Raw genomic sequence first — 144,179 nt, 5'->3', positions numbered from 1 at the left:
TTTACCCAATTGTGTTCTATACCCGAACCCCCCCCCCCCCCCAAACGCCTCCCCCTAGAACTGGCTAGGGTACTGACAAGAGACACTACGTTACATTGATACATCTATTAACAAAAGCTTGCAAATCTTACAAAGGTAGATTGCTTGTTAAGTGTCTGCAATGGTTTCTTGAAATATGGATTTTGAATTACGGGATTGTGGTCAGTAATTCATGTCACAACCCTTTGCAATGAAAGTGAGTAGAAATACTTTTTTGGTAAGTGCATTGTTTTGAATAGCAAGCATCGAGATACTTAAATAAAATTTTAATAAATTTTCAGAGTAAACCGAAATACAAATATGCTACCTGTAGCGCTAACACAATCAATATGCATTTCAGGTCTTTATTTGTAGCGTTTATAGAATACCTCAGACGGTTTCTTTTATCAGAAATGAGTAAAAATGGGTCAAGAAAATAAAAACTTATTGAATAAATCTAAAAAATATCTTGATCTGCTCTCGTGTATATCCATTTGTTCGCCAGCAGTCAATTGAAGATCACTTTGATAAGCTGTCAACAACTTACTCGGTCGTAATGTAACCATAGCCACGAGTGAACTATTTACTTTTGGTGTTCACGATGTGAACTTTATTGTAATCTAACACTGAAACCATCTTTTCTTCTTTTTATTCTAGCCTTAAATGAATATAAAATGACATATTTTTGTACAATTTCAGAAAAGCGCGCCATTGTACGCGAACGTAACGTCATTTCCGAAACGACCTCGTAGAAATTGTGTCCCAGCAATGTGTTCACTGATATTTGATTTGAAAGTGAAAGCGGGCTTAAAAAATCTAATTGATACAGTTTGAAACAGCGTCTGCTGCGAAATATCATATTTCTTTTCATTGATATATTTCTTTAAACCACCGGAAAGCCTATAATATACATTAAGGTACCTTTTAGTAATGAATGCAATTAGGAACGTTTGTACCAAGAATATCCATCCAATTTTCTCTTTTAGTAGCCTCTGCCAATTATTATGGATTTTGAAATGGCCATAAAAGACAAATCACCAAGCCTGCGGGCGGCAGCGTTTTAATGTTCTGAGATATTTGTACATGAAAATGGAAAACAGATTTATGTCACGCTGACAACTGTGTAGTATACACATACACCTGCATTTTTGTTAATTTCCCAAGTCGGGGAATTACTATGAAATTCAACAAATAAAAATCATGGGCCGTATTTACTAAAGTCTTAAGCATTAGTTTGAGATTCAACTCGTAAATGTTTTAAAATATCGAATATAACTAATTTTGACGAAAGATATATGCCTGATTGTAAAACACATTGTAACAAATACAGTTTTTTGGCGATATCTCCTCCTGTAATCGCATTTTAACAACACTACATGTATCGAAATTTTGCTTTTCTAACCCTTAGTCTCAAACTCAGAATCAGAACGTCAGTGAATATGGTGCCAGAACTACACCACTCTAAAACATCACATAGGTTGCCATCACAGGGACATGGAAAAATAAACTTCGTTTGTTCTTTCCCTTTTGCAAAAATGGTACGTCTGATATAATGTCTTAACATTGACTAATAAATATGGATATTAAAAGGCTATCACTCTGTTATTGAAAGATAACGGAATAAAACTGTTTTAAATCGAAACCCTTAAGTCCATTAAAAACAATGAAATAATAAATATTTGATGATCATATTAAATCACTTCTTTTACTAGAGGCCGACGACAAATGTTCGAAGGCGTTGGTGATATATCGTCCTTTATTCCTCGAAAAACGACCGAGCTAAAATGGTCGAATTCAAAAGAATAGTATTATAAGGTACCATTCCTCAAGTTCAACCATGTTCTAATAAAAGCTAGGCATTAATTAACGTCCAGGGTGCACCATCGCTACAATTGTAAAAGTTAGTTCTTTTCAGTACAACACGTTCCAACAATTACCTCAAAAATCGCCAGAAGTCAGGATTTCAAACTTAAAGTGACTCATTTATAGATGTTATACTGGTGCCAATAATATTCAAACTTAGTTGATATCGATGTATTTGAACAACTTTGAGTATCAAACACGAACAAGCAACTGGCAAATACTCATTTAAACAGAGTTTTGTATTTTTAGCTTAACAAGATTCAATTTTAATTACGTTACTATTTCATTAGTTAAAAAGGGCATTTTAAATCGCATTTCTCAATATCTGTCAAAAAGAGCTCTTATATAATTATTATCTAGTGAAAGTGTTGAATCGTTGTCGCAAGCATCTAGTTCACATTTCACACGAAATTATTTGTTTTAATGGCTGACGGTATAGACAATTAGCGAGTCCCTTTGACGAAGTAAGGTGGCGGATCCGTGGTCTTGTGGTAACACACTTGACTGTCAATCCAGGGGTCACAGGCTCGATTTCCTGCCTCACCACTACAAATACTAATCGTCTTCCGGTGGGGACGACTAATGGGGGGCCCGTGTGAGATATACTGGTGCACCTTAAAAAAAGGGGGTAGCTCTTACTAGGGTAGCTCTTATCAGGGCTACTGTCTGTGCATTATGCTACAAAAACCTCATACATTATATGACTAACAATCGCAGCACTCGCTGAACAGGACTTGTCCGAGTGCGAGTTTGAAAAAACTAAAACAATGACGAAGTGGAACAGCATTTAGAAGCTATTTCGTACACCCTCAGCCTTCAACATTAAGTGAATATGTCTTCACCGTGGAAAGGTGGTGCAATTTCAAGTGAACTCACCCACCCACTCCCACCCCAGGCGTGTAGCTGACTGTACGCAAAAACGCAGTTGCATATTTAAATTTTGATACTTCGAAGTTTTTGTCATACCAAAACCCCGAATTTGAAATAAAACGGGTTAGGGGGTGAAGGGGTTAACATGCTGTCCGTTATTGACCTGCGTGATCCCATATTGGCCCTAGCTACGCGCCTGGCCCCAGCACCTTAGTTGCGCACGCTTTAACATCAACTCTTAAATTGACTCCTTTTTGATACATTGGCTTCATTCATTGTGCTTTTAACTCAACTCAACCTTGTTTAGTGCATTAAACATATACACATGTTCATACCAATTACAGCATATGCAAAAACATGAATTTAGGCAACACATTGTTTTTTATAGAAAAGCAAAACAATATGTAGGATGATAAAAAGGGGAAAACTGGTTTCTTAAAAAGTTTGTATTGTATACAAACATAATAAACAATATTAGACAGGTTTACATTTTTTTCGAGTTTTAGGATTATAAATTGGCATTTATTTTGCTTTGTTAGCCACGTGTATTAATACCTTTTTATATATACATGTATTTGGGTCTTAATTTTGAATAGTTTGTGCATATCAACACAAAGTGAAATTCACTGAAAATTAATCGTTCTTTGATTACAGTTGTTAAATAAACGTTAATGCTTTGAAACAAGCCCAAAGAAACGTTTGATCATTTTGGTATTTTTCATTATACAGTCATCGAGTACAACTATATCATAAAGAACACGTCAACACAATAATGCTTCGTCATTCATGTAACTGTACAAACTGTCGATTTGCCTACACTTTGTTCCTGTGTGCATACATGTTTGGTACTGGGATCCACATGTAACATGACATGACAACAGCATTACGTGTTGTATTTTATGAAGTTGTTCTTAATTTGAAGTAGGATCGAGCTATACCAGTTTAAAGAGTACATATAATTCTTGTAAAGAATGTTTTTGAAAACTGTAGAGTTGTGTCTTACATATGTGTTATATTTTCAGCAATGTTTGTGCGAAGGGGGCGCTATAAATATTACGGCTGTACTGAATACACCTACACGAAGCACTTGTGTTTCACATATTTGTGCTTATTTTGGAGAAGTATCGAATGCCATCTGCTCAACTGCCAAAGAGATCATATAATACTTATATCATACCTTACATAAATGTGTCCCTTGTATGCACAAATAAAGTCCGTATATCACTGTATTTCAATCAAAAATCCAGTTTTATGACGTCTGCGGACCGTATCATATTTTTGGCCGGTCCGGACTTCGCTTAGAAATAATATGGACACCAGACGTCATAAAAATGATGAGAATGACTTGCGGTTTTCACAACAGCGAACAATTGTCGCAAGTAAACATTAATTGCTTTGTTCAATAAAACACATCAGAAGCGCTTTCAAAGCATTTAATGGTAACATAAAATGTTCGGTATAATATAAAGAATAGTACAGCCGACTTCGGGCTATATGGCATTATCAGTACCGGCCAGTCAGGCCCCAAAGGTGAATGGACCGAGGCTTTAAATACACATACGTTGGCTGACTGGCCGGTCCTTATAACGTCATATGGCCCCCAGTGGTGTGTTTGTTTCTTAAAGCTGCACTATCACAGATTGAACCTTCTGACAATTTTTTTTAAATTGTCTTGGAATCAGCCAATTTATGCAAAAATGCAAGGAAATCAGTGATATAAGACTGCTGGCAAAAAAAATGAGATCGCAGATTTTTATGTTTAGGTCACACCAAATTGATATTTCGTTCCGCGGATTTTACCGCTCCTATTTTTTTGAAAATGTAAAAAAAATATATTTATTTTTTTTGTGCGCCCGCACCTTCATTTTGATCGCCAAGCAGATTTTTTTCAGGTTATAATTTATTAAAAGGTTGTCCGGTTAGCGCAGTGGTTAGCGCACTCGCTTCTCACCTAGGCGACCCGGGTTCGATTCCCAGCTTGGGCGCATGTGAGTTTGGTTTGTGGTCACCGAGCCGGACAAGTGGGTTTTCTCCGGGTTCTCCGGTTTCCCCCACAACACAAGACCACACTCTCGCGTAAAATCGTGCCAACGAGAGTGATTAATATAATGTTGTAATAACTTGTTTCACAATCGTTGTAAAATATATATGTTTAAACTAAATTAAAAGGCTAAAAATAATCAAGTATAATTTTTCTACGCTAGTTTTCGTGTTTTTGTAAAGGGAAGTTACCGATGCGTAGTGTTTTTATACTGTGGGCGTTTTTGTTGATACCAAACCAGTTTCAGTTTTGGTGTCAATGGTTTCAGCAGTTTCGAACTCGGTTTTGATAGTTTGGCTTAAAGTAACAAATGCATGGTTTTGTGTACAGTTTAAACAACATGGCGGAGCTACTGCGTGTAGCCATTATGTTCAATTATAAATATAACCTTTATCATTTAGCTCATTTGCCCTTTGTAAGGCATTGTTATCAAAGGGATTGAGTTTCAACAAACGTGGTTGATCACTCTCCGCCATGTTGGTTTCAAAGTAAACTAGTTTTCGGAAGGAACGAACCGATGAAACCGCCTCCGGTAGGGTTTTCAATAGTTTCGAAAACCGGTTTCGGTTTTCGTTAAAAAAATGATAAAACTGGTTTTGGTTTTATTTGAAACTGTAACAACAAATGCACAGGTCGTGAAACCGAAATAAAACCGAAACCAGTTTATAACCAACAAAAACGCCCTGTATATCGATCGGTTTAGCATGGGTTTCAATAAATTCAATCAAAATGGCGGCTTCCGGTATAAACAATGTGGCTCGAATTTTGGAAATTAAATCTTATTTTTGACAATAAATATGTCTTGAGCATGCTTGAAGTCATTGTTGATCGTCTCATGCACTAAAGGATCATTATTTAAAGCAATCATTATGCAATAAAGCATGTGTATCTGAGACTGGTAGCGATTTTATTGCGTAATTAGTGACTCGTTTTGAATGGAAATCGGACAGGTCAACTTAACTGTAACATGAGTCATTGTTTGGTCCAAATTGATGTATCAAGCTCATTTTTGATCAAATTCTGACAAAACAACAGTTTTGAACAAATATCTTTTCACAAATAGCGATATAAACACTGGTCTGGATATACCTCAACATAAGTAAGCCTAAGTTTATCACCTTATATTTTGTTTTTATTTGCAGCATAATCTGGGATTGTAATGCACTTGTCAATTGTAACCACTGCACCGCCCACCCCTTGCCCTTCTTCCAGGAGTAAACCGGGGACAACAGAGGCAATGGGCTGTGTTTTGACCTTTCAGGTGGCCCTGCAGTGCCTAGTGAATGTTGTTTTGTCTTCATATTAAAAATAGTCGGGAATGGGCCTCACATAGGTATTCGGTGTTGCGGGGCCATTTGGCAGGGATTTTACCGGCAGTGTGTCCCTGCAGGTCGGGTATTTTACCCGGGTTTTGAGAGACCGGAAGTCAAAGTCCCCGCTATTCCGGACTTAGGAGGGAGGCTGGTGCATAAAAACATCTAAATAATAAAAAGAGTACTCTGAAAAATACCCTTGTTCTTTTTGTTTTAATAAGCACATGTCATTGCATTTCCTGTGACAATAAAAACAAAATTTAGTCTATGTTATATGGAGTCTGATGTTTGATGATGCCTGTGTAAGTGATCATTTTTTACAAATCCAAAATCAATTATCCTAAGTTATGTCTAAATACAGTTGCATAATTATGATGTTAAACTGATTCAGGTAGATTTATATAAGTCGTTTCAAACTTTTTACTAAAAGCAGGGTTATTTACTATTATGAATGATCGTCATATTAAAGTACGTTTTAATTATATAAGAAATTAGATTTATCCATATAATGTTTGTACTAAACACGGATGAATAAATAGTATGTTTTCTGACATTTTCCCAATGTCCATTAGAGGTTCAGTTCAAGATGGCATTAAAATGGGTTTTAGGGCAATTATTTTGAACAATCTTTCTTATTTATATTGAATATAAGGAAAAAAATATTTTTCGCTCTTCGCTCGCTTCGGTTTTTATGAAAACTGACAAACTTTTTTTTTTTTTTTTTCGCTCGCTCGCTCCAATTTTTTTTGGCAAAAATCCGAGGAACTAAACATTAATTTGGTGTGGCCTTAAGTTCAAAAAATGATTTTTAATGCATTTTTCTTAAACCGTTGGTAACGCTTTTAGCCATAAAACATTAATTTTCGAACGGAAATATGAAAATCTGCGATCTGATCATTTGTCAGCAGTGTTATATCACTGGTTCGCAGATATCTACGCAAGAAAATGGTTCATTCAAAGACAAAAAACTAAACATGTTGTCAAAACGGTAAATCTGTTAGAGTGCAGCTTTAAACATAGAATGATTTTGAAAACTGTGGATTTGTTTCTAACTTATGTGTTATAGTTTCAGCAATGTTTGTGCGAAGGGGACGCTATAAATAGTACGGCTGTACTTAATACACCTACACGGAGCACTTGTATTTTACATATTTGTTCTTATTTTGGTAAATATGTTCACCATATTTCTACAAACTGTGGATTTGTGCCTTACTCATTGTTTTCGTCACATTTTAAATAATGTTAATGCAAAAGTCCCTCAAGCTCTAAACACTAGAAATACCAGCGAGATGTTCAAAAACGCGAAGGCTCAACCCGACACTACAATATATGGCTTAATCCCAAACGATAAATTCATTCGGAACTCCTCGACCATTTTCAATCAAAAACAATGTCGGATGTATATGGATGGTACAGGTGTGGCATGAAATTCCAAAGACCCGTGAAATGTGTCATACTTACCATACTGCGCATGCGCAGACGGCGGTCAATGATCATCGAGTAATGGCCGTGAAATATGCAAGATTCGTCACTACATGCGATGAATATTCGACGATTAGAGTAATTTAAGGGAGATTTCCATTTGATTGAATTGACTTACACCCATTATAAACATCATGTTGTTACAATTTATATTTTTGCTTCAAATAGGTCAAATTGAAACATGAACGTACTCAAATATGACGTGTCAATCGTTTCTGGTTGTCTGGTATGCACAGGTGGCAGTGCGTTGTTACCCCCCCCCCCCCCCCCTAGAACCCCCCACCCCCACAACTATAACTCTCCAAATTGTGTTTAAAAATATCTAAAAAACATATCTAGATGTTGTTTTAGTTTTAACATGGTATTCTGTCTTAAAACTGCACTCTCACAGATTGACCGTTTTGACAACTTTCTTAATGTTGGTCTCGAATCAGTACAGTATTTTTATACGTAATTGTCTTAAAACCAATTGTTTTCTTATTTGTGCTTATAAATAGATGTTTAATGGCTAACAGCGTTCAAATGCTTTAAGAAATTAGTGTCTAATTGCATATAAATTATAAACATTGATATTATAACCTGCAAACCGATCTTTTGTCAGCAGTCTTCAACTACTGGTGTCCAAACATTCAGGGCTTCTGTTAAAGGAAGTTTTAAAGTATATGACTCAGGACTTAGAAATGGATTCCAGAATTGATTCATTGGACGTACAAAAACGTCCTTTAATGTGAAGAAAACTTTTGAAATTGAAAGCTTGGAAGTTCAAAATATCAAAACCTGGTGTCAATATTACTTTTATGCTCAAAATTTAAATCAGTTTACATGTAAAATTAATTATTATGATATAAATCTGTGAAATTGACATGTAATAATTGCCAAAAAAGACTTTAAACTTCCAAATTATAGTGAAAAACTTCCGAAGTTGATTGACAGGAAGTGCATAATTCCAAGTTACCATATACACGATACAAGAATATTAATTAAAGTCAGGTATATGTTAACAAGAATGAGCTATTTTTCGAAATGATAGTAAAACATACTGATTCCAAGACAAGAAATAAAAAGTTGCTATAACATTCAATCTATGAGGGTGCCGCTTTAGCATCAAACTTCCTGACAATATCCGACCATATCCTACTCACACATTAAATTTGGTGAAAGGAAAAACGTTTAGTTAATAAAATAGCATTTGATTAAGCTCTCTCTTGGGAGCTCAAGCCACCTCACACAATGATGTATATGATAAGAAAGAGATCCTTTTATAGCACTCCCCCTCAGGCTTTCCTTCCGAAACCCCCACCCCTCAAACTTCATATAGCGCCAGGGGCATTTTAAGCCTCTCCTTCCTCATCCGGCTTCCTACATCCTTCTCACACCCAATGTAGAAACTCTAAACACTTTACGCTGCAAGAAGAGAGCATAGTAAAATCAATTTAGCAGTTAAACTTAATGACTTAAATCTTCAGTATAATAATTATCTGTTAAATTTAAACTTTATTTAATTTTACAACGATTGTGAAACAAGCTATTACAACTTATATTAATTACTCTCTTTGACATGATGTTTCGCGAGAGTGTGGTCTTGTGTTGTAGGGAGTACCCGTAGAAAACCCACGTGTCCGGCTTGGTTACCACTGACCAAACTCACATGCGCCCAGGCCGGGAATCGAACCCGGATCGCCTTGGTGAGAAGAAATTATTACATTTCAATGGGAATCAATTTAGACTTAGTAATACAAAATACATGTTAAAACATCCAATTAATTAATACTAATATTCAATATTTACGAACTACTTCTACTTAATATGTTCCGGCATACATCTGATGTTGTTTTTAATGGGAAATAACCAAGAAGTTCCGAATGACGATGAAATATAGCTTAATCCCGGACGAGATAGGATTTAGGTTATTCGAACCCGACATTAAATAAAAAGGTGTCAACATTTGTCACAACATAGCGGCTGAAGGCATTTCCGGTGAATTGAGCAGTGCTTAAAAGTTCAATCTGCAACATGAGTCACGCGCAATAGTTGTCTATTTTAAGGTACGGTTAGTTAAAATAGCATTGTGTCTTTTCAGTAAAGCACAGTTAAATATATAACCATGCAAGAATAATGCACCAGTCAATTGTAACCACGCCCCCCTCCCAGGTCCGGGGAATGGCGTGGACTTTGACTTACGGTCCACCCAACCCCGGGTAAACTCCCCGCCCTTGCGGGGACGAACTGCTGGTCAAATTCCCGCCAAATGCCCGTGCACCCTAGGGACCCTAGGTGAGGCCCATTCCCCGCTTTATCTTGCGCGAAGACAAAACCACCGCATTCACCCGGCACTGCGCGGCTACTTGAAAGGTAAAAACACGGCACATTCCCCCGGCTATCCCCGGTATACCCCCGGACCTGGGGAGGCGGGTGGGCGGTGGGGCCTGGGGGGGCGGAGTCGTGGTTACAATTGACTGGTGCATAAATAAAAAATAAAAACAAAAAAGATTAATCGTGTAAAGAGAAACAATTTAAAGTGCACATTGATAGAAAATAGCATCAGTAAACATCGCTGCACGCGTTTTTTGTGAAATGTACAAAAAGGCGACGTGGTATTAATTGAAAAAAATAGCTGAAAATGTCTTTATAACCTAAATACCCGCAGGGATATCCATGTAGTTCAATTTTAATTGAAATTGTATTAAAAGTTATCTTGACAATCAGAGATTTCAAAGATTAAATAATAGTAATGTAAACTAGATGAAATTAGTGTTGACAAGAACATTATTGTTAATTTGAAATATCGTATGCTACACGACAGTGTGTGAGCAAAACTATTTCCTTACCTAAACGTAGTATTCTATGGTACTGTTCTCATGTCCATTTAATTATTCAAAACCTTAACGGACATTTTGAACAACGTGAGCATATTTCATGAGAATGCATTTAAATGCGCATGTTATATATGTGAGTCGATGATATTTTGGATTTAAAATATTGATTTGCAAAGGAAAACATGATATGTGTATTCTATAACTCGTCCATTGACCTTAAAAATAAAATGTGTTTGTAATTTGGATAGATATTTTCCATTATTATTGGAATATTCTGCGTGCTGTTTGAAAATGGTTGCTTTAAGAACATGGAAAAGTGGGGAAACAGTTTGTGAGTAATAAGTTTAACAACGAGACATTGAATAAAGAAAAAAGACAAAAACAAAAGTGTTAATTAAAACCTAATTTTCCAGGATGCCTTCTTGTGGTCCACAGAACAGCTTAAAGGCGATTGTAATATTTGGTGTAATCCTCTTATTTTCAAATAAACTTTTGTACGATGACAGATCCGATATGTTAAAGAAAAGGAACTTAGAAAAACGTCAGTCGCACCTAGAGAAAATGATTATGAGAGACATGTACGATCTTGTGGATGGCAAATATGAAGGAAACTTCAACATTAAAGATGTGGAACACAATATTGACCCCGCTGATCTAATAGATGACAAACTAATACATGAATACGAGGAAAGGGAGACTCAAGTGGCTAACGATAAAGCAAATAAGACCGTAGAAAAAGAGATTAAACCTAACGAAGAAATTAAACCCATGCCAAAAGTAAACCAACCCAGTGTTGGTGAGCACTCTACTTTGAAACTTAAAAAGTTTGCAAATGACACTGATTTCTTGAGCAAGCCTTTGCTTGTGTTGTTCTCCTCATGGAGTCACAGCCTTGAAAAGAGTCCAGTGCACCAAGTTTTATTACGTTTATGGAATTCCTGGAGTGCTATAAGACCACTTTGCCTCACCAACGACAAGAAAGTTGTTTCTATGGCAAAGGCATCTAACTGGTCAGTCCTCCCGGTCACAAAATTTGATCCGTTGTGTTTCGGGCCACCACAAATGCCTGCACTCTTCAGAAGCGCGATTACCCACCATGATGCGTATTTCTACGGATTTGCTAATTCAGATATAATGTTCGACGATGGCCTAGTGAAAACAATGAAATATATTTACTATTATTTAAAATCCTGGCAGTCACGCCCGGTTATGATAATTGGTCGGAGACATAATGTTGACTTTACACAAAAAACAGCATTTCCACTTGTTAGTCCAAAGAATGTGTCTACGATGTCGAAAAAGGGATCGTTAGTACAGAGATCCACAGATTTTTACTTCACAAATCGCCATTTCCCATGGGGGAACGCTCCAGAGCTGACCGTAGGAAGACCTTTTGTGGTCCGAGCAACATTGTCATGGGCTTATAAAAACAAATACATTGTCATAGACGCGACAAAGACAATAACATCCGTTCATCTGACAACGAAGGACGGGATTAAATCTTCCTTCCATAAGAAAGGAACGTTCTGCAACAAGCGTGTGTTGGCCAAATGGAAGTGGTCGTTACCAACGAATATTGGACACGTGGAATGCGCCCATTTTGAGACATATTTTGCCAACGATAACACTATTAGAATACGACATAAACCTTCAGGAAGTGTATGCCATTAGAACATTAAGAACAATTATTTTAACAGGTTTTCTCGAAAAAGAATAGGACACGAGAGGCCAATACTTATAGTAGTCATTAATATTTCTGTCAACAATTTAGGTCATGTATTTCAGTGGATATTTATTCTACGATAATTTGTTGACTAGAAAATTATGTTTATGTTTAAATGAGTAGAGTTTTCGATATTGATCCAGTAAATTGTTGTTTTGACTAATAACTAGTTAAGGAAACGAAAAGTATGCGTTTAAATCAGATGAAAGTTGTTTCCATTCAACAGGATGTATATATTATAATATGACAATCGTCATGTTTGATTCTGTTTCGTACATTGCAGGACAATTGCTTGAATAAACTGTGAAAGATTCAATTAAGAATACTTATTCCAAGAGTCTTCTTCGAAACAAGAATGGACAATGGAGGCAATAAATCAAACGATTATAAATATACACGACACCACCATGACGTATTTTGGGTTTACAAAACCCAAAAATGCCCTCAGCATTTGTATAACATTTATCAATATAGTATATGGTTTGAAGGGGCTATACTCCGTACGATGAAATAGCAAAAGAAAATGAAAATTGTCGAAAACTGGCATAAACTTGGGATCGATGTGTACAATGCATTGAAACTTACTAACTGAAGTACCACATAGTTTACAATATTTTTTTTCGTAGTTTTCCATTACAAAAGTTTACTAGGTATGTCTACCTAGTTGAACTCATTCCTTATGCGTGATTGGCTAGTCGATGTTATCCCGTGATTTTACCAAGTTAGGTATATTGCTTAGATATTCCATCTGTTTAGGGTAAGCCTTCGTAGCACAATGGATAAAACACTTCCGACCGGATTTTTTTTTTCATTTTGGTATTTTTTTAACAATTATGATATCAAAAAGTAAAACAATTTATTGAATAATTGTCCTGAGATTCGTTACAGATGAAACTGTTTTTGGTGCCAATAAGGTGTCTTATAGAGATGTGTCAGTAAATTAAAAAAAAAGATAGTTCACTGTTAAGACAGCGAATAAACAGATTATATATTTTTACTGCTTTTAAATTTAAGCCCGCTCTCACTTCCAAATCCTGTTCCAGCACACACAGGGGACGGGACGTAAAATTTCAAAATGACATGTGCGCATACAGCACTCGTAAATATAGATTGTGGCGCTCACTCTGTGTATAACATGGCGATCTTACACGGAAACAAACAATTATCCTTACAAATTAATCTTATAAATATTCGTAAATAGTCAAAGTTATTAGACTCTATATATTCATGACTGTAAAAAGGTCCCATGTATTACGATAGCAAACACTATTTGTGAATATATCACTTGTCTACGTTTTATCGCCACAGATAACTTTCAAACTTTACGTATTTGGAAACTGACATTTTATTGGAATAAATACTGTTTAAAATAAACTATTTTAACTAAAATTATCCAAACCCTTCCAAAATGAAATGTTGCCTACGAGTTAACTTATGCATTTAGTTCATAGTATTACATGAGAATTACCAATATAGCACACGAGGGAAGTAACTGAACAAATATGCGAGGTTGTTGACTTCAACTAATTTCATTATTTTTCCCGCCGTTTTTATTTAAGCCATTTACGTTGGCTTAGATTTGGAATTAAGTTTAACATTTATCAAAACACAGCCTTTTAACAATGTTATTTCCTAGTTAAAGGTTCATCAATCAAAATTTATATTTGTCATACATATGTATGTATTGATTTTGAATAAGAGTGTCATTTTAAATAAAATCATCTGCGATCTGAGTTTTTGTCAGCAGTTAGAACTGGTTTCCAAGGATTTTCGCAAAAATAGGATCGTTCTTAGACAAAAGAGTTGTCAAAATATTCAATCTGTGATAGTGCAGCTTTAAGCGAGATAATGCAAAATTGTAAACATAAGACCAGTAAATATTTAGGAATACATTTTTAGAGCAAGTGGTGTGTTTGAACAATTGAACACACTCGTATTCATGGTTGATTTTAATTCTTAATTGAATTGTATATTTAAAAGGACCTTAGTGTTAGTTGTTATTTTAACTGTCATAGTATAGGATACATGAATTTTCTTACCATACTCATATTGTGATCTCTGTTTAATATAGTCATAAATGGATATAGCCAGCAGCAAAAACCTAGCGTACAAATTAGGAAATATTTGATAGCGATCTTGATAAAAATAATATGGCCCCAGGTTTAATAACCAATCGGACCAACTCTGCCATCTCCGCCATACGCGAACCGTGGATACATGCCGAAGCATTACTTATAAGTAAAAGTAATTTGTAAAAATTAAAAAAATATATATTGACATTAGTTTAAAGTGTCGTGTATAAAGGTCAAAATGATTTCCAGTGAAGTGTTTAGCAAAAGTTATTAAGATTCCTAAGGTTAAAGTCCTTCATAGACTAATTAACTGGTGTCCCGATTGGTATAATATCTAGCCATTAACATTCAAAATGTAAAGTGCAGGACTTGACACACGCCATATTTGCCTTGTTTTGTTCTTGATATTATACGTAAAATCAGGAACTGTAATCAATATGGAGCTTAGCATGATTCCTTACCTGAATAAGTAACAGTCTTAGTTAACATTGAAATACCTGCTTCATTTATTTGTTTAAAGAAAATCTATGTCGTGGATTGTTTTATTGTGCATGTATTTATACTATTTTAGAAAAAAAAATTGATGTGGGAGATGTCAATTTTCCACTAGGAACCTCTCATGGAAAATTAGTGCAGTTTCGTGCTTGCATTGGTGCTGGTTGTGACATTGACAGTTTTTAAAACAAATCCTTTATTGTCGCCAATTTTCTTGAAAATATTTCAGTGCATTTACATTTATCATAGAACATAATGTGTATACAAATAATATAAGACCTTTGTAATTACACATATTTTATATTGAGTAACAAAGTTCTTGTACCAAGTCTGCAATTGGTTTTGGGTATATGCATAGGAAATTTTATATTTCTAGCTCAGTGTTTTTATGATAACTCTTAGTCATTCAATTTAGAAAGAATGAAGAGCAATTTGTTAAAATATGTGATAAATGATCACGGAGTAAAGTGTTTTGATAGCTGCGTGGGTGTGATAGAAATCCAGGATATACATAATTTATATATATATATCAAAAGTGGTGAGAAAGTATTCTGTAAATCTTTAAAATAAACTAGCTGGTTGTGAACCTGAGGTTTGTTAACAGATATGGAGTCAGAGCTGGGTAATGCCCTTTAAATACAATGGACATTTTTTTTTACCTTTATGGGGTAAGTGTCCAGTGGACACATTTCTAGTTATATATTGTTTCATGTAATGATTTAAAAAAGTAAAATTTAGAACATCAGGAGATTTGCATTGTTTAAAAATCCAAATTATTTCGTATATTATTCGTTAAAAGGAAAAGACTCGACTGTGGAAATCCTAAAAAAATCCATGGAAACCATGGCAGATTTCCGCGCTTTTCCCGCAATGGTGTTTCAGGGACTAATCTGGAAATCAGTCCGAATACTCCAGATATTCCGCAGTCCTGAGCATTTTTTCCAAGGAATGTCCACAAGATTTCAAGATTATTTCCGCAATAGATGTTCCGTAACTGTTCCGCATATGTCCCCCTTTTTCCTTCGTGTTTCTAGGACTAGAACTGCGGAAAGTCAATCCGAATACGCTGTTTATTCCGCAGTCATTCGTGCCATGGAATTTCCATGAAAATTCCATGGACACTCTGAAATAAGTACAGAGGGGTCTTGCACATGCATGTATAGCAAACAAGACGAGCCGCGAACCGGTTGACCAACTTCGGCGGCTTCTGACAATTATTTCGATACCATCAGATCCATAGAAGAGCAAGAAGCCAGTCGATATGGCACAACATAGATATTCATTTGTCGACGGTTTTTTATTTTAAATAAAACACATTAACATATTTCTTTTTTTTTCTAAACACCCGTACGTTCCATCTGTGTTTCTAAATGTATACATTTTATACAATAGCAAACGCAACATTATTGATATACCTGAACTATTTTAAAAACTTAAAAAAACACGACTTCCTTAATGCATTTGAAGATGTTATCTTCGGGTAGAGCTTTAAAATGTTTGTAAATAATAATTTTCGGGAATGCAAATGAAATTTTTATCTCTGTCAGACAAGATATCTTATTTTTTCTGCCTTATATTGACGATCGGACATCTTTTGGATGCTATAAGCGGAAGGGTTTTTGTGAAGAGTTGTCTAAGAATGCAAATTCTATTCTGCGAAAGGGATTTGAGTCTGCGAAGGGAAAAAATGAGAAGTGCGTATGAAAGGAGAATCTAAGAAGGGACGTACGCAGGGGAGTCTAAGAAGGGGCATATGCAAGGGGAGACTAAGATTGAGCGTTTGCAAGGGGAGACTAAGAAGGGGCATATGCAAGGGGAGTCTAAGAAAGGTCGTATGCAAGGGGAGTCTAAGAAAGGTCGTATGCAAGGGTAGTCTAAGAAGGGGCATGTGTAAGGGGAGTTAATGAAGGAGAATATGCAAGGGGAATCTAAGAAGGGCCGTTTGCAAGGGGAGTCTTAAATGGACATATGCAAGGGGAGTCTAAGAAGGTGCGTTTGCAAGGCGAGTCTAAGAAGGGGCGTTTGCAAGGAGAGTCTAAGAAGGGGCGTTTGCAATGGGAGTCATTAATGGTCATATACAAGGGGAGTCTTAGAAGGGGCATATGTAAGGGTAGTCTAAGAAGAGGCATAAGTAAGGGGAGTCTAAGAATGGGCGTTTGCAAGGGGAGTCTAAGAAGGGGCGTATGCAAGGGGAGTCTAAGAAGGGGCGTTTGCAAGGGGAGTCTAAAACGGGCATATGCATGGGGAGTCTTAGAAGGGGCATATGCAATTGGAATCTAAGAAGAGGCATATGTAAGGGGAGTCTAAGAAGGGGCGTTTGCAAGGGGAGTCTAAGAAGGGGCGTATGCAAGGGGGGTCTAAGAAGGGGCGTTTGCAAGGCGAGTCTAAGAAGGGGCGTATGCAAGGGGAGTCTAAGAAGGGGCTTTTGCAAGGGGGGTCTAAGAAGAGGCATATGTAAGGGGAGTCTAAGAAGGGGCGTTTGCAAGGGGGGTCTAAGAAGGGGTGTATTCAAGGGGGGTCTAAGAAGGGGCGTTTGCAAGGGGAGTCTAAGAAGGGGCGTATGCAAGGGGAGTCTAAGAAGGGGCGTATGCAAGGGGAGTCTAAGAAGGGGCGTATGCAAGGGGAGTCTAAGAAGGGGCGTATGCAAGGGGAGTCTAAGAAGAGGCATATGCAAGGGGAGTCTAAGAAGTTGCGATAAGCATCGTGCATGTTGGTGGAAAATATATCGCCTATCGTAGTATTTGTGTTTGAGGAAATATTTGTGATTTTAATGAAAACATTTACTACCCCACACGATGTCATTCTTCCGAAGATTCAATGATGTAGCGGAACTAGCCATTAAATACTTTAAAGATATTGCAATATTAACTTCAGCCTTCACAGGAGTGATGAATACAACAACACATCGCCAAGTGATAGCATCACGATTGTTTTCAACAGTTTGTTAGATATTAAAACAAAGCATTGTTATTTCTCTGCCTACTAACTGTAATTGAGCGAGAGTGAGCGGACATTGTAGCTACATTGTTTGTTTGCCAATTCAAGGGTCATAACTCTGGCATGACTGAGGCGACATGCCGTTGATTATCGAACATGACCAAGATTTTCTGTCCATACGAATTCTGGTGGTAATTAGGCAAAAGCGTCGAAATAAAGCGCTATAAATACGAAATAAATAAAGTAAAAGTCTGGTTATCGAACTTGTCCGAGCTATGATGTCCATACACATTTTGGTGACAAATGGACAAAGGCGTGTTTCCACGAGATATTTTAATACAGACATGATTTTCATCTAAAACAAGCGTCACTGTTTACAAGAAATTGCTCTTCATTCGGGTCATTCACAAGGTCGTTTCTTAAAAATATCGTTGAAACATATAGAAAACAATGCTTATATTCACGGAATCGAGGACTTTTTCACCCTAAACAATAAACCGGAAACCAGGACGCACCTGACATTACTGCCCTTTTCGATTTAATAATATTTTATTGTATGAGAACACATTTGACGATGACAATATCAATACAAATTTCAACACCATATTTAGACCGACATTATAAAATCAAGCATGCAAAGTGATTGGGCCACGAGTTATGCCAATATCAGTTACGGCCCACTCCCGAAACGTCACATTCTATACCAAGCAAAGGTATAAGCAAAAAAAGCAACAATAAGAGTATTATCTAATGTATATTGCATTGTTTAAGTGGAAAAAAAAAACATAATACAGAAGAAGTTGTAGGGAAAAATGTGTGAGAGAAAGAGAGATCGAGAGAAGATGAGCTTCTGATACCGATTGTTAACTTAGCTAAAACGTTGGGAAGTCTTTATAAAACGTTGAACTTCACTAAAGATCAGGACGTTGTCTTCTTCTTCTTAAAGGTTGTTAAAACCAAATAGCAGTTTATCTGTACTGAGCGGATGGAATTTTCGAGTCTTTCTGAATAGATTTAATCGCTGGTCGGCGAATAGTGAACACCGAAATAAGAAGTGTTCAGCATCTTCTTTTATATTGCAATTACTGCCCTTGATTTAAATGGTCTGGGATGTTATAACATTATAAATTTTTTTCTCTTTTGGTGGCAACCAATTCTCTTCTTTTCCTAAAATCAATAACTTAGCATTTTCTCCTTTTCCTATTAACGTAAAATCATAGATTTTATCGACATTGACGTTATATTCACCCCTCACCAGGGACGGGCTGAAACTAATGTTGTTTAACATTGTAGCCCAACCCCTTTGTTCTTTTTGCTTGATTTGACTGTAAGTGTATGTGTAAATTGTATGTAATTTCTACTGTTTATAGAAATGAACAAAAAAATATTATTTAACTTACATCTCAAATCAGTGGAAGATTCAGCAAAAACCGTCGGATTACACAGCTTAGATTGAAAGCCAATACGGCGGAATATAAAAGACTATAGACCGAAAGTCCATATCAACCATATTTAAAGATCTTATGAGCCTGCGACTCGAGCCACAATTTTGTTCATATATCTTATTCTTGATTGTCCCAAGATGGGACAAAAATTCTTCAAGCCCGATGATATATTTTTAAACAACTAGTTTAGCTGCAAATATTATACCAGGCCTCTTTTGATTAAAATATAAAATGCAATATTAATTACAATTTCTGACATCTGCCTATTATTCAACTGACGGGAGTATTTAAAAAATCCTCTTTGGAAAAATGGCCCCTTTGCACTGCCATGTACAATTTCAAACATAAAATGCCACAATGTTCAAATAAGCATATGTTGAACACCTAAAGGTACATAAAAAGTGTATACATATTTATTTATTTTCTAATAGATTTATTTAATTGTATAAAGTATAAGCGACATGGTCTTAAAATCAGGGCTGTGTGATACTTTAAGCGGGGCTTTATGATTTTTTAATCGGAGCTTTATGGCCTAAAACCGGGCCCATGACTTTTCGACCTTATTTTCCGATGAACGCAACATCTTCGGAAATGTTCGAATCGCGAATCATCGCTTGTTACAATCGTTACAACTCGGCCATCTACGTAACATCAAAGAATGTTCGTTTTTGAATATTTAGATGTTTTCTTATACCTGAACAGTGCTCCATCCAGGATTTGAAAAGGGCAGGGTGCTAGGTCAGAAAGGGCCCTTACCAGTATGATGCGCATTGAATGAGCCGTAATGGGGCACTTGCAAGGGCCAATGTTGAATTCTTATTGTGGATACTAATAGTTTGTTATGAATACTTTTAATAGCTGTAATCTATACTTTAATGTCAAAACTATGTATATTTATTATTTTTATACTTATTTCTGAAAATTGACTGCGTCAAACAAAAGGGCAAAGCAGGGTGTAGTAAAAGGCAGTTTGGTGCTGGAAAAGGGCAGCGGGGTGCCCCATCCTGCTTTTTCATGCCTGTAACACTGCTGTACCTTTCTAGGTTCAGTGCGAGTCCTTTATATGTACTTTTAAATCGGTGACGTCAGGATGAACAAAACAACAATAAATATATCCTCACATTCCTCTCAGAAATATGAAAAAGCATGTCAACTTAAATGTATTTTGGTAAACCTTTTTGATCAAGTATTATCGTATATATTTATCGGTAGTAATCACTCAGTATTACACAGAAAAGATTCAACCAGTTCAGTTAATATTTTATAACTTAAAAAACATATTTCATTCATATATAAAATCTTAACATTGTTGAAGAATTCATTCTTTTAATTAGATTGCTTATTGCTTCTTCAGACAATTATGTATTTGAGCATGCTGTTAAATATCTATAAAATAAATTTTAATACTCCTTGCATTTTAAAACATTTCCCTTGGGAACTGTGAGTGTTTATGTGTTGTAAAAACAAGTCAACAAACTCTCACACCATGTATCTTATCATAAAATGAAATTTTATGGTAATGGAGATTTCATTTATTATGGAAGAAAGAAATTCTGGTGCTTGAAATTCTGAATGTCTTACTCTGATGTTTGCATGCCGACCTGACGGGGCTACCCTGAGGTTGCCATGGCCCTCAATGACGCTGGCTGTGAACTCAACGCTGTCGGGGGTGTTATTTGAAAATCTTTGGATCATTACAAACAAATCTTATAAACAATATCTTTTATTACATATTGAAGTAGAAAGTTTGTGTTTTTCTTCCCTAAATGACCCCTAAAATGAACTCATTGTTATGTAATTGAAAAAATGATCACAAAAGTTATTTACATTTCTATGAGGGAATTATCTTGACCATTTAATCAGGTATGTGTTACATATGGCTTCGGCTTTTCATATAATAATTCTGTTATAAATATATTTAAAGTAAGTAATTCCACTTTTAAATCTGTTAATTCATGATTAACTTTATTTACTTTACAACGACTGTAAAGAAAGTTATGATAACTTATACTCAATAACTCTCGGTGGCACGATGTTGCGCTAGAGTGTGGTCTTGTGTAATGGGGGCATCCGGAGAAAACCCACTTGTCAGACTTGGTGACCACAAACCAAACTCGCATACGCTCAGAGATCGTGTACTTTCTCCTGGATGCAGGGATAAACCCAACTATCAGGGACATGGTGAGGCTGGTTCTCATTTACTTATGTTCTTTTGACAATCGCAGAATGTTGTGAAATCTATAACATATTCAAGTTGAAACAAGGATTGATAAATATTTGTGAAATACCAAATAGGGACCGTAATGAAAAAACAACAACAGATAATTAAACAAAGAAGGATTAAAATCAGGACAGAAAAATAAATTCGAAACAGTGATAATTTTGGATATACAGTGTTTGGGAGAGCAGTGTTTAAATGTAGGGGAAAACTTGACATGTATCCACTATTTGAACACCAACTTAAAGCCATTCACACATGTGAAGCAAAATTAGATTAGTACAGTCCCTCCCACATTTTATTTACAACCATGTGTCTGGTAATCTATATTTTCTGTTCTGATAAGGCTATCATATTATACTGTGTATAAGACACTAGCACACATAGGACGCAGGCCAAATATTTGTTGAAAAAACACAGGTAAAAACCCTTCATACCAAAGATAGAACGCAGTGGAAATTTGCCAAAATCGGTGCTGAAAAATCGGCAGCAAGCGTAATTTGTTGATTAATTATTGTTGTTATTGGTCAAAAGGAGTCACAGTCTTTACCACAGTCCTTACAGTGCTAAGTAAGACACGTAATATTTTCTGTTTCAGAGAGGTGAGACAGCCCCGGAGTGGGCCAGGTCTGACCAGATGAAGGATATACTAAAGACAGCCATCGACATTCACAAAGGGATGCATGTGGTCAACACAACCCCTATACTACAGACACTTAAAGCTGTCTCCAAACCAGCGCCAACCTACAAACCTGCCTGTGATGCCAACTTTAAGGTATTGATTTCAATAGGCACATACTTTGTGTCCTTCATTGGATAATTGTGAGATCAATTAATTTTGTATCTACTTTTGAATCTCTTATTTTGAATTCTCTTTGGTTCATCTAAACTTCAAAATTGTCTGATAGTCAGTATTTCAAGTTTTAAACAATTCCTGTTTTGTTTCAATTTCTTTCAATAATAATTGCACATTGAAAAGGTCAAATATGGTGAACTTGAATATCCAAGATTTATCCCTTTTCACATAATCTGTTGTGTAAAACTGCAATCTCACAGATGGACTGATTTGACAACTTTTTTATTCCTTGTCTTACAATGAGCCAAATTTTGTGTAAATGTCTAAGAACCATAAAGGTCAAGACTGTAATTTATCATATTATAATTAAAAATTGATGTTTTATGCCGAAAAACTTGTAAACCGCTAGTAATGCTTTTAGCCAATAAACTTAATTTTTGAACAAAAATTTAAAAAAACTGAGATCTTATACCACAAGTATTGACACATATTATGCAAAAAGGTCAACTACCTGACTGCATAGATTTGTGAATGAATTGTGATTTACATTTCAGTCGAAATATTTCTTGCCTGCAGACTGGAAACCAGTGAGTAATGTGAATGTGAAAAATCTGATCAATGAAAAGAAGTCTAAGATTGTAGCCATGACTTTCCCGGTTTCTCGGACTGAACTCGCCAGGAGAACAGGAACCAATGTCATAGAAGATCAGAAAATAACTGACAAAAGCGGGGATAGTTTAAGTAAAGTAGGCTGACGAAACTGGAGATGATAAAGGGGTTGATGACATTGAAGTGGAAAGGGCTGGTAAAAATGATGGTGACTCTGTTGCACAAATAATGAAGCAAGTGAAGATACCGAAAGCACTAGATCTAATGGTAAAAAAGGACAAATGATGCTCAGCAAGATGATATTGAGGTTTATATTACTACTAAGACACTTGATGGTGAAACGAGGAAGGTAGAAATTGATGAGACAAAGTTTACAGAACAAAAAATAGAAACTGGTCTTGCCTCTAATAATATGTGTTCAAGTGATGAAACAAAACCTGAAGTTGAAACAGGTCATGCAATACATGATATATGTAAGGGTGTTTTAGATAATGCTGTCATTGAAGGTTCATTAAACAATTGAGGTCAACGTAACTGATCTTGTAGAATCTGATAATGTTCGTAATGGGAAAGATGTGCTTGGTGGTTCAAACTCTGGATGATACATTGTGCCTTATTACCGTCACTATTTTGCAGTAGGAAAAAAATGGTGGCATTTTTTAAAAAAAAATCTGAGTTATTTTTTCGCAATTGAGCTTGAAGGACTATTTGTTTTTATGTGATATTTTATCTTATTTAGTGAGTTTAGTGAAGTTATAAAATACACATGTATTAACCTAAATTATTTCTACATTTATGCTGATGTTTTGACATTTTGAAACAAAAGGTTTTCTCGTTTAAATGTTAACTAACACTGAAAGGCAACCATATGATGTTTGAACTGTTAATCTGGATATAAAGCAAGTCATCAAAGCAATTAAACTAGAAACATTTTAACAGCATGCTACGTTAATATATTTGGGTTTTACAATGGCTTTAACATTTAGATATCCCGATAAGGCCTAAAATACATTTGGTGTGGGTTACCAGACCCTACCTACGAAACAGGCACAGACCGTATCGTTTTTTTTGTCAGTTGGTACGTTTTTTAAGTGTATGTATGAATATGGAGTTTAAATCTTTATACAGAAGATAACTTTAACACCAATTCTCCAATTATGACCATAAAGTTCTTATATAAAGCCTAATGCCTACCTACCCTACCTGATGGTAACCCTTACCAAACCTATTTTTTTGCTGCTTGAAAGTCCAACATGATTAAAGCCTTTGGAGGTCGCCACTTACTTAAGATAAGATTTCATTTTTTTAACAGTAATATAATCCATTTTTTTTAAATCGAAAATACAAAACTGTTGTGCAATATTATATTTAAACTCATACAGAAAGTGTTCTTTCATGACATAGCTTGAAATTTATATACATGTGAATATTTGATTGAAGAGGAACTCTTGGAAAAAAACAATACTGGAATATTTCTTTAAATTTCTAATCGAAATTTGTGTACATGTATGGTGCTTAAATAAATCGTTGCCAGAATGAATTATTTTGGAAAGCATGAATCTTTGAAAAGGGACATTAACATTGTAGAAACGCACGTGTATATACGGTCTGTGACATACTAGGAACACACGTGAATATAGATAGGGTCAGTGATATACTAGAAACACACGTATATATAGGGTCTGTGTCATTCTAGAATCACGCTTGTATATAGGGTCAGTAACTTACTAGAAACACACGTGTCTATACGGCAAGAGACATACTAGAAACACGTGTTTATATAGGGTCACTGACATTCTAGAAACACACGAGTATATAGGGTCACTGACATACTAGAAACACACTTGTATATAGGGTCAGTGACATACTAGAAAAACACGTGTATATCGGGTCTATTAAATACTAGACACACACGTGTATATTGGGTATGTGACATACCAGAAACACACGTGTACATAGGGTCTGTGACATACTTAAAACACGTGTGTATATAAGGTATGTAACATACTAGAAACACACGTGTATATAGGTTATGTAACATACTAGAAACACACATGTATATAGGGTCTGTGACGAAGAAGAAACACACGTGTATATAGGATCTGTGACATACTAGAAACATACGTGTAAATAGAGTCTGGGAAATACTAAATAAACACATGTATATAGGGTCTGGGAAATACTAGAAACACACGTGTATATAGGGTCTGAGAAATGCTAGAAACACACGTGTATATAGGGTCTGAGAAATGCTAGAAACACACGTGTATATAGGGTCAGTGATATACTAGAAACACATGTGTATAAAGGGTCTGGGAAATACTAAATAAACACATGTATATAGGGTCTGGGAAATACTAGAAACACACGTGTATATAGGGTCTGAGAAATGCTAGAAACATACGTGTATATAGGGTCAGTGATATACTACAAACACATGTGTATATAGGGTCAGTGATATGCTAGAAACGCATGTGTATATAGGGTCTGTGACATACTAGAAACACACGTGTGTAATGAGTCTGTGACATACTAGACACACACTTGAATAGAGGGTCTGTGACGAAGTAGAAACACACGTGTATATTGGGTTAGTGACTTTCTAGAAACACACGTGTATATAGGGTATATGAAATACTAGAAACACACGTGTATATAGGATCTGTGACATTCTAGAAACACACGTATATATAAGGGGTGTGACGAAGTTGAAACACACGTGTATATAGGGTCTGTGACATTCTAGAAACACGCGTGTATATAGGGTCTGTGACATACTAGAAACACACGTGTATATAGGGTCAGTGACATACTAGAAACACACGTGTATATAGGATCAGTGACATACTAGAAACACACGTGTATAGAGGTTCTGTGACATACTAGACAAACCCGTGTATATAGGGTCTGTGACGAGGTAGAAACACACGTGTATATAGGGTCTCTGACATTCTAGAAACACGCGTGTATATAGGGTCTGTGACATACTAGAAACTCACGTATATATAGGGTCAGTGACATATCAGAAACACACTTGTATATTGGATCAGTCTGTGCTGTGACCTACTAGACACACACGTGTATATAGGGTCTAAGACATACTAGACATACACGTGTTTATAGGGTCAGTGACATACTAGAAACACAAGGGTATATATGGTTTGAAACAAGGTAGAAATACACATGTTGTTTTTGCCCTTTAAAATGATTAATAAACTGGCTATTTTGGCCTTTATTTATTTTGTTATCGTATAGGCCTTTAAATGTACGGAATATAAACATTTTTAGTTCACATTAAATTATTAGGTTCTTAATTATAATAAAGGAACACAAAGATTGTTGGCATTTTTTTATCTGTGCATTTGATTAATTATACATACATACATACTTTTAATCAATTTCTTGCAGATATTCTTTTGAGAAAAAGTATGTTTTTGGAATGACTTAACCTATGTAATGTGAACAAAACAGATTCTGTTTGATTTTTTTTACGTGTTTGCTTTCTGATTTTGCTACATTGTTGATGTGTGCCTTTTGAACTTTCATCACATGCCTGGCAACTGTTTGTAATTCATAAAATCTCTTTTTGGAATAAAACTATGATACGGTGTGGAATTTTGAATTAATTTGAAATAAAATGCTGAGTGAATGGAATGGGGCTGATAGTGATGTTCACCGCTCCTACATTTCCTTCTTTTTTCCACTTAAAAGGTGCCCTACTTTTTCTTACTTAGACAGGCGACACAAAGGGGTTACTTTTGCCGGCGGCGGCGGTGGCGGTCGCGTCTTGTTTTCACTTGTTCTGGGCGTATCTCGTAAACTGTAAGTGGTATCGACTTGGAATTTCATATGTAGATAGATCTCATTAAGGGCAAGTGCAGTGCACAAGAACTATAACTTTTGCGACCATGTTTTCAGAATTATTGCCATATCTTGAGAATATAAGAGTTAGCAACTTGAAACTTCATATGTAGATAGAGCTCATTAGGGCAAGTGCAGTGCACAAAACTATAACTCTTGCGACCATGTTTTCAGAATTATTGCCCTTTGTTAATTTTCATGATTAAAGTTTTGTACGGTGCATATCTTGTAGAATATAAGGGTTACCAACTTGAATTTTCATATGTAGATAAAGCTTATGGAGGGCAAGTGCAGTGTACAATAACAGTAACTCAATCTTTCTTGCTTTTAGAGTAATTTCCCTTTGTTTATTTTCATGCTGAAAGTTTTGTCAGTGGCATATCTTATACTATATAATAGTTATCAACTTGAAACTTTATATGTAGATATATCGCATGGAGTGCAAGTGCAGTGCAGTTACTCTTGCTTTCTTAGTTTTAGAGTAATTGCAGTTAGTTAATTTTTATGCTTAAAGTTTTGTCCGGGCATATCTTGTAGAATACAAGAGGTATCAACTTGAAACTTCATAGTTAGATAGATCTCATTGAGGGCAAGTGCAGTGTGCAAATACCGCATCTATAATTATGTTAAGAATTATTTCCCTTTGTGAATTTTCAATTTTCAATTTTGTAAGGGGCATATATCGTAAACTTTATGTCAACCTGAAACTTAATAGGTAGATAGATCTCATTGAGGGCAAATGCAGTGCACAAGAACCGTAAGTCTTGCTTCCATATTTTTAGAGTTATTGCCCTTTGTTAATTTTCGTTGTTAATTGTTACCTTCAGTTCAAATGCCACCAATGCTTGAAGTTTAAATGACAACATTGTCTATAAATGAATAAAATGCCAATCTAACAGCTATCATGTCGACAGTAAATAATTCGGCAGGCGACATATCCGACTCGCGGAGTTCTAGTAGATAATTATTTCATAAAATTTGTCATAGCTGTGAAAATATATCAAAATCATGCTATATAGAATATGGCAATAGCAAGTTCTTTAATTGATGAAACCCCCTATTTCCATACCTTTTAGGCTAGATTGTTTCTGTAGTAATTCATATAAATATTTTTACCAACTGTCAATCACTTACTGTATGGCTTCTTATTCCGTTCTCTCGCGCATGTTCAATTCTTTCTAGGAAGGTTACTTTTTCACTTTGTAAATCTTTTCTTTTGCTACTTTGCCATAAAGTCACATAGTGTTATAATGATTGGTACATTAGCGGCATCCAAAAGGGTAAATGTATAATCTCGTTTTCGATTAATTTCTACTGGTGTTATATTTGGGTGATATCTCATATACTCGTTTTTGTACCCTATACGCTCAAACTTTTATGATACTCCAAAATGTGTTTCCCAAGTGAAATCGGTTTTAGTTGTTTATAACATATCTGACATCTACTGAATTAATCAGACACAAGCAATGTGTATTTTATAATGCATTAGGAACACAGATATCTTTGTTTCTAACGTTTTGCCAAAGTTTATGAAAACCTAAGATTTTGTTCAAGTTTGAAGTGTCTGAAAACTCGAGAAGAAATCAAAATTGCTTTGCTCGTTAAAATTAAGTGATCATTCCGATTTGAAAAAACAACAACAACAACAACAACAACAGTTTTCATGATGTTTAAATTTTGTTCATCTCGATCGTAGGATAATAATTGATCATTTCTCATATACATGTACAAATAAATCCAGTTTCAGATTTATTTAAAAGAAGGCGACAGATGGCATACATGCATGAAAAATAGAAACATAACAACATAAGTTTGTATAAGAAATTTGATTCAGAGCTTAAATTGACATAATTTCAAAGTTAATAAATATGAAAATAGTGTGCTTGTTTTAATAAAGAGTGTTTTTTTTGCTATGAAATGTGGTCACTCCCTGTTTTTTCAACCAGACTTGTGACTGGCTTAGGTCAGGTTACCCACTTGACAAAGGAGGAGGAAATGGTTACTATGTTCGCAGAACCTATTTCCAAAAGTGTTACACACCACTACTCTTCCAGCACCCTTAAGAGCCCTCCAAGGCGAGTAATCTACTGTAGAAGTCCTAGCGAGGAGTAGTACTGGGCCTCTCGGAACATTTCTACGGGGCCACACTGGCATTTCATGGGCATAACGCCAGACTTATGATCAAGATAAATGAAGGGAAATACTAATGCAAGTATCGGGTGCATTAGCCGCATAGTCCGATCAGTTACGAAGGGATGTCTGCAATCAACATCATGCACTTAAACCACCAGTCAGGCTTGAAAACTCTGTAGACTTATTTCGCATTTGATCTAAGGAAAGCTACTGAGTTCACCTACAAACATGCACCATATTGTGAGTAATGAAGCAATTGTTTGGCCATAGGCTCACTCAATGGTAACAAGTATAGCCGATACCTATTCCCGTTTTATTGATTTTTTGTACCGCACCCAGAAGCTGGGGAGCGATGGTTTGGTACCGCACCCAGAAGCAGGGGAGCGATGGTTTGGTACCGCACCCAGAAGCAGGGGAGCGATGGTTTTGAACCGCACCCAGAAGCAGGGGTGCGAAGGTTGGTACCGCACCCAGAAGAAGGGGAGCGATAGTTTTGTACCGCACTCAGAAGCAGGGGAGCAATGGTTTTGTACCGCACCCGTAAAGCAAGGGAGCGATGGTTGGTACCGCACCCAGAAGCAGGGGAGCGATGGTTTTGTACCGCACCCAGAAGCATGGGAGCGATGGTTGGTACCGCACCCAGAAGCAGGGGAGCGATGGTTTTGTACCGCACCCAGAATAAGGGGAGCGATGGTTTGGTTATGTCTATGAAGACCTGTCGCCATCTTCGTTCATGGTCCTTATGTGTTGATTGCAACGTTCATGAAACAAACAATAAAATAGTGAAACAAAATGTTCAATTATTGTTTACATAAAACTGGTATTCTTCAACACATGACTTAAATTATTAAAAAAAACTCTGAACTGTTTTTTACATTATATTGAATCTACAAAATGCACAACACATAAATGAGTATATTACAACATGGGGGTCTATGCTTATTACTTAAAAGAAAGTGTTGTTGGTAAACATATGGGGCTTATGGCTATATATTGAAGAAAACAATTGACAATGGGTCATGTGTTTATATATTAAAGGACAAGGTTATGATTTTTGGTTTACATTGGAGACTATGTTCATGTAAAAAACTACAAATTTAAGTGTAGATGGAAGACATTTGGAGCTATTTTTATATATATTAAGGGGAAGAATAAGGGGGTTGTTCGTCAACCTACGGGATAGTATTCATATATTGAAGGGATGAATTACTGAAATGTCATTTTAAATCCTTTTTAGGCATTTAATAAAAAGAAAAATTGTTGGTTTCAGTGTAAGATCACAATATATTTCAGATCATGAATACCAAAAGTAAATATTTCACTACGCCACTCGTGAAAAATAGCTTTTTATGCTCACTCAGTGAAATTTTTTACGATCCTTGACTGAATCAATCGATTATCCTTGTTTTTTTACATCAACCTATATTGTGCTTCTTTAAACAACAGCTGTAATGCTGTTGATTGTTTAAAATTCATGGGGTTTTTTCTTAAGCTTTTTTGTTTTGGCCTATTTTGTGAGGTTTAAAATGAGTGACAGAATTATTTATTTATTGGGTAAATGTTTGTAAATTCATTTTTAGCTTAAGGTTAATTAAGGTTTTCAATTCATGATCAGATTGTTTCCCGAATATTTAAAATCATTCATCCCTCATAAAAAAATTAACTTTAAAATATATTATACAATTATTACGGTAATATATATTTTTTTCCCATGAAGATACTTTCCTGGTATGTGAATTTCTTTGGGTGAAAACTGTTTTTGTGTACTATTTAAACAGGCAAATCCCACTGAATATCCATATTTAAACTTTTGATATCAATAGACATTATCATCCCAAGTCAATTATATTGTGATTTGGCTTAGATAGTGTTGCAGTAATATATTGTTTTCGAATGCCATGTGCGCGTGATATTACCCAAATAAACATCTCATTGGGCTATATTCTTAATTTAACTGTTAAACATTAAAATAATTCCTGACATACCTTCCTACATAATGTCTATATTTTAACCAAATGTTAATACTGGTTTAAACATACTTTATTGAGCTCAAGTTCACAACTTGCCGATAATATTACATTTTCAATATCCAGGATCAGAATGAAAAAATAAATATATTTCCTACCCTTGAAGGCACACAATGTAGGCTAATGCAAAAGTATTTGTTGTTTCTATTTTAATGTTTAACTCATTTTAATGTTTAACTCAGTTGACTTTCAAATAAATGAAAATCAAAATTGCATATGTGTACTGTGAGTGAGATAAAAAATATTAGCCTTTATTAATGTTTGTTTTTAAATTAAATATGTGGCCAACATTCCCAGTTAAAAATCGCCAAAAGAGTGCTTATGTTTATTTTTCTGTACACAAATTATATTTCTTTTTAGTTTTATCGTTAAAGTGAAATGAGTAAAACAGGATTATGTATTATTTTTTTTGCATCAACCTAATAGTTTATTGTGCGCCTTTTAAATGTTGAAATTTAGACTGAGGTATAAAATTTTATCTTAGACAAAATGTTATTTATGAAAGTAGCATAACTTATGATAAATAAGTTGTTATTGTATAATTCTGAACCAGCGATAAGATCTTACAAAAAATTTGACAATTTTTTTGGCAATTTTCTGTCACTGAATTCAGTCCGGCTTTGTCAAAACCTGTCCAAACCAGCAAATTGTTGGATTTTATCAGCCCTGGTCATGTGCGAATATTATATCAAGACCTATATGCAGTTCATATTAAGAGGGTTACGATTTTGGAAGGTGTTCATTTTCAATAATCATCTGCATTTGCTCCGCATCTACTTGTATGAAGTAATGAATTGCGTGACTGATGTCATTGTCATGTTATGAATGCAGTTGAGCTGGTTATAGTGTGTGGTGTCGGAAAGACTCCACGCATGCTTTAAGCGGCCCAACTTAATCACACTTTAAGCAACCAAACTTAAGCTTACTTTAAGAATCCCATAGTCAGCACTCGGGTGCCTTCCTGCAAGAGCTGTTTGGATCGCATTTGTAAGCTATATGCCAATAAGTTCCACATCGTAAAGCACATACTTTCTTTATTACTGTCATAAGTAATCGCTTTTTGTGTTTGCCAAAGCTTTATTCGTTTTGAATTGAATGTTAGTACCCAATGAAATGGCTGAATTAATGAAGATTTTAACTTGACAAAATTTTGTAGAACGATGCAACGCTGACATTTTGGCCAAGGATTGCATCATTAAAATACAAGCAAAGCTCAAATATTTCACATGTGTAGAAGCAGAAGATTGCTTATTTTTTCTGTCAAAAAAGTTATTTAGAAATTAATATCACTTACTTGCTTGTTCACGTCCGTTGTGACCCGTGGTGACCCATGTGAGTTCTTTGAAGTCACGGGTTTCTTACCATGGTAACCTTGATTTCTAAAATCATCCGATCTGTTTTATTTATCTCATTATCAACTAAAAACAGAGAGAAACATGAAGAAACATGTATATTTGCACTATCATTAAATAGGTACTGTATATTAATATGATGATGTGAATTATAAACAAAACAAACGGTTTGATAATGAATATATATGTGCATATTACAAGTTAATATAACAACATATCTTGTACAGATATATATATGATTACCGTATATTGATTAATGTAGTGGATCAATGATCAAAACAAAACAAAAAAGGATATGATTTAGGTACAGATATTAAAGAATTTTAGCGATATTTTGGCACTTTTTTAACGGGATTTTGTGGCTTTATATATATATATATGTAGCTATTAATTAAAAAAGACATTTATAAAGGTTTTATATGCTATGTTTTGGCTTTTATCATACAAGTCAAATGATATAGAGATGGTAATGCATTAAAATTACAAAAAAAAATATCATTTTGACATCTATCTTGATTGTGCGCCTTTAACATTGACGCAATACTGTTGTGCCCTTTTAAGAAAATGAATACCAAGCCCTTTGTCAATCCTGGATGAAATACTATATTTGATGCCTAAATTGTCAATTATATGCCCAAAATCGCTTTCATTTCCTTTACTGTTAATAACGTATTGGCTTATTTGGACGTCAGAAATTATCAGTGATAATTGAAAGGAATGATTTGAAGGCTGATCCTAAATACGGCTTAAGTAAATTGTTTTTTTCTCACGAGGAAGATATGGTAATGGAATAGGAACGTTATATGCTAACCATGTATTAGTGACGATCCTTTTCGGACTTCTGGTAAACATGGCTATTTTTGAAAAAATGACAATTATTTAATGAAATTTATTAGTCATAACCCATTCTGAACTTAACTATGGTTATTTTTAACAAATATTTAACAAGAAAGAGTGCCATTGTCATAGCTAAAGATCACCTCTTTCTGGCTTTGGTAAACATGGTTATATTTGGAAAAAAAATAACACGACTCCTCCATAATTATTAGTGGTGGTCCCTTTCAGACCTTTGGTAAACATGGTAGTTTTTGAGAAATATTTAACAAGAATTATCCATATTTAAGAGATCATTCCTTTCTGACTTGGGTAAACTTGGTTATTTATTAAACTTATTTAGCAAGAATTCTCATCTATACATTGTTATCTAAACCAAAATTGGTCCCTGTCAAAAATCAAATCTGCAATAACCAAAAGTGAAAGTGAACACTGACCATGTCCATCTTCTAAACACATACTAATGAACCTAAGATGAATTCCTCCATTTTTAACCAAGTGAAACTGAATAACTTTAGTAAGGGTAAACATATCTTGACCAAACTTGGTCTATAGAAAGAGTTTATGGAGACCTTTCATGGGCTTGCATTTGGGGTCCCTAGGGTCAAGGTCAAGGTCACTGTTATTAAAAATAGAAAAACGGTTGAAACTGAATAACTTTAGTTAGAGATGACATACCTTGACTAAACTTAGTCTATAGGAAGAGTTTATGGAGACCTTTCACGGGATTGCGTTTGGAGTCCCTTGGGTCAAGGTCAAGGTCACTGTTACTAAAATAGAAAATCGGTTGAAACTGAATTACTTTAGTTAGGGATGACATATCTTGACTAAATTTGGTCTATAGAAAGAGTTTATGGGTACTTTTCATGGGATTGCATTTGGGGTCCCTAGGGTCAAGGTCAAAGTCACTGTTACTAAAAATAGAAAACGGTTGAAACTGAATTACTTTAGTTAGGGATGACATATCTTGACTAAACTTGGTCAATAGGAAGAGTTTATGGATACCTTTCATGTGATTGTGTTTGAGGTCCCTAGGGTCAAGGTCAAGGTCACTGTTACTAAAATTAGAAAAACAATTGAAATAGAATAACTTTAGTTAGGGTTGATATATCTTGACCAAATTTGGTCTATAGAAAGAGTTTATGGGTACTTTTCATTGGATTGCGATTGGGGTCCCTAGGTTAAAGGTCGAGGTCACGGTTACTTAAAATAGAAAAACGGTTGAAACTAAATAACTTCAGTTAGGGATGACAAATCTTGACTAAACCTGGTGTACAGGAAGAGTTTATAAAAACATTTCATGTGATTGGGTTTGGGGTCCGTAGGGTCAAGGTCAAAGTCACTGTTACTATAAATAGAAAAACAGTTGAAACTGAATAACTTTAGTAAGGGTTGACATATCCTGACCAAACTTGGTCTATAGGAAGATTTTATTGAAACCTTTCATGGGATTGCATTTGGGGTCCCTATAGTCAAGGTCACTATACTGAAAATAGAAAAGTGGTTCAAACTAAATATCTTTAGTTAGGGTTGACATATCTTGACCAAACTTGGTCTATAGTAAGAATTTATGGATACTTTCATGGGATTGTGTTTGGGGTCCCTAGATTCAATGTCAAGGTCACTGTTTCTAAAAGTAGAAAAATGGTTGAAAATGAATAACTTCAGTTAGGGTTGATATATCCTGACCCAACTTGGTATACAGGAAGAGTTTATGGATATCTTTCAATGGATTGTATTTGGGTTCTCTAGGGTCTAGGTCACTGTTACTAAAAATAGAAAAACAGACACAGGCTATGTTCTTCTGTCAATCATTAAAAACCTGGTTTCGTTGCATTGCGGCGTTTCTTGTTTTAGATGAATGAAAAAACAACACATATTCTTCAAGCAATAGTTGTTGTACACCTATCTCTAAATTTGCTAATGAAAATCAAAAGAAAAATGGTCGAGTATTGAACAGTGAAAAAGTAATGGCATTTGAAAAAATGATGAAAAATTGAACGGATGGAAATCAGTGCAACAATTTTCTGCGTTTGCAAACACGTCAGAAAATGGATATAGAGTATCGCAACAGTTTTTCACTGGTTAGCACCATTTGCCATTGTTTGTGACACATATTTTTCATAGATTCCAATGTATTTTTCACTGTTGGTAAGACTTGAGATTGAGTCAACCCTCACCTATTGACTTCATGTTGGCAGGACCCTGCCATGACACCATCACGACTTAAATTGTGTTAAAAGGCCATACTTGGCAGGAAATAGAAAATGACTGCAATTCTCAGTCCAATCTAAGTATTAAAGAAGACTTGTAAAGAAAGTGAGATACAAGAAAAATGAAATTTGGGGGCAGTACACTAGCTCTTTGCAACGAGATCTCTTTGTTTTTTAATGAGTCGGTGTAAAGCACAGATACAGGTCCAGGTACAACTTTCCTGGGTTAAACCAGTACTGAGTACAGCATTTTACCAGCACTACCCTTTTAATGCCGAAGGCTAGGCAGGAGAGTTACTGGTACGTCTTGTGGTTTAATACAGCCAGAGTTAAAACGGGACCTTCCTCACATGAAGGGAACGCTCACAGTTGAGCTTTTGGGGTGGTTCTGTGGCCGTATTCAATGTAATTCTTAATATTGTCCTTGGCCCGCCTCAGTTATTCCATTGACCAGCAGTTTTTCTAGTCCAATCAAAATGCCTGGGTTCTAATTTGAAAAATGAAGTGGTAATGAAATTTATAAATTATATCACCATTTTATTGGTTTTCAAATATGTCCGCCCAAGAAGCATGTTTGTTTCAGTTTACAAATGTCTGCCTTGTTCATGAGCTGCATTTAGTATGCCCAGCCGTGTTTTAAGATTTTAAGTGGCATGAGATAGTTTTAGTGACTTTGATTCCCAAACGCATCTGGATATTATCAGAAGTGATGAAAGAGAGTGAGGTTCAAGGAGATTTGTGTGCAATTCCCTAGCTGATTACAAGTGACATCTAGGTTCTTTAACATTCTTCAACTTTCCTGGATTTACTGTGTACTCCAAATATTCAAATAAAATCTGGACCCATTGGCTCAATATTCCAGGGACCGGCCATAATACTTCCAGCCTCGCGAATATCTAGCCAAGCAGGAATGCTTACTGAATTTGTATTTTCTTTGATACGTTAAATAAGTTATTGACCTACGTAATCTCAGCAAGAGAAGAGTATTTATTCAACATAGTTCCTGTACCTTTATCATACTGCAGTTCTCACATTACACATTCGATACTATGGCAATGCCATGTCTTTATGATTTATTAACGCAATTATAAAACAAGTATAGACGTCACTGGCAAGGAATCTTGCTCTTCTTTGGTCTTTACTTTTTAACCAAGTCGAAAAGGTATCAGGGAAATTTCGGATTCGTCAGCATTTTGCTTTTTAGGATTGTGTTTGCCCATTATGGCCTCATACTTCTCGATGTAGCTTTTTACAGTAAGTTTTCTCTTGCTCTTTGTACTCTTACTTCTACTGCGAATCCTTGGGGGTTGCCAATTTATGTGAATGAGGCCTACTTTTAATGCATTGAGACTTGTACATGTAATGAAATAATTTTGATGTATTGTATTTGTGCCAATTAATGACGGCATGTTTGCTCAAAATGTTTAATTAGCCTGAGTTTCATTTTATAATAATTATGATACCAACCAAGCAATTCTAATCGATTATAGCCTTTCAGCAAAGCAAACAAAACAAAGTCTGAAATTCTTAAATAGGACCGATGAAGTTACATTGAGCGTGGATAAAAATGGAGCCCTCCGATCAAATTTTATATGAACATACAATTAAAAAAGGCGGCCCCTTTAATTTAGTTCAAGCCAATGAGGATATCAAGCCAAGCGGTATCGAGCCAAAGAGGTTCGACTGTACTATCCTATTAATGCCGATTTCCAGGCAATAAAGCTACTCAGACGCCAATTTTTATTATCTTTCGACATGAAACAACCGATTCAGGATTTAACCCTGCACCTTCCACTCCTAAAGCAAAAGCTTTACCACTGAGCATTCAGAGCTACCATATACAGGAATGTTTATATTATTTTATATTTAATTGAATGCATTCATTGTGGACTGGAAAAAAATGATATTAAAAGAACAGAGAATTTTTTTTCAAATTTATTCATTTCTATATATACACAGTTGGGAATAATACTTCTGGCAACATAATGCAATGATGAAAAACAAAATGATTATATATGTGCATTAAAAAAAATCATGTTATCAATACAATGAAAGCTGCAAGCACAAAAGCCAAATAACCCAATCATGTAACGAATAATGTTTAATTGTAAGAAATACAAATTAATAAATTGACATAGCCACAGTGCAAAAATTCTGCTACAAACAATTATTATAGTTACTTTTTCACCAAAAACACGGATGGGTTGGTGTCCATTTGTAATGGCATAATTCCAGGCAAGCTTGTTGGTTCGTATCCACTGAGTCTGTGGTTGAAGTCTAAATACAAATGAGGCAACAAGGTTGATGTTGTCTTGGAATCCTTTCGTTCTTGCGCTGGGACAGATTTTGTCTTTTTAATGAATTTTAGGCCGGAAAACCATTTCTTTGATTTTGGTGCGTTTGTTATCGAACGTGTTTTTGGCGGCTCTTGATTGCAGACTCTTTCGTCCTTCTTGTCTATACATTTTACATTGTCAGCTTTGCAGTCTTTGTCACACTAGTTTATCTCATTTCTTTCAGCATATTGTTGTGGTTTTGCTTTTAAGTCTTTGTTGTCTTTCTTAATATCATTTGCAGAACGTGCTCTCAATGAACTGTTTTTGTTTTGCTTTGTTTGAGAGCATTTCTGTGTTCCCTTCATGTTGTTTTGATCATTCCTCTGAAACATATCCTTCTTTGAAGAGTAATACTGTCGTAAATTGCTTACTCTCTCATTTCTGGTGTTCCCAAGTCGCAAGCTCACATTCTTATAAGCTTCTTGAAAATCGCATATGTCGGAGCATTGTAGATTCTCTATTTTGTCCATAAGACTACAAACACTTTCCTGAACAGCAGACATACAATCATCGAGACATTTGGTGACATCGAAGAAATCCATTGCTTTATTTTTAGTACATCAAACTCTTTCACGTTGGAGATTGAAGAAAAAGTGGCTTGGATGGTAATGTACAGCTCTTTTATACATCTCTGTAGTGTTTGGGATGGACAACTTGATAATTTCCGTTTAAAGGATTGCTTGTCAGTATGACTTTGATCTTCAAGAAATTGTTTATGGAGCGCTACATTTACAGTAACAAACGTACAGAGCTAGTAAGTAGAATTTAAATGTTGGAAAATGTGTCAGTGATTCCATTAAATTAAATGCTGATTGAGTTTGTGCAATCATTTGACAAGGTTGTACAGCAATTATATAGTTTTTCCATCATTTTACACAAGAAAATGATGAAAATCTCTGAAATTGGATGGCATTGAGCTATGGTAAATTTAGAAACTCCCTCACTGAAACCACTAAAATTGGATGGCATTGAGCTATGGTAAATTTAGAGACTACCTCACTGAAAACCTCTGAAATTGGATGGCATTGAGCTATGGTAAATTTAGAGACTCCCTCACTGGAAACCACTGAAATTGGATGGCATTGAGCAGTGGAAAATATATAGACTCCCTCACTGAAAACCATTGAAATTGGATGGCATTGAGCTATGGTATATTTAGAGACTCCATCACTGAAAACCTCTGAAATTGGATGACATTGAGCTATGGTAAATTAAGAGACTCCCTCACTGAAAACCACTGAAATTAGTTGGCATTGGGCTATGGCAAACATAGAGACTCCCTCACTGAAACCACTGAAATTGGATGGCATTGAGCAATGGCAAATATAGAGACTCCCCCACTGAAAACCAATGAAATTGGATGGCATTGAGCAATGGCAAATTTAAAGACTCCATCACTGATAACCGCCTGCTTGGGGTGTGAATTAAACTTTGTCCTTCACTTAAATCAAACACAGTAGGAATTCAATTGCACATATTTCCTGTGCATTTTAGAATATGTACAAAATATTAAAACAAATATTACGATTTTAGCATTGTTTCTATTTTAAACAAAAACTGCTGAAAGCTTCTGTTATTAACATTGTAGACCATTAAGACTAAGGCAATGCCATTCTTAAGGATCTTGTAGCCTGAAACACAAATTTCCTGACCGAGAGTTGGCATCTAAACAGCAAAATAAGTCAAGTACTCATTTTTATTTTAAAAATATATTTGCCCCTTTGATCATGGAAAGCCACATGGTGTTTTGAAAACTTTCCAATACTCCAAGAACTGCCAACTTTTTTCACATACATTTCTTGGCAAATTTAGGGAATGATGATCAAACAAACACCAACCTTATCATGAATGAAAGAATGTTCTTTATTGCATTCACATAGCACAATGCGGTTCATTTGTCTTTTACTGTAAATATGATATTAGCCTTAAGATGTAATTGATGCGAAAATCGTCTGTGATCACTTCTTTCCAGCATCTGTATATATCCCTGTCGGAACTACAAGTGATGCGTGAAGAAGAGATTGCCAAGAACCCATTGTCACGACCGGAGACTGATGTCCCCAATACCCCATCAGAGGCTCTCTTCCAGGCGATCATGCCCAATCTACCACAGTATATGGTAAGTTAAATTCTATTTTTCCCTATTGCATTTGTGATACACATGAACATAATGTCCTTGAGGTGCATCTTCATCTGTATATTTTAAATTCAGCTTAGATGTGTCAATTGATGGTGTTTTATTTTCTAGGCCTGTGTATTATTACAGCCACCAAATGCAACAGAAAGAGAAAACAGCAACAAACTTCAATTTTTTTACTAACGGTTTAACAAGATTTATTGCAAATAAGATATGTGAATATTTAAATACCTTGTTTAAAGACTGATGTCCAATAAAGTTCTTTTCACGGATCCTGCTATCTGGGACAAAATTAAATCCAACACATTATATGAGAACTTGAATCAAACTCATCTGATGTAAACTTCAAAGCTTATTCTTGCCCATACATGAAAACAAGTCTTATGTGAGCTGCAAATCTTTATCCTTGCCAATATATGGGAACAAGACTGAGGTGAACTTCAAAGCTTTATTCTTGCCCATATATGAAAACAAGGCTCATATGTGAGCTGCAAAGCTTTATCCTTGCCCATATATTGGAACAATACTGAGTTGAACTTCAAAGCTTTATCCTTGCCCATATATGGGAACAAGACTGAGGTAAACTTCAAATCTTTATCCTTGCCCATATATGGAAACAAGGCTGAGGTGAGCTTCAAATCTTTATCCTTGCCCATATATGGGAACAAGGCTGAGGTGAGCTTCAAAGCTTTATCCTTGCCCATATATGGGAACAAGACTGAGGTGAACTTCAAAGCTTTATTCTTGCCCATATATGGGAACAAGGCTGAGGTGAGCTTCAAAGCTTTATCCTTGCCCATATATGGGAACAAGACTGAGGTGAGCTTCAAAGCTTTATCCTTGCCCATATATGGGAACAAGACTGAGGTGAGCTTCAAAGCTTTATCCTTGCCCATATATGAGAACAAGGCTGAGGTGAGCTTCAAAGCTTTATCCTTGCCCATATATGGGAACAAGACGGAGGTGAACTTCAAAGCTTTATCCTTGCCCATATATATGAAAACAAGAGTAATGAACATGAAAAGTCTGTACACAGGAATAACATTTTTCATTGCGTGTTCACATTTTACCTCCAGATTGCCTTGTTGAAGATCTTGCTGGCTGCAGCCCCGACTGCCAAGACAAAGACAGACTCTATCAACATTTAAGCAGACCTGCTGCCCCTGCCTGAGGAGATGCCGTAAGTTTGATTGGAATTGTTAAGTCTTTACTGTTTATATGTGACTTAAAGATATAAAAGTGATTGAAGGTATGGATACACAGCATTTTATATTTATCAAATAAATGGGTATGCCTTATTAGACGGGTATTGCTGAAGAAACTTAAGAGCAATTGATAATCAATATATGTTTAATATGGGGCCAGTATTTTGTAAATTAAATGTAAATAGTTGATAGTTGTAAGACATGACATTACATATCTGCACAGTTAAATTTCCATGATAGTCAATGTGACAATTTGTTCCATCCATGAAATTTGGCATTAGGTGTTCAAGGTGTTTTTACCCTCTTATCATTAACATCTTCATGGCAAATCGGTTTAATACACATATTATAACACGTAAATCAGTTACATATAGAATTAACCTTTCTACAGAACGACTGTGTTTCAATCCATGAAACTTGGCATAGATGTTAACAGACACAAGGAGATTATTGTCAAGGCCATCTCTGGGCTGGTTCTTCTGATGCTGAAACATTTCAAACTGAACCACATTTATCAGGTATGAATGTGGGACTTTCTTCATTTTAGCTTCTTCCGTTTTTCTCTCAAAGATAACGTTGAAGTATTGTCATTACCCTTGGAGTCGCTGTTGTCATGCCTATTATTTTACCTTGGGCCTGGCAATATAAATTAGCTGCAACTTGAATAATAAGTTTAAAATATTAAAATTTACACTGTTTAACCATTAACCGAGGATAATACACATGTTACTATAAATAGTAACATTTTACTATCGAAATGCGTTCCCGCAATAATGATTATCGTCTCCGACGGTGAGATTATCACGGCACGTCAGGGCTATTATGGCATACTTCTATTAATAAACACATGTTACTATAAATAGTAACATTTTACTATAGAAATGCGTTCCCGCAATAATGTCTACCACTTAATGTTTTTGAACTAAAGTGCTGCTGTCCACAAAGCAGATTATTTTTCTACCATGGTGGGGACATTATGTTTTTCAGTTCGAGTTTATGTCACAACACCAGGTGTTTGCGAATTGTATCCCATTGGTGTTGAAATTCTTCAATCAAAACATTGTTTTGTATGTCACAGCAAAAAAGAGGTAAGTCAGTGCAGTTTATCCTAAGTATGCAGTACCTCGACAGCTTGAAAACACAGCTGCTGCTCTTAAGCTGTGCTTTTTGTTGCCAAAAGATGAAGAACTGTTATGTAAAAATATTTTTGTTTAAGTGGGCTGTGAAACCAAGCCGGTAAAGTCAAGATTTTTTTAGAAAATCACTATGCCAGCAGGGCTTATGCAAAAGTGATGGATATTTTGACCATTTAACAATACATTTTTAACATCTGGCAATAATGTCAATTAACCAATCACGCAACAACAAAGCCGTATTAACGCTTATGAAATGATGGTCTTTAAAGCAATATTTGAGCAAGTATCAACATTTGCTAAAGGGTTCCAGCTTTTGGTATCTTAGTTTTAATACGACTAATGATTTGCCACACTTTATTTCCTCATACAAAAAACATGAGGGAGTCTCTTTAAAGTCGCAACGCTGCACAAAACTGTTTTATTGTATTAGTGTGTGTTATATTTTTATAGAGGGATTGGACCGCTCATTTAAACAAAGTACAGTTACTCATGGACTGATTTACTTCATATATACACTGAAGGAACATTATAACCTATAATTTTATGGTATGGACTTAAGATTTCTGTTGTATAGTTAATCGTATTTATATATTATTTTGCACTTAAGATTACTTAAAAGCATACTTCATACAATTTTATAAAACTTCAAACTACTTTATTTTTTATATAAATATCTTTTATGTATACTTTTGTTGTATATTAAAGGTACCACTTTTCCTGTCCAATTCTTATATATTAGTCTTGTCAAAAGCTTACCAAAGCCATAGTTTTCTTCAACTCCATAACGTTAAAAGCGGTTACTAAGTAAATAATGGGAAAATATTCACAATATATAAATGATCATTTGGATTTTAGTGGTAACTTCAATTATCTAAAATCTGTATAAATGACACAAATGATAACACATCAGATTTTTTTTATTTCTTCAACGTTATGCTCATTTTTAATGTTGGCTAAAGATCAATTTACACAAATATCAACAAAATAATGAAAGAAGGGCAATGAGATAATTTCAATTTATGACGTAAAGGGACTAAGATCTTTATTGAAATGGGCAGCAAATCCCAGTTTTTGGAAATTACTCAAAAAAACAAAATCTGCTCAAATTTATGAGAAATTTTAAGGAACTCAGGCCTGAATGGCCTAAACGGGACTCGCTCATGATTTGTAAAATGCTTTTTTTATATTGAAATAAAGTGTGGCAAATCATTAGGAATATTAAAACTAAGATACTAATGACTGGAATCCTTAACAAAATGTTGATATATGCTCAAATATTGTCTTTGAAGTCCATGATTTTGATTACTGTAGTAACGCAATTCAACTAAAGGCTTGCTTAAAGGTTTAAATCACCATTGGCTTATGTATGAGTCCTTGTGGGCGAGAGGTTTTTGTGTCAGATTTCTATTTCTTCTTGGCTGCACCGGCATGAGGTCACTCCCTACTACAGCCAGGATTTTTTATACTTAAGTTGTATTCTTTTTCTGCAATTTTGGTACCATGAAAAAGAACTGGTACAAAAACATGAGCGAGTCCTAAGTTTAATTGTTATTGAGTTATTGAATTCCAATCTGGGTCAAAAGATTTAATGAGGGATCAATGGAGTATTTGTTTCCTTTTGTCTTATATCTTGTACTTTGACAATACTGGGTCCAATGTACATTGACATCATGAGTCTGAGGTAAGGACGCAGAAAAGCAAATCTTAATTTTGTTTTAAAATGTCTCACCAGGGAAGTGACGGTTAAACTGATGCTATATCTATTACAAATAATAATGTTTTACTGTTTTACAATCTGGCATACATATTTTGTCAAAGCTAGTTATATTATAGGTATTTTGAAACATTTAAGAATTCAGTTTTCTGAGCTTGCCCGTCTCAACTCAAGACGTTTAAGGATAATAAAGTGTCATGTACTCGATGACATTTTCTTTGTTATAGTATAAACAATACTTAATTAATAATATCCATTCATTCATTTCATTCTCTTAGTGTCTGAACGTCATCATAGCAGATAGTATTAAGCAGATTTTTTTAAAAGACTGGAGGAAGGAAATTTATGATAAATCATGACATAAAAATAATTCTGTATAGCGAAAAGTTAGAGGTTTTCATAGCAAAATATATGTGAATACATTTTTTCGTACTTGCGTCTAAAAACACTTTGAAATTTCGCCAACTTAAACCTGATAAAAAAATCCCCCTGAATACTACCAAAATCACCCTAAATTTCAGCCTTTCTGAACAAATCCTCCTGAATGGTCTCCAGAAAATATGGCAAGTATGCAATAGTATAGACCAATCAAATGATTATTGAAACATTCAATAGCAGGTACACATTATATCATTTACAGATTCTTCCTCGTTGACCATGAATGTGACTAAGCAAATAAATAATAGGTTTTTTATGTGTTGTATTTCTCAGTTATTGTTGAAACAAGGACGATTCTACATAAACAAACTGTGCTGTTTATCGCATCTTTCTTCAAAACAATTTATTTTGTCGATTCGATGCAATAATACATTTTTAGCTCACCTTAGCACAAAGTGCTCAATGTGAGCTATTGTGATCAGTCTATGTCCGGCGTCTGTCATCCGTCGTTCGTCGTCCGTCGTTCGGCGTCAACAATTGGTTATAATCATCTTCCTCTCCTAAACAGCTTGGACAATTTTGATGAAACTTCACAGGAATGATCCTTAGTTGGTGCTTTTTCAAAATTGTTCAAAGAAATGAATTCCATGCAGAACTCTGGTTGCCATGGCAACCTAAAGGAAAATGTCAACAATTGGTTATAATCATCATCTTCTCCTTAACCCCTTGAACAATTTTAATGAAACTTCATAAGAATGATCCTTGGTTGGTGCCTTTTCAAATTTGTTAAAATATATGAATTCCATGCAGAACTCTGGTTTCCATGGCAACCTAATGGAAAAGCGTTAACAATTGGTTATAATCATCATCTTCTCCTAAACCCCTTGGACAGTTTTAATGAAACTTCATAGGAATAATCCTTGGTTGGAACTCTTTCAAAATTGTTCAAATATATGAATTCCATGCAGAACTCTGGTTGCCATGGCAACCTAAAGGAAACATTACAAAACTTTTTTTGGCAAATACTATGAAGCCTAGTGCTTAAATAGTTGGTGTGTTTCATTGTTAATTGGTTATCTACCATGTTTATTCAAATTATGCCCCTGAAGAAAAATTGGCCTCAGCCCGCGGGCTACAAGTTCATTATAAATACATTTTGTGAAAATCTGATAGTTATGTAAAGTTTACTCTTGAAGCAAGGGCAGCAAGTCTTGCTATATGGTCTCCCTTTTGTTTAAGATTCCACTACTTTCTATTTTAATTAACAAGGGAATAGGTTTTAAATTTTATTAAGTCTTCAACATAGTCACTTCTGAGGTAATTATTGTTCTCTTTTTTAGGTTGAACTTCATAGATTCAAATAATCATTATACACTTTATTATTTAGAAGAAATTTCATTTCATCAACATTTGCTAAAGGGTTCCAGCTTTTGGTATCTTAGTTTTAATACGACTAATGATTTGCCACACTTTATTTCCTCATACAAAAAACATGAGGGAGTCTCTTTAAAGTCGCAACGCTGCACAAAACTGTTTTATTGTATTAGTGTGTGTTATATTTTTATAGAGGGATTGGACCGCTCATTTAAACAAAGTACAGTTACTCATGGACTGATTTACTTCATATATACACTGAAGGAACATTATAACCTATAATTTTATGGTATGGACTTAAGATTTCTGTTGTATAGTTAATCGTATTTATATATTATTTTGCACTTAAGATTACTTAAAAGCATACTTCATACAATTTTATAAAACTTCAAACTACTTTATTTTTTATATAAATATCTTTTATGTATACTTTTGTTGTATATTAAAGGTACCACTTTTCCTGTCCAATTCTTATATATTAGTCTTGTCAAAAGCTTACCAAAGCCATAGTTTTCTTCAACTCCATAACGTTAAAAGCGGTTACTAAGTAAATAATGGGAAAATATTCACAATATATAAATGATCATTTGGATTTTAGTGGTAACTTCAATTATCTAAAATCTGTATAAATGACACAAATGATAACACATCAGATTTTTTTTATTTCTTCAACGTTATGCTCATTTTTAATGTTGGCTAAAGATCAATTTACACAAATATCAACAAAATAATGAAAGAAGGGCAATGAGATAATTTCAATTTATGACGTAAAGGGACTAAGATCTTTATTGAAATGGGCAGCAAATCCCAGTTTTTGGAAATTACTCAAAAAAACAAAATCTGCTCAAATTTATGAGAATTTTTAAGGAACTCAGGCCTGAATGGCCTAAACGGGACTCGCTCATGATTTGTAAAATGCTTTTTTTATATTGAAATAAAGTGTGGCAAATCATTAGGAATATTAAAACTAAGATACTAATGACTGGAATCCTTAACAAAATGTTGATATATGCTCAAATATTGTCTTTGAAGTCCATGATTTTGATTACTGTAGTAACGCAATTCAACTAAAGGCTTGCTTAAAGGTTTAAATCACCATTGGCTTATGTATGAGTCCTTGTGGGCGAGAGGTTTTTGTGTCAGATTTCTATTTCTTCTTGGCTGCACCGGCATGAGGTCACTCCCTACTACAGCCAGGATTTTTTATACTTAAGTTGTATTCTTTTTCTGCAATTTTGGTACCATGAAAAAGAACTGGTACAAAAACATGAGCGAGTCCTAAGTTTAATTGTTATTGAGTTATTGAATTCCAATCTGGGTCAAAAGATTTAATGAGGGATCAATGGAGTATTTGTTTCCTTTTGTCTTATATCTTGTACTTTGACAATACTGGGTCCAATGTACATTGACATCATGAGTCTGAGGTAAGGACGCAGAAAAGCAAATCTTAATTTTGTTTTAAAATGTCTCACCAGGGAAGTGACGGTTAAACTGATGCTATATCTATTACAAATAATAATGTTTTACTGTTTTACAATCTGGCATACATATTTTGTCAAAGCTAGTTATATTATAGGTATTTTGAAACATTTAAGAATTCAGTTTTCTGAGCTTGCCCGTCTCAACTCAAGACGTTTAAGGATAATAAAGTGTCATGTACTCGATGACATTTTCTTTGTTATAGTATAAACAATACTTAATTAATAATATCCATTCATTCATTTCATTCTCTTAGTGTATGAACGTCATCATAGCAGATAGTATTAAGCAGATTTTTTTAAAAGACTGGAGGAAGGAAATTTATGATAAATCATGACATAAAAATAATTCTGTATAGCGAAAAGTTAGAGGTTTTCATAGCAAAATATATGTGAATACATTTTTTCGTACTTGCGTCTAAAAACACTTTGAAATTTCGCCAACTTAAACCTGATAAAAAAATCCCCCTGAATACTACCAAAATCACCCTAAATTTCAGCCTTTCTGAACAAATCCTCCTGAATGGTCTCCAGAAAATATGGCAAGTATGCAATAGTATAGACCAATCAAATGATTATTGAAACATTCAATAGCAGGTACACATTATATCATTTACAGATTCTTCCTCGTTGACCATGAATGTGACTAAGCAAATAAATAATAGGTTTTTTATGTGTTGTATTTCTCAGTTATTGTTGAAACAAGGACGATTCTACATAAACAAACTGTGCTGTTTATCGCATCTTTCTTCAAAACAATTTATTTTGTCGATTCGATGCAATAATACATTTTTAGCTCACCTTAGCACAAAGTGCTCAATGTGAGCTATTGTGATCAGTCTATGTCCGGCGTCTGTCATCCGTCGTTCGTCGTCCGTCGTTCGGCGTCAACAATTGGTTATAATCATCTTCCTCTCCTAAACAGCTTGGACAATTTTGATGAAACTTCACAGGAATGATCCTTAGTTGGTGCTTTTTCAAAATTGTTCAAAGAAATGAATTCCATGCAGAACTCTGGTTGCCATGGCAACCTAAAGGAAAATGTCAACAATTGGTTATAATCATCATCTTCTCCTTAACCCCTTGAACAATTTTAATGAAACTTCATAAGAATGATCCTTGGTTGGTGCCTTTTCAAATTTGTTAAAATATATGAATTCCATGCAGAACTCTGGTTTCCATGGCAACCTAATGGAAAAGCGTTAACAATTGGTTATAATCATCATCTTCTCCTAAACCCCTTGGACAGTTTTAATGAAACTTCATAGGAATAATCCTTGGTTGGAACTTTTTCAAAATTGTTCAAATATATGAATTCCATGCAGAACTCTGGTTGCCATGGCAACCTAAAGGAAACATTACAAAACTTTTTTTGGCAAATACTATGAAGCCTAGTGCTTAAATAGTTGGTGTGTTTCATTGTTAATTGGTTATCTACCATGTTTATTCAAATTATGCCCCTGAAGAAAAATTGGCCTCAGCCCGCGGGCTACAAGTTCATTATAAATACATTTTGTGAAAATCTGATAGTTATGTAAAGTTTACTCTTGAAGCAAGGGCAGCAAGTCTTGCTATATGGTCTCCCTTTTGTTTAAGATTCCACTACTTTCTATTTTAATTAACAAGGGAATAGGTTTTAAATTTTATTAAGTCTTCAACATAGTCACTTCTGAGGTAATTATTGTTCTCTTTTTTAGGTTGAACTTCATAGATTCAAATAATCATTATACACTTTATTATTTAGAAGAAATTTCATTTTTACTTAATAATAAATTTAATAATCAGACTTTTCCATTGAACTTCATGTAGATTATTGTTCATGCAGATGTTACATTCTTATCTTCTGTGTGGATAGTGTTAATCACTTATAACTGATATAAAGAAATTGTTTATTATTAACATTAGAAGGAATGTGATGTTGTCCTAGATGGGTAAATGTGATAATATTAGTTGAAGAAGCTGATGTGTTCTGGTATTTGATTTTTAGAGCTTAAGGCAGTTTATTGATTTTATTGGATGGTGCACTGTTTGTTGTTTGTGTATCTTTACTAAATGTTCTTTCAATGTGCAAGCAATAGAACATAGTTTTGTCAGTATGCAGGCAATTGAGCAAAGTCCTGTCAGTGTGCAGGAATTGAACAAAGTTCTGTCAGTGTGCAGGCAAGTGAAAAAGTCCTGTCAATGTGCAGGTATCTGTACCAAATGATGTCAATGTGCAGTCAATTATCAAGTCCTGTCAGTGTGGTGCGCAGGCAACTGAACAAAGTCTTGTCAGTGTGCAGGTGAGAATCAAATTCTGTCAGTGTGCAGTCAATCACCAAGTCCTGTCAGTGTGCAGGCAACTGAACAAAATCCTGTCAGTGTGCAGTCAATCACCAAGTCCTGTCAGTGTGCAGGAAACTGTGACAAGTCCTGTCAGTGTGCAGGCAACTGTGACAAGTCCTGTCAGTGATTATCCAGGCAACATGTTTGACCAGTATGTTTTTATGCCCCCAAAGGTAGGCTATTGTAAATTTATGTAAATTTTTGGTACAGGCAATTAATAGAAGAAATCTATTAATCAATGATATTGTTTAAGTCGTAACCGTACAATCACTGTCGTGACCACTAATCATCTGCATTTTCATAATGTATCTAAATAACTAGATAAACAGCTTCTTATATCTATTATCATCAATATTGTTATACGTGAGCATTCTCCATATTTCTTGAGCTATCTTGAATTGTTATTGATATTGGCTACCTTGTAACGATGATCACACGCATGGATATTTTGTTTAATTGTATATATTTGTTTGACGAGATGCTTTGTTGCATAAGTCGAAATAAACTTCTGTTCTGTTCTGTTCTGTGTTTAATTATACTCCAGGCTTTGATGACATCATTTATGAATGAACCTTCTTTTGAAATTTTGTTAATTATGGCATTGCCTAATTCACATTTGAAAACCAATTCATTTCCATAATTAATAAGTTTCTTTTCAAGAAATTTTTTTATAGTAAAATGGTTTTGGAACATAATATATCTTTTAATTTTGTCTGGCTTCTTGTCCCAGATGAATTTGAAGATAGATTGTTAAATGGTTTCAATAATATACCTGGTTGGATTTGCGAGAACAGTGAATGGGTAGATTATTTTGGGTAATGCGTATGATTTCCGTATTGTACTTTTACCCATTAACGATAGTTTTCTATGATCCAATTGTTTTAATACTTTATGAAATTCTTCGGCTTTTTTATTAATATTTTCATCTATTGTTTTTTGTTTGTCATTATAGAATGTAATACCTAAAGCCACTTCATATTCTTACTGAACACGAATGTTAAAATGTTGAGAAATGCCCCGTTTTCCTTATATTAATCAGAAGAATTTTGTCTGTACGTTGTTATGATAGATAAGGTGGTTTAATGCACGTATAGTCATACTCATTAATTATCAATATGCAGGTAAATTACATTAAAATGCAAACACACACATATCTTTGTCCTTAAATTGCATTATCAATTGTAAAATGTAGCTACGAGCGATTAACAACACAAATCCAAAGCCGTTCGAACATCATTGAAATAACTATTAACATTATATTGACTTACAACTTTGTAATGCATAAGATACGGCGCAATAAAGCTTCCTCATTTACATATGTCCTTTTTGATGACTTTCAAATTTAGTTAATGAAGTTTATGTCACACATTATTTTTTAGAGTATGTCAAAGTCGTGTTCAGTTTATAGTTTTACATTGAATAACATTTGTTCACGCAATGTGATTTACTATCACCCTACTCAGGTCCTCCTTATTCGGGAGTATACATGTGTAAGCGAGAAGGAAATGGGTTACGATTTTTGACATAATCTCGACTAGCATAATGGGCGTCTAACAGCCGCTACGACAGTCACAATGAACACAAAATGATTTCATATACATGTATGTATTCACTGAAATGTAATGGCAAAAAGGCATAACACAAAGCATATACAGAATTGCTTGATTATCATTATGTTATAACATTGTACTAAGAGCAACTTGTAAAACTTGTTTTGTAAGGAAATATGTTGATGTCATAACATGCTGTTTTATTGTGTGGAGATGGGCTGGGGGATTGAGCAAATTATGCTAACTATTTTGCTGAAGATTTGCAAGTAAGCATTTCTGAGATATCATGAAAATAGATGAAGGATAAGCTAACGATAGGCCACGTGACGTCTGGTCTCTTTATCATTGGATAGGTATGCACGCAAGTTATCTTATTAAACACGGCACCGTGGTATGCATATGAGTAATGTTGGTGCAAATAAAAGTGCTTCTAATACAAATTTATATGTCCAAAATGACATATCTGAACACTTTTGATTTCATTGAAATGTATGCTAAATTCAGCAGAACAAACAGTACGTTCTCAAGCCTTGCTTTATTATACACCGTTACATTAACCAACAAAGGGGAAAAGGCTGGTGATAATGATGCTCAATCTGTTGAACTTGAAGATAACGGAAGCACTAAATTTGGTCAAAGGACAAGTTTTGCTAAGCCAGAGGTCGAGGAAGATTTTACTAGTGAGACAATAGAAAACGGAAGTGATAGAAAATGATAAGAAAAATTAAATAGACACTGACCATGCCTATGGCATTCGCTGTTCAAGTGTTGAAACCAAAGCTGTTTAAGTCACCAACATTTAAAAAGTCCAATTCTTTATAGAATATTAAGAGTCAAATAAAAGAAATTGTATATGTATTTTTAACATTAAAGTATGTTTTTCTCAATAAGGTCAATTCTATTGTATCATATGGCTAATGAGATACTTAAATGACTTAAGATGCTTTGTGAATAACGTCACTTTTGAGTATATCATATTCAAAATGTTACAAATATTTGTTTAGTCAAGACAGAGCTTGATATACGTGTATTATATTCTTGATGAACAGTAACACTGTTTGGGATACAATACTGGAATATGGTATATGGTATTTTGGGCATTTCCAGGTATTATTTCTTTAAGAAATATTATTTTTTGCATAGAGTCAGTGACACACTAGAAACACTGTAGGGTGATTATTTAGGATGTATTATGATGTAAGCATGTAGGCCTACGATTGTACAGATTTCAAACATTTTAGATGGTATAAGGATTAATCGGAAGCATAAAGAAAATGCATGGACATTAAGTCAGCACTATCATTCTATTTGGACTTCATGAACATAAGGTCGGTATTATCATTCTACTTCCGTTGTTGGCATATGTATAAATCACTTGTCTTCATATAAATCTCAAGTTCATAATATATTGTGTTATGACGAATACATGTACTGTGAATTAAACAGTGTCCTTGTAAAAAGTATTCCTAGGCTATATATCCTTGCCAGATTGCTCTGAGAAAATGTAAAATTAAAAACACTGACTCCTGCCATACTGGAGAATATTTCGGATATATATTCAAGTCGGACAATTGTCATTTTTAAGTCAGTATGTCAAGGTCGAAGTCAACAATCCTGTACGCACAATAACTCGAGAACGGTTTGGCCTATGACTTTCCACTAATCATAAGATGTCACATATTTGCTATAGCCAGTTTAGGTCAGTTTGTAAAGGTCATGGTCAAGATTCTTCTCAGTTGTAAGTTGCCCTAGACGAACTGATGACTCCTATTGTTTACCAGTTCGATCAGGCCAATGGTCAAGATTACTCACAATATTCTTATGAAAATTTTGTTCTCCAAACGACTCTTAAAAGCACAACGTTACCTAGGATCATGAAACTTGGTGTGATGCTCTTTACTAACATGACTTTGTTTATCAAAGATAAAATTCACAGCCAGCGGTGTCATGAAACAGTTTAAGCCGCAGTTCAATGTTTGTAATGTTTAATCACTGTAAAAAAACAGCACCTTTATTCAATCGTCAACATATTCTGAAAAAGCAGGACTTAACCAGCGTTTTTTTTACTTCATATATTGTCTTGTAACGATTTATAACACGTATTCGCATCACATGTCCATTCGATTCTTCCATTCGGAACTCCTCGGCCATTTTTATCGAAAACAACCTCGGATGTATGCTGGAACATCAGTTGGAAGTAGGTCTTAAATTTCTGGATTGTATCATTAATTAAGTATGGTGTTTTAGAGTTGTATTAATTTTTATTGATTAAAGTTTAAATTGATTGTCAGTCAATTATTGCAAATATCATAAAGATTCCCAAGAGTTAAGTCAAAAAGTTTAACTGATTAATAAAATTACTACGCGATCTTCTTGCAGCGTACCACTTTTTGAGTATGTAAACCGTTCAAGGTTGTTTTCGATTAAAATGGCCGAATGGACGAGAGGTATCCTCTACACACGTTATAGTAAATATCACATTAAACGAGTGGGTAAATATGTTGTATGAATTCATTGAAATGAGATCATTTGTATCGCTATGAGATGATATTAAACAAATTGAAAGTGGTGTCCATTCCTCTTCGGTGTCGTATGCCGATTATTTAAAATTGGCTTCGGTTTTATTTTGTTCTTGTTCAACAAACATGGGTACCGTAACGGTAATGTTTCGGTCTCCAAGGGTTCCAATACGTTTGCTGTTATTTTTAAAGATGCACTCTTACTCCCAAATAAAACTTACCACACTTAAAAGCATTGTTTTAATATACCAAAAAGGATGAAAAACTCTCGAAAACAATGGTTTTTAGGAAGGATACCAAGGTTAATATGGCAGAAAGGTGCAGTAAACATGGTATTTCTACCTTATGTTTCAAGTTTCAAGTTTATTGAGTAAACTCATGTCATACATGCATGACAAAATGAGAATTACAATGAACATATTATACAGTTACACATAAAGAGGCTTTGAAAAATGAACTTCAATCATAATAATAATTAACATCATGGTATAAAGAGGAGTACATTATATTCTATAATTGACTTTTTTAATGAAACATTTCATAAATTTACACAACTTTGAAAACATAATACATTCTGGGGTTAATTTCAGAACACGTTTAAATGACAAAATATTCGGAGTTCTAAAATTACAGTTATCAATGAAACGTCGCCTTTCGTTAGTGAAATAACTACACTCTAACAAATAATGAAATTCATCGCCAATAAGATTTGAATCACAAAGGTGGCAATTTCTGTCATTTATATTCCTCCAACTACATACTTCAATAGGAAAATGATTGTTTCTTGTTCTAAATCGTATAACATAGTTCAATAATTTTGGCGGTGTTTTAACAAGATAGTTTTCAAATTCAAAACGTTCTTTAAATAATCTATAATTTACACATTTACTTGAAGAGTTCACAGTAGTGTACCATTCGTTTAAAAACAAATCAGACAATTTCTGCTTAACACTCTGTTGTAACCACATTTTATTTGGAAATTCGTGGCTTTGCCAAACATTAATAAGACCACATTTGATGAAAATATTCTTAACATGTTTAATCCATTTGAAGTCATTAGCTCTAACATTGGCAGAATACATGAATTTACTCAATGTGACGTTATATACTGAGATTGAGAGTTTATGACATGATGGAACGATCAAGTTGGACCAGTAATTGACCATACATGAATCTATATCTATTTGTAAAGGCTTAACACCCGTTTCACCATATATCATACATGTTGGCGTACTACTTTTAACATTTAATATATATTTTAGAAATTTCAACTGGACCTTTTCGAGTATGTAATTGTTGCCAAAACCCCAACATTCACAACCGTATAGTAATATAGGTTTGATAATTTTGTTGTACAAATCTATTTGTAAATCAATAGATAAACATAAATATTTTGACTTTTTAAGCAAACAGAACATTGCCTTTGTTGCCTGTTTTGAAATATAGTCCTTTGTTTTACAAAACGAGCCACGTTTAGAGACGATAGAAGATTGCAGTTAATCTTTAAGCATACAACAATCAAACAACCCTGGCGTATTCATGGTATTCAGCTATTTAATATATATGATTACAATCAGTCTTGTTATCAGTAATAAATATTTTCCATAAATGCATTATTTAGGAAGTAGTTAAAGGTTAGTCAATTTAAATTTATGTTTGTTATAAATACATATGTATACATGTATATGGATTTTGAATAAGAGTTAAAATGAACACATATTAGAGCAAGTATTTACAAAAGACGTTCGTTATTATATCCATGCATAGTAAAATTGTTATTACAATACGGGACATTTTAAGAAAATCAAATAGCTTTTTTGCGAACTATTTCAGTTAATGTTGTTTAGTGGGTTTTTTGGCAAGTTATTTAGTATACATCACAAGCTTCTACAAGATCAAAGTAGTGTCACATATTCTCTCTGCTGTTAATGATAACTATACTATCAAGGGCCTTTGTATCGGGTAAGGCGGTGTCGAGTTTTGGAAGGAAAATGTTCCCGCCGATACTTCTGCAATGGCGATAGCGTTACATCACAATCTTCAAGTTTTGCAACATCCACTATACAGCCAGGATCTGTTACATTGTGACTTCAGGTTGGATCCCCACATCAATTCGTGTTAACGTGGACGTTATTTTGAGATGCGCTGTGCTGTAGTATACAGAGTGTGCCAAAATAAAAGTTTGCAAAGGCATTTTCGGGCTTTATTTCATGTCTCAAAAAGTGTGTCGACTCCAAGGGGAAATACTTTGAGGGACTTATATATATATATATATTTGTATATGTCTGAATGTGAGCTAGAAGCAAGGACGGTTCGGTAGCTCATCTCCGAAATTATTTATGTTTATTTTATTTATGTGAAACATTGACAGTCCAGCGATTTATTCGAAAAATTAAGTCATATTTTACTGACATTAATGTTTTCCGGTTAACCCATAACTTCCGTCTTATGAATTTGAAAACTTTTGTCAGCTTCGCGAATTTTTAAACATGTTTTCGATCTGTGATTCATAATGAATTGTGAATGGAAACTTGATCCCTGTCTGACTAAATATCTTACGAATTCCGAATGGGAGTGGAGTTACCATCGTTTCATTGATGATATGACATACATCCTACTAGTCGTGGCTTTAATGGCAATCGAGGAAGCATTGTAAGTGGATGGGAGTCTGCGAGTGCAGTAGAGTCTGCACTGGGGAGTCTGCGAGTGCAGTAGAGTCTGCACTGGGGAGTCTGCGAGTGCAGTAGAGTCTGCACAGGGGAGTCTGCGAGTGCAGTAGAGTCCGCACATGGGAGTCTGCGAGTGCAGTAGAGTCCGCACAGGGGAGTCTGCGAGTGCAGTAGAGTCCGCACAGGGGAGTCTGCGAGTGCAGTATGCAATAGAGTCTGCACATGGAGTCTGCGAGTGCAGTAGAGTCTGCACAGGGAGTCTGCGAGTGCGGTAGAAGTCTGCACAGGGAGTCTGCGAGTGCGGTAGATTCTGCACAGGGGAGTGTGCGGAGAGGAGTGTGTGGAGGGAAGTGCGCGAAGAGAAATCTACAAGTGAGATCGAGTCTGCATAGGGGAGTCTGCGCAGGGAAGTGTGCGGAGGGGAGTTTGCGAAAGGGATCCTGCTGAGGGGAGTCTGCGAGTGAAGTCGAATATGCTAATGGGAGTCTGCGGAGGGGAATACATGAAGGGAACGTGGCAAGTGAAGTCGAGTCTGCACAGGGAAGTCTGAGCAGGGGAGTATGCGAAGGGAACTTGGGAAGTGAAATCGAGTCTGCACAGGGGAGTCTGCGCAGGGGAGTATGCGAAGGGAACTTGGCAAGTGAAGTCGAGTCTGCACAGGGGAGTCTGCGGAGGGGAGTATGAGAAGGGAACTTGGCAAGTGAAGTCGAGTCTGCACAGAGGAGTCTGCGGAGGGGAGTATGAGAAGGGAACCTGGCAAGTGAAGTCGAGTCTACACAGGGGAATCTGCGGAGAGGAGTTCGCGAAAGGAATCTTGCTGAGGGTAGTCGGCGAACGAAGTCGAGTCTGCGAATGGGAGTCTGCGGAGGGGAATATATGAAAGGGAGTATGTTGAGGGAAGTCTTAAAATAATAGTACGAGGGGAGTCTTAGCAGATAAATGCTTAGATAAGCATCCTACATATAGGTGGACATTGTGTCGCATTTTTCGTGACTGTTGATTTATTGAAATATAATTACCGACAGAAAGTTAATCCTCACAAGATTCAAGGCTATAGCGAAACTCCTAACCATTAACACTGTAATAATATTGCAATATTAACTAGAGCTGCCACGTGAGGGATGAATACAAATACCGTCCTACCAAGTGATAGCCTTATGATTGTTATTAACAGTTTGTTAAATATTAAAACAAAACCCTGTTGTTACATTGTCCACATACTGTAACTTACCCATTTGGCCTCCGGTTTTTATTAGCACTCTATAAATATGACTTAACATTGTTTTAATATTTAAAAAAAACTGTTACAAACGGTTAAAGAAAAAATCATTAAATATCATTTTTTTAACTTAAATATAAAAATCTGTGAGCTATTTTTTGTCAGCAATCTTATATAACTGATTTCCATGCATTTTCGCAAAACTTGGTTCGTTCCAAGACAAAAAATAAAAAAAAGTTGTCAAAACGTTCAATCTGTGAGAGTGCAGCTTTATGGTCTTAATATCTATGAATATTTACATCCTTGTTAACCACACACACCATATGGTAGACATGCAATGCTTTTTCATTTGCATCACAGATATAGTTTTTATATAAAGGTTTAAAGTGTGTCCTAAGTGTAGCACTTACTGATAAAAAATTGTTTATGTTTTCTGTATATATGCTGATAATCATTTAGTTGTAAACATTATCAAGAAACCCACTTTTTGTTGTTATACCTGTTATACGGAAACTTCAATTCCTCAGTCAAAAATTGGAATTTCTTAAAAAAATATATTGATTGTTGTTGAGAAAAGAAAAAGCTTTGTGAATATCATTTGGACCCAAAATCTCATTGTGAGTCACATATATGTCCGCGATTTGCAGTGTCATCTGTACCCGTATTTACAATAAGTCATACAAGGTATTGACATTTGCCGATTCGAATAACATATATATATATATATATATATATATATATATATATATATATATATATATATATATATATATATATATATATATATATATATATATGTGTGTGTGTGTGTGTGTGTGTGTGTGTGTGTGTGTGTGTGTGTGTGTGTGTGTTATAACTCCACTTAAACACTGATTGTTTCCTCCGTAAGTATACGTACCTGAACCATTACCAGAAGCACATCAACTTTACCGTAGTGTCCTAAAATACAATGACTGGTGGACATGACAGCCCTATCAGCGAAAGAATTGGTCAATATCGTTCAACTGAACAGCCTGGATTTAAAGCCACTACGGTGGAATATGAGACCATAAACCGATTGTCCATTAACAAACTGCGAGTCTTGCTCATCCTTTAAAATATACCATTCGTACAAGTTAAATGTTCTTTTAAGATACATGTATCATAACATTTCTTATTTACAACTATTAAAGAACCAGAGAAATGAAAACATATGCAATAGTCAGAGCTGTTTGACACTCTAGAAGTCATTCATCGCAGGTCTTGTGGCATTTCGTAACAAAATTACTCCTTTGGCGAATATTCCATCAACCGGTTGGGGTAAAACTCCCCCTTTGGCTTCAACATTTTGTGTAAGTCACACTTGGGAGTGTGACAGGATCAAGCCATAAAGCAGCTATTACAGGGCATCTGCATATTCAAACATAAACTGCCACACTTAAAGGAACTGAAAGTATGTGGTATATACCCAAAGGAACATGGTTCGATATACAACTGTGTTGATATTAATTATAGTCTAAAAAGTATTTTAAGTCGTATTTTGTATTTAAACGGGGTCATATGCTGTTTTAATCTAGGCTGTATGGCTTTTTTAATTTGGGCCATATTGCCATTATATCTGGGCGTTATGGCCTTTTAATCTAAGCTGTGTAGTTTTTTTTTAATCTGGGCTGTATGGCCTTTTAATCTGGGCCAAACGGTATTTTTATCTGGGCCATTTGGTCTTCCAATCTGTGCAAGATAGTATTTTAATCTGCATGAAAGGGCCAGTAAAGTTCGTGAAAGGCCTAGTTTAAGGAATGTTTGGCATGACAATCCCCTGCTGTGCATTTCTTGCTATTTGCACTGATGTCACAGTAAGGGCCAATTTCCTGTTAATCTGTTTATTGGCTCAGTGCCATTTAGGGTTCAATTCTATAATAAAACCTCTAAAACTGCACAGCAGGATATTCAGATCGGAGATCTGATAAGATTAGGCAATTAGATTAAGTTCAATACACCGAGGTTGTGTCCAAAACACGTTTTTGTTAGTTTGTTTGTTTGTTTTTTTGTTGTTGTTGTTTTTTTTGTTGTTGTTTTTTTTTTTTTGGGGGGGGGGGGCGTTATAAAAGGATTAAACTTGGCCTTTAAGTTCAATTACATAATCAGAATGTATATCAATATAAGGTCCTGTGTGGCAAACAAATAAGTTATATAGCAGAACAAAACATCTTGCATTTTTTATGTTTAATTCTTTCACAGCTAATAAACTGAAATATATATTTTAGGAAATTCAAACACTGAGGAACTTTCAGGGCAAAAGTACAATGCATATTATAGACAGACATGTTATGATCTATGATCTAAAATATGACATCAGTCACAGTCCATGTACGTTCCAGAATACAAAAAAGAATATACTTGAATTCACATTTTATTTTGAGATTTTCTTGCATGTAATACAGTTATGGCTTCCGGAGGTTGTATTCGAACCAAGTGGACTTTTGCAGATTCATACTTTCCAAGAAAATTAAAAGCTGTGAAACTTCAGGACAATGCTGGTATAATACATGTACATACACACACAATAATATTAACAGGAGCTGTAACAGCGGCCGCGAGCACTCGACTTTTATGCCACTTTTAACTTTAAGGATTGCAAAAGTTGATTGTATAAAGTTTCAATACAATACATGGAGTAGTTGCTAATCTTACTTCAAGATTTAAGTAGTTTGGAAAACATGTTTGGAGTTTAAATGCAATGGATGATGTATTTGCTGAGATGCTTACATCCAAAACCTTACCAATGATGTGACGCCAACACAAGGGTGAGTAGAATAGCTCACTAATTTCTTCTAATAGTCAAGCTACAACTACATCTTATAACGTTTCATAACAATTGTGTATTTCTAACAGCAAATTTTTAACTTCAAGAGCAACAAAGCTAATTATTCAATCCAAACCATTAATAATAAAGCTAAGCACTGAGACAATGGATCGATTGTTCAGAACTTTGTTTAAGTTAACAACGCTGTTGACATCATCGTTGTTAATGTTCAAATCATAACTACTCTGGAAGTTCATTCGAAATACTTCTGGTCTTCCCTACTTCAAATACTATTTGAGACAACTGTTTCAGCTGTACTTGTTTATATTTAAATATGAGAGAACATCATGAAACATTTAACGCTTAACAGTTAACAACGATGTCAATTATCATATATTTTAACTTAAACAAAGTTCTGAACAATCAGCTTAAATAGATCCTAACTAAATTGCCTCTATTTGAATATATTGTAAGTTTTCAAGTTATGATCAACATCAGGTATTTCCCTAACTGCATTGCCACAAGTTCTTCACCCATGACTACAAACAACATTTAGGCAATTATAATACCTCAAATACTGTTTCTAAACTGAAATATTTTAAGGCGCACAATTCAGGTTGATGCAAACATATTTGTTTGATTTTAATGCATTATCATATTTTACTCCTTTGACTTTTATGATCAAAACAAAAAAAAAAAAATTCAGGTACAGATAAAAAATTAGCCTTCATTTATGTTTTTTTTTAAATAATTTCTATGATGCCAGAAATTCCCCAGTAAAAAAAGAGAAAACATATCACTTATATTTGTTTATCTGTTCACAAATCATGTACTTATTTTGTTCTGACCATTCAAGTCAAATGAGTTAATCATAATAATGCATTAAACTGTTATTTATATTTTTGGCATCAACCTGTATTGTGCCCCTTAAAGGCAACAACAATACCTCAAATTTTGTTCTTAACTTAAATATCTAAGCCTACTCAATATTGCACAATTTGACCCCAATCGATCTGATTAGAAAACACCTCCATGTCCAGCCACCGATATTGATACGCACCGTGGGGTAGGGCGGTGTCGAGTTTTGGAAGAAAAATGTTCCCGCCTATCGTTCTGCAATGGTTACAGAATAGTTGTGTCACATCACAATCTTCAAGTTTTGCAACATCCACTATACAGCCAGCTGAGGACCACTCACATTGTGACTTGAGGTTGGATCCCCTCATCAATTTTAGTGTTAACGCGGACGTCATTTTGAGATGCGTTTTGCCGGTGTATACAGAGTATACCAAAATAAAAGATTGCAAAGGCATTTTCAGGCTTTATTTCACGTCTCAAAAAGTGTGTCGACTCACAGGGGAGTCTGCGAAGGGGAGAGTGCGGAGGGGAGTATACCAGTGAAGTCGAGTCTACATAGGGGAGTCTGCGAAGGGGAGTATGCGGAGGCGAGTATACCAGTGAGGTCGAATCTGCACAGGGGAGTCTGCGCAGGGGAGTGTGCGGAGGGGAGTATGCGAATGGAACTTTGCGAGTGAAGTCGAGTCTGCACAGGGGAGTCTGCGAAGAGGAGTGTGTGGAGGGGAGTGCGCGAAGGGAAGTCTACGAGTGAGGTCGAGTCTGCACAGGGGAGTCGCGAATGGGAGTGTGCGGAGGCGAGTGCGCGAATGGATGTCTACGAGTGAGGTCGAGCCTGCACAGGGGAGTCTGCGAAGGGATGTGCGGAGGCGAGTGCGCGAAGCGAAATCTACGAGTAAGGTCGAGCCTGCACAGGGGATTCTGCGAAGGGGAGTGTGCGGAGACGAGTGCGCGTAGGGAAATCTACGATTGAGGTCGAGCCTGCACAGGGGAGTATGCCAAGGGGAATTTGCGAGTGAAGTCGAGTATATACAAAGGGAGTCTGTGGAGAGGAGTTCGCGAAAGGGGTCCTGCTGAGGGGAGTCTGCGAGTTAAGTCAAGTCTGCGAATGAGGTGTCTGCGAAGGGGAGACGGCGGAGTGGTATACGTGAAGGAGGGTCTCCGGGGGGGGGGGGGGGGTCTGCGAGTTTAGTCGAGTTAGCTGCGAAGGAGGATTCTGCGAAGTGGGCCGGCGGAGTGGTATACGTGAAGGAGAGTCTGCGGGGGGAGGAGCTGCGAGTTAAGTCGAGCCTGCGAATGGGAGCCTGCGGAGGGGAATAAGTGTAATGGATAAGCATGCTACATGTAGTCGGAAAATATATCGCATATCTCATTGTTCGTGATTGTGGATTTATTTAAATATAATTACCCACAAGAAGTTATTCTTCACAAGATTCAAGGCTATAGCGAAACTCCTAGCCATTAACACTGTTATAATATTGCAATATTAACTACAGCTGCCTAGTGAGGGGTGAATATAAAATTCAATACCAAGTGATAGCCTTATGATTGTTATCAACAGTTTGTTTCATATTAAAACAAAACACTGTTGTTACATTGCCCACATACTGTAACTAACCCATTTGGCCTCCTGTTTGTATTAGCACTCTATAATTAAAGACGTAAATTTGCTCAAAAGCCGTAAACATTAGTAGCTCATATCAATATCAAAGTATTAGTCCAACACTTTATTTTTTTAAATACATATACACATTTTTCTGGTTTAATGCTCTTCTCATCTAGTCATTATATATTGTAACCAAAGATCATATGTTTTGAAACACTTGACATAAATGAATTTAAAATTGTCTCCTTATGGTCTTAATGTTAAATATTTACACCATTGTTTGAAAAACACGTCAACTACCACGCACACCATATGGTAGACCTGCAATGCTTTTTTCATTTGCAGCACAGATATATATGTCCGCGATTTTCAGTGTCATCTGTACGCGTGTTTACAATGACTGGTGGATATAATCAGCCCTAATCAGCAGAATAATTTGGCCAATACCGTTGGACTGAACAGCCTAGATTTGTAGCCACTACGGCGGAATATGAAAGCCCATAAACCGATTGTCCATGAGTCTTGCTCATCCTTGTAAAATATACCATTCGTACAAGTTAAATGTTTGTTTTTTTAAAGTGACACTATTATTTAAAATCAAAACATACACATGTATAACAAACATCAATTGTGACTGATAAACCTTAAAGTTCTTACTAAATAATGAATTTATGAAAGCTATTGATTACTGATAAAACGATGTTAAAGATTACTTCTATTTAATAGCAGAAAGCGTAAAAAAATTAAATGTTGGGTGAATGCTTAAATATTTTCTGCGGTCTACTACAGTATAGTTTCATAATTTAGAAACACCATGTTTTCTGCACGTTTCTTATCATTTTAAACTCGGTATCCTTCATAAGAACCATTGTTTTCAACATTTATTCACCCTTTCTAGTATATTAAAACAATTGTATTAATCTTATTTGGGAGTAAGAGTGCATCTTTAAATACATGCAGCACCACATTTCTTATTTACAACTAGTAAAAACCAGAGAAATAAAAACATGTCCAAAAATCATAGCTGTTTGACCACTCCAGATGGCATTGTTCCCACTTTCCCTACCGCTAATTTTCAAACTTAAAAATTATCACCAATTATCTCCTCGTACCACAAACTGTCCTGTATTTTCTATACTGTTCAATAACAAAAATGAACTACACACAAAAAACTTGTACTTGAAGTATGCTTGCAGAATATAATTTCACTGTTGTTTTTTATATTACGGATATCTTGTTTCACTCTGTTGTAAAATGCATATGTATTGTAGAAAAAATAACTATAAAGTTGTCACTTGTTTGCAATGCATATCTATAATAAAACATTTTTTAATGTTGTATAGATAAAACACAAATTGCCAAAAATGATAATTATAAATTATTATTCTGGAAACAATACTGATGAGTCCTAATTAATGCAATTCAGACATTCCTTGTAAGCAACGGTTTGAAACTCAGAAGAACGAAACTAACTGTAAGTCATTGTTTGACATAGAGGGTCGGTTTCCTCAGCATTCATAATCCACCTAAAATGGCAAACGCGCTAGTTAATATACGGTTCATTGAGAATAGCAGAGGACGCCAGACTCTAGTTCTAAATGGCCACATGTACAACCTGAAAACCAGAACACTAATAACTACTGCCACCCTTATGACTCAACTCAACTCAACTCAATATTATTTTATTATATCACAGTTTACATTTAAGTAAAAGCATGTGAAAACTCAATATATATCTGTTAACACAGGTATAGAGAGGTGGGTTAATTAATGGCGGCTTCACAACAGGACAGACAGAAATATTTATTCCGACGTGTACAGAGTACATTGTCTATAAACATATACATATTTCATGAAATATACAGATAACATTCAGCATGTATGATGATATGTATATATAAATAAATATAGTAAACATTCACGTGTCAGGTAAATACAAAAAAAACTACAAAAAAACAAGACAGAACACCAAACTAACACCAGACAAAAAACACAGAATTACCCCTCCCCCCCCCAAAAAAAAAAAAAAAAAAAAAAAAAAAACAACAACAAAAAAACAACACAAACAAACAAATAAAGAAAAAGAAATACAACATCATAGGTTTGGACATTATACAAAACAAATATAATTAGTAAGGGGAGTGTGGTTAGTTTAAATAGTATTATTTTTATAACAAAACAAATTCACTTATTTGAATTAAGATATGAGATAACAAATGAAAAACTATTAAACACATGATCAGAGTTATTTAAAGTGATAAACTAAGATTTTAACAAAATATGGTGTATTCCTTAAAGTATCCGAGTTCTTACAATTTAAAACTTCACTAAAATTCAAGACATTAGGTCTCGAGTAAAAACGACAATGTATGTATTTTTTTTCTGATAGGATTAAAAATGGACATGTAAGTAAATAGTGCAGTTCGTCACCGATATCGTTTAGATTACAAAACGTACACTTTCTATTGACTTGTGGTACAGCATTCTGTCTCCATCTACCGACTTCGATAGGGAATTTATGATTGCTAGTGCGGAAATGCAAGAATGTAAAACGTAGAGATTTGGGTAAGATATTAAGGTACTCCTCAAATTTAATATCGGACTTAAACAGAGAATACATTTTACCCTTGCTGAAATTGGTCTACAAGGTTAGATTTCACAAGTTTACATGTTTTGCAGGTGCTCTTGATTTTGATTAAGCCAAACGTATGAATAACCCGTTGAATCAAGTATTGACTTGATGTAACTGGCCCAAACTGAATTATTACTATGTAAAATGTCTTTATATATCAAGAAACTTATATTCGAGTCATGGGATGAAACGAGTTTACTCCAGTAACATATCATATATTATCTATACACTCTGATAGATATTGTCCAGAAAGAGCAGACTGCTAACGTGGCAAAGATATCTCAGCACGCCAATGGTGGAAAGCAGCGCCCGAGGAAGCGGGTCTAGAAGCAAAGGCTCATCCGGCTAAAGCACCAACCGGAAACTGGCGATATGGATCTAATGACACATGGGTTGATGCTGCTTCACGTTATGAAAATGTGTGTGAATAGGTAGCATAAAAGTATTTTATTATGAGGAATTAATATATGTTTTAATTTCATACCAATCAGTACATAAATGATAAATATTTAAATATGTGCTATTTATACTGTAAACATGTGTAATCGAAGAATACATTTCTACCTATAGTGAGCTTTGTAATTATTATATCAATTCTTATGTTTTCCGTTATATTCATTATATTCTTGCATTTTTAATTATATGAACTTGCATAAATTGTTAATAAAAATCAGCTATATATTTGTGTTATTTTATGAAATTTAAGAATAACTTTCTCAAAACTAGACACGCAACTTTTACAGCACAGTATAGCAATTTTCGCTAATTATCGGAAAAATTAGCGGTTGGGAAAGTGGGAACACACCCATTCATCGCAGGTCTCGCAGCATTTTGGTAACAAAATTACACCTTTGGTGAATATCCCACCAACCGGTAGAGGTAAACTCCCCCTTTGGCTTCAAACTGTTGTTTAAGTCACACTTGGGGATATGAAAGGGTAAACCCATAATGCAGCCATTATAGGGCGCGTGTAAATACAAATTCAAACATAAACTGCCACACTGAATGAAGTGTATAACAATGTATGTGGTAAATACCTAAAGGTACATGATGTTTATATATGTTGCTATTAATTATACTCTAAAAAGTATTTTAAGTAGTATTTAGTATCTAATCTGCAGGCGCGTAGGAAGGAAATTGACATTGGGGCCGCGGAAGGGGTGGGCTCGGGAGTGGTGTCCTCTACCGTCAAGATTTTTTTCAATTTTAAGCATTGAAAGACTCTAATTCCAGTGAGTTCGGGTTTTATTTTCATGTTTTTATTTAAACCTTTTTCGGTTAAAATAGTTGATAGATATAAAACTATTATCGTTTAGTAACATTTATTCATATTTGCGCAGTCTCACAATGTATGTTAAATAACAAATAAGCGCAGTTTACCTCTTCATAGTGAAGCCACGAGTTACTTTGGAACCATTGCGAGTTGAATGCTATGTGTTCAGTTTTTTAGTGCCAAAAATATATTTGGAACTTTAAAACTTATAGTCTGATTTGGAACATCCATTTTAAAGCCAAACTTTAATGTGACGAGTTTGAAATAATACATATTGCTGGCTATTTAATGACACTTCTATTTTAACGAGTAATTGCAACTTTCACAATCAACTACAGGATTTGAAACATCAAAAACGATACAAATAAGTATTGTCTTATTGCCTCTTCTTCCACTTACCCGTCTCTAATAATCCGCCGACTGATTTCACGCCATTCACACGCCAATTAGCTAGATGGTCACATGTTTAATTATGACATTTAATTATTAAGAAAATCGTTATCAAATATTCGCGACCCCTTTGCCGTAACTAGCCAGAATATTTGGACCGCGGCCGCGGCCCCTGCGGCCCCAGCTCCTACGCGCCTGATCTGGGACATATGTAATTTTAATCTGGGCTGTATGGCTTTTTTAATTCGGGCCATATTGCCATTTAATCCGGACTTTATGGCCTTTTAATCTAAGCTGTAGAGTGTTTTAATCTGGGCCAAATGACTTTTATCTGGGCATACAATGCATTTGAAACAGATTGGAAGACCATATGGCCCAGATAAACATACCCTTTGATCCAGAATCAAAGGCCATGAATATATTTATCTGGGCCATATGGTCTTCCAATCTGTGCCAAATAGTATTTTAATCTGCATGAATGGGCTAGTAAAGTTTGTTAAGTTGTATTACATTATCAGAATATATATCATTATTAGGTCCTATGTTGCATACAAGTCAGTCATATAGCAGAACAAAACATCTTGCATTTTTTATGTTTAATTCTTTTACAGCTAATAAACTGAAATATATATTTTGGGAAATTCAAACACTCAGGAACTTTCAGGGCAAAAGTACAATGCATATTTAAGACAGACATCTTATGATCTATGATCTAAAATCAGTCATCAGTCACCGTCCATGTACTTTCCAGAATACAAAAAGAATATGCTTGAATTCACGTTTTATTTTGAGATTTTCTTACATGTAATACAGTTATAACTTCAGGAGTTTGTATTCAAACCAAGTAGACTTTTGCAGATTCATACTTCAAAAGGCTCTTTCCGAGAGAAATGTAAAAGCTGCGAAACTTCATGACAATGCCCATATCATACATGAACATGAACATGCACACACAATAATATTAACAGGAGCTGTAACAGAGGCAGCACTCGACTTTTATGCCGCTTTTAACTTTAAGGATTGCAAAACTTGAATGTATAAAGTTTCATTACAATACATGAAGTTGTTGCTAGTGTTAGCCAACTTCAAGATTTAAGTAGTTTGGAAAACATATCTAAAATTTAAATGCAATGGCTGTTGTATTTGCTGAGATGCTTACATCCAAAACCTTATCAATAATGTGATGCCAACACAAGGGTGAGAAGAATAGCTCTCCTTTTTCTTCCAATAGTCAAGCTACAACTACATCTTATAAAGTTTCATAACAAATGTGTATTTATAACAGCAAATATTTAATTTCAAGAGTAACAAAGCTAAATATTCAATCCAAACCATAAATAACAAGAGATGTTTGTCAAACATTATGCCCCCCCCCCAGTCAATGTTGTCAGGATTATATGGACAATTGGATGAAATATGCATGAACGAAATGACAGCTGATTTGTCACTGACATTGGATGCTGTTGAGGCAGTTTTAAGATTATGACCATTCAAAGTGTGAGGATAGAGTGTGTTATAACCATGACCTTTGACTCTATGACCTCAAAATCCACAGGAGTCATCAAAAACCTAAATGTCAAGTTTGAGGGCCATGGGTCCAGCCATTGACAAGTTATCACACAGACAAGCTTTTTTCGTTCAAGGTCATTGTGACCTTTGACCTGATGACCCCTAAAATCATGAGGGGTCATCTACAGGTCAGATGCAACTCCAAGTCAAGTTTGAGGGCCATGGGTGCAGGCATTGTCGACTTAGCGCTCGAAACATTTTCGCATTCAAGGTCACTGTGAACTTTACCTCTGACCTGATGAATCCTAAAATCAATAAGGGTCATCTACTGGTCAGGCCCAACATCCATGTCAAGTTTGATGATCATAGATTCAGGCATTGTTTAGATATCACTGGGAGAAGATTTGTTAACTTTTTTGCGTTAAAGGTTACTGTGACCTTGACCTTGGCCTGATGACCCCCAAAGTCAAGAGGGGTCATCTACTGGTTAGGCCCAACCTTCATGTCAAGTTTGATAACCATAGGTCCAGGAACTGTCGAGTTTGCTATAAAGGTCACAGTGACCTTGACCTTTCACCCCTAAAATCAATAGGGGTCATCTACTGGTCTGGCCCAACCTCCAATTCAAGTTTGAGGGCCATTGGTGCAGGCATTGTTGAGTTATCACTCGGACAACCTTTTATCATTCAAGGTCACTGTGACCTTGACCTTTGGCCCAATGACCCCTAAAATCAATAGGGGCCATCAACTGGTCAGGCCCAACCTCCAAGTCAAGTTTGAAGGACATGGGTGCAGGCATTGTCGAGTTATCACTCAGACAAGCTTTAAAATTATTTTACCATTAAAGGTCACTGTGACCTTGACCTTTGACCCGATGAGCCCTTAAATCAATAGGGGTCATCTACTGGTTAGGCCCAACATTCATGTCAAGGTTGATGACCATACGTCCAGGAATTGTTGAGTTATCACTCGGACAAGCTTTGGTCTACCGACAGACCGACCGACCGACATGTGCAAAGCAATATACCCCTTTTCTTCGAAGGGGGGCATAATAAAGCTGAGCACTGAGACAATGGATCGATTGTTCAGAACTTTGTTTAAGTAAACAACCCTGTTAACATCATCGTTGTTAATGTTCAAACTGTTACTGCTGTAGAAGTTCATTCGAAATACTTCTGGTCTTCCCTACTTCAAATACTATTTGAGACAACTGTTTCAGTTGTACTTGTTTATATTTAAATATGAGAGAACATCATGAAACATTTAACGCTTAACAGTTAACAACGATGTCAATTATCATATATTTTAACTTAAACAAAGTTCTGTAATATATTGTAAGTTTTCAAGTTATGATCAACATCAGGTATTTTCCCTAACTGCATTGCCACAAGTTCTTCACCCATGACTACAAACAACATTTAGGCAATTATAATACCTCAAATACTGTTTCTAAACTGAAATATTTTAAGGCGCACAATTTAGGTTGACGCAAACATATTTGTTTGATTTTAATGCATTATCATATTTTACTCCTTTCACTTTTATGATCAAAACAAAAGAAAGCATATGATTCAGGTACAGATAAAAAATTAGCCTTCATTTATGATTTTTTTTTAAATAATTTCTATGATGCCAGAAATTCCCCAGTAAAAAAGGAGAAAACATATCACTTATATTTGTTTATCTGTTCACAAATCATGTACTTATTTTGTTCTGACCATTCAAGTCAAATGAGTTCATCATAATAATGCATTAAACTGTTATTTATATTTTTGGCATCAACCTGTATTGTGCCCCTTTAAGGCAATAACAATACCTCAAATTTTGTTCTTCACTTCAATATCTAAGCCTACTCAATATTGCACAATTTGATCCCAATCGATCTGATTGGAGAACACCTCCATGTCCAGCCACATTTCATAGTTTTGCTTAAATTCTTCACTCAGATCAAGATCCTGGCCAAGCACACTCAATATACAGTTGTCCACCGGTTTGTAGTCTTGGTCCGCTCCATTGGTCCCATAACGCCGATTGTTAAACCGGTCCACACATGCGCGTAATGCACACTCCTCAGCTTGAAAGTCCCAAGGTCTTGCATCCATGTCTGAAAAACAAAAGCAGATACACTTAAAGCTGCACTCTCACAGATTAACCCTTTCGGCAAATTTTTATGTCTTCTAATAAGCCAATTTTTGCATAATTGTCTGGAAACCAGTGATAAAAGACTGCTGACAAAAGATCAGATCACAGTTTTTCTTATTCATAATCCAACGACCCATATGGCTGATGTGCATAGCAGCTAAATAACAAAGACCGTATTTAATAGGCAAGCATAGCTGCTTATACAATGTAAAGCTGATGTGTCAGTACACAGGAAATGCAAATTCTTGCACACACTGTATTACATATTTATATCATTTTTTGGCAACATGTTTTATGCCGCTGGAAATGTAAATGACACCAAGTATTATCCAGACAATACCTAGTATTACTACATTATATCAAAAACAGGGAAAAACAACAAATATATTCTATAATTTTGTAACAGTTTCCAAGGAAATCAGAATACCTTTCAACATTAAATTTGAAAAATAAAAAAATATGCCATATAAGTTAAACAAAACATTACCATTTCCATAAGCCCAGTCATCATTGAGGCGATGTCGGACCTTTTGATATATAGCAGACATGGTTTTCATGTTGGATTTGCGCCACTGTCGACCCAGGTATTTGGTTTGCATCTTTAGCAGCTTAAGGATGTACAGCTGCATCATTGCGTGGCGAACCTTTAATGCTCGTTTCAAGATTGGAGCCGATTTGAAAACGACCAGCATCTGTAAAGAAAAGTTAGCAATCAATTAATATAATTTACCAGTATTTATATATTATTAATAAACTATTGCGAGGCAAACCTTTAACACTCATTTCAAGATTGAGCTGACTTGAAAATGAAAGATCGTTAACAATCGATTCATTTGTATATTTTACCAGTACATGTTTGTTTTTACTTGTAATTAAGTATCGAGAAGTGTCTGCTCTAAAATTCCAGCTGACTTGAGTACCACCAGCCTAGTACAAGAAAAAATGATCAATTAACTTATATTTTACCAGTTTATGTATTAACTCATTATATGCATTATGGCAAACCTTCAATGCTTGTTTCATGCCTGGGGCTGACTTGAAAACAACCATCCTCGGCACCTCAACATATTAATATTATATATGACACCCTGGGAATACTGGCTAGCTCAACCTTGTAAAGTTTGAATATCCATACGACATTTTGCCACCTACCAAATAGCTAATAACAAAAATGAAAGAATCTCCTTTGTGTAAAGCTTTCTGCAAATTTGACATTAGATCACTCAGAACCGAGATTTCATCTTTAACTACTCAGTCATTCTGTACAGCGTGAGGCATGTTTCATGCGACGAAACAAAAAACAGCTAGATTCCACCTCATTAATTCATTATGAATACAAGGTTTTTACAGCAGATTTGCCCAAGATATTATGATATGATATGAATATGCTGGGGTGCTGATTATGGAAAACAACCATCATACAGTAAAGGTGCAATATTAATAAATGATGCTTCAGTAAATATTATAATAGCACTTAAGACACCAATGAAAAAGATGTCAATTTTGCAAGGAACAATTAAAATGCATAATCCATAATCAAGCCAGTAGTGTGTATGTGAGTGTGTGTGGAGGGGTTCGGGTATTGATCAACATAGTAAATGGCCTTGATGTCATTTTAATGTTTGAAAGGCCAGTCATACAACATGACAATTCAGTAAAATGGTGATACTTAATGTACTAGTTCAATTTATACAAGGCTAAAGTGAAAATCACAATGATAGTCTTGACACATAGAGAATATAAGCTGGCCATTCACAGAGCATCGACCTCTGTAAATTTGAATAACCTTTAATCAAAATCAAATACTGGCCATTCACAGAGCATCAACCTCTGTAAATTTGAATAACCTTTAATCAAAATCAAATACTGGCCATTCACAGAGCATCAACCTCTGTAAATTTGAATAACCTTTAATCAAAATCAAATACTGGCCATTCACAGAGCATCAACCTCTGTAAATTCGAATAACCTTTAATCAAAATGAAATACTGGCCATTCACAGAGCATCGACCTCTGTAAATTCGAATAACCTTTAATCAAAATCAAATACTGGCCATTCACAGAGCATCTGCCTCTGTAAATTTAAACAACCTTTTACTGTGATTAAATACCGGCCATTCGCAGTACATGTTATATTGTAAATGTTAATGACCAATTTCATCGAGAATAAATACTGACAAATCGCAATATGTCATGGCAATTGAAGGATATGGTAAATATTGAAACAGAGACATATACATTAACACTATGCTGAGTGTGGTGTTGTGGAGTAGGTGTCCACCTCTCAACCAAGTGTTCGTGGGTTCGAGCCTCAGCAGGGACACAGTTCTGGTTTCTACCCTTGAAACAGACTCATACGTGATTCTTATAAACTGTCTTCACAATCTGAAGCTCAAATAGATTTGTATACCCCAACTATGATAATGAGATGTAAAAGTCTTGACACACGCTGTTCACTAGATAACCTCTTCACCTAATTGTAACAACACTAGCGTGATGACCTCCTGGTGTTGTTTGTGTGCAACTCTATAGTTAAATTTAGATGGATTTATTTATTGCAGTTTTGAATTGTTATCATACTTTGACTGTTACACAACTCTTCAGTTTGCCCAAATCAACGTGACTTTATATAGACTGTTGGCTTACGAATTGTTGTCACATTTCCACCGTTACACAACTCTTCAGTTTGCCCAAATCAACGTGACTATATATAGACTGTAGGCTTACGAATTGTTGTCTCACTTGATCATGTCACTTTACTTCTGCAGTTTGTACAAACTGAGGAACATGTCTATTACCTGGATAGAAACCAGCTCATATGCTCAAGATGAGACCACTAAAGTTCACATTAAAGATGATACCAAAAGGTGGAACTAAGAATCAGAAATGAGATTTGATTTTTTAAGTTCTTCAAAACTGTATGATTGGGATCATTCCACATGTAGACTAAGTGTTTGTTAGAAAACAAAAATTCTGTAGTCAAAAATAGAATCGAATTGGACAACTAATGTAAATTAATGAAGTTAGATAAAAATTGATTATGGATTCTCATATTTGATTAATCAGCGATATTCAGAGCCCATTGATAATGATTTGATTAAATTCAGTCATCTCGCACAAACTAATATAGGCCTATTTTCTAAATATAAATATACATGCAGTTCAAACTGATATACAATAACCATTGTTTTCAGCAGCCTAAAACTCATTGGATAGTATCCAGCTGTTGGAAAAATATTGCAGTTTAAAAAAGTATGGCTGTGTAAAAACATACTTTAGATTTTATAATAAATGCCTTATTGTCCAAACTGGGCAAAGCCACTCTGTACAAGATTGGAAAAGTATATATCCTACCAGGTTGGTTCAAAACATCTGTACAAAACTTCACACAATGTTGCTATCTTTACTTAATGCCATCTGTTTACCCACAGGCATCTGAATCATTGTTTGTCACTAAAATATTGTTTAAAACCATTTTGGGTACATACAATGAGATAAACAACACATCTGAAGATATTTAGTGTCTTTGATATACAAAAAAGAAACTAAATATCTTCAGATGTGTTGTTTATCTCATTGTATGTACTCAAAATGGTTTTAAACAATATTTTAGTGACAAACAATGATTCAGATGCCTGTGTGTTTACCAACCAATTTAAACTTATCTCCTGTTTATTTAGAACAAAAATTCTGTAAAGCTTAGGCATCTTAATGAAAACTGATTCAAAATGAGACTTTTCTAATTCCTGATATACCTTTTTTTATTTTTATCGGAATACTTTTGGTAAGATTAAATTGAGACAATTTTACTTGATTTTTTACCACTTTTCGATATGGCAAATATTTGTGTAATAAAACCATCAGAGCAGGGTGGTTTTTACTGGACAGAAATGGAAAACATTTAGGGATTCCTTATCTTACCATGGTCCTAGAGTGCTTCCACTTGGTAAGTTTGTTAAGGATTCGAAGCAAGTTGATGCAGGAAAACACGTTCCGCCAACAGTATAACTGGTTGTCTCCCTTTTCCTTAAGGAAAGAGCACAGTTATATAATCACATCTATCAATAGACTCAGAAACAACAGATCCAACATTACAAAATCAAATATCAATACATCATAGACCCGGATACAAGAGATATGACAAACAAATCTCACATTATAAAAATTATAACATTTATAAATGTGGAAAAAAAACACTTTAGTTTTCTAACAGATCCCACACTCAGAAGACATTTCAAACCTTATTAAAAAATAGTAAGATTTGACACAAGAAAAACATGAAAAATAAGGCATGAAACAAATGAGCATAACATTTTTTAAACTCAATAGTAAATGCAATTGTCTCTAACCTATTCAAAAAGTCCTCATATATGAAAGTAGTCTTGTTCTTTGAGTTTTATAGAAATATTTCTTTCTTTCAAGCACATCAGCCCTGCAGTGGTAAAATAATTTACGGGCTTGCTCAAATTTCAGACTTCATATTGCAGGACTTATTGATATTATTTCATGCCAAGCACTTGTGCATGAATCCTGGCTTGTTCATCCCCATCACTAATTTCAATGACTATCACTGACAAATTTAACTAACCTAAATACAATATACCATCATCATAATACCCGCAAACTAACATTCATTCTTTCTAGTTAAGCAACTTACAAGTGCTTCTGCAGTGATTTCTTGTTTTTCCCCTACAACGCATGACGGAAAATCCAGAACTGGGATACTGAAAACAAAAATTATAAAGTCAAACATGATATATAAGTTTTAATTACTTATTTTTCATACCGGGCTTTTCTGGCCTTTACAGCTATAACAGTTGTCTCAGTTCCTGTAAGGAATACTTTAGATCAGAAGTGTATTCAGGAAACTTACAGAGCAATTCAGATTTTGATGTTCATAATGATGATGTTAACAATGTTGTTAACTTTGTAGTTTGAACTATCAGTCCATTAATATAATTATTATTTCGCTATGTTTGAAATTCAGAACTTGATTGATTTGTGGTTTTGTACCTTTCAATGTTTGTGGGCTGACTGGGGAGATAACTGTAACGCAAGGAAGCCCTCAGTGGTTTGTACTTTTATTTAAATCGTTAGTAGTAATGGTTGGGATACACATACAAATTCACGTATTTCTTCATTTTATTGAAGAAACATGGAGTAAACAGTACGATTTCGCTTGAAATGTGATAATAAAGCTTTTTTATGTTTATCTCTGTTAGAACATATCACACACTATTTTTTTATAACTGCATCAAACCCATGCGCAAAAACCTTGTGTTGAAGAAGCTTGTAATAAACTAGTTTTTTTTCATTACTATCATATACCTTGAAAAGTAATAATAAACCATTTTTTATGTTTTTTTCTCAGTCAAAACGAATCAAAGAATAATACAGAACTGTATGATTGACGCATAACAACCTATCCCAAAAAATCCATGAACGGTAATAATAACAGGTTGTGGTGGTTTTTTTTAATTCTCAGTTAAAAAAAAAAAAAATAAAAAAAAAAATGTTATTATTGCATTGAATTGATAAAAAAAATATTGTTTTGAAGATGCAATAAACAGCACAGTTGTTTTTTTATGTAAAATCTCTTCTAGAATCTTCCTTGTTTCAACAATGACTGAGAAATACATCACATAAAAAACCTATTATTTATTTGCTTATAACAAAGAAATTCCATGGCACTTTATAATCCTTAAACATCTTGAGTTGAGATGGGCAAGCACAGAAAACTGAATTCTTAAATGTTTCAAAATATCTATACTATAACTAGCTTTGACAAAATATGTGTGCTAGATTGTAAAACAGTAAAACATTATTATTTGTAATAGATATAGCATCAGTTTTACCTAGTGAGGCATTTTTACAACAAAATTAATTTATTTACTGTTCTGCTTCTCCACCTCAGACTCATGGCGTTAATGTATAGGGACACGGTATTGTCCAAGTACAAGATAAAAGACAAAAGCAAACAATTACTGCATTGACTGCTCATATGAGCCGCATCGCGCGATTTTGGGCCTTCAGACATATTTTTGCTATAACAATGTTTTAAGGTATTTGAATGCCATGTACTTTCAGAAAGATATTCTGAAATTTTCATGTTGATATCACTTAAATTGCGTAAGTTACGTGTTTACAAGTGAGATCATGCATTGCGCATTTTGAATACTAAATTTGACGTCATTTAAATGATGTGCAAAATTATTGTATCAATATTACAACTAGCTTACAATTTAAATTATTTTCTTATCACAGAATCTTTAAGGAACATAAATTAAGATAAAAATAATGAATCATTTTTGTATTTTTAATACATTTGGCCGTTTTAAACACAGACTATCAATCCAGTCAAAATATGTCGGGACGAAATCCATGGTTGCTATGGAAACATGAGTAAACCAATGGTCATAAATTATCAAGAAAATGATGCACCAATGACAAACCTTAAAAAGAAAGAAGTCAGGAAGAAATTGATTTACATAGAAAAAATCATTATTTTTGGCATTTTTTATTAATGATTATTTCATTTGTAATAATTATGTCCGAAAGCCCAAAATCGCGCGATGCGGCTCATATATCTCTTTTGACTCAGATGGGAATTTAATAACTCAATAACAATTGAACTTAGGACTCGCTCACGTGTTTTGACCAATTTTTTTTCAGGGTAATGCATCTAAAAATACTTAAAATTATTTTACTCTTTGATACTGAAATTGCGGATAAAATATGATTGATGTATAAAAACCTGGTTGTAGTAGGGAGTGAACCCATGCCAGTACAGATATTTAGTTTTTTAGAAAACTGACACCAAAACCACTTGACCACAAGGACTCATACATAAGCCGAGGGATAATTTAACCTTTCAGCCTTTTGTTGAATCACATTACTACAGTTTTCAAAGACAATGTTTGAGCATATCTCATCATTTTGTAAAGGGTTCCGGCCTCAGAATCTTAGTTTTAATATTTACATTTGATTTGCCACACTTTATTTCATCATAAACAAGAGATGTTTGTCAAACATTATGCCCCCCCTGAGAACCATGTTGTCAGGATTATATGGCCAATTGAATGAAATATGCATGGACCGAAATGACAGCTGGTTTGTCACTGACATTGGATGCCGTTGAGGCAGTTTTAAGATTATGACCATTCAAAGTGTGAGGAAAGAGTGTGTTATGACCATGACCTTTGACCTCAAAATCCATAGGAGTCATCAGTTGGTCACAAAAAATCTAAATGTCAAGTTTGAGGGCCATGAATGCAGGCATTGACAAGTTATCACACAGACAATATTTTTTCGTTCAAGGTCACTGTGATCTTGACATTTGACCACATCATCCCTAAAATCATAAGGGGTCATCTTCGCATTTTCAAGGTCACTGTAAACTTGACCTTTGACACGATGATTCCTAAAATCAAAAAGGGTCATCTTATGGTCAGGCCCATGTCAAGTTTGATGATCATAGGTTCAGGCATTGTTGAGATATCACAGGGAGAAGATTTGTTCACTTTTTTGCGTAAAATATAACTGTGACCTTGACCTTGGCCCGATGACCCCCAAAATCAAGAGGGGTCATCTACTGGTCAGACCAATCCTTCATGTCAAGTTTGATGACCACAGGTCCAGGAATTGTTGACTTTGCTTTCAAGGTCACTGTGACCTTGACCTTTGACCCCTAAAATCAATAGGGTATTCTACTGGTCAGGCTCAACTTCCAAGTCAAGTTTGAGGGCCATGGGTGCAGGCATTGCTGAGTTATCATTCGGACAACCTTTCACCATTCAAGGCCACTGTGACCATGACCTTTGGCCCGATGACCCCTAAAGCCAATAGGGGCCATCTACTGGTCAGGCTTAACCTCCATGTCAAGTATGAGGGCCATGGATGCAGGCATTGTCGAGTTATCACAACGACAACCTTTTACCATTCAAGATCACTGTGACCTTGACCTTTGGCCCGACGACCCCCAAAAACAATAGGGGTCATCTACTGGTCAGGCCCAACCTCCATGTCAAGTATGAGGGCCATAGGAGCAGGCATTGTCGAGTTATCACACGGACAACCTTTTACCATTCAAGATCACTGTGACCTTGACTTTGGCCCGATGACCCCCCCAAAAATAGGGGTCATCTATTGGTCAGGCCCAACCTCCATGTCAAGTATGAGGGCCATGGGTGCAGGCTATGTCAATTATCACAAGAACAACCTTTTACCATTCAAGATCCCTGTGACCTTGACCTTTGGCCCAATGACCCTCAAAGCCAAAGGGGTCATCTACTGGTCAGGCCCAACCTCCATGTCAAGTATGAGGGCCATGGGTGCAGGCATTGTTGAGTTATCACACAGACAACCTTTTACCATTCAAGGTCACTGTGACCTTGACCTTAGGCAGGATGACCCCCCAAAACAATAGGGGTCATCTACTGGTCAGGCCCAACTTCCATATCAAGTTTGATGACCAGGTCTAGGCATTGTTGAGTTATCACTCGGACCAGCTTTAAAATTATTTACCATTAAAGGTCACTGTGACCTTGACCTTTGACCTGATGAGCCCTTAAATCAATAGGGGTCATCTACTGGTCAGGCCCAACCTTCATGTCAAGTTTGATGACCATACGTCCAGGAATTGTTGAGTTATCACTCGGACAAGCTTTGGTCTACCGACGGACCGACCGACTGACATACCGACATGCCTGTGCAAAGCAATATACCCCTCTTCTTCGAAGAGGGGCATAAAAATTGCATTTTACAAATCAAACACAAGTCCCTTTCAGGCCATTCGGGCCTTGGATTCTTAATAATTATCAGTAAAATGAATGAGCTGTTTGTGTTATTGAGTAATTTCTGCAGTATTTTCCAGTATTTTAATTCATAAATTATCTTATTGCACTTGTTTCATTATTTTATTAGATATTTTTGTAAATTGATCTTTAGCCAACATTGAAATTTGACTTGTAGTTGAGAAAAAAAAGTGTACCCATTTGTGACATTTATAAATATTTAAGATATAATTGAGGTTACCACCAAAATCCTTTATTTGAATGGTCTCCTGACTTGTTACACATTACCACATTGCCATTTAAATAATAATGTTATAAATAAGGTGATTTCATATTGGCCCAGTTATTTGTCCGAGGTAAGCTGTATTGGCCTGAGCCCTTCAACCTTCAATGTATTGTTAAAAGGTCAAAATATCCATCACTTTTATGTAAACCCTTGTGGCATAGTGGTTAAGGCATAGGTTTTTCTAAAAAAATATTGACTTTACCTGCTTTGTTTCACAGCCCACTTAAACAAAAATATTTTTACTTAACAGTTGTTCATGTTTTGGCAAAAAAAGCACAGCTTAAGCGAAGCATATGTGTTTTCTAGCTGTCAAGATACTGCATACTTACATGTAGGATAAACTGCACTGACTTACCTGTTTTTTGCGGTGACGTACAAAACAATGTTTTGATTGAAGAATTTCAACACCAGTGGGATACAATTCGCAAACACAAGGTGTTGTGACATAAACTCAAACTGAAAAACATAATGTCCCCGTCATGGCAGAAAAATAATCTGCTTCGTGGACAGCAGCACTTTAGTTCAAAAACATTAAGTGTAGACTGAACAACTATTGAAACCAGAGCTAGGGGCATTATTAATAGAATAATACATGGTTGATCATAATAGCCCTGACGTGCCGTGATAATCTCACCGTCGGAGACGATAATCATTATTGTGGGAACGCATTTCTATAGTAAAATGTTACTATTTATAGTAACATGTGTATTATCCTCGGTTAATGGTTAAACAGTGTAAATTTTAATATTTTAAACTTATTCTTCAAGTTGCAGCTAATTTATATTGCCAAGGTAAAATAATAGGCATGACAACAGCGACTCCAAGGGTAATGACAATACTTCAACGTTATCTTTGAGAGAAAAACGGAAGAAGCTAAAATGAAGAAAGTCCAACATTCATACCTGATAAATGTGGTTCAGTTTGAAATGTTTCAGCATCAGAAGAACCAGCCCGAGATGGCCTTGACAATAATCTCCTTGTGTCTGTTAACATCTATGCCAAGTTTCATGGATTGAAACACAGTCGTCCTGTAGAAAAGCAAATGCCGCTTTACCATAGTATATATAACTAATATGCGTGGTATTATACATGTGTGTATTAAACCAATTTGCCATCAAGATGTAAATGATTAGACCATAAAAATACCTTGAACACCTAATGCCATATTTCATTGATTGAAACACATTGTCACATTGACTATCATGGAAATTTCATCAACATGCATTTAACTGCGCATGTCACATCTAACAACTACCAACTCCTTGTAAGGCACTACCCATTTATTTGATAAATATAAAATGCTGTGTATCCATACCATCAATCCCTTTTATATCTTTAAGGCACATATAAACATTAAAGACTTAACAATTCCAATCAAACTTACGGCATCTCCTCAGGCAGAGGCAGCAGGTCTGCTAAAATGTTGATAGAGTCTGTCTTTGTCTTGGCAGTTGGGGCTGCAGCCAGCAAGATCTTCAACAAGGCAATCTGGAGGTAAAATGTGAACAAGCAATGAAAAATGTTATTTCTGTAGACTTTTCATGTTCATTACTCTAGTATTTATATATATGGGCAAGGATAAAGCTTTGAAGCTTACCTCAGCCTTGTTCCCATACTAGTATATGGGCAAGGATAAAGCTTTGAAGCTCACCTTAGCCTTCTTCCAATATATGGGCAAGGATAAAGCTTTGAAGTTCACCTCAGCCTTGTTCCCATATATGGGAAAGAATAAAGCTTTGAAGCTCACCTCAGCCTTCTTCCCATATATGGGCAAGGATAAAGCTTTGAAGCTTACCTCAGCCTTGTTCCCATATATATGTGTTGAATTTAATTCTATACCAGATACCACAATTTGTGAAAAGAACTTTATTGGACAATATTTTTTAAACTAGGTATTTAAACATTCACATCTCTTATAAGAAATAAATTATGATAAACTGTTCTTTTATAAATTGAAGTTTGTTGCTGTTTTCTCTTTCTGTTGCATTTGGTGGTTGTAATAATATACAGACCTAGAAAATAAAACACCATCAATTGACACATCTAAGCTGAATTTAAAATATAGAGATGAAGATGCACCTCAAAGACATTATGCTCATGTCTATCACAGATGCAAATTTGGAAAAAGATAGAATGTAACCTACCATATACTGTGGTAGGTTGGGCAGGATGGCCTGGAAGAGAGCCTCTGATGGGGTATTGGGGACATCAGTCTCCGGTCGTGACAATGGATTTTTGGCAATCTCTTCTTCACGTTTCACTTGTAGTTCGGATAGGGACACATACAGATGCTGGAAAGAAATATTTAAATGATCACAGATGATTTTCGCATCTATTACATGTTAAGGCTAATATTAATATTCACAGTAAAAGACTATTTTATGAACCGCATTGTGCGATGTGAATATAATAAAGAACATTCTTTCATGCATGATAAGGTTGATGTTTGCTTTATCATCTCTTACAAGCTAATTTGACAGCTGCACCTGTCAGGCCTTCCCGAAATTTGCCAAGAAATATATGTGAAAAAAGGGTGACAGTTGTTGGAGTATTGGAAAGTTTTCAAAACACCATGTGGCTAAATCCATGAACATAAGTTTCACCTTATACCGTGCAAATTCACTAAATGCAATGTTAATTTTAGTTATCTTCCTGACATGTGCTTCCAAAAAAAGAACACCCCTGGACATGAATGGACTGTTTAAGCCTAAATAAACCTTCGGTTTGGATAATCCAACCCTACCTACGAAATATAGGTGCCAACCCTACCGTTATTTAGTCACTCTAAAAAAAATTTTTTTTAATACATTAACATTATTCTCTAATAAAACCAAATAAAAACAAGCCAACTTCTATTCCCATTTTTTAAAAGGATGTAAACCTTACCAAACTATTTTGAGTGCCTTATAATATGTTGTGACATTCAAGCATATCATGCAGTGTTTTGTTTTATGAATATTTTGACATTGTATGATACTTGTATGCTTGTCATGCTGTGACATCAATAGACTGTTTCCACATGGCCATATTGCACTAGGTAGACATGGGGCAAATATTTCTTTAAAAATAAAAATGAGTACTTGACTTATTTTGTTGTTTAGATGCCAACTCTGGGTCAGGAAAATTTGTCAAAATTTCTGGGATCAGGTGTTTCAGGCTACAAAGTCCTGATGCAAGTGGAGGACAAAGTTAAATTCATACTCCTGAAACAGGTGGTTGTCAGTGAGGGAGTCTTTAAATTTGCCCTTGCTCAATGCCATCCAATTTCAGTGGTTTTCAGTGAGGGAGTCTCTAAATTTACCATTGCTCAATGCCATCCAATTTCAGTGGTTTTCAGTGAGGGAGTCTCTAAATTTACCATTGCTCAATGCCATCCAATTTCAGAGGTTTTCATCATTTTCTTGCGTAAAATGATGGAAAAACTATGTAATTTCTGTACAACCCTGTCAAATGATTGCCCAAACTCAAACAGCATTTAATTAAATGGAATCACTGACACATTTTCCAACAATAAAATTCCACTTACTAACAATGTAAGTTTGCTACTGTACATGTAGCATTCCATCAACAAACTCTTGAAGATCAAATACTGTCGAGCAATCCTTTAAACGGAAATTATCAAGTTGTCCATCCCAAACACTACAGAGTTGTATAAAAGAGCTGTACATTACCATCCAAGTCACTTTTGCTTCAAGCTCCTTACGTGAATTAGAATTTCATGTACTAAAAGTAAAGCGATGGATTCCTTCGATGTCATCAAATGTCTCGATGATTGTATGACTGCTGTTCAGGAAAGTGTTTGTAGTCTTATGGACAAAATAGAGAATCTACAATGCTCCGACATAACCGATTTTCAACAAGCTTATAAGAATGTGAGCTTGCGACTTGGCAACACCAGAGATCAGAGAGTAAGCAATTTACGACAGTATTACTCTTCAAAGAAGGATATGTTTCAGACGAATGATCAAAACAACATTAAGGGAACACAGAAATCCTCTCGTACAACGCAAAGCAGAAACAGTTCAATGAGAGCAACTTCTGCAGATGATACTAAGAAAGACAACAAAGACTTAAAAGCAAAACCGCAACAATATGCTGAAAAAATTGAGATAAACCAGTGTGACATTGAAGACTGCAAAGCAGACAATGTAAAATGTATAGGCAACAAGGACAAACGAGTCTGCAATCAAGAGTCGCCAAAAACAAATTCGAAGACAAATGCACCAAAATCTTCAAAGAAATGGTTTTCCAGCCTTAAATTTGTTAAAAAGACAAAATCTGTCCCAGCGAAAGAACGAAAGGATTCCAAGACAACATCAACGTTGTTGCCTCATTTGTATTTAGACTTCAACCACAGACTCAGTGGATACGAACCAACAAGCTTGCCTGGAATTATGCCATTACAAATGGACACCAACCCATCCGTGTTTTTGGTGAAAAAGTAACTATAATAATTGTTTGTAGCAGAATTTTTGCACTGTGGCTATGTCTATTTATATATTTGTATTTCTTACAATTAAACATTATTCGTTACATGATTGGGTTATTTGGCTTTTGTGCTTGTAGCTTTCATTGTATTGATAACATGATTTCATTTTGATTGTATGTTTTTCATCATTGCATTATGTTGCCAGAAGTATAATGACATTATTCCCAACTGTGTATACATAAAAATGAATAAATTTGAAAAAAAATAATTCTCTGTTCTTTTAATATCTTTTTTTCCAGTCCACAATAAATGCATTCAATTAAATATAAAATAAAATAAACATTCCTGTACATGGCAGCTCTGAATGCTGAGTGGTAAAGCTTTTACTTCAGAGGTGGAATGTGCAGGGTTAAATCCTGAATCGGTTGTTTCATGTCGAAAGATGATAAAAATTGGTGTCTGAGTAGCTTCATTGCCTGGAAATCGGCATTAATAGGATAGTACAGTCAAACCTCTTTGGCTCGATACTGCTTGGCTTGATATCCTCATTGGCTTAAAAATCGGGCAGACTTTTTTTAATTGTAATTTTTTTGTTCATATAAAATTTGATCGGAGGGCTACATTTTTATCCACGCTCTATGTAATTTCATCGGTCCCAGTATTAAGAATTTCAGACTTTATTTTGTTTGCTTAAATGCTCAAAGGCGATAATCATTTAGAATTGCTTGGTTGGTAGCATAATTGTTATTAAATGAAACTCAGGCTAATTAAACAGTTTGAGCAAACATGCCATCATTAATTGGCACAAATACAATACATCAAAATTAGTTCATTACATGTACAAGTCTCCATGCATTAAAAGGAGGCCTCATTCACATAAAATCGGCAACCCCAAAGGCTTCGCCTTAGGAACTAAGAGTACAAAGAGCAAGAGAAAACTTACTGTAAAAAGCTACATCCAGAGGTATGAGGCCATAATCTTCTCTAGCTGAGAGTACGTAGGTAAATAACTTAACGTATTTAACGTAACAAAAAAAAAAAATTCAGTAAGCATTCCTGCTTGCTAGATATTCCAAAGGCTGGAAGTATTATGGCCTGTCCCTGGACCATGGAGCCTATGGGTTTAGACTGTAAGTTGAAAGTATACTGCTTTAATTAATTGAAGCCTGAAGAAAGTTGAAGAATGTTAAAGAACCAAGATGTCTCTTGTAATGAGCTAGGGAATCACACACCAATCTCCTTGTACCTTAATCTGTTTCTTCACTTCTGATAATATCAAGATGCGTTTGAACATTTTAAGTGTTAAAAGTTGTGATGGTGTCATAGCTAGGGCATACTAAATGCAGCTCATGGACATGGCAGACATTTGTAAACTGAAACAAACACACTTCTTGGGCTGACATATTTGAAAACCAACAAAGTGGTGACATCATTAATAAATTTCATTACCACTTCATTTTTCAAATTAGAACCAAAGCATTTTGATTGGACTAGGTAAACTACTGGCCAATGGAATAACTGAGGTGGGTCAAGGACAATATTAAGAATAACATTGAATATGGCCACAGAACCACCCCAAAAGCTCAACTGTAGAGCGTTCCCTTCATGTGAGGAAGGTCGCGGGTTTCAACTCTGGCCGTATCAAACCACAAGACGTACCTGTAACTCCTCTGCCTAGCCTATGGCTTAAAAAGGGTAGTGCTGGTAAAATGCTGTACTCAGTACTGGTTCAACCCAGCAAAGTTGTACCTGGCCCTGTATCTGTGCTTTACACCGAGCTCATTAAAAAACAAAGAGGCGTCTTTGCAAAGAACTAGTGTACTGCACCCGAATTTCATTTTTCTTGTATCTCACTCTGTTTACAAGTCTTCTTTAATACTTAGATTAGACTGAGAATTGCAGTCATTTTGTATTTCATGTCACGTATGGCCTTTTTAACACAATGAGAGTCATGATGGTGTCATGGCAAGGTCCCGCCAAAATTAGGTGAGGGCAGACTCAAACCTCAAGTCTTACCAACAGTGAAAAATACATAGCAATCTATGAAAAATATGTGTCTCAAACAATGGCAAATGGTGCCAACCAGTGAAAAACTCTTACAATACTTTGTATTTATACTCTGCCGCGGTTGCAAACACAGAAAATTGTTGCACTGATTTCCATCTGTTAAATTTTTTATCATTTTCCATCAAATACCACTATTGTTTCATTGTTCAATACTCGACCATTTTTCTTTGGATTTTCATTAGCAAATTTAGAGATAGGTGTACAACAACTATTGCTTGAAGGATATGTGCTACTTTTTCATTCATCTAAAAAATGGAGGAATTCATCTGAGGTTCATTAGTATGTGTTTAGAAGATGGACATGGTCAGTGTTCACTTTCACTTTTGGTTATTGCAGATTTGATTTTTGACAGAGACCAATTTTGGTTTAAATAACAATTTATAGATGAAAATTCTTGCTAAATAAAATAACCAAGTTTACCCAAGTCAGAAAGCAATTATCACTTATATATGGAGAATTCTTGGTAAATATTTCTCAAAAACTACCATGTTTACCAAAAGTCTGAAAGGGACCACCACTAATAATTATGGAGGAGTCGTGTTATTTTTTTTCCAAATATAACCATGTTTACCAAAGTCAGAAAGAGATGATCTTTAGCTATGAAAATGGCACTTTTTCTTGTTAAATATTTTTAAAAATAACCATGGTTACCAGAAGTCCAGAAGGGGTTATGACTAATATATGGAGAATTTTTATTAAATAATTGTCATTTTTTTTCTAAAATGACCATGTTTACCAGAAGTCTGAAAGGGATTGTCACTTATATATGGTTAGCATATAACGTTCCTATTCCAATACCATATCTTCCTCGTGAGAAAAAAACAATTTACTTAAGCCGTATTTAGGATCAGCCTTCAAATCATTCCATTCAATTATCACTGATAATTTCTGACGTCCAAATAAGCCAATACCTTATTAACAGTAAAGGAAATGAAAGCGATTTTGGGCATATAATTGACAATTTAGGTATCAAATATAGTGTTTCATCCAGGATTGACAAAGGGCTTGGTATTCATTTTCTTAAAAGGGCACAACAGTATTGCGTCAATGTTAAAGGCGCACATCAAGATAGATGTCAAAATGATATTTTTTTGGTAATTATAATGCATTACCATCTCTATATCATTTGACTTGTATGATAAAAGCCAAAACATATAGCATATAAAACCTTTATAAATGTCTGTTTTAATTAATAGCTACATATATATAATAATAATATAAAGCCACAAAATCCCGTTAAAAAAGCGCCAAAATATCGCTAAAATTCTTTAATATCTGTACCTAAATCATATCCTTTTTCTATTTTGATCATTGATCCACTACATTAATCTCTATATAATTATAATATTATGTACTAGATATCTTGTTATATTACTTGTAATATGCACATGTATATTCATTATAATTTGTTTGTTTTGAATATTATTCCCATGTTTATTTTAATATATATACAGTATTTTGATTGTGCAAATATACATGTTTCTCCATGTTTCTCTACCTTTATTGTTTCGATGCATAAACATTATAATTAATAATGGGATAAATAAAACAGATCGGATACATGTTATTCTAATAGCAAATCATGATCAATATAAATTTATATATATAATAATTTTAGAAATCAAGGTTACGCATGGTAAGAAACCTGTGACTTCAAAGAGCTTCTCAGATGGGTCACCACCGGTCACAACGGATGTAAACAAACAAGTAAGTGACATTAATTTCTAAATATTTTTTTGACAGAAAAGCCTAAAAAGGACAAGGGATATTCTATAGTGTGGAATATTTGAGATTGTCTGTATTTTAATGATGCAATTCTTGGCAAAAATTTCCATCGATTTGAACTCTTAATTAATTCAGCCATATCATTGGATACTAAGATTCAATTTCATGACGAATTAAGCTTTGGCAGACACAAATGGTGATTATTTATGATAGTAATAAAGAAAATATGCGCTTAAAGATGAAGAACTTCTTGGCATATAGCGTACAAATGCGATCCAAACAGCTCATGCAGAAAGGCACCCGAGTGCTGAGTGCTGACTATGGGATTCTTAAAGTAAGCTTAAGTTTGGTTGCTTAAAGTATGATTAAGTTGGGCACACACTATAACTAGCCCAACTGCATTCATAACCTGATAATGACATCAGTCACGCAATTCATTACTTCATACAAGAACAACGCGGAGCAAATGCAGGTGATTTTTTAAAATGAACACCTTCCAAAATAGTAAATCTCTTGATATGAACTGCAAATAGGTCTTGATATAATATTCACACATGAGCAGGGCTGATAAAATCCAACAATTTGCTGGTTTGGACAGGTTTTGACCAAGCCGGACTGATTTCAGTGACAGAAAATTGCAAAAAAAAATTGTCAAAATTTTTGTAAGATCCTATTTCTGGTTCAGAATTATACAATAACAACTTATTTTTTATCATAAGTTATGCTACTTTCATAAATAACATTTTGTCTAAGACAAATTTTTATACCTTAGTCTAAATTTCAACATTTAAAAGGCGCACAATAAATTATTAGGTTGATGCAAAAAAAAACTTTTTAATTTTAATACATAATCCTGTTTTACTCATTTCACTTTTTACTCATTAACGATAAAATTAAAAAGAAATATAATTTGTGTACAGAAAAAAAACACCATAAGCACTCTTTTGGCGATTTTTAACTGGGAATTGTTGGCCACATAGCTATCTATTTTAAAAACAAACTCACAGAACATATATGCAATTTTGAATTCCATTTATTTGAAAGTCAACTGAGTTAAACATTAAAATAGAAATAACAAATATTTTTGCATTAGTCTACATTGTGTGCCTTCAAGGGTAGGAAATATATTTAAAAAAATTCTATCATTCTGATCCTGGATATTGAAAATGTAATATTACAGGAAAACAATACGTTTAACAGATAAATTAAAAATAGCCCAATGAGATGTTTATTTGGGTAATATCACGCGCACATGGCATTCGAAAACAATATATTACTGCAACACTATCTAAGCCAAATCACAATATAATTGACTTGGGATGATAATGTCTATTGATATCAAAGGTTTAAATATGGATATTCAGTGGGATTTGCCTGTTTAAATAGTTCACAAAAACAGTTTCCACCCAAAGAAATTCACATACCAGGAAAGTATCTTTATGGGAAAAAAAATATATTACCGTAATAATTGTATAATATATTTTAAAGTTAATTTTTTATGAGGGATGAATGATTTTAAATAGTCGCGAAACGATCTGACCATGAATTGAAAACCTTAATTAACCTTATGAATTTACAAACATTTACCCAATAAATAAATAATTCTGTCACTCATTGTAAACCTCACAAAATAGGCCAAAACAAAAAAAGCTTAAGAAAAAAAACCATGAATTTTAAACAAACAACAACATTACAGCTGTTGTTTAAAGAAGCACAATATATAATAGGTTGATGTAAAAAACAAGGATAATCGATTGATTCAGTCAAGGATCGTAAAACATTTCACTGAGTGAGCATCAATAGCTACATTTCACCAGTGGCGTAATGGAATATTTACTTTTGGTATTCACGATGTGAAATATATTGTGATCTTACAGTGAAACCAACAATTTTTCTTTTTATTAAATGCCTAAAAAGGATTTAAAATGACAGTTTATTGTTGTTTTCAGAAAAGCGTGCCAAACTGTAAGCGGACAAATCGTCATTTTGGAAATGACGTCATTGAATTTGTGTTCCAATTTTGAATTGAGAGCGAGCATAATTTCAAAACAGTGAAAAATATCGAAATGTTATTTGACTGTTTGAAACAGTGAAAAATCAGTTTTATTTCACAGATAAATCTCTATAAACAACGGGAAAGCATAAAATAAATAGTTTTAATTTTAATGCATGATTATGAAAATAGTTTTGATTATAAGTAATGCATTAAGATTAAAACTATGTTTTGGCATTAACCCATACTGTCCACCTTTAAAGCATAAAGCCCAACACCAACCTGTTTGAGAACCTTCACTCCCTCGTGAATGGGATGGGGGAGGCCTGCCAGGGAGTCCCGATCATTCTTCACCTGGAAGCCGACAAACTTTGCTCGGGTGTGGTCCAGGAAATTCTCCAAATCTTTTGTCCTGTGAGGTTTCGAAGAAAAAAGTATTCATAGAAACAATGTTCATGAATGAAGCTGCAGAACAATCATACTTCTAAATAAATGGACAACAGTCAGTCAATATCAACTAACTATGAACAACAGTTAATCAAAATCAAGAACCATATTATAAATTATTATTAGTTCTCTTAAATTGAAGACATTTTCAAACATAATACTTGAATTGCATATTTATATTTCTTTTGGCAAACATTAAATAAATAGTTATATGAATTATACAATAAAAACAATGCAAACTTAACCTAAAAGACCATAACATGGGAGTTATAATAGACTTAATGCAAAATGCAGAAAAGCTTACAATGTACAACAAGTATTCATGCTTTGATTTCTAAATAAACATACACAGAAGTTATAATTACCTCACTTTCGGTTTCCATGGCAACGATTTCTGCGGTGCCACTGTAGGCGTTGATGGTCTTGGGGGTGTGGGGGGGAGTTCAAAATTATCCGTAAAGCTCTCTCCTTTGTCCGAGTCGTCGTCTTTTAGAATATCGTCGTCTCCATAATCACCTCCATTCCCGTTTTCAAACGGGTTTTCATCAAGACTACTCTGTTTAACCAAACTCTTGAGGTCATTATGAAGGTCACGGGCAAGAGCAGCAAGAAAAAGAGACACACAAGCCACATGTTAGTACACATGAAATGAACTGCAACAAGCCAATATAGGTCTTAATTTGATGAACATTATTATGAGGTAGGCAAGAAAATATGAAAAAAATGGCAGCGCGCACCAATGGTGACCTTTGTATAAATATATATTGATATGCTGTCCAAATCTGATTGATCTCTTTAATTGATATAATTGGTATAATAGATTTTAAGACCTATTTTTGATCATCACAGTTTAAATACATCCATGTCAAACATCAAGCTATACACAGTGCTCTTCTTTTGAGTAAAATTTAAAGGTTTAGATGATTCTTTACCACCTTAGGTTGTTTTTTCATATTTTTCACAATGATGTCATTGCCAAAATAGCCAAACCATAGCCTGACAACCCAAAACAATGTGCCTTAAATCATCAGTCTATCTTTTAAAAATGATTACGGTCAAAATTGTATTGAAGACAAACTAGCTCTTGCTTCAAAGTATTGGTTTTTATCATTTTGAGACATATCTTTTAACTATTATATAAGAACTAAAGAAAAACATACCTTATTATGTGTCAAGCAAATACTTATCACCTTTCAGCATAATAATTACATAAGGCACATACAATGAATATTGGAATCTGGAATTTTATCCGAGAGTCTAAAGAAAATAACATAGGTACCTAACAAACTGCCAGAACAACTTAAAATACCAAATATTTATCAAATTTCAGCATAATAATGAAATAAGGCACATTATATTAAAATGAAAACATAAATCGTGAACATTAGTCGTAATAGTCCCGAAAGAAGAGCGCTGTTTCATTCTATAGCATGCATAAATTTATTTTTCATGATATATATTTCTTTGAAGAAAATACTGCATTGTTAAAATCTTAGATACAATATTACAGTACTCTTTATATTTTTGTATATTTCTTATCATGGATTATTCAAAACTGAAATATGTAAATTATTGAAACCTTAAAGTCTTTACATAACCAAGAAATGCATATTTTACATCAAGATGTTTGGGGAAGAAGAAATTGCAGAATCTTTTTTGAGGAAGAAAAAATGTAGAACCTCCAAAAATCTACTTGCAGGAGAGCTGCAGAGTGAATGCTTACAGTCCTCTGCTTGTTTTCATTCAAACTAGTGACATAACTCAAATCATTACTGAAGCCAGAGTTATGGTACCTAAGCTGTATTTTATTGTGTATCTTGTATATGGTAACATGTGTATCAAGATTCATTGAATATTTGAACGGTGTTTGAGTTAAGACAACACTTGGAGACTACTACAACAAATTAAATTTGTTTTCAGATCAGCTTAATTAGTTTTTATTAATTTCTACTTAAAATAAAGCAGCTCTGATGCTCAAATTGCTATATGGCAAAATGTAGGATATATCTGAATAACATATAATGTGTACACTTCAACTAACCATATAGACAAGGCAGTGTGATATTTGTGGAAGCGTTGGGATTTAGTTAACACTAATTGAACTAGAATGAAAATTTAGGCTTCTTAAGCCAGGTAGGCTAGCTCTAGTTATGTTACAGTAGTTTTATTGTAGGAGCCAGGGGCAGTAAACTTCAGATGAATTTTCAACTTAGTATAAAATTGTCCTTTTCTTGTCTTAATTTTAAAGGAAATAACAATGTTTGTACAATAAACATTAATATATGCAAGGAAATGGTCCATTTTATGCATTTTTATGAAAAATGTTTGCTGAAAAAAAGATAAGATTTAAAACGTTGTCAAAAATTAGGACATTTTCACTAAGTAGAATGTTTTCTCTAAGATTCTTTATAAATACGGCCCCTGAGTACTAGTTTCCAATTTTAGAAGCCTGAAGAAGCTGAAGGTGCCCTTTGTGTGTCAACAGGGTCACTGAATGTGACAAAGTCCCAAAACCTTAAGGAAATCTTGCCATTGGATGCCAACTTTTACAACAGATAATATTGTGATTGTAAGAAAACTTATTTTCAATTTCAATTTTTTTCTAGCAATCAGTCTTAAATGAACATGATTTGTTTTGTTAAAAATCTAATACATTCTGAAGAATGCACATAATAATTTTAATCATATTCTGTAAAGAATAACTTTACACTATCCACAGTAAGTTTTGGCATACTGAAATTATAAGCACTGATACCAAAGCACAAGTCTAAATCTGTCACACTTAAGCTATTGGTATCCAATGGCTATTATATTGCACTCTAATGCAAGGGAGCATACTCCAAAACAAATCTATCAAGCATACCAATATGAATGTAAAACTATTGTGGGTGAATGTAATTTAAATGATGATATATTTGCGTTTGCCTTTTTCATGACAATTTCGGATTAATATTCTTTTGTTGTAACATTCAAGTCCTTTAACCAATTTATGAAGTTAAGATAAAAGTTAAAGGGAACAGGCAGAAAAGCAAGGACAAACAAGAAGCCTGGGTTAATATAATGCAATACATGTATTTTAAGCAGGGGCATTCAATATAGGGACCTTTTTGAGATCTGTTTATACAGTCATGTTCTGCTTACAAAATAAAGCAAGCAAGTTGACAATATTACCTTAAAATCACTCAGGGAATTAAACTAAAAACACCACAAATACAACACAGCAAATTAATAAATCGTAATGAAAACAACAGAAAACATTAACTCAAAATCAAAGTGTCTGGTTTGTGTATAGGCATCATTGGAAACCCCAGTACAAAATTCTGTTTACACTTCACTACATTAGTTACGTAATCCTGGGAAATTTGGCTGACAAAATCTTATTTTCATGAATATTCATGAGGTAGGGAAGAAAACTATTCTTCCAATAAAATCTCATGTTACAAAAGTATCATGCTTTAAGATGGAAGATTATACATGACATATTATGGGGGTTATTTACTAAATACAGAAAAAAACATGACATAATTTCTATGGACGAGGCGGTCCCCATTTAACAACAACGAGACTGGCTTTTCAAATATTCATGATAACAAGATTTTCTAAGCGATTGTCCCACAGTACCTAAAGAAGTAGAGCATAAAGGTGAACGGGGGTACCCAACGACAGTGTATAGGGTGCCTAGACTTTTATTGAGATATAAACATACTAAAGCAAACATACACGTAACATCAGAGCCAAATTACTTTTGAGTCCAAATATGTTATGCAACTTATAAGAGGAATTCGCTTTTCTATGGTCACATTTTTATTAAGTGTAATAGCTACAAAAACTGAAAAATCGGCAAAAATCGTTCAGTGCTTTACTTTTAATTAATTATTTTCAAAAAAGACATCTAGAACCCTATAAGTACTAGTTTGTTATCAACAGTGCTTTTGTAAAAAGTAAAACAATCATGAATAAAAGGTATTTGATAAAAGATCTACTATTCGAATACAAATTACACAACTGTGAATACTGAGAAATTGAAAAACAGTGCAAAAATGGATTAATTGGTAAATCAAAATCATCCGTTCAGAGTTTCAAATTACTGATTACCTAGAAAAAGTATGGCACTTCTAAAATCTATGTGCATTATAAAATTATGTTATAAAAACAGCAAAATAGATACCAAAAGAATCACAAAAGTTATTTTTATGAGTATGCAGTATGTGAAAAAAGATAAATGATTTAATTATCCTATGTAGCAAGCAATTTGAAACACAGAACAGAGTCAGTGAGATCTATAAAAAATAAAATACTACCAATTACATAATAATTAAAACCTATTCTTGAATATTGTAATCAGGCATTCCGTTGAGAAACTCAAAAGGCAAAGGTGCCCATTTCAGTCACGAGAACACAGAAACACTTCTTTTTACTTATTGTTATACAATATGGAAAATTCTGTTCGAAATCAACATCTTACTGCCTCACTTAATGTTGAGGAGGTATTCATGAAACCCTTGGTTAGTATATTAATTGATCTATTACGAGTGTGCATTTTCAAGTGTATATTTTCCATTTAATCACAAAAAAGACCGGAAAATTCAATAAAATGCCTGATATAATATCAATAACAAAAATACTAATCAAAAGCTACAGAATAAATTTTTAATGTATGAAAAAATGCCAGGGGCATAATCAAGTGACTTTTTGGTTTGCAAACAAATTACCAATATACGTAGTTGTTTTTTCAGGTATCTAATGTCTTTTTCTCAGAAATACCCAATTTTAAATCATAGAACCATGAAATAAGAGAAAATTAGGGGCTTAACTCAATATCAAAAACAGCAAGAGTTATGGCCCTTAGTAAATATGCACACGTTTAGTGTAAAATGTAAGTAGTTCCATATAAAATCTTCAAATAACTTTTTAGCTATGACCAAGGATAATGGCTTTTGCAGAAGGGATATGCGGACCAAAAGTTATGATATTAACTATGGAGCTACAAAAAACACTTGTACCGGTAAATGGATTTTAGTTAAACTTTCTACACCCCTGCATGACACCAAAATACTTCATCCTGTATGGCCAACATACCCGTTTGTTTGGACCTCTTAGGCCACGATGAGGCATCTGCTGGTCGATCAGGTCGGCTGCTGAGGCTGGGGGAGAGGACGCTCTCATTGAACGACATACCTCTGCCGCGTCCTCTGGCAGGGGAGGTAACCCATTGTCCTCACGGTACTTGTTTTTCAAATCTTGCAGCTTGTCTAAGCCACCCATCGACACCTAGAGAGGGTAGAGGAAGGGTTTGCAATTCAGCGTTATTTTGGAGGGCTTTTTGGGCCAAAGTTCCCCTCCTGAAAAAGTATGTATTTTTTCCTACCCAGTGATCCCCCTCCCTTTTTCCCCTATCAAAAGGCCCAACAACCAATCCCTTATTAGTTGAAAAAACATTTTTCATATATCAGTATGAAATTTCACTAATTGAATCAGTTGATACTGATATACGGGTATGCCAGATCCTATATATGTTATTATCACAATTCATTAGGGGGCATGCTGTAGGCCTCCAAATGGGTGAAACATCTTGACCAGAGGCAACACTGGCATTTAAAGCAGCTCCTTTGAAGGTCTTCTTATTCCTTTTTATCAACTTCTTTGTTTATCAACCAAAATGTTGGGGGGGGGGGGGGGGGGGGCTGGAGCCATTGGAATTCCGGAAGCTATGTACTGCATACAAATCACATCCCTTTAAGAATTAAATATTTTTACTTGCTTGCCTAATCAGTGGTAAACACTTATTCAAAATACAGAGTAGAACATGAAATCAAAATCAATTATTAACTTCACTCCTACCAGAACTGTTTTCCAGAGCAGCATGAGCGTTTTCTTCATTGGGAAATGCGGAGCCGAGCCACTACAGAATTTAGTCACCATACCGAACAGTGTCACTGGCAGCAACTCCTGGCCAAAAGTTGGCTCAACTGCAAAGAAAATAATATAACGCCACAATTAATTGTTTGCTTGGCATTCTTCTACCCACATTTAAGGTCTTGTAGGTTGCTTTGTTTATGATTTTTACTTCCTAACCCCTTATTTCTGTAATATTTACACATCAACTTTCATTCCTTAAATAAACAGCTTTTCGCAATTGCAAATACTTTCCAATGAACACAGCATCTTTTGTTATGTTCTGACCATGAATCGAAGTATATAAATATAAATTGAAAATTGTTCATCTTCACTTTATTTTCAATGCAGTAGAATTTTTTTTTTCTTCATATTGTTTAGATTTTGGTATTGTTATTGCTCTGACAATTACAGTAATTGGTTGAACTATTATATTAATGATGTCAAGATTTAACATTTCTCTCGCGATTTCCCAATTAAATTTTTCATGTAAGTTATTAAATTACAACTTCAACATAAATAGATGAAAACTGTTTGTTCCAGTGTATGATTGTTATATATTTCACTGATTGAGCGCCAAAAGTTATATTTCACAACTTATATAGCTATGAGTGAAATATTGACTTTTGGTGTTCACGAGTTGAAATATATTGTGATCTCACAATGAAACTAACAATTTTTCTTTTTGTTATATGCCTTAAAAGAATATTATATGACAGTTTATTGTTCATTTTTAGAAAAGCCAAATTGTATACGAACGTTACGTCATTTGGGAAATGATGTCATTGAGTCTGTGTCCCAGCCCTGTGCGCGCTGATGTTTGATTTGGTATATTGTGGGCGGGCTAAACTTTTAAAACAGTGAAAAATATCAAAATGTTATTTCACTGTTTTAGTGAAATCTCATTTTTATTCTACTGATAAATTTCTAAAATCCACCGGAAAGCATATAATAATAATTCATATATTTATAATTTTTAGCATAAAAAACATAAATGTAAAACCTATTTTAATTGCTATCACAGATAATAATACTTTCAATCATGGCTACCCCACTTGTGAAAACATTGCTTTCAGTAATAACTCACTGAAATTTTCACTTCTGGCTTCTGAACCATTTTAATGTACAATGTAGGTAAATCAAGCTAATGTACATGTATACCTAGTTCCTCAGCGAATGTCTGTCTGTTTTTACTCTGTTCATCTGTTTCATGCTCACATTCCACCCTCATGACTTCAACCATCGTGTAGAGTACGCTCAATATGGTCCTGAAATGCATCCAGTTTACTGAATAAAACATTCATTCTTAATACATTAATTATTATTCAAACTCTGGTGTTAAAAACAACAGCAATAGTATAAAGGCTGAAAAGGTTTGTTCATTTTAACTGAAAAAAACACATGCAGAAAGCATAATAATTTGGCTGTTAAAATTTCACAGCGTTTAATTACACATTGATAAAAGCTTACAGACTAGATATTACTTCTGAAACATAACTGAAAAGGATTCATTATTAACAACATTTTTTATCTCATCAATCATGTTATTAAAACAGTTTCTTTTAGCATTTAACAATCAGCATATAAAGAAATAAGGTTTTAAAGGGACGAGACACCAGTACATCCTCAAAACAAGCCTAGAATTATCAATACTAACTAGAATGAGGCCGATAATACATCTTGAGTTTACTTGTTTTAAATACCGCATAATGGTTTCTCAGTTTATAGTGTGTATATATAGCATATGAAAGTCACGTGATAAGTACAGATTATGAGATACATAAACCGACGCTATTTTCATATTTAATGGAACTTACATGGCAGATAAACCCAGTAAATTCCAAAAACTGAAGAAGATACATATGTCATAAGCAATGTGATACATCAGTATGTAAGGTTCAATGCGTTGTACACAATTGCAATTTTTTTCTTTTCTTGCAATGGTATCATCTGGTGTCTAGTCCCTTTAATACACTACCTGAGGTGGAAACTATCACTGATAGACACTGAAGACTTTCTCATAGCTGCGGCGATTGCTTCCTGGTTACTGTAAAACAAACAATTTTATGTATATATTATAAAATAAACTTAACTGTATACCACAATAATGTGAGCTCAAGCAAAAGTTGAGGAATATTAACATTTAACCCTGAACAGTTCATGATTCAACATAGAACATGTTCTAAACGTCTTAATAGTGAGATAGTTTAGTTTATACGTTTTACTTAGTGGGGCGTGAATGTAAATAAAGCTGATAGCTTATAGAATCACATCCATTTTGAGAGGCCATGAGAACTTTCACCTTAAGCTGATTGAACCAACAACCTCTTTGGAAGAGCCATTCTTACCCTTTTTTCCACAGGGCCTGATTATTCCTGTATGTTCTCAAACTTGTTGTTGTTGATCTGTTTTGACAGAGGATCAACATATCAAGGGATATAATTCGGTGATTTTCATTTAAGCTAGATCATTTCCTTCAATGAATAAACTTTAAACTTTTCCATTTACTAAAACATAAATTATCAGGACGCAAATGTGAGCTTAACTCCACCATTCCTGGTAACTGGTTAAGAGTTTTTTGGTCAGATGTGGTCAATGGCATCCATTGAATTACATACATATTAATGTGCTATGATTTTTTGGCAGAATATAGTATGTTTGTTGGGCAATCAAATGTATGAACGACAACCTTCGCCCTGTTAATTGGTACAGTCGTTTCTCCAAATTTAAATGGTCAACAAAAATTCAAATTTTCTCACCATTAATGACCATAAGTACAACTTACTCGACTTCTAGACATAGCAGCTCAACAAACGAGAAGAAATGCCCGTGTTCGTACAGACGGTGAATGTTAAGACGGGCCGTCTCCTGTTGTTCCTCATCTGTACTGCATTCTCCAAACACTCCTGAAACATTTGATTGCAAAATTAAATTTGTGTAGGGCTATTCCAGTAAAACATATAAACCACAGGGGGAAGGCAATTATTTAAATAGTATATGGGTGGATGTCTTTTTTTGCCCATTTGGACCCCGAAAGGGTACATTTCTTTCTGCAGGGGGGTGGTATATTTTAAAAGTGTCTTCCCCCCGGGGGTTATATGTTTAACTTGAATAGCTCTTACCAGTATTAACAATAAAAGATGCCTATCATACATGTTCATGTAACCATGTACAATTGCAATTATACAAATATTTTGCTGGCCTATTGACTATTACATAAATTCTGATTTAAAAGTGCATAACATTGTAAAATATCTACAGTCAGTGGTAATTGCCTACAAGAGTTATGAACCTTGCTGTACATTAGTGTAAATGTTTATGGCAACATGTGTGCCAAGTTTCATTCAAGTTTCTTGAAAGTTTTTTTGAGTTATTTAAAAATGGGCTCACCAACAACACTCATAAGGCTATCACGATTACTTAAAGGCTTGCGCTAATTACGATCATTGTGATACCTTGTGCAAGATAGAGTATAATCCTGATTGCATTCATTCTCCTGTCTTTATCCGCAACCTCTAGCTCATTCTGCAAGTACACAATATACTTTCGCTTCCTGTCTTCTTCCAGAGACTGCCACTCGCTGTATCCTGTAATTTGTGAGTGAATCTTTTTAAAGAATGAATTAAAAACATTAAGGCAGATATAATTATTGTTCCCTATAAAAACTTGTGCAAATCTAATATGTTGAAAGCCAGGTCTACAAAAGACATGTATATGAGGTCGACACAGGATGTGTAGATATCTCGGTCAACATCACTTCGAGGGGTCAGCAAAACGCAATACATAATTATGTGTTCACATGTCTATAGTTGTATACAGTGTACTTGAAAACCTTGAAAACAAAAAGTTCCTCATATTTTAATAACTTTAGATGGGATAAAAATATAATGAATATAGCTTAACAATGCAATATCTTAGATATCTTGTCAGATTAAAATGTACATTAATAGAAAGCTATATGTGTATGATTAATAAGATAATGTTACCAACAAATGGTTTACATTCGCAGTTGATTTTCTGTACGCTAAAATTTGCATTCATTTTACAAGAACTGCTCTACCTTTTGTGACCTCTGTAGGCGGAGTTTCTCAAGAAAGCAACACTTTGATTTGACACTAGTGAATCGTCATGCGTAGAGAAATGACTATTGTCTTCTTTATTTCTATATACATGTACATGTATAGCTACGCACATGTACCATCTTGTTTACATGTTACCACCTCAGTCATGCATATATCAAACATGAATTAAAAACTTTGATAATGGAAATATTAGGATAAATTCTTATATTTTGTGTGTTCATGCAGTATAAATGCTTGACCATGATTCTGCAACTTTACAAAATCACTGCTGAGTGTTCATACTGCAAGTACACACAGACAATAAAAATCATGTCACTTTTAATGCAATAACTCAATAACTGCTTCTATTTCTATTGACAGTAATTGCATTCTTGCAGTGGGTTTTAAGGCCCCATTCCTTTCCTGAAGAAGTATATATTTTCCGCCTACAGAGTAAAAAAAATCCCTTTAAATAAAAAACAACATTTAAAAAAATAAAATAATGAGAGATGCATTGAGCTGTTAACATTTAGCAAATGTAGCCATATCATAAGAGCCATGCATGAATAAGTTGATAGGTTTGTTGAATAAAGGGTTTGAGAACAAGTTTGACCTTATATGAATCATGTTAGTATTTTCCCTTTTTGGCAAAACACGACTTATTTCCCCTATTAAAGGGGCCCTGCCACCATTTCCTTAAAAGTGGAAAAAACACTTGTTACTTTGCAAGATTGAGCATCATCCACCTGACATACTCCAGTTACCCTGTTTTTGACAATAGATTTCTTGTTCAAGAATGGCTTGATTTCATCTTTCATACATTCTGAATAATAATGATTAACTTGATGATCACCTTGAGACTTAAAGTTCTCCTCGAAGCATTGCTTGTTTTGTTCAAATTCCTCTTCCTCTGTGTAACTGTACAGCTCTGAAATATGAAAGAAAGCATAACACTAGCAGACTTCTGTGATCCAAAATAAGTGCAAACCTGCAAGCCAGAAATAGGTTCAGGCTTGAACAAACATCTTGTTTTTTTATATTCTGCTATATTTAGGCTTTGGGTTGTCCGGTAAGCGCGGTGGTTCGTGCACTCCCTTCTCACCTACTTGTAGATGATCTTGGTTTGATTCCCAGCTTTGGAGCATGTTAGTTTCGTTTGTGGTCACCAACCCAGACAAGTAGGTTTCGTCTTTGTACTCAGGTTTCCCCCACAACACAAGACCACACTCTCAAGTAAAATCGTGCCAACGAGAGTGATTTTATAACTTGTTTTACAGTCAATGTAAAATATATAAGTTAAAACTGACATATTAGGTAATAGTCTTATTATTATATGAACATAATGAATTTGGATTTGTTCCAGAAAATCTTAAATTTGATGGCCGAGTCTTCAATTTATCATAGTCATCAGTTCGCAGATTTACACATAAGGAAATCTACATAATTCCACATCATCAATCCCTCGCTATGTGTGGAAGTGGAAGAAAGCTTCACTTGGCTTTGTTAACAGCATAGTAGTTTTAGTAGTTAATAAACAAGAGCTCCCAGTAGCAAACACCAACACTCACCTGCTTTTTTTTCATGATAAAAGGAACATGTAATGGAACTAACTTAACAATCATTAAAGCCAAAATTGATTGACCTTGCTATACATATACATCCTATTGTCTCTGGCACATGTGTTCAAAGTTTTATTTGAATATCTATACAGTTTTTGAGTAACATCCACAGTTAACTTTTTGCACAATAGTCAGAAAATTGTGCATATGAAATCATTTTCAATAATCCATTGTGACATTAAAATCAAACTCGAGATGCTAATCACGAATGTTGGCCTTTTTACCAATTTGGGGAAATAATCGATAAAAAGAAAACTCTATTAACACTATAAAAAAAAAAAATTGTAACTATCATCCTTCTGGTCTTACCTGCAATCTCGGATTGTGAGGTATCCGCATCATCGTAGACAAAGTCAAGGTCACTCTCGTCTCCGCTGCCTCCCTGCAAGTAATTCATTCCTTAGTAAGTTATACCTTTCAGAAGTCAAAATTAGCACGAGCCCTGCATTGGTTCAAGGCTTTTCAGGCTTGTTCAAATTGATGCTTTTGTCACTATTAGTAGTTACGTATTATGTTACCCAGTGACTATTAGGTAGCGTTTGGAGGGATGTGCATCGGCTCTCTTGGATGTGTGCCTTGGAGCACAATGGACATGTTCTGGGAATAAGAGAACTTTAAGAGCAAACTGTAAGTATTATAGTGGGATTTACGGGGTTCTGATCAGTAGTTAAGGATATCTAGGGAATCAAAGATATACTAATACAGTCCACTCCACGCGGAATCCCCACTTTCTGGGGTAACTCTAAGGGCTTTACCAGTCAAACAGGAATGTCCACCGAGGACATAACCCATTTTCCTCGCTTAAATAGCGTGTTTTTACTGAGCTACTCATTTTACGCGGAGTGTTTTATTATCAGTAATGCAGGTGATTGTAATAATTTATTGATCTCAAAACGGAACACTGTCTATTGTACATTGCTACTGTTCATAGTAAATGATAACAAGTAAATTTGTTTATAAAAAAATATCAATCAATCTTGCACACATTTGTTTATAAGAAGTTGGACACCATGAGATAAATCTATATTTTGTCAAGGTTTCAATTTACCTACCCACTCATTAATTTTTCATATCTGTTCCTGGTTTATTTGCTATAAATGCATTTTTATAAATATGCACATCAATGAATACAAACAACATATTACTGTTTTAAGATTTTTTGAAAATCATGACTAAAGGTTATGGGGGTCAAACATAAGTAAAATGTTAACGGTTAACCGCAGAGGTTTGAAGGCATTCTTGCCATGTTTTTCTTAGAAAAATTTCCACCATGTTACTAGTTAATTAACTACCAAAAATAATAAAAAATATAACAATTGATTGCGTGTGATGTCACAGGTCACTGTAAAGGGTTAAATATGTTGGCATGTGTGATAACAATAAATCTTCTTGCTTGTATAAACAAAGCAGGGTTTCCACCAGGCCTTTATGGCTTGTCGGGCCCGAATCGCCTTCCGCTGGCAGGGCTTATTACCGACACGCGTTAATTATGCCGACATGCTTTAATCAGTGCAGCTACAAGCCTTATCAGAACAATCATCAGTTTTGACAATACAGTTTTGCTGCGATTGCAATGGTTGACTGACAGCCAGAACATGTGTCGAGACTATTACGGCATTTGTATCAGCCATTCAGGATCAACGACAGCATGGAGGCCTGTCGGTGAGAATAGACGGTGCCATTAACCAAACTCCTCCTATTCTTTAGCAGAATGGAAGTGTTAAAAACACCAATGTCGTAATTTCAACCTTCATCTCTATAATCACCTACATGTACATGTATGATAGCAAAGTAAACAATAAGTGTTAATTGATTTGGTAACATAAGTTATATTTTTTGTTGCTTATTATTAAACTTTGATTATTTTGTCATTCTTTTAATTTATTTAAGAAAATAAATTAAACCTGAAAATACACATTAGGCGTAAAAAAAAAAATTGTGTGTTTCCGGTTACCCGGCCGTGTCTGTTCCGCGCCCGCCGACCGTAATTTTTTTATCCTACCCAAATATTCCTCAATGTCGTCAGACGCTTTAAACGTGTATTTTATTCATCCCGGAAAAATCGATAGAGCGTCTGAGCGCACTGAGTAGGGGTAAGCAGGCGACAGATACAGTGTTCGAAATTCGCGGTAGCCCGATAGCCCGAGGCTACCAAATTTCAGCTGGGGCTTCCGATTTTCCACAGAAACTAGCCCGACCAGGCTACCGTTTTTTTCCTAATGTGATTAAAAAAAAACAAAACACATACCAATTAAACGCGTAACACATCATATTTTTAATACGCAAAACCTTATTATTTCAGAACGCGTTCTTCAGGGCGACTGGAACGACTAAGTCGCCTTGACAACGGCGAAGTCTGATTCGCCGAAATTTACGATGATCAAAAAGCTTATTGCTCTGCGATTCAGGGCTCAAGCCATGTGCTGAATGTTTGTTTATTTAATCAATGAATATAATAAACACATGTCAAAATTAATTAACGCCTGAAGTGACAAGTAATTATCGATCAGTTTCTAACCAGTAAGTGTGTCTATTTATAGCCGCAGTCAAACTCTATGACGTCAATAACTCCGCCCATTATGTAAATTAACGGATAACATCGGCAGTTTCGACAACTTTGATGACAATGCAAATCAACAATGCTAAAATAGCAATATCAACATTGATATTTTATTCATTTCGTTTAAATATATTTTATTTATTTGCTGAAATAAAAAGAAAGATATTTAAGTTTTTAATGCGAACACAAAATAACCATTCTATAAACATCGTCTTAAATGCACAGAAAACAGGTGCCCGTTTACTTCTGACAAATTTAATCAAAGTGAAAGGAAAACTGTCGGATGAAGTACTCGTTGTCAGTGTACAGTACAGTAAGGTTCTATTTTATACCTTTGAATTGCTTTGCCATTTATTTTAAAGAACAATTATAGAAATATTGGCAATATAAACATCGATATATTTTTGTTGTTTCTTCCGAAACTTCAAAGTGAAACTGAAAGTTGAAAAGAGAAAAATGTCATTGCACAATTGCTGGTGGATATCGGATTTGACAAGGATGCATTGGATAACGGAACTTACCGTACATGCATATTTTTTTCCATTTAATAAATGATATGTTCAGAAACTAATAAATGATATGTTCAGAAAATATTTTTCTCTTTTTATCACCTTTTTGAAAACTTTATTAGTTACTGAACTTTGGATGACAACACTAATATATGTATGACTATAATTTATTATTGACGCATTGTTCAGATTGGGGAACGTTTATTGAAACTGTATGAATGTGCTTGATTAGATGATCAAAATCGTTGTGGAATCGTATTTAAACTTCCAAAAATTATTATGAACAAGTGATACTTTATAATATTTAAGTTTGGGCTAGTGAAATTGGTTTTGGGCTAGTAAAATATCCTATCTGGTAGCCCGAATGGGCTAGTGGAATCAAATCCGAAATTCGTACACTGCAGATAATGGCGTCTGCTATTCTGTCACTCAACATAAAGGAATGTCCCCATTACGAGGGCATTCGATGCTTAAGAAGTGTAAACCAAAGCCACCAAATAGGGCAGATTTGGCGAGGTTATAAGCGGAGTTAACTGTTTTGCAGAAAGCTGCATTGTTTTTTAAATGTATGAAAGCAACACATACCCTTTTTGTTTGAATTAATAACATATACTTGTGTTGGAATTGTGAAGTGTGAAATACTGTGCACAGCCTTATCAAGTAACTGGAGTTAGGGCTATATATCTTTGACAAAGCTGCATGAAAGCTAAATGTATATTTTACTGACTCTACATTTAATCCTTTATTAATAATAATATTTAACATTAAAAACACAATACAAAACATTCATAATTGGCATTTTATTTTTTCCCATAAAATTCCAATTAATTATTATGAATGTTTTGTATTTAATAATATGGGAAATAGAGCATTTGCTCCTCAGGAGCAAATGCTCAGTTTTCGATAATATTTGCAAGAGTGATCAAAATTAGAATACAATGCATTTTTTTTTAAATGTAGCATACATGGAGTCAAGGGTTAATGGATAAAATAAGCCTTTCTGATTTCACAGTGTTGGTTTATTGATAGTAATAAAGAAACAAAGAAATAAAAATACAAGTTGTTTGTTTTTAATATTGATCTTTTAACAAGAAAAATAACAGGATAATAGTACTAATTTGGTGTTTCCACAGACGTCCTAACAGAAACTGACTAACATAAACATGTGCAGCATCTTGTTTCCTTTGGTTTGCTGTAATTGGTTGTATGGGTCTTCATTTAAATATTGTACATGTATGGTCCTGAAAGTGCACCAATTAAATTATTATAATGTTATAAAATATTCAAAACATCGAAAAATGGCATCTTTAATGGCATCATATAGTAGTTGTCAAAGATACCAAATATGTGAAGGTATAAAAAAAAAAAAGCCTGCCTACCGTCCCTATTTTTTTTTATCATGTAACCTGAAACACACAATAATTTTTTTTTGGCCTTACATTTCCTTTTATTTATTATTTAGCCGACCCGGCTTTAAAATCATTATCTGTTGCAGCTTTAAATACACCCATGAGCAGTCGCTTTGGCTCAGGCTCTTTTGTGTTCCAGCATGCAGACAGCGTGTTTTACACATTTTGCTGTGACGCCAACGGTGTCAATATAAATAATACCCACACTAAACGAAACATTAGTCAATCAATATCGTCAATATTGTATTGTCGGAATACTTGAGATATACCAATAATAAATAAAGAGAAACAGTTAAACCTTTTTGCAAATATTTTACTTGAGTTGGTAATTCTAAATCATAGGAACATAACTGTTAACTTGTTTAAAATGCAGGAAATTGCACCATTTTGATTACGAAATTAAAAAAAAATTGATGTCTTTTAAAAAGTAATGTGCTGTACAATTTGTTTTTCATGCAAGTGAGTCTGAAAAAAAGAAACTTCATGTATATGTGTTACAATACCATACGATAACAGAATTCAAACAAAAACAAACTATATATAAAAATGTACATGTATGTAGGAGATCTTTATCAGTTACAGCAGAGTTTCACAGCGTTAATTAATTCCTCCGAGGAACAAGGCAGTTTTAGTTCTGAGGTCCACTGATTGGCAACAGAGTGTGAAAAAGTCAAAAGGCTGGGAATGCGGTTAGATCATATTTACATTTCATGACCTCGATGCCAAAAATCGGCAGAGTAAAACGAAAAAGTGGGGAAAAAGTGGGGAATCCGTGTGGAGCATACAGTATCGTCCTAGTCCCTAAAATCGTGACCAACCTTGATTCGCGGCCATCTTTGTTTTTACCTGGTTATCATGTGAAATGCACGTATCTGCAAAGCTATGACGTCATTTTTACTACGAACTATTTACAAGAGTAGATGCTTTCCAACTCGCGAAAAAATATCTTTAAAACAGAAAAATTCACTTGAAACAATGGTTAACACTGCAAACAACGTAGTTTTACTAATCCCAAATTAATTGCCATAGAAACCAATCATATTTGCCACATAACATCCTTAAAAATTTGCTGGTTATTTCGTCTGCTTTGTATACATTTTATCAATGACGGTCACATGACCTAAATTCTTGTAGGAAGGCAAAGCAAACTTATAATATGTGTTTTCATGACCCATAGTCTTAGTGTCAAAATAAAGAAATTAGTGAGTGTTCATTTCTGTTTTAGGTGCATCCCTAAGCAGTGATAAAGCAGTACATAATTTATTTCCAACTGCCCTTAAACATGCTTATGTACAAAATGATCAGAGAGGAAGGCACTTATGTCCTTAAGTCATCTAGAATGTTCAGTGTTCCTGAAAATACACTTAAAGAGACAGTTTTGTCTTTGGGTTAAATTATACTTTCCCCCACTACGAGTAATTTGACATGATTTAATGTTTTATGTTTACAAAATACTGTAAATCTTTTATTACAAGTTGAAATTTTGAAATTAACATTTTTAAAGATATATTTGACTGTTATTCTCAATAAACAATTGATCAAAATAGTGTTGGCCTAATTAAAACGTGCTGACCTAGATTACGTCAGAGCTCGCAAATCAAGGTACTAGAATCAAGATGGCGGCCTAGTTTCAGTGTCTGTACTCTGTTGACATTATTTACGTGAACTTTTGACCGTTTGTTCTTAAATACTTGTGGAAATATGGATAAATAAATGGCATGTCTGACAAAAGTAGTTAAATTATTTCATTGTTTTGCTCAACTTTATTATTTTTTATTTATTCCTTACATCCACGAATCATGGTTAGTCGAGGATACTGTAGTTTCAAAATTGTGGATTTATTATAGCAAGGCTGATTACAAAATTTACTGCCAAACACTTGATTAAGAATTCGAGTTTTTCACCCAAAGTTCTATTGTCGATGACTGTACAAAATGAACTGTAGCGTTTGCTCAAGTCAAAAACAATAAATTAAACGAGTTCTTTTTTGACAGATGTAAACATAAAGCGCTTTGATAGACATACGGTTGAAATGTCAGTATATTTTAATCACATAATAAACATTACACACAAAGAAACATATTGCTTACGCCAATATCAATATCATCTCTTTGCCGTCGTAGAATTTCACGTAGTTTTGGCAATCCTTCCTTTCTATCAGGATTGACTGCCATTTTGAGAATAATTATGGTCGTAAAATTTGCAAAGTGTCGGGAAAAAGCTCCCGTACATTCTCCGTACCGGTGTACACTGAACTCAGCATTGCCATCAGTTAGATTCTTCCCATGTGTGCCAGTGACATGCTGCGTCAACATATTTAACACTGTTGACCAATGAACAGCAGGTCTAGTGTTAACTTTGAAATATTTCTTGACCTGGAAGTTAAATGGATACACCTGTGATATGCAGTATTCCTTACATGATTTGAGACCGATGAAGTACCGATACACTAGATACGATATTCCTGGGTCGAACCAGCAGTGAGTTCACCATTTTCCGGTACTAATCAGAGGAAAAAATGCCCTTAAAAACCTAAGACAAACCTTTAATAAATAAAAAGTTAACATATTGACACTGTGTTCCTGGTTTACACTGTTATGACGATTGACGTAATTTGTCTGTTGTTAGACACACACATGTGTTATCTCATAATATATACAGTATAATACATATATACTAGTAATGCATTTTTTGCATATATTTTTCCCGCCATAATATCATTATTTTATAATCTATTTCCATCATAACATTTTAACTTGAAGACTGACACCCACCGTGTGAAATTCACAAACCAATCTGATAACAAATATTACTCTTTGTTGCCAAAAAATACGATTTTTATAAGATTATTACGAACACTCGTCTTCCGCAGGAAATAACAAAGCATATCCACAGATGTGATGCGCAAAGATATTTCGTATGGAACTTAGAGACATGTATATATAGTATTTATAAGCGATTAGTTAATGAAATATAATACGTGTATGCACTTTTGTGTGGCTTTTAAAACAGTTTATTAAATATTCAGTTTATTTTGAACAAACCCCTAAAAATAACAAAAAAAAATTCTGGGTAAACACAGTACACTGGAATACTATTGACGTCATACATATGGTCAAGCGATTTAAGTAGAAACACGTATATTTTGCCAATAGAACTATTTTGTTCAGAGTATTGCTTAATAAAATCAAACCAATTAGGATATAGTATTACCTCGCTCTTCTTTGTTAATCGATTGCGTCACATGACATATTTGGTACAATTAACTTCCTTGTTGATAGAAGGCGATGTCAAAACACGAAGAATTACTTCTACGTTTTCATAAATATATTAATTTATAATAAAACATGACTTTAAATTCTGAATCATCTATTCAAAGTGGAGAGAGTTACGGAGAATTGATTCCAAGTCAACATGATGTGACCAACCCGAACCATATTTTTAAAGAAACTGGATACAAAACATACAACGTGGCGTTGGACCCAAATATTGACAAAATCTACTGTGATATCTGGGGTGTGTGCGAGCTACCAGATGGAGAGATTGTCATTGCTGACAAAAGCAACCAAAGAGTGAAACTTCTGGATAAAGAGTACAAGCTTGTCTTCTCCTGTCTAGTACCAAAGTATCCGTTAGACGTGTGCCACATTGGAGAGAATAAGGTTGTCGTTTGTATTAGCCATGGGAATAGCAATGGGATGCAATTTATCAATATCGCGAATAAAGAACTCGTGACAACAGAAACGATCAATTTCACACACGCCTGTACTGCTATAGCTTCTCATGGGGACATGCTTTACGTCTGTTCGGGCAGCGCTCTGTACGTCTACACGAAATCTGCACAGTTGGTGAAAAAGCTGTACGAGGATAAATCGGGTGATATTAGTACAGACGGCGAAGTTGTGTACATCACCGATCCGCAGAAAGCCCAAATAATTTGCATTGACAGAAGCGGCAACACGCTGAGTACATTTACTAACCCTGACATGAGAAACCCTACCGGAATTCACGTGACGCCTGCTGGACACGTGTTTGTCTGCAGCTGGACCGATAATTTAATTTTGCAAATCGACAAGGACGGAAATAGGAAGTTGGCCACATTGTACGGAAATAAAGAACAGTTAATAGCACCAAAGGCTCTGTTCTTCAGCAGTAGAACGTCCGGTCTAATTGTGGGAGGATACAGTAATTCACTTCTGGACATTTCTTTGCAGTAAAGTCAGTATTGATTGAACAGTTTGGGGTACGACATTGTGCAGTGACGTATATATCGTATGAACGCTTTACGGTTTCAAAGTCCGAAAAATATGGACAGGCGTTAATTAATAAACTTACACAAACTGTACATAGTAAACAGTATAAATTCATACAAAAAACATAAACATGTATCTGACTACAATAGCGCAGTGGTGAAGGTTTACGATGCAGATGTAGAGTACCCGGAATCGACTCCTGCTGCCGGTGGATTTATTGCATAAATGTATTATTTTAATGTTTCATCTTTATTTTAACAAAAAACAACAACATTTCATTACATAAGCTATCGCCTTTGTGGGGTTTTCAAAAGTTGCAGAAATAATTTATGTTTGACACATTCAAATCGACAGCTAATTGGCTTTTTAAGTCAAATCTGGAGTACATATTCATGTAAATATAGTGTTCTATGAAAGTGTAGGTACAGGCAAGAATTACTTTTTATAGCATATTCTAACTTGAACTAAACAGGTACAGTACCAGTATCAAGTCAATCAGAGGAAATAATATATTTTCGACTCTCATTTGTATGAAACATCTCGGGGGGAGGGGAGGAGGGCGGGCGGGATAAATCACATTTATTTTATTTTCTACAGTAAATATATTAACTGTAGGCTAGAAATAATAATTATATATTGGTTATGTCCCCTGTGTGAAATATATTTGGTAGACAAGTGAAATCAAATTTCATAATTCTAAAAATGAATTTACATAATATAGCAAACTTTCACCATAAACGTTTTCTTGTCAAATTTAAGGCCAACATTGTTATATTATTTGGTTTAAGGTAAATTTTAACAAAAAATGAGTCGGGGGAGAAATAAAAATAAAAGTAAAATTTTTCTCCAGTCGACCAAAAACATAAAAGTAAGGATATAACTTTTTTCACAACCTTGTTTATTGTCTCTTTTGCACCGTGATAATACTTTTGAACTGAGATGACACTATTCTAAACTGAAAATAAGTTGATTAATGTAATTTTATGCTCTATTTAAATACTTAAATATGTAAAAAAATGTGTCTACATTTAAATTTTTCATTAATGAAAAGAATGTGTTGTACAAGTCTGTTGTTTCATATCATGTGTTCTGTTTTACATGTCGCTTTGTAATACACTATATAGCGATAATGAATGCCACATTTTGTGTGTGAAAGATCTATGTTTTAAATTCTTACTGTATCTATTATTATTGCAACTTTAACATTCTAGTTCAATCTCACCACACACACAAAAAAATAACGGTATTTCTTTACATTTGTTCTGTCACATTGAAAATAACACTTAAAAATCAGAGCTTCAAGCAAAAATACTGCAACAAGAACCAAACAAATTTACACATAGATGATCATCATATTACAGCTTTCTTGCTTACCGGACGTGTGTTTCCGGTCATGTGACCGGTGCTGGAAAAACTCTTCCATACACAAGTAAATAATGATTCTATTAGAACCAAAAACTATTACAGCTTTCAAAACATGACATTATTATACAACAATTTTAACAATGTCACTGCTATGACTAAAATTAATTGTTACACCTATAAACACATCAGTTTTTATTGTCTCTATTAAGACTTCAAAACATCTCTTTATGGTGATATGATTCGAACAGACATTTTTGCACTCTTATATTTTTTTCTTAGCACCTACTTTTGGTGTTTACTAGGAGAATATATTGCGATCTTACACTGAAACCACGGGTTGATACGTGTCTGAAACCGCATTTGTCTCTCTTTTAATTATATTCCTAAAAAGACATGACAAGAGATCCGGGTGCGAAACTCTAGCTGTCTGCGAAGAGAGCTCTTGGTCCTTAACGTGCTCGCCGGTGTAAAGTACCAATACACTGGATACGACAATCCAGCAGTGAGTACACCATTTTCCAGTACTAATCAAAGGAAAAGATACCGTAAAAAGCAATAAACTCATAAAAAAGTTAATTTGTTGACACTGTACGTGTTCCTGGTTTACGCTGTTATGACGATTGACGTAATTTGTCTGCTGTTAGATACACACATTTATTATTATATAATATTTACTTAGAGAGCCATTATCAATACGCCGGGGCTATTATCACTCATTGGCCCCGGGCGGCCATATATTGAACTGTTTAATACACATGTTTTGACTCAAGTAGTCAGTAGTCTGTCGATATGCCGATATCTAAACATGATGGTTTTATCTTGCTGGTAAATATTCTTTTTGGGTAATTTTCGTGATGTTTCACATCAATTTTGATGTTTATGGTCCCGCCGCGCCGATAATGACTATTCTGACAACGTTAAAATCAGGGGGTCCAACGTGATTTGTGTTTGCCGAATTTTAAGTGAGGGAAATTGTGTGAAGCCGAATCAAATGGAGGCGTTTAAAGGAATTTCGGTGTTTCAGGTAGATATTTCCACCTTGTAAGTAAGTTACCTCACCATTCTCGCAATATAAATACGCCTACCCGGAGACCACACGTGTAAGCATTTCTCGTTTGTTTTTTTAACTTTTGTTTCTAGAGGCCTTAACAAAAAAGTTATTGAATGTATAAGATGAGCGATTGATTGTTTACAAAGTGAAAATACAAAATTGCGTGACTTGAAACTGTGTTTTCAGTCCAAATTTACCATTCGTGTACCTATTTTAGCTATTTGTTATTGAATTTTTGCATTAATTATCTTCTCGACGGCTGAAAAATTTCAGAGTGATAATTTGTGCACACAAACAGTAAATATATCATTATTTTAGAAGAAAATGCATGTATACATGCTTTGAAATAGGATACCATTTTAGGCCGCTGCGCCGCCAGGTCTCTAATAATGTGGATTATGACGTCACTTCCGTGTAAACAAGTTTTTCTCGACGTCTGAACAAATTTTATGAAATTAATTAATTATTAAGTCAAAGAAGTTCGATTTTATAGAAAAAACATACCATTTTGAAGGAAATTTTATAACAATTGCATGCGTGTGCTTTTTATAAATCTACGATGGAATTTGCGGAAGTTACAGCGAAAAATAAACTTTCGCACAACGTAGACTCTAACCGTCATGTTTCAAAAACGGAAACAAGGAGTTATGATTTAAATAAGAAGAAGGCGATCAGGAAGAAAATGGAGGCGACCGAAGTGAATGATGTGGAAATAATAAATACGGGCGGTGGAATAAAGATCATGCTGAATACTGGTGCGTACGAACTTTTAAAAGTGTCGGCGGAACATTTTTACGCATCTGAAAACGACACGTTCCAGTTTCAAAAGATTCCAGTGACAGATAAAAAAGGAAACATTGTGGAAACGAAGTTTAAAGTTAGCAGTGGTAAGTCTCATATATATACCTTAAATATGTACCACACGAAGTCAAGTTGCCTTGTGAACGGTAAGCAGGTGGCTCAGTTCATAGATGCCGACTTCCCAAACCTGATTCAAGGAATAGAAAGCTGCTTAGAAGTTAGATACTCGTCTATAGAAGATGTTAACTCACAATTGAAATCCCTCCTTCATCAGTATAAAGCGATCAGTGTCCCCGAAACCCCTACAGAAGACCTGTCTATACAAGTGCGTGATTCACTCCCATCGGCAACTGCAGCCAGTAATGTTATATTACTGTCCGATCACTCCAGTTTAGATTCACAAAATGATGAAGGCAGCTCTTATGAAAATGGCCCCGATCACTGTGACGCCAATTATGACAAGTACATCGGCCTACTCCAATCAATTGCCGAGTCCGTCAAAAATCTGCACCATAGCCTTGAAAGCCATATACAAATGACGGATATAAATTTTGGCCAGATCCGGGATGAGATCCAAAGTGTGAAAAAGCAGATTATTTGTGAAAACAAGCACAACGTGTTACAAATTGATGATGTAAATACCACAGCAAATGACATTAGACAAAATGTAGTCAAAAACTTCGACAGCCTAACTAAAAGACTGCAACAAATAACAGACTTGATTAAAACTATGCCGGTCAAAAATCTCTCTACTGCCGGAAAACCAACTTCACCTAACACAGTTCCAACAGAGCGACCAGCTCAGAGTTCAATTACTAAAATACCGGAAAGGACAAAGACTCTATTAATAGGTAGCTCAATTGTGAAAGGGATACAGCCCCCTGGTTTATCTACAAACGTAGAACTCGTCAAGATCAGCGGCGCGAAAATTAGGGACGTGGCTCAGAGGCTGAATGAAATTGACACACGTCACTATAACGACGTCATCATACACGTTGGCGGAAATGACGTCAGTGACGGAAAACAGCCCGACGCGTCTTACCGCGAAATTTTGAACGTCACACAGAAACTACAGGAGCAGCGTTGTAAAGTCCACCTCTGTACCGTCTGTCCACGCAGAGACGCCGACGTTTCGGAGTTTAACAGCAGGGTGCGACAAGTAAGCCGGGAAACAGGAGCCGATCTCATCGACTGCTACCAGGCGTTCGTCTACGGAAACGGAGATACAGTGATACCATACTTTACCCGCGACGGAATTCATCTCACTGAGCAGGGATCGAGAACACTAGTTGCGACTGTAAACAGTCGAGTTCATATTATTCGTGATAGAGACGGTAACCAGAAGACACACAGAACACAGAGACACTTTAACACACCTCCAACGCAGACGTGGGGCACGTTTCCCAGACAATCTAGGAATAACTTTCATTTCAGAATGGTAAAAAATGGAAGATATTCCCAATAGGATAAGCATGACAGACACTCTATTGATTTAACTCGTTCTTGCATTAGATATCATCATTTAGCTAATATATGCCAGGAATGTAATGAGGTAATATGTTCATGCAGTTTTTTTAGGCAAGTTATGTGTGTTGACCAAATTGAAACGTGTAAAAACATCGAAAGTATACATTCTGAGTTAACATACGACGTCTGGCAAAATGAGAATAGATCTAGCACAAATTGTATCGAAAATAATGTTGGGTTATACGGTCACGTCAACTCGCTAGGAACCGATATTAAATCTGATAAAATTATTACCGATACCGATAACAACGTAAGCACCATAATAAGCCAAAAATGCTGTCAACTAAATTGCACGAGTGTGTTGGGCGGTAGTCATAATTCGCAGTGTATTAATACAAATATGGAAACAAATGGAAACACATATACTCCAGCAGCCTCTTCTCAAGGTGACACTGTGTTCATGTTTGATAAGAAGGGTGTTCGGTGTGCACACTTAAACGTATGTCATTTGCTTCCGAAACTTGAGGAAATTAAATACCACCTTTGTCAATCGTATTCGCCATATATATTAGGTTTATGTGAAACTTTTTTACACGCAGATATCAATGACAATATGCTGCAAGTTAAGAATTACACGTTTGAAAGGAAAGACCGAGAACATAAAAAGGGAGGGGGTATTCTTGTTTACGTGAACAATAATATACAGTACCGTAGACGTCTAGATCTCGAGGTAAATGACATTGAATCGATTTGGCTTGAAATTAATGGTCTATATTGCAAATCGTTCTTAATCAATTTCATTTATCGACCTCCGAACTCCCAACAAAAATGGATTGACTTATATGATAAGCAGTTAGAAATAGCTGATAGTTCTAATATTGGGTTTCATTTAATTGGATATTTTAATATCAATTATTCGCCGGAAAGTGGCAAATATAACAACACTAAATGGGCAGATCTTACCACGAAGTATGGCTTGGAACAATTAATCAAATCACCAACAAGAATTTCAAAAAATAACTCTACTATAATAGATCATTTATATACGAATATGAGTAATCATGTAACTGAATGGTGTGTGTCTCACTTATCACTAAGTGACCACTTTCCCGTTTGTTTCACACATTCTATTACAGACAAATTACCAAAATTGGCCCCTAATAGCCATACAGTTATACAATATAGATCTTTTAAGAAATTTGAAAAAGAAGCTTTTCAGGCAGAATTGATGTTTTCAGGACTGGATGAAATAGACTCATTGTCAAATTCCAATGATGCACTGAAAAGATTTTATGAAATTCTAAATGGCATTTTATCTAAACATGCCCCAGTCAAAGATAAACGTGTGAAACGCGAGAATCAGCCTGATTGGTTTACTGAGGAAATTATATCTATAATAAATCACAGGGATAAATGCCGAAAAACTGGCAACATAGACCAGTATAAAATACTTAGAAATAAAGTAACTTCTATGATAAAGAAAAGTAAAAAGAATTTTTTCAACAATGCAATAAAAGACAATAAAAATCCGACATATTTATGGAAAAATCTAAAAGATATTTCACATTTGAATCAATCAACTGTGACAGCATTACCTCATAAAATGACATTTAATGAATTTCCGGTTGAAGATCCGTCAAATATTGTAAACGAATTAAACAGTCATTTTGTAAGCATTTCAAACATTATAAATAAAACAAAGTTTTTGAATACAAATTTTAGAAACTTAAAACATATTCTAGATACAAAACTAGGTACAAATAGGTTTGAGATTAAACATATTACCCCTTATGAAGTCCATACTATTATTGATAAATTAAATGTTGGAAAGGCCACAGGCATAGATGGAGTAGGCCCCAAAATTTTGAAGCAATGTGGTGATACTATTACACCTTGTATAGCATCAATTATCAACAGTAGTATAGCGCATGGAGTTTTCCCTGATAAACTGAAAGAAGCACGAGTAATACCAATTTTCAAGTCGGGCAACAAAGAGGACCCCAATAATTACCGCCCCATTTCAATACTCCCAACTATATCAAAAATCTTTGAAAGGCATATAGCGACACAGGTACAGTTGTACTTTGAGAAAACCGATGTCATACACAAAACACAATCTGGATTTAGAAAACACCATTCATGTAACACTGCTCTAATAAGACTTATAGATACTTGGCTTAAAGATGTTGACAGTGGTAAACTAGTTGGTGCGATATTTTTGGATTTGAGAAAAGCTTTCGATTTAGTTGATCATGAAATTCTTCTTTATAAATTGAAACTGTATCATTTTTCTGAAATAGCATTGAATTTGTTTAAATCATATCTTGAAAATAGAAACCAAATTGTAAAGATTGGCAAAATTAAATCGCAAAAACTCACTGTTACATCTGGGGTACCCCAGGGTTCCATACTGGGACCCTTGCTTTTTATTTTATACATAAATAATATTGCAGTTATGCATCCAACATTAAATATAGATCTATATGCAGATGACTCAACACTTTATGAATCTGGATATCAGTTGACGGATATTCAAAATAAATTACAACATCATTTAAATTATGTTAATAAGTGGTGTCAACTAAATAATATGTCATTGCATCCTCCCAAGACTAAATGCATGTTAATAGGGTCTGCAAATAAATTAAAAAACACTGGGAATCTTGAACTTTGTATTAATGATGTTCAAATAGTTAATGTTGTTGTGCAAAAGTTATTAGGGTTGTATATAGATAATACACTAAACTGGCATGTGCAAATCGATTATGTTTGTAAACATCTGAATAAGAAAATTGCACTTCTAAAAAATATAATATATTTCCTCACACCTGATACAAAACGAATGTTTTACAATGCATATATTCTGCCAAATTTTGATTACGGCTGCTTGGTCTGGGGCAAGGGAACCAATTCATATGTGAATAAAATAAATAACTTACAAAAACGAATTGCAAAAATCATACTTGGTAAATCTAAACGAGATTCATCAACAAATCTATTTAAAGAACTAAAATGGCTAAACTTCTCGGATAGATGTAAATACCACGCAGCAGTATTAGTTTACAAGACGTTGAATAGCATGGCTCCATCATATATGTCAGAATTAGTAACAGTTTCAGACAATAATGTATATATGCTAAGATCAATGGCACACAAAGATATTGTTTTACAAACTAGACCTCGTACTAATTATATGAAAGCATCGTTTACATATTACAGCAGAATTGTTTGGAATAATATACCTTTGGAAATACGAGAATCAAAAAACTTTAATACGTATAAAATAAAGGTCAAACAGTACCTCATAGGAAACTTGTGATTATACAAATTGTGATGTTTTATTCATAATTATATTTAACTGAGAGTATCTGTCTAATATTGATTCAACATCATCATCATGTCATCATATGCATCATTATCGTCAGCATCAACAGCATACTTATAATCATCATCATCATCGTCATCGTTGTTAGCATCGTCTTCATGTTTGTCTTATGATTATTTGCCATATTTTCATTCTGTTTCAGAGGGCCATATCGAAAATAAGATTCTGTAGTTTTGTACATGATCTTAATATGTCACCTTCTTAAAATAAAGATATTATTATTATTATTATTATTATTATAACTTCACGCCGCTAGGCCGCTAGGCCGCTGAAGTGCTTGATCGACTTTTTTGAAAAAGGAAAGTTGATAAACGCTTCAGAGTGATAATTTGTGCATAAAACAGTAAATATATCATTTTTTTAGAAGAACAGGCATGTTAGCATGCTTTGAAATTGCTGACTGCTTGATCGACTTTTTTGAAAAAAAATGTTGATAATCTCTTCAGGGTGATAATTTGTGAATAAAACAGTTAATATATCATTGTTTTAGAAGAAAAGGCATGTATACATGCTTTAGATTGGGATACCATTTTAGGCCGCTAGGCCGCGGCCGCTCATTTCACGTCGCTAGGCCGCTAGGCCGCTGAACTGCTTGATCGACTTTTTTGAAAAAAATGTTTATAATCGCTTCAGATTTGTGCATTAAAATAATTAACTTATCATTGTTTTAGAAGAAAACGTATAGAAAAATGCTCTTAATAGAAACAATTTAAGGCCGCTCAGTTAATGTATGAATAAAAAACTTTGATTTATCATTGTTTTCCAAAAAAAACGCATTAACAATTGCTTTGAAAAAGAGAAAAAAATAGACCGCTAGGCAACCAACTTCACAGTCCGCTAGGTCGCCAGGCCGCTAGGCCGCTAACTTCACGCCGCTAGGCCGCCAAGCCGCTAACATCACGCCGCCAGGCCGCTAGGCCGCTCACTTCACGTACATCAATTATGTAGTCATTTATTTTGAACGGAACACCAAAAATAACGAAAACTCTTTTTTCCGGGTAATTATACTGGAGTCCTATTGGCAATAAAACACTTTTCTTCAGCGCATTGCTAAATAAAGTTCAACTGAATAGGATAAAGTATTAAATCGTTCTTTTTTGTGGACCGATTGAGTCATGTGACATATTTGGTACAATTTACTTCCTTGTTGACACGAGGCGTTGTCAAAACACAAAATGTTAATTTAAAACAAAACATGGCTTCAAAGTTTGAATCATCTATTCAAAGAGATGGTGATTTCATCTATGACTTTACATGTTCCCCATGTGAGGAAAACGAACTTAACACGGAAGCTCAACATTTTTGCAAAGAATTTTCGAAATAATACTGCAACAAATGTGCACCGATTCACAATACACTATATAACAGACACACGGTTTTTGGACGCAATGACCTGGGCAACTGGGCAGCTTCAACGACGACGATTTCAAATGCTGTAGAGAGATGCGAGAGGCATCCCGGCAAGGCATTGGAACTTGTTTGTGATGACCATGATCAACTATGCTGTAACGTGTGCATCGCTGTTGATCACAGGTAAATGTAATGGTTTCGTTCGTTGTATGTACACGGTTGCATTTGTTATTATATTGAAATCACTGTCCTTGTTCACGAGCGGATCGTTGGGGGAGGCGCATCCCTTCTCCGGTTCTGAGGAAGGGTCGCCCCTAAGTTACGCCCCCTCTAACGTCAAATCCTAGACCCGCCCCGCAAAATTTGTACCATTTCAAATTACAATTATGTACTGTATCAAGCTGCTATCCCTGTAGTTTCCATTGCATTATTGCAAAAGGAAACAAAATTGTTGATGGCCTGATTGTGTAATGTCTTGTTACCCCGGGCCCCTAAGGTACGATATGATGCCTTGTTATCCCGGGCCCCTAAGGTACATTATGATGCCGTGTTACCCCAGGCCTCTATGGTACAGTATGATGCCTTGTTTCAACAGGTCCCTAAAGAACATTGTGATGCCTTGTTACCCGGGCCCCTAAGGTACATTATGATGCCTTGTTACAACAGGCATCAAGGTACATTATGATGCCATGTTATCCCGGGCCAATAAGGTACATTATGATGCCTTGATACCCCAGGCATCAAGGTACATTATGATGCCTCGTTACCCAAGGTCCCTAAGGTACATTATGATGTCTTGTTACCCCGCGCCCCTAAGGTACATTATGTTGCCTTGTTATCCCAGGTCCCTCAGGTACAGTATGATGCCATGTTACCACAGGCCCCTAAAATTCATTATGATGCCTTGTTACCCCAGGCATCAAGTTATATTATGATGCCATGTTACCCCAGACCTTTAAGGTGCATTATGATGCCTTGTTACACCAGGACCCTAAGGTACATTATGATGCCTTGTTACCCCAGGCCTCTATGGTACATTATGATGCCTTGTTATCCCAGGCTCCTAAGGTACATTATGATGCATTGTCACCCCAGGCCCCTAAGGTACATTATGATGCCTTGTAACCCTAGGCCCCTAAGGTACATTATGATGCCTTGTTACCCCAGGCCTCTATGGTACATTATAATGCCTTGTTACCCCAGGCCTCTATGGTACATTATAATGCCTTGTTAACCAAGGTCCGTAAGGTGCATTATGATACCTTGTTACCCCAGGCCCCTAAGGTGTATTATGATGCCTTGTGACCTCAGGCCCCTAAGGTACATTATGATGCCTCGTTACCCGAGGCCCCTAAGGCGCATTATGATGCCTTGTTACCTCAGGCCCCTAAGGTATATTATGATGTAATGTTACCCCAAACCCCTAAGGCACATTATGATGCCATTTTACCACAGGGCCCTAAGGCACATTATGATGCCTTGTTACCCCAGGCCCCTAAGGCACATTATGATGTCATGTTACCCCAGGCCCGTAAGGCACATTATGGTGCCTCGTTACCCCAAGCCCCTAAGGCACATTATGATGCCTCGTTACCCCAGGCCTCTAAGGCACATTATGATGTCATGTTACCCCAGGTCCCCAAGGCACATTATGATGTCATGTTACCCCAGGTCCCTAAGGCACACTATGATGTCATGTTACCCCAGGTCCCTAAAGCACATTATGATGTCATGTTACCCCAGGTCCCTAAGGCACATTATGATGCCTCGTTACCCCAGGCCTCTAAGGTTCACTATGATGCCTTGTTACCCCAGGCCCTTAAGGTACAGTATAATGCCTCATTATGATGTCTCGCTACCCAAGGCCTCTAAGGTTTACTATGATGCCTTGTTACCCCAGGCCCTAGGGTACATACTGATGCCTCCTTACCCCAGGCCTCTAAGGTTCACTATGATGCCTTGTTACCCCAGGCCCCTAGTGTACATAATGATGCCTCCTTACCCCAGGCCTCAAAGGTTCACTATGATGCCTTGTTACCCCAGGCCCTTAAGGTACTGTCGGTATAATGCCTCATTATGATGCCTCGTTACCCCAGGCCCCTAGGGTACATAATGATGCCTTGTTACCCCAGGCCTCTAAGGTTCACTATGATGCCTTGTTACCCCAGGCCTCTAAGGTACAGTATAATGCCTCATTATGATACCTCGTGACCCCAGGCCCCTAGGGTACATAATGATGCCTTGTTACGCCAGGCCTATAGGGTACATAATGATGCCTTGTTATCCCAGGCCCCTAAGGTACATTATAATGCCTTGTTACCCCAGGCCTCTAAGGTTCACTATGATGCCTTGTTATCCCAGGCCCTTAAGGTACAGTATAATGCCTCATTATGATGCCTCGTGACCCCAGACCTCTAAGGTACATAATGATGCCTTGTTACGCCAGGTCCATAGGGTACATAATGATGCCTTGTTATCCCAGTCCCCTAAGGTACATTATTATGCCTTGTTAACCCAGGCCTCTAAGGTTCACTATAATGCCTTGTTACCCCAGGTCCTTAAGGTACAGTATAATGCATCATTATGATGCCTCGTGACCCCAGGCCCATAGGGTACATAATGATGCCTTGTTACCCCAGGCCCATAGGGTACATAATGATGCCTTGTTATCCCAGGCCCCTAAGGTACATTATAATGCCTTTGTTACCCCAGGCCTCTAAGGTTCACTATGATGCCTTGTTACCCCAGGCCCATAGGGTACATAATGATGCCTTGTTACCCCAGGCCCATAGGGTACATAATGATGCCTTGTTACCCCAGGCCCCCAGGGTACATAATGATGCCTTGTTACCCCAGGCCTCTTAGGTACATTACATGTTACCTTGTTACCCCAAGCTCCTAAGGTACATCATGATGCCTTGTTACCCCAGACCCCTAAGTTACAGTATGAAACATTGTTACTCCAGACCGTTAAGGTACATTACGCTGCCTTGTTAACCAATAAATGTTTAGTATAATAATTGGATATGGTATTGCTTGCTGATTACGAAAATGCAACTCATGGATTGAAAATACATTACATTTAAAAGCAGCATTCTCACTGATTAACAGTTTTTACATTTTTTTAATATTTGTCTCAGAATCAGTTGATTTTGTCATCAATGTCTCAATTGAGTCAATATGAAATCTGTGATCTAATCGTTTGTCAGCAGTCTTATATCACTGGTTTCCAAAAATTTGCTCAGCCATTCGCTCATTCATAGACAAAAAAATAAGAAGGTTTTCAAAACGGTCAAAATGTGAGAGTGCAATGAATTTTAGTAATATTTTCATTTTATATTAAAAGATCTTCAACTAAAATCCGAAATAGCCTATTTTTCAATCTTTCGAGGGCAAACAATCATGTTTGTTATTATCTTTTCGGTATATCATGAAGACATTCTTTCTCTAAACATATAACCTTTCCAAATAATAACACAAAATATGGCTGTCACCAGGCATCAAAATCCACATTATTGTTCATCCAGTTTCTCGAAACATCTAAAGTCCCTCATAACAGGATCAAGCTCAGCATGCTATTTTTGATTTGGTATAAATTGTGTTATATTACGATTTTAAAGATTGTTGACTCTTTAAAGTAGATAATATTTGAGATAAATAGGATAAACTTCGTTTTGTTTCATAAAATCATATTTATATGACTAATATTGCTGAATGCAGTAAGATGCTTAAGTTGTAAGTTACGGTTAAGAATTTTCGAGAAATTGTGGCTGGATACCTTAATAAACCGAAGATGTGAAACGTCATTTAATAAATAGTCAGCCGAAGTTGTTTTTTCAAAGGTATTGTAATTGTTTATAGCGCTTTGCTGTTAATATAGAAATTACCTGCGTTTTGTACCATTGGGATGTTGGGCGGGGAATATAGGGGATATCATTAGACAGTGGGTGGTTCGCGACAGGCGGGATATTAACAGACGGAAAACTGACGTGGCCGGTTGGTTTATTATCAAATGATTTTTGGAAGCCTTGGACATTTGACACATCCCCCGGTCTAACAAAACAGAGCATACGGTTGAAAACGATGCAATTATATTGTATGAATATTTATTCTTATTGTCAGCTGTTCAAACGTAATTATAAATTTAAAGTCGAAAGGAAGAAAGATATAGCCATGTTAATTACATAGTTTATAATTAGCAATACACATGTACATTGCAAGAAATGTTCCAAGGTGCAGCACATTCCAGATCTTGCAAAGGGAATCTACAAGGACACCGACTTTAAAAGCCTGCCTGGCAAAGTTTCAGAAAACAACTTCATGACATGGAAGTAGCACGAAAGGAAAATACAGCATCATTGAAAAACACAAGGACAGCCATCCTAGATGAAATTAAGGCTATTCGGAAAAAGATGAATGAAATCCTTGATGAAATAGAAAGGATCACCATTGAAGAATTGAATTGCTTGGTAGATAAGCTCGAAGATAGGATAAAAGAAGATAGAGTAAATTTTGCTCAAATGGATGACGAATTAAAAGATTTCGTGAACTTCATTGAGGCCTCAAATAGAAGAATTAACGCATCCTCATCCTATATCGGATACAGGAAGTGGCAAGCTAAAATAAGGGAAGTGAATGAGCTCATTCCACGTAGGTATGAAATTGATACTTACGCTGTATCATTTCGGGCTAATAACGTACTGGAGGAAATGCTGTCTTCGGTACGTACTTTCGGAGAAATTGAAGAATTAACCATGGTGACCAAATTAGCATCAAGCCAACATCTCGACCCAAACCATGTCTTTAAGGAAACTGGATACAAAGAATACAACGTTGAGTACTGAAACTGAAAATTGTCTTATCTTGGGTATATGTGAGCTACCAGGTGGAGAAATTGTTTTTTCAGACTACAACAACCTTAAAGTGAAACTCCTGGACCAGGAGTACAAGGTGGTCGACCACTGTGTTGTGTCCTTTAATCCATTAGGCCTGTGTCACATTGGCGGGAATGAGGTTGTCGTTTGTACTGGCGGTGCGTTGCAGTTTATCAATATCACGAAAGGAAAGATCTTGAAAACAAAAAGGATACATTGCACACACTTCTGTACTGCTGTAACTTATCATGGGGACGTGCTTTACGTCTGCTCAGGCACCGCTCTGTACGTCTACACGAAATCTGCACAGCTGGTGAAAAAGCTGTACGAGGACAATTTGGGTGTCACTACCGTTGAGAGATGTTCGGTCAGAGGAGACGGCAAAGTTGTGTACATTACCGATCGTAAAAACACGCGAATCATTTGCATTGACAGCAGTGGCAATAAGCTGAATACATTCACTGATCCTGACATTGGAGCACCTACCGGAATACACGTGACGCCTGCTGGACACGTGTTTGTCTGCAGTTGGACCCCTAGTTTAATCCTGCAAATCGAGAAGGACGGAAAGAGGAAGTTGGCCACATTGTACGGAAATGAAGAACATTTAAGAGTACCGATGGTTTTGTTCTTCAGCAATAGAACGTCCGGTATAATCGTGGGAGGATTCATGAATTGACTTGTGCAAATTTCTTTGCAATAAAGTCAGTATTGAGTGAACAGTTTGGGGTATGACATTGTGCAGTGACGTATATAACGTATGAACGCTTTAAGGTTTCTTAGTCCGGTAATCTTAACAAGTGTTAGTGAATAAACTTACACAAACTGTACATAGTAAACAATATAAATTCGAACGTATGTTCTCTAGTGTTTTTATACTTCGTTTTATTTATCTTATAATGATTTAATAGAAATACTTTGTCTTCATGTCTTGTTAACGTGATTTTAATGGCGGCATTCATTTATCTATTACTTTATTCTGGTTGTATGCTGTACAAACTATGCTTTGTGGAACCCATGCCGGATATATATGTTCTTTTGTCTTAAACACATCTTTCATTGCAATGTCGAAATCATTTTTCTATGAATACGTGATTGTTAACATTGGAACTGTTCATATTAATTTCTTTGTATCTTTAAAATCCTGACCTGATTCCATTGTGTCTGCTATAAAAGTTTCAATGTATTCACTGCGTTCCATTTTTCAAAATAACTCTAACGTACGAATATTTATTTTTATATATTTAATTGCATTTGATATTTCACAACTGATCGATTTATTCATAGTTTTGGTGCAACAAATGTATCACTTTTAAATAATAATCATTCAATATAAGTATGGTTCAAAATATGTCAACTTTTCTCAAAGATGGGGAATTCCGCCACTATTATAAGTTTTGTTTATATGTTGCATTAAAACTTTAAAAATAATCTGACTACATGGCACAGTGGTTAAGGTGTCCGAAGCAGATACAGAGTACGTGGAATCGAATCCTGCTGCAGGCGGAATTATTGCCTCAACGTTGTATATCTAAGTTTCCTATTCCCACTTTATATTTACAAAATATAAAAAAAATCATTCCTTAAGGTATCGCCTTTGTTGGTAATAAGCTAGGGTGGAATTCATTTACTGTATAGGTTTGTTAATTTATCACACAATCCGATTCGCTTCATAAATCTTAGATCCAATTATGACACATATAAAATGACGCTACATATCAATTACGAACCGTATAGTGTATTCAAATACGAAAACTATAACAATAATAGAAATTGTACAATAGGTACTATACGTTACAGTTATATCTCAAAATATGCACAAGTCCGATTCGGGAGAAAAGCTCCTGGCACCACAGTTTGCACAATATTGAAACGAAATAGTAAACAGCATCTAGTAGAAGTGTTCTTACACGGTACCACATTCTCCGATTTTCGAAATATGTCCGTTAAATGAAATTATCAAACAAAACATAAATCAAACTCACGTTTGTTCATGAAATCATAGGGCACAGCTCCACCACGGAAGTGTCGACATCTCTTTTTCTTTGCAGCACCGTAAAGTGGTGGAGCTGGCGTTTAGAGGCCATGTATTAGAAAACATCATTACATCAAACTTGTTTGGTATGAAATTAACGTGATAAGTATGCAAGTCAGATGCACATTTTACCCAATACCAATCAGTGGGGCCGCTTTTCCCCTTCTGGCATGGAAATACTGACATGTAATGTACAAGTCTAATAATAATAATAATAATAATAATAATAATAATAATAAAAATAAAAATAATAATAATGTATTTTTTTTTTATTATTATTATTTTTTTTTTTGGGGGGGAGGCATAATTCATCAACTTGAAAACCTTTTCACAGGGGTTGGTTTCGAACTCCATATATAAATTAACTGATCGAAATCTTATACCTTGTGTTAACATTTCACTTTCGATCGCAGTTTAAGATTCTGTTCATATTAGGAAAGACATGCAAATGAAAACACATTCTTAACTTGTGATATAATTATAAGGAAATTGTATATAATAAAATGGCAGGAGTAGTTTTTCGACTTGCACTATCAATTATCCATTAATAACTCTAATGTAAGTTTTGCCTGTCATTTTCAACATAACATGCCAATGTAATATATGACTCGTAGAAGTGGCATCGATCAATCTCATAGCATGTTTAAGACTTGCTTCGACATTTAACGAAGACATCAGCCAACAGTCACATCAGTTTTATGATTAATATTCTGATAACCCCCACTGTTTTAAATTAAATTCCTTAGAAAATTCGTTTCTTTGTGAAAGTGTGTGTAGTGAGTTGTATTTCATCAAATTAGTTCCATTTTCTCATGTTTACATAACAATATACACCGTTTCATCCATTCGGTACACATAGGCCATTATCTATCGCAAACAACCTCGGATGTATATGGACGGTTTACAATGTCAGAAAGTTTAACATGTAACTACGCTGCAAGTAAATCGCGTAGTAATTGCATTAAGCAGTTAAACGTAATGACTTTACTCGAGGGAACCTTAATTATTTATGCAATTCTAGACTTCAATGGCAATCAATTTAATTTTAAGTATACAAAATACACGTTAAAACACTACAAAAGGATTATATTATTGAAGTTGTACGACTTGAACTTCTACTGATGTACCGCCATACATCCGAGGTTGTTTCGATCGAATGCGTTTCCTCAAGCAGAGTTCATTAAGGTCTTTATCTTCACAAGCATATGAAATCACATGTTAACTGTTCGTTTGAGAACATTATGCGGTCTGGGACGTTTGTGGCGGACGCTGTGACAATCTATAAGAACGAAATGAACAATCATATTTTAGAGTAGACTGATAAAATACAAACTATATTCTCAAAACCAAAATATAACCTATTCAAAATCATCTGAAGACCTTTTTAAAATCATAAATCACTTGTCTATGTTTTACGTATCATTACCACGATAAATCCTTTGAATATGAGTTAACGGACGGTTGTTTATCATAATTCCTGTTGATATTAAAACGGTGTTTGATTTCCTGTTTGAGGTGTTTAAAAACATAATATGACAAGTGATTTATGATATGCACAAAACAAAATAATGACGACAGAATTCAGAAGGAAACTTTGCAGTACATACTATGTCTAGTCCAAATAATTGTACGTTAATGGATTTTTTTTTAATTTTTTTATATGGCAAATTCTTCAGTTAGGGATTGGAAGAATCCAGTATAACACGTCTATTATTTTAGACTAATACTATGTCACGCTTCAATAACTCTTTCAAGCTGCTTATACTGGTGTAAATAGAGAACACTACGTTAGTACCGTGGATGGAGGAAGTTTATCTGGCAAGGGGGAGCAGAAGGAGATTTACCTTATTGTTTTCCTGTTGACATCGGTACACTATGTACCTTTGTTTAAATGTGCCAGATAATAGTTCTCAAAACTGTTTAATTGTTATCAATACGTTTAAATACATTAAACACATAATTTAAATACGGACAAAAAGTATGTATAAAAGTAAACAAAGGGCATTTACTAAAATATTACTAAACCAAGAGTTATTTTTTGTGTTTACTGCACATTACCGCAATGATTATATCTGTATATATGAAATTTGAAGTCAATACCTTAACGCCTTTTTTATGACCAGGAAAAAAAATAAGTATGAAAATTAACAAATAGCAATTATGATTCGTGTAATTCGCACTTCCTCTGAATGAGATATTTCTGTATATATGAAGTTTGAAGTCAATACCTCAAGACTTTTCAAGTTATGCCCCGGACAAGATTGTCTGGACATACACACACATGCGACGACCATAACTATATCACCTTCACCTTTCGGCGGGGGATGAAAATGAGGAACTGATTTTTTTAATTATTGTTAATATCATACATGAAGGAGGGCAATGATTGCGAAGAATGAACTATTTTCGGTAGTGCATTCCACTATGATAATGTACATGGAAGGATGGAATTCGACAACAACTGGGTTTTACATGAAATATTACAAAGGTTTACAAACAATCGAAAATTGTACGGGGTTGTATCGCCATCGCGGGATGGTATAAGTGTAGTGAAAAAAATGAAATATTGAAGAATAGCGTAAGTTTATGTTTTCGCCTTCTGCCTTTTAGAGATTCAGGTTCGGCTTCAATATATATATTGGAAATGGACTCGAGCAGGCTAAACTTTTTCAAGGTCCTCTTCGTCTGCTAGGGTAAGATTGTCCCAGACCACATCTGCATATTCCATCAGAGGCCGAACAAATGTTGGTTATAACACTGAAAACGTATTTGAATAATCGCATGAGGCAAATACGTTGCAAGACCTGAATATGTTCTTACAATGATAATGTGTACTAGAGTGTGTGACGTCCAGTTGTTAGTCAGTTGTTACTTAAACTTTCGCTATTTGAACGTTATCTATTAAAGATGGGTATATGATTGTGTTTGTATTAGATAGTACTTTACGTCATAATATTATAATGATAATACTTTAGCTCTTTCACGTCATTAATATTTTATCTTGAAGCACACACATCTTTGAAATTCTGTAAGACAACCAGATAACAAATATTACTGTTTGTTAAAACATTACTGTTTGTTGCCAAAGAATAAATATGATCTTCATATGATTTTATCTTCCGATCAAACTCTCGAATAATTGTTTTGAAATATATATTGTCATTTGGTTAGTACCTGTTCATAAAAGAATATATGTTTAAACCAAAACAGTATAATGAAAACTTTGTAAAATAAAGTATTAATTTACTTGTTATTGAACTTAATCGGAACCGGCATTAGTAAAAACAATATTTAAAACATGTTGAAAGATGTAACTAAATAGATACTATTTGTGTGTATTATCCCCATCATAATATTAAAATAATAAAAAAATAACTCCTTCACATCAGTTTAAAAGATAAGGGCTACATACAGCTGAAGTTTCCTTCTTACAAATTTAAATATGTCCAGTTTTGGATTGAGATCATGACCGAAAAAAATAAATATTCTCCCTCTTTAACAAACATTTATTGGGTTTAAAGTGTTGCCAATGGGTTAGGGATACTCCCACGTGAACCTATTAATAACTACTAGTCCTAAATGGTGCATTAGAGGCCTATTTTATTACTGTGTCGTCTTTTATTGATATCAAATTGAACTTAGATATTTGGAGGGGGGGGGGGGGGGCGCCCGGTACGCCCCCTCTCTGGATTCGCTATTGCATTAAACATTTCTTTTCTTTTTACGATATTATACTCAATGTCAAATTACATTAAAGGTATTTGATCACTTACTGAAAACATTTATTTCGTTATTTATGTCGTTCCTTAAAACTGCACTCTCACAGATTTACCATTTTTACAACTTCTGTATTTTTTTGTCTTGGAAAGAGCAAATTTTTGCGTAAACATCTGCAAACCAATGATCTAAGATTGCTGACTAAAGATCAGATATCAGATTTTCATATTTCCGTTCGATAATTAATGTTTTATGGCTTAAACCGTTACTAACGGTTTACGAAAATTGCATAAAACATCAATTTTTGAACTTAAATATAAAAATCTGCGATCTATTTTTTGTCAGCAGTCTTATATAATTGGTTTCCATGGATTTTCGCAAAAAAGGCTCGTTCCAAGACAAAAATTAAAAAAGTTGTCAAAACGTTCAATCTGTGAGAGTGCAGCTTTAACTAAAAAAAAATACGTTTTTAGATTACTAACAAAACACGAGAACCACGTTTTTGTATATTATTTAAGTTAGTTTTTCAATTTGAAAGCGCGCATTATTCATATAATGGAATATTTACCAACATTCCATTGTAAAAATCGAGGTAAGATACCGATTTTGTTTTGGCAAAAGTGTCCCATTCCCAGATATAACTAACAAAAGCCCCTGTATTCACAAAAAAGCTACATTTTGTAACCAGACATAAAACAGCATCAATCATTGTTCGGATGCATAAAAGTTGTTTTTACAAACGTTTTGATACCGTGCAGATCATGGATAACCGTACATGTTAAACACTTGCTAAATTACTCGATTTTTAAAGATCTTAGAAATAGTACCTACCAAGTATACGATTTGTACACATAAGACATTTTGAGAATTTACAGTCCATACATACGTCATCCAATGTCGAAATGTATCTAAACTGACGTGAATCTATCAACATTTAGAATACAACCTATGCCCCGCAGTGCCCGGTGAAAGCGGTGGTTTTGTCTTCGCTTTAAATTTAGCTGGGAAAGGATCTTACCTAGGGTCCCTGGGGTGCGGGAGCATTTGGCGGGGATTTTACCTCTGTTCGTCCCCGCAAGACGGGGATTTTAGCCGGAGTTGGCTGGACCGTAAGTCAAAGTCCCCGCTATTCCCCTGACCTGGGGGTCGTGGTTACAATTGACTGGTGTATTACATTTCTAGCCAATGCAATTGCAGATAGGCAATTATTAAGTACTATACTTAATTATAAAGAATTTCTGTCCGCCTGCTGTCACTCATCCGATACACACTCCCTGCGTCAGGTTTTGCGTTGTCAATGTATCAGCCAATGAGGTTGTATTCTAAGTCAGTTAGATGAAATAAAGTAATACCTTAATGATAAAGAAGAACTCGTTTGCCACGCTCACTCCGCCCATTCGTAATAATTAAGAATTTACTTCATGTCATTTTATTATTACATAGTGAGCCCATTATGTTGTAAACGATAATATTTATAACTTTTATTTATACATGAACGTGGACAAACATAATTAAAATTTGAACCAGACGCAGAATATATGAATATGCCACAAACAAACTTAAATAAATCAAATTATTTATTTACATGTGAACTTAATTTGGCTAGCAAGAATAGGTCCATGCAATAATAATACACATCACACAAATACATACTTTGTATTGCAACTGTTGTAGATATATATATACGTAATCTAGCTTGCTGTTTTTCTCTTTATTTTTGATAAGTTATCTGAAAAAGTCAAACAATATGAAATTATGTGTGTAACACCAGCGGATCTAAGATATATATAGACTATGATGGTATTACCTCCCATTTCTTTATGGATCGATTAAGTCATGTGACATATTTGGTACAATTTACTTCCTTGTTGATACGAGGCGTTGTCAAAACACGAAGTACATGTAAGTTTTCACAAAATGTAAATTTAAAACAAAACATGGCTTCAAAGTTTGAATCATCTATTCAAAGAGATGGTGATTTCATCTATGACTTTACATGTTCCCCATGTGAGGAAAACGGACTTAACACGGAAGCTCAACATTTTTGCAAAGAATGTTCGAAATATTACTGCAACAAATGTGCACCGGTTCACAATACATTATACAACAGGCACACGGTTTTTGGGCGCAAGGACCTGGACAACTGGGCAGGTTCAACGACGACGATTACAAATGCTGTAGAGATATGCGAGAGACATCCCGGCAAGTCATTGGAACTAGTTTGTGATGACCATGATCAACTTTGCTGTCACGTGTGCATCGCTGTTGACCACAGGTAAATGTAAAGGTTTCGTTCATTGTATGTACACGGTTGCATCAATTTGTTATCATACTGGAAACACTGTCCTTGTTCACTAGCAGATCGTGCGGAGGAGGGGGGGAGCAGGAGACACCCGGCACGCGGTGTGGGGGGGGGGAGCAGGAGACACCCGGCACGCGCCCGTCCAAAATCGTTCAAGTTTACTTTTTATTTCAATACGGGATGATAAAAGTAATAAAATACGCCCAAAATGCACTATTTTGGACTAAAACTTGCCAAAGAAAATTGAGGGAGCATTATGATGACTTGTACCCCAGACCCATAATATAGATTATGATGACTTGTTACCCCAGGCCCCTGTGGTAGATTATGAAACCTTGTTACCCCAGACCCCTAATGTAGATTTTGATGCCTTGTTACCCCAGACCCCTAAGGTAGATAATGATGCCTTGATACCCCTGGCCCATAAGGTAGATTATGATGCCTTGTTACCCCAGACCCCTAATGTAGATTATGGTGCCTTGTTACCCCAAGCTCCTAAGGTACATTATGATGTCTTATCACCCCAGGCCCATAAGGTACATTATGATGCCTTATTACCCCAAGCTCCTAAGGTACATTATGATGCCTTATTACCCCAGGCCCCTAAGGTACATTATAATGCCTTATTACCCCAAGCCCCTAAGGTACATTATGATGCCTTATTACCCCAGGCCCCTAAGGTACATTATGATGCCTTATTACCCCAGGCCCCTAAGGTACATTATGATGCCTTATTACCCCAGGCCCATAAGTTACATTATAATGCCTTATTACCCCAGACCCTTTAGGTACATTATGATGCCTTATTACCCCAGGCCCCTAAGGTACATTATAATGCCTTATTACCCCAGGCCCCTAAGGTACATTATAATGCCTTATTTCCCCAGACCCTTTAGGTACATTATGATGCCTTATTACCCCAGGCCCCTAAGGTACATTATGATGCCTTATTGCCCCAAGCTCCTAAGGTACATTATGATGCCTTATTACCCCAAGCTCCTAAGGTACATTATGATGCCTTATTACCCCAAGCTCCTAAGGTACATTATAATGCCTTATTACCCCAAGCTCCTAAGGTACATTATGACGCCTTATTACCCCAAGCTCCTAAGGTACATTATGACGCCTTATTACCCCAAGCCCCTAAAGTACATTATGATGCCTTATTACCCCAAGCTCCTAAGGTACATTATAATGCCTTATTACCCCAAGCTCCTAAAGTACATTATAATGCCTTATTACCCCAAGCCCCTAAGGTACATTATGATGCCTTATTACCCCAAGCTCCTAATGTACATTATGATGCCTTATTACCCCAAGCTCCTAAGGTACATTATGATGCCTTATTACCCCAGGCCCCTAAGGTACATTATAATGCCTTATTACCCCAAGCTCCTAATGTACATTATGATGCCTTATTACCCCAAGCTCCTAAGGTACATTATGATGCCTTATTACCCCAGGCCCCTAAGGTACATTATAATGCCTTATTACCCCAAGCCCCTAAGGTACATTATGATGCCTTATTACCCCAGGCTCCTAAGGTACATTATAATGCCTTATTACCCCAAGCTTCTAAGGTACATTATAATGCCTTATTGGCCCAAGCTCCTAAGGTAAATTATGATGCCTTATTACCCCAAGCTCCTAAGGTACATTATAATGCCTTATTACCCCAAGCTCCTAAGGTACATTATGATGCCTTATTACCCCAGGCCCCTAAGGTACATTATGATGCCTTATTACCCCAGGCTCCTAAGGTACACTATAATGCCTTATTACCCCAAGCTCCTAAGGTACATTATAATGCCTTATTACCCCAAGCTCCTAAGGTACACTATAATGCCTTATTACCCCAAGCTCCTAAGGTACACTATAATGCCTTATTACCCCAAGCTCCTAAGGTACATTATAATGCCTTATTACCCCAGGCTCCTAAGGTACATTATAATGCCTTATTACCCCAGGCTCCTAAGGTACATTATGAAGCCTCATTATCCCAAGCTCCTAAGGTACACTATAATGCCTTATTACCCCAAGCTCCTAAGGTACACCATAATGCCTTATTACCCCAAGCTCCTAAGGTAAATTATGATGCCTTATTACCCCAGGCCCCTAATGTACATAATAATGCCTTATTACCCCAGGCTCCTAAGGTACATTATAATGCCTTATTACCCCAAGCTCCTAAGGTACATTATGATGCCTTATTACCCCAGGCCCATAAGGTACATTATAATGCCTTATTACCCCAAGCTCCTAAGGTACACTATAATGCCTTATTACCCCAAGCTCCTAAGGTACACTATAATGCCTTATTACCCCAAGCTCCTAAGGTAAATTATGATGCCTTATTACCCCAGGCCCCTAATGTACATTATAATGCCTTATTACCCCAGGCTCCTAAGGTACATTATAATGCCTTATTACCCCAAGCTCCTAAGGTAAATTATAATGCCTTATTACCCCAAGCTCCTAAGGTACATTATAATGCCTTATTGCCCCAAGCTCCTAAGGTACATTATGATGCCTTATTACCCCAGGCCCCTAAGGTACATTATAATGCCTTATTACCCCAAGCTCCTAAGGTACATTATGATGCCTTATTACCCCAGGCCCCTAAGGTACATTATAATGCCTTATTACCCCAAGCTCCTAAGGTACATTATGATGCCTTATTACCCCAGGCTCCTAAGGTAAATTATGATGCCTTATTACCCCAAGCTCCTAAGGTAAATTATAATGCCTTATTACCCCAAGCTCCTAAGGTACATTATAATGCCTTATTACACCAAGCTCCTAAGGTACATTGTAATGCCTTATTACCACAAGCTCCTAAGGTACATTATAATGCCTTATTACCCCAGGCCCCAAGGTACATTATGATGCCTTATTACCCCAAGCTCCTAAGGTACATTATAATGCCTTATTGCCCTAAGCTCCTAAGGTACATTATGATGCCTTATTACCCCAAGCTCCTAAGGTACATTATGATGCCTTATTACCCCAAGCTCCTAAGGTACATTATGATGCCTTATTACCCCAAGCTCCTAAGGTACATTATAATGCCTTATTATCCCAAGCTCCTAAGGTACATTATAATGTCTTATTACCCCAAGCTCCTAAGGTACATTATGATGCCTTATTACCATAAGAAATTTTTCAAAACGGTCAAAATGTGAGAGTGCAGCTTTAAAGTAAAATGTTCATGTTAGATAAATAATCTTCAACTAAAATCCGAAATAGCCTATTTTTCAATCTTTCGAGGCCAAACAATCGTGTAGGTAATAATCGTTTCGGTATATTATGAAGATATTCTTTCTCTAAACATATAACCTTTTCAAATAATAACACATAATATGGCTGTCACCAGGCATCAAAATCCAAATAATTGTTCATCCAATTTCTCGAAACATCGTAAGTCCCTCATAACAGGATCAAGCTCAGCATGCTATTTTTGATTTGGTATAAATTGTGTTATATTACGATTTTAAAGATTGTTGACTCTTTAAAGTAGATAATATTTGAGATAAATAGGATAAATTTCGTTTTGTTTCATAAAATCATATTTACATGACTAATATTGCTGATTACAGTAAGATACTTAAGTTGTAAGTTACGGTTAAGAATTTTCGAGAAATTGGGGTTGGATACCTTAATAAACCGAAGATGTGAAACGTCATTTAATAAATAGTCAGCCGAAGTTGTTTTTTCAAAGGTATTGTAATTGTTTATAGCGCTTTGCTGTTAATATAGAAATTACCTGCGTTTTGTACCATTGGGATGTTGGGCGGGGCATATAGGGGATATCATTAGACAGTGGGCGTTTCGCGACAGGCGGGATATTAAAAGACGGAAAACTGACGTGGCCGGTTGGTTTATTATCAAATGATTTTTGAAAGCCTTGGACATTTGACACATCCCTCGGTGTAACAAAACAGAGCATACGGTTGAAAACGATGCAATGATATTGTATGAATATGTATTCTTAATGTCAGCTGTTCAAACGTAATTATACATTTAAAGTCGAAAGGAAGAAAGATATAGCCATGTTTATTAAATAGTTCATAATTAGCAATGCACATGTACATGTACATGTTTATTGCAGGAAATGTTCCAAGGTGCAGCACATTCCAGATCTTGCAAAGGGAATCTACATGGACGCCGACTTTAAAAGCCTGCCTGGCAAAGTTTCAGAACTTAGAAAACAACTTCATGACATGGAAGAAGCAAGAAAGAGAAATACAGCATCATTGAAAACCACAAGGACGGCCATCCTAGTTGAAATTAGGGCTATTCGGAAAAAGATGAATGAAATCCTAGATGAAATAGAACGGATCACCATTGAAGAATTGAACTGCTTGGTAGATAAGCTCGAAGATAGGATAAAAGAAAATGGAGTAAATTGTGCTCGAATGGATGACGAATTAATGGATTTCTTGAACTTCATTGAGGCCTCAAATAGAAGAAATAACGAACCCTCATCATATATCGGATTCAGGAAGTGCCAAAATAAAATAAGGGAAGTGAATGGGCTCATTCCACGTAGTTATGAAATTGATACATACGCTGTATCATTTCGGGCTAATAACGTACTGGAGGAAATTCTGTCGTCGGTTAGTTCTTTCGGAGAAATTGAAGAATTAACCATGACGACCAAATTAGCATCAAGCCAACATCTCGACCCAAACCATGTCTTTAAGGAAACTGGATATAAAGAATTCAACGTGGCGTTGAGTACTGACACTAAAGATTGTTTTATCTGGGGTATATGTGAGCTACCAGGTGGAGAAATTGTTTGTTCAGACTACAACAACCTTAAAGTGAAACTCCTAGACCAGGCGTACAAGGTGGTCGACCACTGTGATGTACCCGATAATCCATTTGGCGTGTGTCACATTGGAAGGAATGACGTTGTCATTTGTACTGGCGGTGCGTTGCAGTTTATCAATATCACGAAAGGAAAGATCGTGAAAACAAAAAGGATAAATTGCACACACTTCTGTACTGCTGTAGCTTATCATGGGGACGTGCTTTACGTCTGCTCGGGCACCGCTCTGTACGTCTACACGTCTGCACTGTTGGTGAAAAAGCTGTACGAGGACAAAAGCTGTACGGGTCGTTTGACCGTTGAGAGATGTTCGTTCAGAGGAGACGGCAACGTTGTGTACATCACCGATCGTGAGAACGCCCGAATCATTTGCCTTGACAGAAGTGGCAATAAGCTGAATACTTTCACTGACCCTGCCATGAGTTCACCTACCGGAATACACGTGACGCCTGCTGGACACGTGTTTGTCTGCAGCCAGACAGATAATCTAATCCTGCAAATCGACAAGGACGGAAATAGGAAGTTGGCCACATTGCACGTAAAGAAAGAAAATTTAACATCACCGCGGGCTTTGTTATTCAGCAGCAGAACGTCCGGTCTAATTGTGGGAGGATACAGTAATTCACTTCTGAAAATTTCTTTGCAAAAAAGTCAGTATTGAGTGAACATTTTGGGGTACGACATTGTGCAGGGATGTATATAACGTATGAACGCCTTAAGGTTTCTTAGTCCTGTAAAGCTGGACAAGTGTTAGTTAATAAACTTACACAAACTGTACATAGTAAACAATATAAATTCGAAATTATGTTATCTAGGGTTTATATACTTTGTTTTATTTCTCTTATAATGAGTTAATAGAAACACTTTATCCACATTTTATTCTCCATGTCTTGTTAGCGTATTTTTATGGCGGCAATCATTTAACTATTGCGTTATCGTGATTGTATGCTGTACAGACTATGTTTTCTGCAGCACATGCCGGATATATGTTATTTTGCCTTTATACTATATTTCTTATCATGATAACGAAATAATGTGTTTTAGTAATAATTTATTACTTTTAATACGTGATTGTAAATATTAGAACTGTTGAAATTGTTAGCTTGGTATCTTTAAAAACCTAACCTGATTCACATGGTTCATGCTATAATAGTTTCAATGTATCCACTGCGTTCCATACACATAATAACTCGTACGTGTATACGAATATATATATATGTATATTAACATATTTAATTGCATTTGATTTCACAATCGATCGATAGTCTTTATCGTTGTGGTGCAACAACTATGTCAATTTTCAGTAAAAAACATAAACTTTAAGTATGGTTTAAAATATGGCAACATTTCTCACAGCGGATAAATTCCTCCACTTTTATGAACTATGTATATATGTTTTATACAAAAAACATAAAACATTTTCTGACTACAATGGCGCAGTGGTGAAGGTGTACGAAGCAGATGTAGAGTAGCCGGAATCGAATCCTGCTGCCGGTGGATTTATTGCATACATGTATTATTTTTATGTTTCATCTTTATTTTTACAAAATGCATTTCATTTTATAAGATATCGCCTTTGTGGGTTTTTCACGGTAATGCGCACGAATCATTCGTGTTTATACACGCCACCTGGCGATATGATAGGTGTCTTCAATTTCTCAACATTGGGAATTGGCGTTATTGACAATATTTAAGAGAACAAATGTTCATTAAGATTACTATAGTTCTTCCGCAGACTTACATGAGCGACACTTAAATCACATCCACTCTCATAGTAACAAGAGCAGTCACAGACAGCCATATCCCCTGCCGAATTGAGTACAGAAATTACGCCATTCGACAAAGGATATCAATGAACAAAGCGCAATAACTCACAGAAAGTGCACCCATAGTTATGGTTCTAATTCACTGTATTTCTCCTCGATACGATCTATCTGTATGTGAAGTTTGAAGTCAATACGGTAATGACTTTTCAAGTAATGCTCCGGACAAAAAATAACTATGAAAATAAACAAAATGAAATAACAAATAAAACTGCAGCAAGAGTCATGGTTCCAGTGCACTGCACTTCTCCTTAGTGAGATATATCTGTGTAACATGTTTGAAGTCAATTCCTCAACGACTTTTCGTGTAATGCGCCATACAAAAACTAAGTATGATTATCAACAAAGGGCAATTACTAAAAAAAACTAAGCACTTAGAGTTACAGTTCCTATACACTGCACTTTTCCGAAACGAGATATTTGATTATGAAGTTTGAAGGCAATACCACAAATACAAAGTTGTGCTCCGAAAAAAAAATATATAAAAGTTAACAAATGGCAATAACAATAACTACACCGAGTGTTATTTTTTGTGTTTACTGCACATTTTCGCAAGGAGATATATCTTATCTGTATATGAAGTTTGAAGTCAATACCTAACTACTTTTTTATGCTCAGGAAAAAATAAGTATGCAAGTTAAGGGCAATTATAAAAAAAAGGTTCGTGAAATCCGTTTGAAGTCAATACTTTAAAGACTTTTTAAGTTATGCTCCGGACAATAAGATTTCCCAAAGAGAATGTGACGCCCAGTCGTTAGTGAGTTGTTATTTATACGCCTTTTGAACGTTATCTATAAAGATGCTATATGTGTTTGTATTAGATAGTATTCTTCATCATAATATTATAATGATAATACTTTAGCTCTTTAAGGTCATTAATATTTTATCTTGAAGCAAACACATCTTTGAAATTCTGTAAGACAACCAGATAACAAACATTACTGTTTGTTTTAACATTACTGTTTGTTGCCAAAGAATAAATATGATCTTCATCTGGTTTTATCTTCCGATCAAACTCTCGAATAATTGATATGAAATATATATTTTCATTTTGTTAGTACCTGTTCATAAAAGAATATATGTTTGAACCAAAACAGTAGACTGAACAACTTTGTAAAATAAAGCATTAATTTACATGTTATTGAACTTAATCGGAACCGGTAATAGTAAAAACAATATTTAAAACATGCTGAAAGATGTAATTATATAGATACTTTTTGTGTGTATTATCCCCATCATAATATTAAAATAATAAAAAATAACTCTTTCACGTCAGCTTAAAAGAAAAGGGCTACATACAGCTGAAGTTTCCTTCTTTTGAATATGAATATGTCCAGTTTTGGATTGAGATCATGACCAAAATAAATGTTCCCTCTTTAACAAACATTTATTCGGTTTAAAGTGTTGCCAGTGCGTTTGGGGTACTCCCCCATGAACATTTTAATAACTTCTAGTCCGAAATGGTGCATTCTAGGCCTATTTTAATACTGTACCGTCTTTTATTGAAATCGAATGGAACTTGGATATTGGGAGGGGGGGGGGGGGGTTCGCCGGGTCCGCACCCTCCCTGGATTCGCTATTGCATTAAACATTTCATTTCTTTTCTTTTTACTTAGACCAGTTAAAAACTTCGAACGAAGAATTGTGCGATATTATACTAAATGTCATATTACATTTAAGGCCTTCTATCACTTACTGAAAACATTTATATATGTTGCTCCTCAAAAAGTTATGTTTTTATATTACTAACATTACACGAGAACCATGTTTTTGTATATACTTTAAGTTTGTATTTCAATTTGAAAGCGCGCATTATTCATATAATGAATTATTGACCAATATTCCATTGTAAAAATCAAGGTAAGATACCGATTTTGTTTTGGCAAAGTGTCCCATTCCCCAGATATAACTAACAGAAGCCCCTGTATTCACAAAAAAGCTACATTTTGTAACCAGACATAAAACAGCATCCATCATGATTTGGATACGTAAAAGTTGTTTTTACAAACGTTTTGAAACCGTGCAGATCATGGATAACCGTACATGTTAAACATCCGCTAAATTGCAGAGCATGGATAACCGTTCATGTTAAACACCCGCTAAATTGCAGAGTATGGATAACCGTTCATGTTAAACACCCGCTAAATTGCAGAGCATGGATAACCGTACATGTTTAACACTCGCTAAATTACTCGATTTCTAAAGATGTTAGAAATAGTACCTACCAAGTATACGATTTGTACACATAAGACATTTTGAGAATTTACAGTCCATACATACGTCATCCAATGTCGAAATTTATCTAAACTGACGTGAATCTATCAACATTTAGAATACAACTTATGCACAAGTCAATTGTTACCACGCCCCCCACCCCTTCCTTGTTGACAGAAGGCGTTGTCGGAACACGAAGGACATCTACGTTTTCACAAAATATTAATTTAAAACAAAACATGGCTTCAAAGTTTGAATCATCTATTCACAGAGGTGGTGATTTCATCTATGATTGTACATGTTCTCCATGTGAGGAAAACGGACTTAACACGGAAACTCAACATTTTTTGTGCATTATATAACATGCACACGCTTTTTGGACGCAAGGACCTGGACAACTGGGCAGCTTCAATGACGACGATTTCAAATGCTGTAGAGATATGCGAGAGACATCCCGGCAAGTCATTGGAACTTGTTTGTGATGACCATGATCAACTATGCTGTCACGTGTGCATCGCAGTTGACCACAGGTAAATGTAATGGTTTCGTTCGTTGTATGTACACGGTTGCATTTGTTATTATACTCGAAACAATATCCTTGTTTACTAGCCGATCGTGCGGGGGGGGGGGGGAGCAGGAGACACTCGGCACGCGCCCGTCCAAAATCGTTCAAGTTTACATTTTATTTTAAAACGGGAGAATAAAAGTATTTAAATACGCCCAAAATGCACCATTTAGGACCAGAAATTGCTAAAGAAAATTGAAGGAGCATATTTATGACTTTATATCCCAGACCCCTAAGGTATATTATGATGCCTTGTTACACCAGGCCCCTAAGGTACACTATGATAACTTGTTACCTCAGGGGACATTATAATGCCTCGTTACCCCCGGGCACTAAGGTACATTATGACGCCTGGTTACCCCAGGTCCCTCAGGGGACATTATATTGCCTTGTTACCCCAGGCCCCTAAGGTACATTATAATGCCTTGTTATCCCAGGTCCCTAAGGTACAATATGATGCCTTGTTACCCCAGGCCCCTAAGGTACATTATAATGCCTTGTTACCCCAGGCCCCTAAGGTACATTGTAATGCGTTGTTACCCCAGGCCCCTAAGGTACATTATAATGCCTTGTTACCCCAGGCCCCTAAGGCATATTATGATGCCTCGTTACCACGGGCCCTAAGCTACATTATGGTGCATTGTTACCCCAGGCCCCTAAGGTACATTATAATGCCTTGTTACCCCAGGCCCCTAAGGTACATTATGATGCATTGATACCCCAGGTCCCTAAGGTACATTATAATGCCTTGTTACCCCAGGCCCCTTAGGTACATTATAATACCTTGTTACCCCAGGCCCCTAAGATACATTATAATGCCTTGTTACCCCAGGCCCCTAAGGTACATAATAATTCCTTGTTACCCCAGGCCCCTAAGGTACAATATGATGCCTTGTTACCCCAGGCCCCTAAGGTACACTATGATGCCTTGTTACCCCAGGCCCCTAAGGTAATATAGGATGCCTTGTTACCCCAGGCCCCTAAAGTAAAATATGATGCCTTGTTATCCCAGACCCCTAAGGTACATTATAATGCCTTGTTACCCCAGGCCCCTTAGGTAAATTATGGTGCCTCGTTACCCCAGGCCTCTAATGTGCGTTATGACCCCTTATTACCCCAGGCCCCTAAGGTACATTATGAAACATTGTTACAACAGACCGTTTAGGTACATTACGCTGTCTTGTTTACCAATAAATGTTAAGTATAGTAATTGGATATGGTATTGCTTGTTGATAACGAAAATGCAACTAAGGATTAAAAATACATTGCATTTAAAAGCGGCACTCTCACTGATTGACAGTTTTTACATTGTTTTTTTAATATTTGTCTCAGGATAAGTTGATTCAATGCCTTAATTGAGTCAATATGAAAATCGGTGATATAATCTTTTCTCAGCAGTCTTATATCATTGGTTTCAAGAGATTTCCTAACCATACGCTCATTCCTAATCAAAAAATATATGAAGGTTTTCAAAACGGTCAAAATTTGAGAGTGCAATGAGCTTTAAAGTAAAATTTTCATTTTATATTAAAAAATCTTCAACTAAAATCCCAAATAGCCTATTTTTCAATGGTTCGAGGGCAAACAATCGTATTTGTAATTATCTGTTCGGTATATTGTGAAGATATTCTTTCTCTAAACATATAACCTTTCCAAGTAATAACACAAAATATGGTTGTCACCAGGCATCAAAATCCACATAACTGTTCATCCAATGTCTCGAAACATCTTAAGTCCCTCATAACAGGATCAAGCCCAGAATGCTATTTTTGATTTGGTATAAATTGTGTTATATCACGATTTTAAAGGTTGTTGACTCTTTAAAGTAGATAATATTTTAGATAAATAGGATAAACTTCGTGGTGTTTCATAAAATCATATTTATATGAGTAATATTGCTGAATGCAGTAAGATACTTAAGTTGTAAGTTACGGTTAAGAATTTTCGAGAAATTGGGGCTGGATACCTTAATAAACCGAAGATGTGAAACGTCATTTAATAAAT

At 35.3% G+C, this 144,179-nt stretch overlaps 2 protein-coding genes and 1 long non-coding RNA gene across 3 annotated transcripts; 2 read left to right on the top strand and 1 right to left on the bottom strand.

The window, feature by feature from the left end:
• Window positions 1-40,667: 40,667 nt before the first annotated feature.
• Window positions 40,668-41,866, top strand: LOC128217112 (uncharacterized). Its single transcript, XR_008258185.1, has 3 exons — window positions 40,668-40,771; window positions 41,188-41,314; window positions 41,784-41,866. It is a non-coding gene; the product is annotated as an uncharacterized LOC128217112 (long non-coding RNA).
• A 25,602-nt stretch (window positions 41,867-67,468) lies between these two features.
• LOC128217347 (striatin-interacting protein 1-like) lies at window positions 67,469-108,332 on the bottom strand. The gene is given in 21 exon segments (XM_052924449.1): window positions 67,469-70,312; window positions 70,838-71,042; window positions 74,272-74,376; window positions 75,008-75,074; window positions 79,784-79,884; window positions 80,331-80,380; window positions 80,383-80,456; window positions 80,813-80,916; window positions 81,573-81,719; window positions 89,925-90,054; window positions 90,455-90,645; window positions 93,261-93,284; window positions 95,169-95,360; window positions 95,931-96,058; window positions 97,146-97,252; window positions 97,963-98,031; window positions 98,770-98,890; window positions 99,440-99,571; window positions 100,899-100,973; window positions 101,974-102,046; window positions 108,233-108,332. Coding segments are annotated over 21 exon segments (2,430 nt in total). The 5' UTR covers window positions 108,317-108,332; the 3' UTR covers window positions 67,469-70,061.
• Window positions 108,333-132,329: 23,997 nt separating this feature from the next.
• Window positions 132,330-138,417, top strand: LOC128218297 (uncharacterized). Its single transcript, XM_052925943.1, has 3 exons — window positions 132,330-132,342; window positions 132,551-132,715; window positions 136,851-138,417. Coding segments are annotated over exons 1-3 (1,551 nt in total). The 5' UTR covers window positions 132,330-132,340; the 3' UTR covers window positions 138,235-138,417.
• The last annotated feature ends 5,762 nt before the right edge of the window (window positions 138,418-144,179 follow it).

Source organism: Mya arenaria, chromosome 14 (genome assembly GCF_026914265.1).
Source record: "Mya arenaria isolate MELC-2E11 chromosome 14, ASM2691426v1".
In the NCBI taxonomy this organism is placed as follows: Eukaryota; Metazoa; Mollusca; class Bivalvia; order Myida; family Myidae; genus Mya; species Mya arenaria.
Note: the sequence above shows the minus strand (reverse complement) of the source record. Positions and strands in the feature narration are given on the sequence as shown.

Excerpts from the sequence above, each read along its gene's own strand:
- LOC128218297 (XM_052925943.1), top strand. Across the intron at positions 132,716-136,850 it reads TGCATCGCTGTTGACCACAG|GAAATGTTCCAAGGTGCAGC; the intron begins GTAAATGTAAAG and ends TGTTTATTGCAG.